This window comes from Saccostrea cucullata, unplaced genomic scaffold (genome assembly GCF_032062105.1).
Source record: "Saccostrea cucullata isolate Sc308-1 unplaced genomic scaffold, CSIRO_AGI_Scuc_v1 ctg769, whole genome shotgun sequence".
NCBI lineage: Eukaryota > Metazoa > Mollusca > Bivalvia > Ostreida > Ostreidae > Saccostrea > Saccostrea cuccullata.
In genome coordinates this window covers 423,299-567,477 of record NW_026935864.1, presented here as the reverse complement: position 1 = coordinate 567,477, position 144,179 = coordinate 423,299, and the positions used below count along the sequence as shown (strand labels likewise).

The 144,179-nt window shown below is 33.6% G+C and overlaps 10 protein-coding genes and 1 pseudogene across 10 annotated transcripts; 8 read left to right on the top strand and 3 right to left on the bottom strand.

The window, feature by feature from the left end:
- Nucleotides 1–4,231: 4,231 nt before the first annotated feature.
- Nucleotides 4,232–5,899, bottom strand: LOC134244076 (E3 ubiquitin-protein ligase TRIM56-like). Its single transcript, XM_062726351.1, has one exon. The coding sequence runs from the start codon at nt 5,883–5,885 to the stop codon at nt 5,097–5,099; it is 789 nt and encodes a 262-aa protein (XP_062582335.1). The 5' UTR covers nt 5,886–5,899; the 3' UTR covers nt 4,232–5,096.
- Nucleotides 5,900–9,369: 3,470 nt separating this feature from the next.
- Nucleotides 9,370–11,628, bottom strand: LOC134244099 (uncharacterized). Its single transcript, XM_062726376.1, has one exon. It carries the CDS (start codon nt 11,571–11,573, stop codon nt 9,405–9,407), a length of 2,169 nt encoding a protein of 722 aa, XP_062582360.1. The 5' UTR covers nt 11,574–11,628; the 3' UTR covers nt 9,370–9,404.
- An 11,835-nt stretch (nt 11,629–23,463) lies between these two features.
- LOC134244075 (uncharacterized) lies at nt 23,464–26,921 on the top strand. The gene is made up of 4 exons (XM_062726350.1): nt 23,464–23,631; nt 24,987–25,122; nt 25,954–26,027; nt 26,433–26,921. Exons 1-4 carry the CDS (start codon nt 23,580–23,582, stop codon nt 26,510–26,512), a joined length of 342 nt encoding a protein of 113 aa, XP_062582334.1. The 5' UTR covers nt 23,464–23,579; the 3' UTR covers nt 26,513–26,921.
- A 4,880-nt stretch (nt 26,922–31,801) lies between these two features.
- On the top strand, nt 31,802–45,471 carry LOC134244097 (protein O-mannosyl-transferase TMTC4-like). Its single transcript, XM_062726375.1, is given in 17 exon segments — nt 31,802–31,895; nt 35,222–35,582; nt 36,693–36,909; nt 37,434–37,521; nt 37,782–37,906; nt 38,385–38,510; nt 39,040–39,204; nt 39,481–39,683; nt 40,113–40,284; nt 40,746–40,874; nt 41,828–41,871; nt 41,873–41,905; nt 42,015–42,122; nt 42,579–42,720; nt 42,905–43,019; nt 43,882–44,070; nt 44,361–45,471. Coding segments are annotated over 16 exon segments (2,340 nt in total). The 5' UTR covers nt 31,802–31,895; nt 35,222–35,238; the 3' UTR covers nt 44,501–45,471.
- Nucleotides 45,472–50,329: 4,858 nt separating this feature from the next.
- Nucleotides 50,330–60,317, bottom strand: LOC134244096 (ionotropic receptor 25a-like). The gene is made up of 15 exons (XM_062726374.1): nt 60,164–60,317; nt 59,420–59,563; nt 57,703–57,966; nt 56,652–56,830; nt 56,283–56,336; nt 55,637–55,795; nt 54,925–55,092; nt 54,577–54,693; nt 54,160–54,258; nt 53,859–54,041; nt 53,099–53,441; nt 52,480–52,729; nt 51,985–52,169; nt 51,525–51,666; nt 50,330–51,192 (listed from the first exon to the last, which is right to left on the bottom strand). The coding sequence occupies exons 1-15, from the start codon at nt 60,231–60,233 to the stop codon at nt 50,772–50,774; spliced, it is 2,778 nt and encodes a 925-aa protein (XP_062582358.1). The 5' UTR covers nt 60,234–60,317; the 3' UTR covers nt 50,330–50,771.
- A 4,956-nt stretch (nt 60,318–65,273) lies between these two features.
- Nucleotides 65,274–71,173, top strand: LOC134244074 (sphingolipid delta(4)-desaturase DES1-like). Its single transcript, XM_062726349.1, has 2 exons — nt 65,274–65,335; nt 69,870–71,173. Exon 2 carries the CDS (start codon nt 69,877–69,879, stop codon nt 70,870–70,872), a length of 996 nt encoding a protein of 331 aa, XP_062582333.1. The 5' UTR covers nt 65,274–65,335; nt 69,870–69,876; the 3' UTR covers nt 70,873–71,173.
- A 9,872-nt stretch (nt 71,174–81,045) lies between these two features.
- LOC134244095 (uncharacterized) lies at nt 81,046–84,177 on the top strand. Its single transcript, XM_062726373.1, has 2 exons — nt 81,046–81,137; nt 81,264–84,177. Exon 2 carries the CDS (start codon nt 81,265–81,267, stop codon nt 83,302–83,304), a length of 2,040 nt encoding a protein of 679 aa, XP_062582357.1. The 5' UTR covers nt 81,046–81,137; nt 81,264; the 3' UTR covers nt 83,305–84,177.
- A 3,756-nt stretch (nt 84,178–87,933) lies between these two features.
- LOC134244083 (sphingolipid delta(4)-desaturase/C4-monooxygenase DES2-like) lies at nt 87,934–91,692 on the top strand (annotated as a pseudogene).
- An 8,051-nt stretch (nt 91,693–99,743) lies between these two features.
- Nucleotides 99,744–102,596, top strand: LOC134244073 (uncharacterized). The gene is made up of 2 exons (XM_062726348.1): nt 99,744–99,795; nt 99,899–102,596. The coding sequence occupies exon 2, from the start codon at nt 99,900–99,902 to the stop codon at nt 101,946–101,948; it is 2,049 nt and encodes a 682-aa protein (XP_062582332.1). The 5' UTR covers nt 99,744–99,795; nt 99,899; the 3' UTR covers nt 101,949–102,596.
- An 18,702-nt stretch (nt 102,597–121,298) lies between these two features.
- LOC134244082 (uncharacterized) lies at nt 121,299–122,224 on the top strand. Its single transcript, XM_062726356.1, has one exon. It carries the CDS (start codon nt 121,415–121,417, stop codon nt 122,222–122,224), a length of 810 nt encoding a protein of 269 aa, XP_062582340.1. The 5' UTR covers nt 121,299–121,414.
- LOC134244081 (uncharacterized) lies at nt 121,932–123,448 on the top strand. Its single transcript, XM_062726355.1, has one exon. The coding sequence runs from the start codon at nt 122,261–122,263 to the stop codon at nt 123,446–123,448; it is 1,188 nt and encodes a 395-aa protein (XP_062582339.1). The 5' UTR covers nt 121,932–122,260.
- The last annotated feature ends 20,731 nt before the right edge of the window (nt 123,449–144,179 follow it).

The following is a 144,179-nucleotide window of genomic DNA, read 5'->3' as shown; positions in this document are numbered from 1 at the left end:
ACAGTGCATACAAAGAGAAGCGATATCACGGCGTTCTATACCTTTTTAGCAATTTGAAGATCATTTGGGGTTGCATTATTGATTTTGAAAATAAACTTTAAGTTCATATATTCGATAAATTATTCGACTTTATTTCATCCTATATTGTATTACTGTTAACAGACGTTTTTGAGAATTAATTAATTTTGAGTGACCATTGGTAAAAAAAAAATGTTTTTTATTAAACAATTTGATAAAACTTAAAAATGAATTTTTAAAGAATCCATGTAATGGTATAAATCTATTAATATTAATGTAGTCGTAACCCCCCCCCCCCCCCATTTCGACACGTTTAAAAATCGACAATACTTTACAGGTAAGAACATCTAAGCTGAAGAATAACGGTAGCGGGCCCCGCCGCGGTGTTAACACGGTCTCAGGTAGCACCGCGATCAAAACCCGCGACGGTGTAACGCGGAAAGGATTAATACACCGCGGAGGGGACGCGGTCTAATACGGGATCCGCGTTGCCTGTACTGTATTTCTATATAAAACTTTGATTCCCCATTGTGGCCCCGCCCTTCCCCCGGGGGTCATGATTTGAACAATTTAGAATCTACACTACACCAGGATGCTTCCACATAAGTTTCAGCTTTTCTGGCCCAGTGGTTCTTGAGAAGAAGATTTTCAAAGATTTTTCCTATATATTTCTATATAAAACTTTGATTCCCCATTGTGGCCCCGCCCTTCCCCCGGGGGTCATGATTTGAACAATTTAGAATCTACATTATACCAGGATGCTACCACATAAGTTTCAGCTTTTCTGGCCCAGTGGTTCTTGAGAAGAAGATTTTCAAAGATTTTTCCTATATATTTCTATGTAAAACTTGGATTCCCCATTGTGGCCCCGCCCTTCTCCCGGGGGTCATGATGTGAACAATTTAGAATCTACACTATACCAGGATGCTTCCACATAAGTTTCAGCTTTACTGGCCCAGTGGTTCTTGAGAAGAAGATTTTCAAAGATTTTTCCTATATATTTCTATGTAAAACTTTGATTCCCCATTGTGGCCCCGCCCTTCCCCCGGGGGTCATGATTTGAACAATTTAGAATCTACACTACCCCAGAATGCTTCCACATAAGTTTCAGCTTTACTGGCCCATTGGTTCTTGAGAAGAAGATTTTTTAATGACCCAACCCTATTTTTCTCTTTTCTTGATTATCTCCCCTTGCGAGGGGATATGTCCCTTCATTTTAACAATTTAAATTTCCCTTCACCCAAGGATGCTTTATACCAAGTTTGGTTAAAATTGGCCCAGTGGTTCTTGAGAAGAAGTCGAAAATGTGAAAAGTTTACAGACGGACAGACAGACGGACGACGGACAAAATGTGATCAGAAAAGCTCACTTGAGCCTTCGGCTCAGGTGAGCTAAAAACTCACTTAGGCCTTAAAATGGCTCAGGTGAGCTTAAATGAAAAGGCTAGAGCTGAAGCTCAATGCCTGACTAACATTGAAAAAAATTAATTTCAATTCATGTGATTTTATTGATTAAGAAAATAATGAAGACATCTTACCATTTTTTTTTTATACAGTTCTTGTCCTAACTCTTGTGAGCATCCGGATTCCTGTAAAATGCATGTATACTTCATAGAAGATGATATCTTTGATTAAATTTGATCCAAAATAATTATACATACCCATGCTGTTAGCATGTTTAGATTACCTTTCAGAATTCATTGTTAAAAATAATAAGGATATGGAAATTAGGCATGTTAAGAATATAAATCTTTAAATGTTGTTTACTTGGCATAGTTGCAATATTTATTTTAATCTTATGCTTAAAGACATAGATTAATAAAATCAAAGTTAGTTTATTTGCTTTGAATGATAATTTGAGCTGGTTCTCACCATATTCACAAGCCTAGTGACTGATTGGTTAAGCATCTTCATGTATATGCACTTTTATCAAAGGCCAGGGCTGTGAAAATCATCTCAGGCAATGCAGCAACTATTAAAACAATCGAAACATGCAAGATAAGAGCTGAAAATGGTCATGAACATGCATTACAAAATATATAATTAATTACATGTACATCATACTCTGTAAATGTTATCTTGAACAAAGGAAGGTACAGGTAAAATTCTTTACATCAGTTCGATTCCAAGCAAGGAAATTCGGGTGAAAATCAATGACCTTAATGATATGTATAGATTTGTTAAATAATGATTACAGAAATAGTGCTTGTCCTAACGATTTCACCGTCGGGCATTTTATGTATGGTGCCCGGATTAATCAAAAGTAGCAGAAACATTCTTCGTTCGAGGACACATAAAATACTGTACAATATTGTACCTACCGGTCTTAAAAATGTCGTCATCTTCTTCCATCCCAAGCTGACCATGATCCCCCTGTTCGTGACACTCATTCCAACTTTCCTACTGTGGAACATCAACATGGTATTCGATATTTTTGAATTTCGGTGTCGTTAAAATTAATTGCTCATCGAGCCCGACTTCGATCCCGATGTTATTGTAATATTAGTCCAATTTCATTGATGATTGATGACGTAAAAAGTTTGAATTCTTCATTGATAAAACTTGTTTTGATATAAAAAAAAATTGTATTTTCAGTGAAAAATTATTCAGATAGTGTTTGTTATTTTTTTAAACAGAAATCTTGGAAATTCGAAACTAACGTATTTCTTAGCTCTGCAACTTTTTTTTTAAATAAATGCATTAACTTTTTATTTCCATTAACAAATAACAAAGCAACAACGAATTTAATCACTTACATTGCAGATTTACGAAGATCGAGTTTAAAAAAAAACTGGATTCTTATTTACTGTACTTTTGAGCGGTATTTCAAAGTACTATTTATCAAGACTATATATAGGATTGATCTACTTCATAACTGGTGAGTGACAAAAAATGGAGGCAATCACTGAGTCAGAAATCTTTCTGTAAATGTTACTGTCTATTTGTAAAATTAATAAATATGTCTTTTTTTTAAATGAAAGTTTTGTCTAACTTTGCTTTGAGTTTGGATCCAACCATATAACATACATCAATTATAGACTGAGACTCTAAACATTCATAGGCCTGATTGATCTACAAAATGGCGGTCCAATAAAATAGGCTTAAATTCCATTCAGAATGTTTTAATTTGGAAGTGCCTCTGATGCAAAATTAAAATGCAAGAAAATACACAAAAAAGTCTTATGTTTTACAATCATGGGTAATTTCAGAAAATCTTTCTTTTTGAAGGAAAAAGATCGAGAAGCAGTTCACAAATGTTGATGAGCAGAAGACAAGAAACTCTGGCTGCAAAAAAAAATCTGAGCTCTTGAAAAAGAAAGAAAAAAAGAATTGAAAATATGAATGATATTCAATCAAAGGATCCAAATGATGAAATTCTGGAAATTCCACATGGAGAGACAATAAGGATTTTTGAATTGACCATCTCTGCTATAAGAACTGCTTGAAAGCTGTTACCCTGGTGCTGAACAAACTTTTCTCCTAGACTGGAATTAAAAATTGTTCAATTTCTGGCATTAAAACACAATTTGAAATATGCTGAGGAAGGACCCCCCTCTCCTTTTGACCAAGTAAGGTTAAACATTCTGCAAGGAGTTGCATTTGAATTGAAATTTTTTATACTTTTACCAGGAATGAACTACATTACTCATTTACTATGGTTTAATGTGTCAGAATTGTCTATTTTAAGTTTTTTGACAAAGATTTTGTTGCCATGGTTGGAAAACAAACAACATTTCTGTGAAATATTTCAAGATGCTGTATTATAAATCATCTACTGTTACTTTTTTAGCATGACTTCATGCATTTTCATGAATAAACATGAATAATAATATTGGATTTTTTGTTTACAAATTTAAGCAAGAATATTCATGAATGCTAATGGTTCATGAATTTTATTCATTCATGAACATTCCTGAAAAAATTCATCAAATTATTCATGAATAGTTCATGAAGATGCAATGAACTTATTATTGGACATTCTTGAAATGATGAATCTTCATGAATATGACTGTTCATGAATTATTCATGAAAAAAAAATTCATGAATATTCATCAATTTTCTTTCATGAATAAAAATTCATGATTTGAAAATGTCCAATAATAAGTTCATAGGATCTTCATGAACATTTCATGAAGATTTCATGAATAAAATTCATGAAAAATTCAAGGAAATTCATGAATTATTCATGATCGTCTCGCAGGGGTGGGATAGTATGAATTACTGACAAAGCGGGAGAAAGGGCAAAGATCACTACATTGCTCTGAGATGCGATGATAATTCTATTTTGTGTTTCGTCAACACTAAACATATCAAACTCCTGCTTTAAGTCAACCTCTCCGTTACAAATAAAATTTATAGTATCGTACTTCTTCCTTATCTGTAATTTCTGTATTGTAGAATGACATCCAACGTACAAAACATTTTGTGTTGACCCTGACCATAGATAAGGTTGTCCTTTTAATTCCAAAGACGAAACACATAATTATAACGAACCATCAAGATTATGGAATGATAGAACGTTCGACGATGAAGCAAATGCCAAGGTGTCATTATCTATAAACACGCTCTGCTCTGCAAGAAACGGTAGTTCAAACTCTCCTTTTTTCTCAATATTCAGTGCCTCGGATTCGGACAAATTTTCAAAAACCATCGATGGCTGTATCTTTCCAACTTTTTCAAATATCTGAAATGATGACATAAGCAATGACAAATTCCAGAGAGTGGCTGTCGGTTTTACAATGACCCTAAAATCATCGATCTTATCATGTTCACGAAATTGTTTTAATATTGTCGTATGATCATGTTTATAATCATATTCTTTGTCTTCGGGATTTCTGATCTTGAGTTGATTAAACTGGTCTTCGATATCTCTTTTAATTTTCACGGAAGAGAGAAATATTTGTGTTGAGGTACCTTTATCTTTAACTGCAGAAAGAAGTGCTTCTCCATTATTGACTATCAGGAGGTATTGTTTTATATCTAAGACACACTGCTTCATCTCCTCTTCTATATCTTCAATCGACATGCTTTTTCATGAAAGTTTTTCGAAATTGTTGCTCCAGTTCGTCGAGTCTAGTTTTAATTTTTGCAATTTCGTTGGAAATTTTTTTTTAGGATATCTTCCTTTTGAGCACTAAGGAGCGTAATTGTTTTTTCTTTGTGCTTTAAAACTTCCTTTGTTATCTTTGATATTGCAGACAGAACTTCTAAGTTCGACTCCACGACTTCTTTTGGTATTATTTTAGCAACATCAGACACAGTTCCTACCTGTTCACATTGCCTGTGCTGTGTTGAAACACACAAACAGCAACAAAGTTTTTCATGATCCAAGCAACAAACTTCAACACATTTACCTTCATGCAAATGACAAGGTTCATCTAATTCCGGAAAAGTAAACTTGTCATCTTTGCCTTCAAAACTTAGTGCCGAGATTTTGTGATTTTGAAGAGATCCGATAATTTGATGAAGACGTTTACAAGAAACACAAATAGCCTCTGCACAGTCATAACACCATGACTCCGCCTTATTTTTTTTGTCGTCTCGCAAACAAATGGCACACAATTTTTCCTCAAATTTTTCCGCACTTAAACTTGTCAGTGAGTTGACCAATATGTTGGTTGGAAAATATTTAGCCCATTCGTCCACATCGATCCATGGTTCCGGTCGATTTGTAACTCGACGACACACAGGGCATTCAAAGTCAAACTTCTCTGGATCTTCTCCAATTGCAGCCCTAGATATAAAAGTCTGCAGGCATTTTTCACAAAAAGTATGAGAACAAGGCAAGCGTTTTGGTCTGATAATCTTTTCCAAACAAATCGGACAACTGTAAATAGTGGGATCAATTTTAGGTGTACCCTCCGCCATATTGACTTTAACGATTCAAGGTTACAGTTTCGGTTCAGAAATAATGGTGGCACATCGGAACAAAAAATGATTGCATCTTTTAAATTTGTCAGTCTTTCCGTCAACAATGTATAAAGGGGTTATAAATAATCTTTTCCACGTTCTTCATGTTCGAGTTATCAAAAAATTTTAATAAAATTATATTTGAATGTTGCCCAAAATTTATTACTTTTAAACGAAAGTTTTTTTTAAAAATATTTTATTGTTTGTAAATTAATTGATCTGAAAACATAGGCAAACATGTGATTTTTTTTTCAAACCATTTAAAAAATTTTCTATATTCAAATCTAATGTTCAAAACTTTATCGAATGATTATTTGTGATTTTGTTTAATTACTTATTAACATCTAGCAATAGACATTCAATGCCTTTTTCATCAAACCCGAGAAATCCAAAATCCCAAGACTAAAAAGTCTTGTAGCAAACTTTATCAAGAATAAAAGGAAACATTATAAAGCAATAAACTCATAATTCAAGTTTCTTTACCTAGTAAGATAAAATATTTATTATTAACTGATTCTTAATGAGTGCAAATAATTTTGAAATGTAGGAATTAAGTTGTTAATAACAAACATTTTGAATGAACAACTATGTAATGAAGAAAATGATATTTTAACGACTTCTCCCTTATCACCGAAGTCTAAAAGTTCAAATAGTTTTAAGTTGGGCAATGTCGCCCGAACATCAAGCGCTGCATGATGAGCAACATTTTGATTTTCAGTCAACTTGAGTTTTTGGAAACAGTTTTTTGACAACCACAGCCACAGGCCTTGGCTCGTGTGTTGCAAGAGGAGTGGAACAATATCCTCAACAGTGTATCAGAACTTTAGTTGGTTGCACAAATGGGAAGTCGCTGTCAGTTTGTGATTGATACTCCTAGAGGAGACACTGATGCCCCCCGGAGGAGACCTAGATAATAATTAAGAGAAAACTTAACCTGTACAAATGATTAAGAAGGCTACTGAAGAAAAGATTTCTTGAAATTATTATTGATCTACAAATGAATTAACGCATTAAAAAAGGTACTGTGAGCACCGAGCTCACTAACTGATACCTCCGAATCCCATAAGTCCATGTTTTGCTCTGGTAGACCAAAAATGTTAAATCTTTGTTGCCAATAAAATGAAAATTCCAAACTTTCTGTAGATTGTAGTTAAATTATTGTGTCGTTTATTGTACATACATGCCAGTATACAGAATATTTCCTCTCTTCTGTAAATAAAGAACAAGGTTCACTTTTGCCTTATTTGGCCTTGTGAATACCTGAAAAACTGAAACTGCATAGTTTTGCTTACAATGCATTGAATATCACTCATAAATCTTTTATAACTGCGTATTTATCAAAAATGACGTAATTTTCTGGCTAGTCAATGTATTATGAGGTCACAGAATGCATCAATTTCCTCATATTCTGAAAAAAGTCTGCAAAACGGCCAATTTTTAAAGCTATTTTTCTATATTTAATATAGAGTCCAACCTCTGATCTAAAATATGCAACTACTTAATAATAGACCTGTTTCTGGGGATTAAAAGACATGTTTCATTTAATAGACCAGAGAGTGCGCTGGTATTTTTTCTCTTATAGATAAAAAAAACAACATCGATTTATGTTGAAAAAACTATGGAAACCTGTAAGTCCGCAGCAATTGCGAGGTAAACAGAATGAATGGCGGACTCATTCTCACAAACTTACGTATGTATCATATATTATAATGTACAATTAATCGACTAGTTTAAGTAAAACCTATGCAAAATGAATGTAAGTTAGAACTATCTGTAAACACATTTCGACTATATGTAGCTAATATGTACCCTTACACAACAATCTTACATTTATATCAAATTTTACATAAAATTATCTAGAGCGACTAAGCAAATTGTTTCCCATCTTTGACAATTAATCTGTTGTGTAAAAAACTTTTAATTTTCTTGAAATGAAAACAATTACTTTCTTTATTAAACAAAATACTAGTAAAAGGTTGAAGTAAGTAAGTGGGTGGGTGGGTGGGTGTGAATGTGGCAAAGCAAAGCCTTCGAATGAGTTAAAATCGTGATTAAAGTGAATACCTGTTCATCCGTTTTACAGGTATCGACCTTTAAATACTGACCAATAGCTACTGTCGCTATTATTAGCACATAATAAACAAAAGCACGTGTTCCTAGTACATATGATAAATTAATAAGTATTAAGGACAGTATTAAGTTTATTTTATAATTTTTTCTAATTTAAAAATTAAAAAAAGAGGCCCATGGGCAACATAGCTCACCTGAGCACTGTGGCTAGGGAAAAAAAGCAGAAATCAGTTTATCATTAAAACCTTTGAACCCAAAAGTGGTCTCAACCAATCCTGAAAGGGGAGAGGGTATGATTTGAACAAACTTGAATCTACACAAACTGAGGATGCTTGCATATTTCTTTGACAACCTGTGGCTTTATTGATCTTTACATTTGAACTTATATTGTGGCCCCGCCCTTCCCACAAGAGTCATGACTTGAACAAACTTAAATCTACACTACCTGAGAATGCTTCCATATACTTATGACTAAACATGGCTTTGCCATTCTTGAGAAGATTTTTTAAATTATATATTCCTATGTAAAGCTAAGATTTCCTGTTGTGGTCCCACTCTACCCCTAGGGGTCATGATTTGAACAAATCTGAATCTACACTACCTGAGAATGCTTCATATGAATGTGACATCATGGCTTTGCCATTTTTGAAAAGATTTTTCAAGAATTATCCTACTTTCTATGGAAAACTTGGTTTCCTGTTGTGGCCCCGTCCTATCCCCAAAAGTCAAGATTTGTACAAACTTAATCTAGACTACCTGGGGATCCTTCAATATAAATATGATCAACCATGGCTTTGCTATTCTTGAGAAGATTTTTAAAGAATTTTTCTACATATTTTTATGGAAAACTTTAAACAGCCATTGTGGCCTACCCTACTCCCGGGGGTCATGATTTGAACAACCTTGAATCTACATTAACTGAGGATGCTTCCATATAAATATGATAAATCATGACTTAGCTATTCTTGAGAAGAGGATTTTTAAAGAATGTTTCTACATATTTCTATGTTAAATTTTGATCAGCCATGTGGCCCCGCCATACCCCCAGGGGTCATGATGTAACAAACATGAATCTACCATACCCGAAGACTTTCCGAAGAGGCTCCCATATAAGTTTCATTTTTCCTGATACGACTGGCACGAGAGTTCTTGAGAAGAAGATCGCCCAGTGGTTCTGGAGAATGAGTCAAAAATGTGAAGAGTTTACAAACAGACAGACGGACTTTAAAATTTAAAAAAAGACAAATTAATTTTTATCTACTACAATTCAAAATGTGATAATGTAGTTTGAAAGTGTTTTTTCCCAAATAGAATGTGCAAATACACGTAGTAAAATCAAATGATAAAGATCACTATATAATTAAATTCACAGTTCATATGAACAAATGTAGTTTAAAGAAAAAAATATCAGCTATGAAACGTGTAGACAATACACTTCTTTCCATCAGCAATGAAAAATTCTTCATAAGATTGACTGAAAAACATGAAACTGCTTTGGAGACAATCTGATTTAAAAGATTGACTACTACTACCGTCGTGCAAAATTTGAAGAACTGCGCCATATTGATGATGTGCTTTTGCTGGTCCTCCACATGATTGACAATTACCAAGAGTTTTATGTCCACAACCGTTACAAGTAGCGCAGTTTTCAGATAAATAATAATTCTTTGCTCCATATAAACAACCATGCTGCAACGTAAATTTTTTGCAGCTGGGATATTTCCAATATAATGTATATACATTATTCTGAGGATCGAATGACAAACAGTGAAGGTTTTCCATGTCTTTCTTTTGAAACCGAAATATTTCCTCCCCATTGATTGAGAAACAAACCACCTCATTATTCCCTGTCAGAATAGCAAGCCGGTCGCAGGTCCTCGACAGAGCCATTACAGGACCCTTTTGTGGATTCTGGAAGGTGATCGTGTTAGTAACTGATAAAACAGGGGAGAGGGAGAAGATAGTCATCTGGGTTTTGGATGCTGTAACGATTCTATTGTGTTCCTCATCTACACCAAAAACGCAAAAATCTTGCTTCAAATCTATTTCTCTGACACACGTAGCATTGATAGATTTTTTCACAATTTTTATCTTAAACTTCCGAATTTTGGACAGACAGCTGACGTACAGAGTTTCTCTGGTTGGTCCAGAACTTAACATGGGTTTTCCTGCCATTTCCAATGGAGGATTACATGGCATTGATGTTCCATGGGAGGGGTTGTAGAATTGCAGAGAATTTGACGAAGAGACCATTGCAATTGTTTCATTGTTTATAAATATTCCTTGTTGTGCTGGAGTAGGGAGTTTAAATTCGGATTTTTTCACCGCTTTTAGAGATAGTGGGTTTTGGAATTTCTCAGAACTTGCTGAAGTATTGTCTTTATCCATGTTCCCAAAGATCGGAAAAGCTGAAAAATACTTTGAAAAAGTCCAAATATTCCCTGATGGTCTTGCTGGAAACTTTACCTCGTCTATTTTATCATGCTGGTAAATCTGTTTTAGTATTGTTGTGTGATCATGTTCATAATCATACTCTACATCCTCTGCATTTCTGGTTTTGAAATGTTCACATTGTTCATCTACATCTCTTAATATCTTTAATAAGCATAGAAACGTTTGCTTACTTGAGTCCCTTTTTTGAACTGCAGATAGAAGGGCCCTTCCGTTTTTGACAGTTAAAAGGTACTGCTTCATGTCAAAAATGCATTGTTTGACTTTCTCTTCAATATCTTCATGCTTTTTCAGGAATGATTTTTCAAACTGTTGCTGTAAGTCATCAAGTTTAGTTTTGATGTTTGCAATTTCTGTGGATACATTTTTCAGAATTTCTTCCTTTTTGGCAGTGTTGCGCAATATCTCATTTTCTTTGTGAATTGCAGTTTCTTCTAAAATCTTTGAGAGCTTTGAAAGAGCATCAATATTCCATTCCACGGCTGAATTCGGCATATTTTTAGAAACTTCGTCCAAAGCTTCCACACGTTCACAGTGTCTATGCTGCGTTGCAAAGCAGACGCTGCAGCAAAGAGTTTCGTGATCCAAACAAAAAACTTCAACATATTTGCCTTGATGCAAATGACAGGGTTCGTCTAGTTCTGGGAAATTAAGCTTATCGTCTTTCCCATCAAGAGGTAGTGCTATAATTTTGTGTTTCCGAAGTGAAGCAATTATTTGATGGAGATGCTTACAGGAAGCACATATAGCCTCTGCACAGTCGTGGCACCAGGACTCCGCCTTACTTTTCTTGTTATCACGTAGACAAATGGCACATAATTTATCTTTTTCTTTATCATTCGATTCCATTATGGAGTTGATCAATATGTCGGTAGGAAAATGCTTTGCCCAATCATCCACGGAAATCCCTGGTTCCGGTCGACCTGTCACTCGACGGCATAACGGGCATTCAAAATCAAACTTCTCAAGATCTTTCCCAATGGCAGCCCTAGATATATAGGTCTGCAGGCATTGTTCACAAAAAGTATGTAAACAAGGGAGGCATGTTGGTCTGTTAATTCTTTCCAAACAAACTGGACAACTGTATACTGTATTTTTTTCTTTACATGTACCTTCGGCCATCATAATCCTTACCTTTGAAAGGGCGTTTGCCGACTAACCTATTTGTCGACGAAATGCATTGTGGTAAATGTAGTTTCGGTTTGGGTCGCAATAGATAAATATATGAAAGCACATTTTGATTAAAAATGTAAAAAGGATTAAACATGCATTGTCAGGAACATTTCAGCTTTTTTTTCATTTTTGCTAATACAAATTTAACATTGATAGGCCTATTTTAAATAATTTGTCGATCAGGAAATTTCATATTTTTTGGTTTATATTTGTAAAAAAATTTCCCAAGTGGTTACAATCGCAAAAAACCTCGAATGATTTTAATTTTGGTTGTAATGCATCATTTGATTTGATAAAAAATTAATCTAAATAGTACATGTACAACCTGCCTACGTCACAATAACTTGCGTCAAAAACGTTTCAATCCGCTTGACGTTACGTTTGCAGTAGGAACAATTTTAGAACTTGAGTTACACATGTATTGTCTTGTTTTTTATACTTAATGATTGAAAATTAAATATTAGTAAGGAATTATTTTTATTAGTTAAATGGTATACGTTTCTTTATAAAGCGCTTGAAAACTGTTCGCTATATCCCCATTTGTATCATAGTTAGGTGTGATTTCCTTTGTTAAAAGTGTGGGTTTTCTGTACATAACCCACGATTTTCTATAACTCTGCCCATCGAGTCGGGACAAAAGAACTAATATAAAACGATCAGGCTGGAATTAAAAATATCTTTGTTTCCCCTAACCCGACCCTAAATTCTCAATTTGGGTCGGTAGATAGGTAAACAATTTTATTTTCTGACAGCAGCTTTGAGAATAAATTCTAAAATTTAATGGACAATTACGTTTATAAATAAGAAAAGTACAAAACAAAGCGATTTGTGAACAAAACGCTAAGTATCGTACATATGCCATTTAAAATTAAAGCAAAATTCGTGATTAATAAATTCACAACTGTTATTTAGTTGAACTTACATTAAATTTATATAAATTGAATAAATTAGACAAGATTCTCAAATACGCAAAGACCAGACATACGCGAAGTATATTTTTATCAAGTCTCCAATCAGCCTTCAGAGCTTATAGACTATCATTGTACATTTTTTAGGGCCATGAGATTTGCAGTGGTTCTTGAGCATTTTGCCTTGGAGTTTAGAAGTAAGTTGCTTATTTTAAATTTCAGGTTCAAATCCCAATAAGTAACGTGGAAAACGGTCCTTCAAAGGGGACCATAAAACTTATGTCCAGTGTCACAGAAGATGCTGGCTCAAAAAGATCCCCCTCTGCTTAATGGCAAAAAAGTGCTTAGTACGTCTAAATTTGGAGCAATTGGGAAATGTTTAAATGACGTCCTAACAAATCTCGAAGGGATTAAAAGCAAAGAAAAAAAACAATCTTTAAGAGCCTAATAAAAGAAAAATACAGGAAGCTGAATCATGATTTCAAAACTATTTTGAAAGAGTATGTAAACAATATTTAATTAAACCAAACCGAATCTACAAATGATAAAAATGCTATAAACAACATGAACAATGTCATAGCGACGAAATGTAACCACTAAATAAAAGCATGAAGAAAGGACGTTCGACATCTGAATTATATTGATCAGGATGAATATCCAGACATATTTACAACATCTCCTATAGTTCCATAATGGCTTACAGTAACAGGAACATAGATGAACTGGTTATTAGATCAAAACTCAAATTAAATAAAATGCAGTGAAATTGAATGATGTGTTCACTAGGTGGGCCCCTCATCTACTATGAGGAGGGCCTTACCATGTATTACGTACCTTAAATTCAAAGACAGCTAGGTTTGTTTGTTTGTTGTTTAACGTCCCTTACAAAAATTTATCCACTCAGATGGAGACACCAAGACACCTCCAAAACACTTTTAATTAGCCTAGACATGGTAAATCTTATTATCGAATTATTTCAAGAGTGAAGAATTCCAATTAGCTAAAAGCACAAGATTGAGACATCGCCATCGTTTCATGAAGAGCTAATGCCCTGTAATCACATCTGGATGTCATTTTGTTTCCAACAAATGCTTGAAAATCACTATCTGATAAAAACTGATTTTGATGAAATTGTATCTTATAAAACTTAGTTAACAATAAAAAAATATTTAAATCATATTTTTAAAAAAGTCTTTTCAGTCGGCGCGATTTAATTGGGTCGGTCGCGTAAGAGGAAACAAAGGTATTTGTGTGTTTTTTGCTACTTCAATACAAGGTAAATAAGCATTTACTGAGCAAATCATTTCGGTTATGATGAAAGAGGAAGGCATAAAGGTATTTTTTATTTTGGCCTCATGCACGGCTTTTAAATGCAACAATCATACGGGCTCGTTATACTAAATTCAGGATAGTAAAAAGGAGTAACAATTATCAATTGTATACAGCATTTTGAAATAAATAACAATTAAAGACGGCCATTAATACTTTAACTTTAGTTAAAAGTGAAGAAAAAAACTGCAGAAATCGCTTGATTTTTTAGACATTTTTTTTTTAAATAGTGTAATGATCAGGGTGACCATAGCTTAGTAGATTCCAATATATCGTTCTGTTAATAACCAACAAAGGAAACACGGTGCATACTTAACGTAAAAACAAGTGTACACTACTGTACTTAAATAACCTTTTCGATTGCGGATCTAGCCGATCAAAGATCAAATTTTCATTAAATTGAAATATACATAACCCTTAACAAACATTTCAAGCAACGTACCACTGTGCACGGCAATTAAAGTTTGTAACAGGTTTACAAAAATTTAAGCTAAAACCAAGTTCATAATAAATTTTGACTACTAGTATGTAATTTTGACGATTGAAATTAACGAGAAAAAATATCATATCAAATTAACATATATCATTGAAACCAGACTCGTTATTTTTTCAATTACATAAATCAAACTTTTTAAACGGGCCTAGAATGTCTCTTGCGTGGCCCAGTGGTTAAAGCGTCTGCCCTAGAGTCACGAAGTAAGGAGTTGAATCCCACTGTGTGACGTGGAGACCTATTAAATATAAACAGAGGTCCCGTGTCGCAGAAGGTGTTGACATGAAGAAGATCCCTCACTGCTCAATGACCCTAGGTGCCAAGTATAGGGCAAAATTTGTAGCAAAATTTGAAAAGTATTGTATCCATATATCTCACCATATATTCGATGGACGTGGTCAGAAGGACACGAAGGAGCGTAGAATTATATAAAATCCAAATGCATCTTTGAAACCAAACACTATGTCATAATTTCAATCACGTGAACCAGTCCGACCGATTCCTAAGCTGACTTACATATGAATGATTTTTGAAAACTATGGTACAAGTCATTTGCCCCATATCACACTGTTGATTATGTGTAGATACCGGATGGGCGTGGTCATAATGACAACTTGGGAGCTACGCTCCCTCGTGTCATTATGACCACGCCCATCCGGTATCTACACATAACCAACAGTATGATATGGGGTAACTACTACATATTTCATTCTATTTCATTGTGAAATAAAACACGAGATCTCCAATGTAAATTTCAGTAGTCCCAACCCACTGACGTCAGTCACAAAGACAGACGCGCGAGGTTTACATGCACATAACTCCTGACCTATTGCTCGGCGAAAAATAAAGAATTATCACAGAGAAAACATAGAAATGGAAAATTCACCAGTCAGCGAGAAGCTATGTGGCAACGCATTTTGAAAAAAAATTTCAAAGTGCGTTAAAATTGGGACAAAATCAACGCACTTTGAAAAAAATTTCAAAGTGCATTAAATTTTGGACCTACTCAACGCACTTTGAAAAAAAATTTCAAAGTGCGTACTACATCAAGATATTTTACCATGGAGACACTTAACGCACTTTGAAACAAAAATCATATTTTAGTCATGGAAAGATTTCATTTGTTATTTATCTTTAAAAAAACTAAGCCTAACCCTAACCTCAAAAATGAATTGATTTACTCCCGTCGAAAAGAGGAGAAGACGGGTAAAAGATCCCTCAGTCCAAATCTTTATCTTTCCAATACATAGGTGTCGGTAACAAACGGGGGAGGGGAGCAATAAACCTAAAAAGGGTACGCTGCATTTCAATGCTTATACGATGTGTATATCTTTCCAAAATAAGTCGAGGGCTTAGCCCCCCATCCCTCCCCTGGCCCTTCGCCCAGTCTCGATGTCTATGCTATACTCAAAGCATTCATATAATTATGTATTTACCTAACTGGTATGACCTTGAAAACTTCCTATAATAAATGAGTTAATTAAAACAGATTAAAACTAGAAAATTTTCAGTACAGTAAAACGTATGAGAGAGAAAGAATTTTCATAGTTTTGAACAATCAAATGGGCCCCTTATTATTATGATAAATGCTAAGTTGCTTGAAGCTGTCCTCTGTTAATGCCCCGTATACACCTTTACATCTACTTATCAAAGACTTGAATTAAAAAATAAGAAGAAACGAATCAATGAACATAAACAATCGTCACTGTTTTTTTCATTTCCTTTAATTTTCCCTTTTATTTTATCAAAACCTTATATATTTAAAACGTCAATATCTCAGGCCCTACAGTGACTTTTTCATAAAAAAAAGTTATCAAACCACGATCTGTTATTTATCATACCGATTATTTGAAGGAATATTGATCAATCTTTACATTTTTTTCAAAGTGCGTTAGCTTGGTCCATAATTTTAATTTTTTTCAAAGTGCGTAATTTTTCAAAGTGCGTTGTAACAAAGCTACCAATGATAGAGCAGGGTCAAAATCTCATGTTACGCCATCAAAATTCTATGGAGATGTTGGTGATGATTTCGAGAGTTGAATCAAAACATTTGAAAGGATAAGTCGTGCTAACAAATGGAGACCTGAGAGGAAAATTGATATGCTCCCTGCATATTTGAGAGGCCGTGCAGTTGATTTTTACGAAGATTTAGATCAAGATGTCCAAGAGGATTTTGATAAGTTACTTGATCGCATGAAGGAGAGATTTTGTCCAAAAGAGTTCCAGAGAATTTATTACACAGAATTATTTCAAAGAAAACAGCTAGCTTGAGAAAATGTTGAAGATTATGGAAGTGCTATTTTGAAGTTGGCTAGACGTGCACGTGGAGGAGTTTCTTTAGATGAACATGACAGGCTTGTCATGGAGCATTTCTTGCAAGGTTTACGTCCTGAGCTACGTCGTTATGTCATGATGGCAGATCCTCAAAGTTTTGAACAGGCTTTTAGAATTGCAAAAAGAGAAGAATGTAACGAGCAACTGATAATGAGTAGCCAACCAGAACCTGCTAAAGTCAACGTAGTTGCAAACGAAATGAAAGTTATTATGGATTCTTTTGAGGAGGTGACAGGGAAGTTGGATACAATTGCAGGAAAGCTAGATGGTCTTAATCTTACATCAATGAAACGTGTGGGACCTACTCGCGATGTTCCACCTCAAGGCAGTCATGAGTCAAGAAATCGTCAGATAAGACGTTGTTATAATTGTGGACGAAATAATCACCTTGCCAGAGAATGCCGATTTGCAACAAGCACCCCAAGAAAATTTGCAAGGATTCCGCAGCGTACAGGTTTAAACTAAAGCAGACATCCTTAGGAGAGGGTAAGGCGGTCATCAGTGAAAAAGAAAATGCCTCTGATAAAAGGATTTTATGTAAAAACAGTGATGAAACAAAATGTGAAAAAAGAAAATGTGAAAATATTTTGAAAGTACCTTCTTTAGTTAAAGGTGATAACCAGGGAATACAAATTAAAGGGGGAATTTTTGGAATTGATGCTGTTCTAATTATGGATACAGGAGCCGTTGTTTCTTTGATAAGTGACAGATTTATTGGCCCAGAAATGAGAAATAAATTGACTTCGACAGACAGACGTATAGTATCAGCAACTGGTCAGGCTATTGATGTGATAGGCATTGTTGAGTGTGAAATTGAAGTTAACTGTGAATTATTCAAACATAAAGTGTACGTTGCAAGAAACCTTTGTTATGATGTGATTATTGGAACAGATATTTTGTAAAGTGTTGATGCAGTTCTTGACATGGAGGATGGCTCAGTATATTGGAATGGAAATATGTCAAGTTTTTTAGGGAAAACCGTAATGTTAGATGTTCTGTTCATTTGACTGAAACAATTGAAATACCTGAAAGATCCCAAGTTGTGTGTAATGCAAGAGTCAGTCCAGAATTTTATGGAAAAATTGGAATTGTGGTATCTAAGAGTGATTTTATGGAGAAGTATAGTGTTATGCCAGCAAGAGTATTAAGCAGAGCGTGTGAATTGATGACAGATACAGTTGTAAATTCATCAAATCAACCTGTGATTCTACATGGAAAAGTGAATATTGGAAGTTTCTGTGAAGTGTGTGAAATTCACGACAATGATGCAGTCAATGAAATACCGTATAAAAAATTTTTTAGCGAGGATTTAATTTTGGCATTATTTTCGAGCTCGAGGGTGCTGACATCGCTAAAATTGAATATCGCTAAAAATTCATTGCGTTTTATTCGTAAAAGCTTCTTTAATATGCATCTTGAAATCGCTAAAATAACATTCCGCTAAAATCAATTACCAGTTTTAAGGACAAATCGCTAAATTTGCGTCTCGCTAAAATTTCCACTTATACGGTACCAGAGAAAGAAAAGGAGAGAAATGACATTTTGAAGGATCTAAATATAGATGTAGGAAAAATGTCCGAAGAACAGAAAGAGGAAGTCAGAAAATTATTCAGCGAATATCTTGATGTTTTTGCAAAGGATGATAATGATTTAGGAGAAACAAGTTTAGTCAATCATCAAATTGACACGGGAGATGCTCACCCTATAAAACAGCGACCTTATCCAATACCATTTGCACAGAAAGAAGAAGTGAGGAAACAGATTAAGAGTATGCTAGAAAAAGAAGTTATAAGACCTTCAAGTAGTCCATGGGGATCACCTGTAGTTTTGGTGAAGAAGTCCGATGGAAGTTATAGGTTTTGCATAGATTATAGAAGAGTGAATGCAGTCACTAGGAAGGATGTATATCCCTTGCCTAGAATAGATGAGATGTTAGAAGTGTTTCAGAAAGCGAAGTATTTTTCTGTCATGGATGTATTAACAGATTATCGGAATGTACCTGTATGTGAAGAGGATAAAGAGAAAACTGCATTTGTAACGTCGGAAGGATTATATGAGTTTAATTGTCTCCCGTTTGGATTGTGCAATGGTCCTAGTACATTTCAGAAATAAATGGATTTGGTTTTATCAGGAATACAGTGGAAAATGGCGTTGGCATATATTGATGATATTATAGTTTTCTCAAATACATTTGAAGAGCATATTGAAAGATTGGAGGAAGTATTCAGAAGATTAAGGGGAGCAAATTTAAGATTGAAGAGGAGAAAGTGTTCGATTTTCAAAAGTGAAGTGGAATTTCTCGGACATATTATATCATCAGAAGGAGTGAAAGCAGATCCAAAGAAAGTAGAAACTGTGCGCAACTTAACTTTCCAAGACCAACTTCCATAAGATTTTTCAGAGCATTCCTTGGACTGGCCTCATATTACCGCAAATTTATTCCTAACTTTGCGAAAATTGCAGATCCCTTAAAAAAACTTTTATATAAGGAGACATTATTTTCCTGGGATCAGAAGTGTGAAGAAGCTTTTCAAAAATTGAAAGAGTTGAAGACTATTGCTCCATCGTTGTGTTTTCCTGATTTTGAAAAACCATTCAAACTCAGTACTGATGCCAGTGATCAAGGTTTGGGAGCAGTTCTTTCACAAGAAATTGATGTTGGAGAACGTCCTATTGCATATGCCAGTAGAAGTTTGAAGAAAAGTGAATTAAACTATCCTACCATTGAAAAGGAAGCTTTTGTTGTTGTGTGGGGAATTGGAATATTTAGACAGTATTTATTTGGACTTAAATTCACTGTCATTTCAGATCATAATCCATTGCGTTGGCTTATGGGGATAAAGAATCCAAGTGAAAGATTAGCAAGATGGGCTTTAGCTATCCAGGAGTATGATTTTGAAATTCAATATTAACCTGGTAAGAAACATGGAAATGCTGATGGATTGTCGAGATGTGGGAGTGAAGAATTAAGAATAATGACCACAAAAACTTCAATTAAAGAGTATAAGTGAAATGCCAATGAAGGATCCAAAGTTACGAGATATTATTGACTACCCGAAAGATAATAAACTTTCAACAGACGAGGAGAGAGCTAGACGAGTTATGGCTTCTGTTTCATTTTATGAGCTAGTGGATGATGTGCTTTATCATATTTGGGCACCAGATGTTAAAGGAAAGCGTAAAGAAGTTAGAAGGAGATTAGTTATTCCAAGGACACTGATTGATGAAGTTTTAACGTGGTGTCACAATGACCATACAGCAGGACACCTGGCATTCCATAAAACCTATTATAAAATTCGATCGAAATTCTTTTGGGAAGGAATGTATAAAGACATAGATTTCTGGTGCAAAACATGCCTAAACTGTGCAAGAAGAAAAACACCTAAAGGGAGAAAACGAGTTCCAATGTTACCCATACCTGTTGATGGACCATTTGACAGAGTTGCGGTTGATGTTTTAGGACCATTACTACCAAGTTTGAAAGGCAATCGTTATATAGTAGTGTTTTCAGATTACTTGACAAGATGGGTAGAAGCATTTCCAGTATCAAATGCCGATGAGAAAACCACAGCAAAACTGTTCGTTGAAGAAATTATTTGTCGACATTCAGCTCCTCGTATATTACTTTCTGAAAGAGGACGAAACTTCACTTCGAGTTTGATGAAGGAAGTATGTGATTTAGTAAATACAAAGAAAATATTTACAACTGCTTACCATCCTCAGTGCGATGGATTGGTAGAGAAATTCAATGACACTTTAACAACTATGTTGTCAATGTTTGTGAATGATCATCAGCGAGACTGGGATGTTTTTATTCCATATGTGTCATTTGCCTATAGGACAAGTATACAGGAAACTATTCAGGAAACACCATTTTATTTAGTTTATGGAAGGGATGCACGATTACCAGTTGATGTGGCATTATCTGAACCAATTCGTAGATATACTGATGTGGACAACTACAAAAATGTTATAATACATCGATTAAACGAGGCCTTCACCTTAGTGAAAAGTAACATAGAACTTGCCCAACAAAAGCAAAAACAACATCAGGACAAGAATGCGAAAGAGCCAGAATTTAGTATTGGAGAAAGAGTATGAATTTACTTGCCTGTGACAAAACAAGGTCTTACTCACAAATTAATTCATCCTTGGAATGGACCACATCGCATAATAGAAAAAAAACCGAACCTGTGAATTTTAAAGTTGAAAGTTGTGATAACAAAAGAAGACAGCAGATTGTGCATACAAACAGAATGAAGGCATTTGTTGATCCTGAAGATTTACCACCTAAACTGCGATTTAATGAAGACCATTCTGACAACGAAGTTGAGAATGAAGAGAATTATCCAAGTGATGAAAATAATTCAGAATTAGAAAATGCACAAAGAACGGTGTTAGAACCTGAAATAGTAGAAGTTTGTGATAAGTTATGGTCCAGGAATGATAAAGGGAGAGCAGAAGCTAAATATTTTGTGAAATATAAAAACGATGAAAAAGAAAGTACATGGGTGGATTCTTCACTAGTTCCAGGAAATTTAATCGAGGAATTTGAAAGAAATTATAAAGGTCGAGGTGCTGCATACAGACAAAGAAGAAAATAAATTGGTGACACAGTGAATAAGTGTGCGAATTATTAGGATTGTGATTTTCATGTGAAATTGTGAGTATTGTTAGTTCAGAAGATGGGGATAATGGTGATTCAGATAAATTTGACAGGAACCGTGACTTGCGTAATGTACATTAAGATGGTCAGTGCTCCAAAACCATATGGATGGCTCCAAGTTTCATTGTGTGGTGCTCCCAAAACACATAAATTTTGGAATTTGGCATTTGTCAGCCCAGGTCTATATATTAAACACTGGAAAGAAAACAACTTAAACTGAAATTTACTTCCTTTGAGAACATTCAACTTATTACATGTATTATTATGAATTATTCCAAGAACTATTGTTCACTTTGTAACAGAGAATTTAGACATAGACGGAATTTGTACAGACATAACAGAGATGGTTATTCAAATGGAAATTACGATCATCAGTGTCCTGTTACGACGTGTGGTAAAGTTTTCGGAAGAAAATATGCTCTAACCCAGCACATGAAAGGTACCATAGTTATTGTGATGAGCCTGAGCCAGTGTTTGTAACCATCAAGAACGACATGTACTCCGACATTTCAGATGAAGAAGAAGAGAGCTTTGGAGAATTCTTCACAAATTATTATTCTCCTGTGAGCAACATATCATTAACATCATTAGAGGAAACAATGTAAACTCTAATAAATCCAGAGGAAGACGAGCCCCAGAACCATGAAGTGAATCCTAACTATGAGGAAGAAGATGTGTCTGACCTTGAAGACCCTGAAAGTTCAGATGACCTTGAGCGGGATGAAGAAGCCGAAGGACCAGATGACGACTTCAACCCCACCAAGACAGTGGAATTGATGTGTATAAACTTAACGTTAAAACGATACCAACATACCTATGCAGATGGACATCAATCTATCGAAAGAGAGACTGGAATAAGTTATAGTAAAGGATTAATACCAGAAGAAATTGACTTTTCTGAAATTGCGACGAATATCATCAATGAAGCGCCAGAACATTTGAACAATTTGAGAAATCGTTTCGTGTCCGCTGATTTTTTGTAATTTCTCTCGTACTTCCTGTTGATGTGCCTTTGGACTCAATGACTTATTTTGGACTTGATAAATTATTCGCTTTGGATTAATATTTTCTATGAACAGTTTAACTTATAATTTGTGATACTATTGACAGCTAAATACAGTTTTATGAACAGTCAAATATTATTTTTTTAAATTGTATAATTGATGTTACACTGTGTTGATATATGTTTAGTGGTTCATCTATTGTGAAATGTTAGGGTTTGTTACTTAAATAGGTGATGAAGAGATGCTCATGGGAAGATAATGATTTAAAATAATCAATGAAGTTTAGATTTTACAATGGATTTTAAGGTGTATAGATATGTTTTAGTAGGTTAGTTCTTTTTGATAAAAGTTTCCATAATGTATTTAGAAGACATGTTGTAGTTTTAGTGTTAATGTAATAGTAGTTGTAAACTGAAGACAGTTACTTAAAAAGGGGAAGGAATGATGAGTAGTAATTTTAGGCTCAAAAGTAATGAAGTGGTTTATGATTAAATGTCCAGAGTTACAGGAATTTGGATGCATTGCCCAGACTAGTCAAGCAGTGTTGGGGTAATTAAGAGTAGAGCAGTGTCTAGTGTGGTCAGGAATAATGAGTCTTTAATGAGTGGAGCAATGGGAGCTATTGTTCGTAGAATCGGGAGCCGTGTATTGAGTTAAGGTCAAGCTAGGTTATGACAGTTTGATAAGTATTTGATAAAGATATACGTAGAGTTGGAGTTAGTTTATTAATAGGATGGAGCTAATGTTTTAGATAATCATCTATTGGAGCTAAGATTCGTATATAATAAGTGTGACATTTTTAAGAAGGGGGAGTGCTTTTCTTGGATTTAGACAGTACATATGCTAGCATAAATGTAACATCTTTCGTTTTGTATTGTGTCTCCTCATTGTATATATTTAAAGAAATTAGTGCACTGTTTACTGACTTTTTATTGGATTTAGCTTTAAAAGAATTACAAGGATTTATTAACCAAAGATATCTTAATTACAATCGGATATATACACAGTGGAATTAAAACGTTATAATTGCTCTGTCACCTCCGTGACATTTCAATGCAAATTTTTTCATCTCGTCGATAAAGAAGAGTCGGATTAAAAATAATATAAACGTAAATCAAAGTAAGGAAGGTTCTGTATCGGAAGTCATCATACAGTTTGTATGCTGACTTCAAAATAATTAAACTTCCCTGAAAACTTTAACTGAACAACAGCTGAAAAGTAAGAATGGGCGTGTTGAAGATTGTGTTGCTTGTTTTCATTTTTGGCTTTATTGTCGGTAAGTAGAAAAAAAATAGGTAAGTTAAAAATATTATAATAAAGGGGAATCCTTTGACTTAGATTTTTTTTCCATTCCGGGCAATTAATCTATCATAGAAGATAAATACATTAAATTCAGTTAAAACTTTTTTTTAACGTACGAAGTTCATATTTATAATAATGCATAACAAAGTTGTGTGCATAAATAGGATGCAAGTATTTGTACAAATGAATTAGGACTCATCTGCGAAAAACAAATTGAAGGGTTTATTCTCTTTCTAAAATAGCGATATTTAAGGTTTTTTTTAATCTTCTATATACATGTATTGCGTCTTTATTACAGAAATACACAATTATTTTTATGCTACATGTATGCTGGCATATTACTTCATAAGCTTAAGGTAAATAGAGAAAAATACCTTTTGCAGGTTGTCATTTCATGTTTTTTTAAATGAAAAAAACCCAATAATTTTAGCAAATCAACACCTAATTGAAATAAACAAATGAGAAAATAGACAAACGAAAATGGAAACAACTGAAAAATGTCAACAAGCAACCAATTATATCACATCGTCGCAAGCCACGGGTTTTGTATCCATATTCTATTTCCACAAAATAGAATGGACACAAAACCTGTGGCTTGCGACGATGGCTTCGAAATATAATGCATTGAAGAAATAACATGTAAATGATACGTTTTCAAGTGTAAATTAAATAAACTTCCGGTCGGTTTTCACCATGTAGGGACTGGGTTTCCTCCAATCCATCTGCAGCTGGAATACAATTAACCGACTGTTCAAGACGAACAAGTACAGGATAGGCCGGTGTAGATCGGTCAAATATTAAACGTTCAAACATAATAATGGAAACGCCTTGTATATATTCTACTAAATAAATAAGCAACTTCCTGTTTTTGAAATAACCAAAGCTTATAAAATTAATACACTCTTGCCATTGTGTGCTGTGGGACAGAATTATGATATATAATTTCTGAAAGACCATTCGATCAATCCTGCACAGTAAATTAAAATCAATTATTTTATAATGAAGTATACAGTAAAATAACAGGCCATTTTCAGATTTGTTTTGAACTTTGAAATTTATACGTAAAATGAAAAATGATATGAGTCATGATTTCTATGGAAACACTTTAACTCAAGTTAGAAGTAAATCATATTGAACTTCATTATCTCGAACTCTGATCAAATGCCATGATCATTAGATATGTCAAGGTGATTTGAAATTCGAACAAAACGTTTTCTTTACGCAATTTACCCTCAATATTACGAATCTTTGGATATGTCCCTTTTTTTTAATTTTTGGTCCCATCGAGTTCGAGATGACTATATTTAATGTTCGATTTTCTTTCTTCAGCATTAAACTCGGTCGAGGCATACGTATGTTACAGTGACAGTCAATGTTCTTCGAACTACAAATGCTGTACCGGAACTGCGTGGTGTTGTCAGAATGGGTACATCTGTACCGGCACCGCTACCTGTCTCAGTGTTGGGTATGCACGAGTCTGAATTTATGAAAACAAAGTTTTACTTAAAATACATGTTTATAGTGTAATGAAAGTTTTCCATCACGAAATTAGAAAACGTTTCGGGGGTTTGGTTGGATGGGGGCTAAACGTGGACCGAAAATATTTTCAAACTCATATGGGAAACAGTGTGAAGTAGATAGAAGGCATTATCATTTTATCCTCTGTTGTGTATAACTATTCATGCTTTTTAATAGAAAATTGACTCAACGCTTGTAACAGCAACTAGTAAATTGTGTAGATTTTGTTTTCTTTTTAAAATATACATTTATATTATCCAAGATATGAAAGGTGATGTTTTGTTGAGATTTATAATTTTTGTCAATGTCTTATTTTTTAAGAAACAAAGGACAACGTCATTTTTTTTTCTTGACTTACTAGTTCTCCATCTGCATTGTGTTTTGTTATTCTGTATATAACAAAATATAAATATATAGCTCAACAGAAGATTATCAAATGAATGCAACCGATTTAGTCGTCTGGTATCCTTCCCACAATTCTGTTCGAGAACTCTCTGCATACAATGCCGTCCGTGCATTCTCTACTTTAAAGAAGAATGAAATATGTGAAAATAGCGAACAGTATAAATTCAATTTCAAAGTCCATTTAAAACAATTCGAATTGGGAGCTGAGCAAACACAGACATCCAAAAACAAAAGGCGGGATCAGGTGCCATGGAGAAGTAAGCATCCCCTGTCGACCGGTTACATAAGTCGATTGCTCCTGGTTTTAAAAAAAAAGAGTACACGAACGGAATTGTGGGAAGGGTATCAGATTTTGTTTTATACGTTGTGACAGGGTGATCGTCGGTCCTGTTATTGTCGTCGTGATTGCCATCATCGGATGTGTCGTCGGCGCCATCTATTGTTTAAGTAAGTGTTTGTTGACTGCGCCTCGCAAGCGTAGAATAAAAGATTGTATTTCATGCCAAAAAGGCTAAATGAATTTGTTCAAATCTTTTTAAAATTCAAATCATTGAAACTTTTTAAATTTTTTTTATTGGATAATGTAAAGGGTCGCATTGCATATTGATTTGTAGGCAAGAACAATAAATAAAACTCTGATCATTTCAACTCAATTGTAACTTAATTCATATAACAAAGTGTAACCATATGAACACGTGTGATGTCTCTTTAGGGCGAATGATTAATCCGTCCCCGGACAAAAAATCAGATGATATCCTCTTCTTCTGAGAAATGACATGGGTTCTGAGAGCCCTAACATAAAAATCATCTACTCACTAAAATAAACCATGTTTTTAAATTTCATTTTTTAAGGAAGAAAACGGCAGACAGCCGGCGTTGTCTACATTCAACAAGGTGCTACACCTCAACCAGTAGTGGCACCTAAATTTTAATTAATCAGTCTAGCTACGGACAATTTCCAGGATACGGACAACACAATGTTACGGACAACCACAGAAAATAGAAGATTGTAGACAGCCACAGATTGAAGATCAGCCATTTATCCATGAGCATTCACATTAACTCATAAACAGAGAGAAGGGGGGGGGGTTAATATTGAGGCTTGAACATTTGCTTTAATTGAGTTATATGATTTCTTATTATCTTTATATGTTCTCCTTACTACAATGTACTTGTACTGCATTTAACTTTTTATATATTGTTAAAAAAAATCTGCAATATTTTTGATAATTGTGAAATGTACGTTTTTAAATATGTTTTATTTGTTTCTGCTTTCTCAAATTACAGCAATAAAGTAATTTAAAAAGTTTGTACCAGTCAAAACTGTACATTGTAGCTCAATCAACGCTTTGAATTTTTTTTTCTTTTGAGGGGTCAATCTATCAGATCAATGTGGAGAAAACAGTGCCTTTTCTTAAAATTACCAAACATATAGGCACGTATATACATGCTGCATGCTTCAAATTCACTGTGTCACATGTACAGTGGACCTTCTGATATCCGGACGCCAGATATCCAGATGCTTCAGTATCCGTACGATTTTTCATCAGAACAGAATTTTTAAATGATATATTGTCTTGCTTAACTGGTGATTCAGGTATCCGGACACTTCACATATCCGGACAAATTGACTAGGAACCAAAGCGTCCGGATAAATGAGGCTCCACTGTATTAGATTTTTTTAATGAATGGTAGACCTTACCTTATACATGTAGCTAACCATCGGCAATCAAAATACCAGCTCCAGCGTTTATTTTAAGTCAAATGACAGAGTTACAAATCTGCTAGTTACAAAAGCTAATGTGAAAATTGTAATATGGCGACCAAGGGACAAATTATGAGTATTTTGGAAACTATCGGTATAACGGGCATGATTGGCAGCTAGGAACCACCCCCCCCCCCCCCCCTTCAGTTGGTCAATTTATACATGGCCGCAGGAACCGCGGGACCAATAATTTTCCGATATATGGAATACTATAGAAAACTTATATAATTAGCTATTATATACAACTGTACTTGTGTATTTGTGCCCCCTCAATAAATACATCTGATGATGACAGATCGTCCCCCTTTTTTGCATTTCAAGAAATTTTGGTTGGTTGAAAATCGTGAGTACTAGAAGCATTGTACTATATTGCAAAATTGTGATTTTAGAATTTTTTAAAAATGAATTCGCGAGTATCGGAAATAAGCTTCGGTTGGGGCGGCGAATTTCCAGTTTTCGTAATGGCGCTGGTTCGGGCGTTTTCTTGGCACGTAAAATATCAAAATCGGTAAAATGCCTGGAAAACGTCAGATATTTCGGACTATAAGCATGTGTGTTCGAGGAAAATTTGGGCGTCTCAACTCTTTTCCCCAGACAAATACTTGGATAACATCAAGGGGAGAGAATGCAGGAAATATACTTTTTTAAGATTACTTTGAAAAGGTTTTGTGAAATAGGGTTGCATTTTTTAGAAGTCGGATTGGACAATGTGCTTAATACGAGGGCCGTTCAAAAATTACAAGGACTGTGCTATTATTTACTCTTACAGACGTCATATAGTTATGAAATTTCACAGAAATATGTATCTTAAAAATTCCAATAAATTTTGCCCCAAATTTCTGTATTTTAAAGAAATTCAACTAAAATTATCGGTATATTGATTATGATATCGCTGATAGAGAGGTACGGAGCACGACCAAAAAATTGAAGCAAAAGCATGCAGAATCCAAAATTTAACTCATTAATTTTCTATAATTCGCGATATTTTTCGACAATTTTCTCAAATGTATCTTTAAATTGTTCTGTTATTATGTATTTAGATTTCTGACGCGATATTTGAAGTATTAACAGAAATATAGTGATTTTTCTCTCATGCGATTTCCGTGAAAACGACTGTGAAAATGACGACTCCTGAATTGACGGCGCATTACACTTTTGTTAAATTATGTGTAATGCTCGAGATATGGCCAACATAGAACCAAAATATGCATAATATAACATGTATTAAACTAGGGTATTCGTGACATTCGTCCACAAATAGCAAATTGAAATTTTAGACCGTTAGACCTCTGTAAAAAGGCTATACGGGAGGACGGGAAGAAGATTATCGACGAAAACTTTATCCGGACTGTAAAGAACGTGATTGAGAGTCACCAATACCACACTATATCTCATAAATACCTGCAGTTTTTGGTTTTAAAAATTATTTATTTGTTTAATAGATTTTAAGCTTGATAAGAAATGGTGTTTGGATGTTGAGTAGGTAAGGCAACTCAAACTGTACAGGTACTCTTGGGAAAATGTTGAGAAAATGAAAGCTCAATCACATATTTTTTTTATAATGCCCGTGACGTCGAAGATTTTGCTGCTCCATGACTAAATGATATGTCCTGAAAAATCACTTAAAATTGATACTAATTTACAACATTTTGATATGAAATTTTGAAGACCATATAAGTAAAGATTCTTTTTTATTATGTGTGACATTTTGCTCGATTATGTCGTCAAATATTTTTTCTGTGCAACAAGTCCGCGTAATTTTTGAACGGCCCTCGTATGTAAAAGATATATTTTGACGAATTATCCATAAATGCAGTGCACTTTTGAAGGTATATATCTAGGATTCATATGAAGATTCTGAAATGCGGTTTTCTGTTTTTAATGATTTACACCAGAAATTCTGGATTTTTAGTTTCCTTTGAATAATACATGAAAGTTGATATCGCCCCAGTTCTCTATAAATCATATAAGTACATGCACACCAAGGGTAATTTTACAAAAGGATATGTGCAGAAGATAATACATAATTGTATTATCTTCTGCACATATCCTTTTGTATACCATATTTAGTATTTTATAAAGTGAAGTCAAACTAAGACATGAAATTAGAAAAATATATATATTAATTTAATTCAATCAAACAGAAGCACAAGATATATGTATAATTTCTATTGTATATTATGAAACATTGAGTGTAAAAGCTTTCTGAAAAGGTTGTAAATATAAACTTATAAAATAAAAAGATTTTTTAAACGAGTACTCGACTATCGCTCGACTAATGTCGCCGTGTGGTGCAGTTGATGTTAGAGCGCCCTTAGAGGGCCTCTTAATTGAGTGTGATAATTAAATAGTTGTTATAATGAGTCTAGACGTTCAGTATATGTCATAGTATATGTTCGCAATTTATTGAGGACTGTATACCCCCCCCCCCCCCCACACACACACACACACAACCACTGATCATCATCAAAGTGTTTACAGATCTGACATTCATATAGAATTCACAAATAGAGATACTTTTCATAGGTAAAAAGAGACACTAAAACAAAGCATTATTAAATTACCCCCCCCCCCCTTGATCCACTGAACATAGATCGCTACACCTTGTGTTGCATAGGGGCTTGTCATCCGAATTATTAAATGTAAAATAATTTTTTTAAAAATTTGAATCTTCTTTAAATACACTGAAAAGTTGTTAAAATAAAACTCCCTACACTTTCAGCCAAGAAAAACCACGTTTAAAAAAGACGTACCACACGTAATAGAGTTCATGTATATAGGTGTGGTACGACTTTTTTAAACGTGGTTTTTCTTGGCTGAATGTGTCAGGATCTTTATTTTAACAACTTTTAAGTGTATTTAAAGAAGATTCAAATTTTTAAAAAAATTATTGTAAAGATTTCTTATAATATTGTAAAAACCTAGCCAGGGGCGTAGCCAGGGTACTTTTGATGTGGACGCCTGAATGGGCGGGGGGTTTGGGGCCGCCTTTAAGTCCCCGGAAACTGGTGAATATTCAACGATTTCCATGTGCATATTTGACTCTTCTGATAGCATTTTTCTTACACTTTATATACCCCCCCCCCCCCCGCTTGAAAAGCGGGAGGTTATATAGTAATCGTTAATTCTGATTACATGTAATTAGACTGATAGTTAGCCAAACATCAATATTAAAAATACACCTCTAAAGATTGAAAATAACAAAGACAGAAGAATTCTTTTCAACTCATTTTCTTGCACATTACCTATGTACATTGTATACATTTTGAAATGAATGTTCATAAATAATCACGAATCTGGTATCTTTAACTTTTTGCAACAATTGTAAAAACATGTAAAGTATACTTCTGGTTTTAAGGTAGAGTTACGGATGCTAAAAATACTCGAAAAAGGCCTTATTATTATTTTTTAGGTTAAATTGAATTTTACTAGTTTTTCAATTTTTGATGTTCATATATAAAGCTGATTTTTTTTTCAAATATCGCATTAATCCAGTATTAGTTTGTTTGTTTGTTTGTTTTTTTTTTTTTGGGGGGGGGGGTATCGTTACAGAAATTAAGCATTATGGTTGGAAGTAAATTTCCAGTCATAGAGATTGAAACTTTTGGCATTAAATAAAATTAACCCTTGTTTTAACTTTTAAGGGAGCCGACTGGGGTTTTCTTGTGTGAAATCTACACTAAAGAAAATCTTTAAGAATGTAATTACACTTGGAAAAAAAATCAGCAATATTCGACAGAAAACTAAAATCCGGGAAAATCTTTTGATTACAATGAGGTGTATACTGTCGTATTTTCCCCTAAAACTGACTCTGTTCATTTTCATTTATTTTTTATCGATAATTCCAGTGGCGGATTTAAGGGGGGCGCACCCGGCGCGCGCCCCCCTAAAATTACCAAATTTAGAGTAAATCACAGTTTCATCTAGAAAATGTAAATATGTCTAATTGGTAGACCTCGTTTTTACCCTACAAAATCTCTAGAATCCAGGAGCTGCCGGGACCCCCACAAGGGCTTTGCCCTGGACCCACCGGGGGCCTCAGGGCGGCCCCCAGACCCCTTGCCTACTTTTGGCGCCCCCTCTAACTTGAATTCCTGGATCCGCGCCTGAATTCTACATTGTATCTAAGTATTTTATTAAAGATTATTTACTAATATTGTGCAAAAATGATGAGTACGCTTTACAATATTACACCTGTCTCTCTCTCTCCTCTCTCTCTTTTTTTTGGAAAATGATGTAGACGTTTGTGCGTACAAACGTACGCCTGGCTACGCGCCTGCTAGCTGTCGCTGTATCACATTCAATATCAAATTTTTTACTTAGCCTATTTAATCATTCAAAAGTACTGTTATTGAATAAACCATGTTACATGTTTAAATCCTTGAAACCTCTCGGGGTTAAAAATTATAAACGTGCACGATTGTCCACATCTTCCAAAGTCAAAAGTTTGTGATCCGCTCCCCGCTCCAAGATGGACTGTCCAAAGAACGATTACTCTGCAGTGCGCCGAAAGTTTGCTGTAGGAAAACTTGGTTACAGTGATAGCAAAGGTAATGTATTTTATTACTACTGTAAAATGATATGTAACAATGTTGTAACAATATAACAATTCTTTATTTATACATTATTACCTGTTTGTTAACTTTCGACCATTATTTCAACCACGTATTGACGGAACGCATAACGTTAACGTTTATTCTTGAACAGAGAAAACTCGGGATTCTGCATGTGTCCATGCAACTTTTAGTTTTGAACAAAATACCCGAATTACTAGTGTGTGACACCCGTAAGAATTAAGTCATTTAAAAATAATGATAAAGTAAAACCGACAAGTAATAAAATAAGTGCAGCTTCTTTTTTCCGCAGTAACCCCCCCCCCTTTTAAGGCCCTTTCTCTCAGGTGCCCTGTATCTATACATGAATATTGATTAATATCAAAAGAGCAGGGGTCATGTGTAATACAGGTCAACAAAATTCGCTATACTATTATGTATAATGAAGCAAAAGAAGCGTGAAAGAGATTAAAATGACATAATCATGATAATGTACAGCGTAGTTTAAAAATAACTCTCTAGCCTAACTGGTTCTGTTGGCATTATTATGGAAAATAAACAGACCGGACCAATAGACCATAACAAGAGAAGGCCATGATCCAGCCCTCTATTCAAATCCAATGAATAGCATTCCAGTGTCTTTGTATTTTATGTTGTCTTGTGAAGTCCGAATTTGCATTTTCAATTATTAGATTTTTACGGTGTTCCAAATTTGATTATATGACTAGAGTGTGGAATAATAAATAGAATATCCTTGAAGGAGATAGTGAATTATGTTCCCCAAACGAAGTTGGGGAACATATTGTTTTTACTCTGTTTCTTATTATTATTATTATTTTTCTTCTTCCTGGGTACTTATTTGTCCGGGAGTGATCTTGTAAACTACACATCCGACTTAGGTAAAACCTTTTTAGGGTTAGTAGGCATGTTATGTAGATTTGCGGAACGAAGGTCATTTTGCGCGCACGTGCTTGCAAGAGCGTGCACGTGCAACATGTGAAATGACCGATTTAATTGATATAGGCGTAACTTTTTACATTTTTGATGAAATGCTTTGAAACTCAAGATATAAGGATATATTAGTAGCAGAGACAATATGGCATGGTCAATATCGCAAGATCTCACGCGCATGCACGTGTACTTCGCTCTGATTGGCTGAAACTAAAGTCTCAATATCTTTTTTGTTTTTTGATAAAATCCCTTGAAATTTTGAACATAGCCATACATTAGAATATCCTACAACATGATATATAGCAATTCTCATGAAAACACGTGCATGCACGTGCGCTGCCATCTGATTGGCTTAAACTTTAAATAGCTATAACTCCCTTGATTTTCAACCAAACAGGATGGGATTTGGAACATAGATAGATATAACGGACCTCTACAAGAAGGTATGGTCACCATGCACATGTAAACACGTGCGTGTAAATGTGCTGCAATCTGATTGGCTGAAACTTTAAACAGCTATAACTCCCTTGGTTTTCAACCAAACGGGGTGGGATTTATATAGATAGATGTAATGGACTTCTACAAGAAGGTATGGTCACCATGCTCATGTATTCACGTGCGTGCACGTGAAATGAGTAAAATTAAAATTACACTTGAATGAGCATATTTTTAATACTTTTGTATTAAATACTTTAATATTTAGTATATTAAAATATATACATTCTGTAGACAATATGATATGGTCATTACGCACATGCATTCACTCGCGCACGCGTGCAATGCTAAAATTGAATGAACTTGGTACACTTCTGGGTAAACGTTCTTAAAGTCTCAAATGCATAGAGTTTGTCTTATTTAATGAAGCTTACAGGGGATATGGCACCAAAACGGAGTTGGGGAGCGTTTGGGGAACATCTGTAACGGTCCCCGTTACAATTAGCACTAGTTTTTCTTTGTTTTGGATATAACTTTGGCAGACAAATGAAAGAATAATAAATAAAGGAATTTTTCTGGATGAAAGGAATTAATGACAGTATTATAGTGTTTATTGTAGTGACTAAGTGTCAACACAAAGAAAGAGTGCATATAAAAGTAATGGAAACCTGGGCTGAATATAATAGGGTAGGTGTTTAAACTCGGAGATAGAGGAGCTGATATCTATGGCTTTTAAATTGAACTGATTGATTTTTTAGTGATGAACCATTAGCCAGGGTAATCTTACACCCTGTATGCTTAGTGATCATGGATTTAACCTTTAGACTAGAGGGTTTTGTTTTCTTTCTCTTTTCTTAAAATAGATCCAAAAATAAGTTTATAACCATTTGTTCTTGAGCTTGAATAGAAAGATGTTTTCCTGAATAGGTTTATGGATTAGCATAAAGACAATATTATTTAACTTATTGAAAGCTAATATTTACTATTATTACATGTATTTTTATGCCCCCGAATCGAAAGATCCCAGGGATATATTGTTTTTTTGTCCTGTCTGACTGTCTTTCTGTCAGTCTGTCTGTTTGTTTGTCTGGGTTTTTTTTTCTGTCTGTCTGTTGTCAACTTTAACCTAGCCCATAACCTATTGAGTGGTTGGGGCTATGGCTTTCATATTTCACAGGTGCATTCCTTGTAAGTTGTAACTAGACCTTTCTTCAGGTACCACCAAATTTGACTTCTTGACCTTGGAGTTTCATCTACTTTTACAAAAAATAAATACCACACTTTAACCTTGGCCATAACTTTTGAACAATTGGAGTTAGGGCTTTTATAATTCACATGTGTATTTATTATGACAAAACCTTTCAGCTGGTATAATAAATATTTTGACCTTTTGACCTTGATCCAATTGCAAGAGTTTGATCCACTTTTTTAAAACTTTAACCTTGGTTATAACTTTTGAACAGTTAGAACTAGGGCTTTTATATTTCACAGATGTATTCCTTGTAACAAGACCTTCTTTTAGGTACCAACACTTTTGACCTTGACCTTTTGAGTTTGACATGCATTGGAGAGAATTCAACTCTTGCCAAAAGCTGTCGTACGGGGGCATCAGTGTTTGACAAACACATCTTGTTACAATGGATATTCTGAGCCCATGTGACAGACTTGGAACACTCTATTTTTATAATAAAGCTGGTTAGACCAAGGTATGAAACATTCAGGAATGACTATTAAATACTGTTCAAAGGAGTTTCATTGATATCACATTGCATAATGATGCAGGGGTCCTGCAGGGTTCAATTTCTGGTCTAACCATATATATATAGTTAATACATTCCTCCTTCCCTAGCTATCACATGACTACACACACAATATTAAAATTAAAGCATTCTAAAGACTTTCAGGCACATTGATTTTAATTTATTATTGTATTTCAGGATGAATAGTCACAGCCATGAACAGACTGAAGCAAAATGGCCATAGCAGTAACAGCAGCAAACAAAATGGACATTCCCGGAGTTATCTCCCTTACAGGAAGGAGTTGGACAGTTGTCTGCCCCTGCCCGCACTCTCCTTCCCCGCAGCAGCAGGCATTGTGTTCTTCTGTGCGGTGTCATGTTTTGTAAATAGTTACCATGGAAATTTTGTCTTTGATGACAGTGAAGCCATATTGTCCAACAATGATCTCAAACCTGAAACCCCTCTGTCCGATTTGTTTATGCATGACTTTTGGGGAAACAAGCTGGACTCTAAAACCAGTCACAAGTCCTACCGTCCCCTAACTGTGCTGACCTTCAGGTGGGTCAAGTTACGGAATACAACAGAATTCCTAATTGCATATATACACTAGAATTTGTTTTCCTTATTGGAAAATAAACAGCATACATATTAGTGCTGGGTATCGCGACAGAAAAATCGTATCGCGATATATTGCAATATTATATTTTGTATTGCAATATATCACGATATAAATATTTAATAAATTTTTGCTTTTCGTCAAGGTTAAATGAAAACACAAACTCAAATTACATGTATTCTCGAGTTGATTTTCCAATTGCCTGATCGCATTGTGTCGGCGCAAGTGGCAATATAAGTTTTTTTGTGGCACAACTTGTTGAATTCAGTTAAGTTGTAATACTCAAATTCAGCTTTAACACGAAGGGGTTTCAATTAACAGTTGTCGTCGTTTTGTTTTTGAAAGAGACATGTCTCTGGTTTCTGATCACACTTCACATCGCTTGCCGCCATATTTTACATGTACCTTGAAAAGGGCAAATAACTCTTTTTGTAACTTACAATTAATAGCATATCAAACCCGAACTGGTATTCACAAAAAAATACCACGATACGTATTGTGAAGAATGAAATCGGGATACACCGGTTAGCTGGTAATATCGCACAACACTAATACATATACAAAAACATATATCCAGTCAAATTTCATTATCTCAACTCAACAGGACTGAGATATCTTCAAGATATTCAAGTATTTTTGAAGATATCGGCATGCTTAGTGGTAAAATAGTTAAAAAATAAGTGTCTCGAACTTTCAATCAAATCACTTAATTGACATATCTATGATATTGATAGTTTGAGATATTAGTGTTCGAAATACTGGAGTATGTACCAGTTCAGCTGTATCTGGTACATCTGTGTACTCATTCATAACTTGAAACACCCATTTACATGTACAGTTTTGAAAATAAAATTACAGAATAAAATTTACTCATGTGAAAGAACATGCAGGCTTCAAAACATTTCACTCGGAACAGAATATTCAGATCTACGAGTGGTTTGGTAGTTTGCAAATTGTTTACTATACCTGAAAATGTGAAATAAGAACTTATTATGATAAAATTAATAAATGGTACAAAGTCCTAAATTTAATCATGTTTGATTTTTCTCCAGATGGAATTATTGGCTGTCAGGCGGTGCCTTCCCTATGTCATTCCACATCGTAAACATTGTTCTTCATGGCCTTGTGTGTGTACTCATGCTTATCGTATTCTCATTGGTCCTGTCTGGTTGCCATAGCGACACAGAGGGACGGATTGTGTTTGGTACTCCTAAATCATCTCTGCTGTGCGCGGTGCTGTTCGCTGTTCATCCAGTTCATACAGAATCGGTGAGCGTCTTCAAATAATGTGTGTGTAGGTAGAAAACAACACCGCTAGTCTTATACAGTGTATCCATCCCTGTGAAAAAAAAAATGAAAATTTTAAAATAGAGCTACATTTTTAGAATTTTAAACAAGCAGGATGAAGTGAGTGATACCAATTATATCATCAGAAATTAGATCATATACATTCAAAGTATATATCCCAATTATTAAGTCAAAATCCATCCATAGCTGCCATACATGTATCTTTTGTAATACTCCCATTGATTAGTTACATGTGCATGTAGTGATATCGACTGAGTCCAAGCAATCAAATCTGAATAAAAATACCCTTCATTTTGATTTAAAGACATGTACATGCATCCAATCATGGCAATGTTCTATGGAATTTATTACTGTAAAATTGGTGCAAGTGATCTCTACTGCCTATTGAAATATCATTTTGTTTTCAATAGAAAGTGACATTATTGCTGCCTCTATTATATAAAATTTCATCATAATTGATGTACATTTTTTCCTGTATTTGACAGGTGGCAGGAATTGTGGGAAGGGCAGATCTCTTGTGTGCCTTGCTCTTCATTCTTTCATTTCTTTGTTATGTTCGTTCCTGTTGCCAAGGTAAACTGAACAAAGTTTTTATTTACTGTCAGCAAAAAACAATTTTCATTTTTTAACAATATGGGTTTATATGTAGAGATAACAAAGAATTTGAGAAATATTCAAAAGAATACAGAAGTTATAATCAGACAACCTTTTTCCTTGTTAAATAATTAAAGGTTGGGACAATCATCTAAACTGTGAAAAGGGGTATATGTTGCTGCTTGTAGCTTGACTTCATTAACATGACTTATTTAATTATTTTATCATATTAATTGCAGAAATCTCATCCCGACCCAACAGAAGCCTTCATCGTCCAGAGACCTTCTCTATGGCCTGGCTGTGTCTGTGTTTGGTGCTGTGTGGTCTGTCTGTACTGTGTAAAGAGCAGGGCATCACAGTCATTGTAAGTGGAAGAAACTGGGAAAAAGTGGGGGGGGGGGTTGAATTACTGTAAACCATCTTTTATGCTATCTTTTTTGCTAAGAATATTCATACCACTCTGCATCTGCCAAGGGTTTATGGGGGCAGACTGGACCTAATACCCTAAGCTAGCAAATATGTGTTAGGAAAATGATAGTGTAGTAATGATTTTTGAGATATTCTCAAGTTCATATTAGATATTCATTCTCAAACAAGTCCTTCAATATGTAATGTTAATGCCTGTTATGATTTACTAAATGATTGTTGTAGTGGATCACTGGGTGACATTCAGTGGGCATCACTGTTTGATGCCAAGCTGATTTCATTGTCAGTTGAAAATCCAGACTTAAGATAAAATGTTTTTATCTTTATATATATATAAAAATTTTACTGTGTGTATTTTTTGTAAATAACAGGAAAGTTTGGTCATAAATACATGACTGAAATAATCTTTATTTTAGGGTGTATGTAGTGCATATGACATCATCATCATTTGTAAAATTGATATTTTGAAATTCCTCGGATTGAAAAAGTCTGGAATGAATGCAAAAAATGATGCCTCTAGATCTCCAAGCAATATTGATCAGGTTTGTTTGATTTATTTTCATTTTCTTTAACACATGAAGTACATGATTATACAGTCAAACTTCATTAACCTACCAAGTTATTTACACAAAATGAGGATAAGATTTCCAGCTCAATATGATTTTACCAATGATATTCAAGATAACAAGGTATGAAATAGCGAAGTTCATCTCTATTTCCTATTATCAAAGTCTGTGACCAAAAAAATTATTTACTAACTTTTATCAATATCAAAGCTAAAAATCAACTATTAGCTTGCCTAATAAAGATATTCCATAGTTGTTCATTTTTTTGTTACTTACATATACAGTTCAACTCCCATATCTTGGATATGTAATTTGTAATTTGAAGTACCCAGCCACCTATAATTTAACTTTTTTACCCTTGATATCTTGAAGTGTGGGATATTTTAACAAGGTTTGACTGTAAACACATGAGATAAAAACTACAGTGTAGATGATGGTAAATTTTTAGTAGTGCACATATATACTTATTCCTCTTTAAACCCTGAATATTATATAATTCCTTTAGAGGCCTTCAGGAGAATGGTTTAAAAGTCTGTTTGTGCGTCATGTGTTCCTGGTGATCATTGGTCTGACCATTCTTGTCACTAGATGGCGTGTCATGGGATCAGCGCCACCTATATTCCAAGTGTTTGATAATCCACATTCCTTTGTAAATAATACATTAATTCGGGTAAGTATTGAGTAACTTAAAAATTTATCTAACAATATACAGTGAATCTTGAGATATCTGAACGCCAGATATCCAGATGTTCAGTATCCATCCAATTTTTCATCGGATAGGAATTTTTTAACGTTATATTATCTTGTTTAACTGGTGATTCAGGTATCTTATCCAGACAAATTGTTAAATAGGCTCCACTGTGTATGTATATTTTTCACATGAATATTGTGTTAATTACATGAATATTTTTAATACAGATTTATGTCTTACCTTGGGTACTTTCAGGCCTTGAATTACAACTATCTGTATGCCTTGAACTGCTGGATACTTGTCAATCCCTGGTGGCTGTGTTTTGATTGGTCCATGGGGAGTGTGCCAACCATCGACTCTGTCTCAGATCCGCGTTTATTGGCTGTGATAGTCATGTGGGTGGTGCTTATATTTCTTATATACTCAGCTGTTATTCAAGAAGTTGGTCAGGAGCAGAGGTAGGCAGCATAATGGCAGTATAGTATGGTCACATTCAGCATAGCAGTAGCATATTACTTCTAACACAAATACAATCGGTATAGCACAATATGGAATATAAGTCAATTAATAAATCAGTTCATCCACTTAATTCATTAATGATGCCTTGATTATCGTTAGGTACATACAGATACAATTTGTATCAGGATATGCAATACATGTATCATGATACAGTTGTCTACAACTGAATAAACCTATATGATGATATCTTAACTAATTTTTGTATTGTTTATCTTCACAAAAATCACTCTTCTTTGAATGAAGTAGTTACATGTATGTACTACTATTATGTATGAAAAGAGTATCATAATTATCAAAGTAAACTTTAATATGCTTATGATGAATAAATGGGCCATTAATATTGACATGATTATGTTTCTGTATTGTAGAATGCTGACTATGGCCCTAGCTCTGTTAATCGTCCCATTCCTGCCAGCCTCCAATCTGTTTTTCCGTGTGGGCTTTGTCATTGCCGAGCGAGTTCTATATTTGTCCACAGCGGGATTTTGTATATTGGTTGTCATGGGAATCAGCAAGCTTCATCAAAAATGTCCCAGCATTGTAAGGTTTTATTTTGCATAAGTTTACTATATTCTTTATTAACAAATTTTTATTATAACAAATTCATTATATATAAAGTTATCTTGGATAATATAAATTAAATGATTTTTAATATGATAAAGTTCCAGATATAGCCATGTAATTGTACATGTATCCATTTACAATTTTTGTTATTCACTGATTTATTTGGATATCAAAAGTGATTAACAGTTACTGATAAAATTGCATGTTCCCTGATATTTTTGTATCTGTTTACAATTTTTGTTAAGATGCATTTAATTTCAAGCAAAATGGCCACTTTTTAGCCCATCTAGACCATTAAGGGTTCAAGGGAACTATTCTGATCTGCATTGTTCGTGCATCTAATTTTCAGGGCTAAGTCTGTTATAATGTATTTGTTTACAAAGCTGTTCTCTATTTATTTATGTTAAAGCTACATTTAGTTATGCTTTATTTCACAGGATATTCGTTACTTTGTGTTCTTCCTGGTTTCCATATTTATGCTGAGATCAATTCAGAGAAGCAATGAGTGGAACACAGAAATGTCTCTGTTTACTTCTGGTGCCAAAACCTGTCCTCTAAATGCTAAGGTAGGTTTATACATCAAGGGCCAAAACTTGTCCCCTAAATGCTAAGGTAAGATAAATGCAGCAAGGGCCAAAACCTGTCCTCTAAATACTAAGGTAGGTCTTTATAGCAAGGGCCAAAACCTGTTGTCTATATAGCTACATGTACATGTTTTGCTAGGTTTATGAGTACTTTTAAAAACCTGTTGTTTAATACAGTACTGTACATCTTGCTGTTTTCATGGTACAATTTATATTACAGGTAGGCATATACATATAGGAAAAATAAACTCTAAATGCAATGTAGGCTTATACATAAGTAAATACAGATTGGCTATCAGGTATGTTTTTAATGTAATGATCCATGACCATCTAATACTTGTGTGATTATTCATGGGCCATATATTATCTCTTTAATGTACTGATATATGTAAGGGCCATATTTTGCCCTTTTATGCTGAACCCTACTATGATGCAGCAATGAATAACCTGGGTAACTTACTATGGACTAAGGAATAATTTTATAACAGGAACCAAAAGCTGTTATCTAGTATGTAGTCATATATTTTGCTACGCCAAGCTTAAAAAATTCTTTGTTTGCAGTTGCAGACTATATTTTTAGACACAGCAGTATTTTTTTTTTTTGGAAAAAAAAAATTGTCATTTTTTGTTAGATAACATAAAATAGAGTTTTTCATAGACCTACTATAAATCAATAAGCTGCACTACTCTTGGTATAAACTAATGATTGATGAAGACAAAAATTGAATATGAAATAGTTTTAATATCCTGAAAATTTGGAGAAAAAAAATATTATTACAAAATGGCTTAAAAAAAAGTTTGGGTCGGGTGCATTTTCAGTGGGTCGGTTGGCAACTGCAAACAAACAATATTTTATTTTAGACCCTATGTTTGAAAGTAGAAAATTTATGCATACCTGACATTTTACTGTTTTCATGGTTCAATTTACTTTACAGATACATTACAATATAGGAAAAATAAACTCCGATGTAGGCAATGTTTGAAGCAATAAGTAAATACAGATTAGCTATCAGGTATGTGTTTGATGTAATCATCCAAGGACATCTTATACTTATGAGGTTATTCACCATGTATTATAATAATCTAATGTACTGATATATTAGGTATATTTTGATGTTTCAGCCTGAACCCCGACTACGACCAAGCAATGAATAACCTGGGTAACTTACTTAAGGATCAGGGACAGAACACTGAGGCTGAACAGTTGTTACGGAAGGCTGTAGAGATAAGGTGGGTAGAGAGATGGTCATTGCAAACTGATTAGACCACAGCAGTATTTGCTTGTTCCCTTCTTTTTGAGCTGTCAATGCCGGCCTGTACAGTTATTTACAAAGTGGAGAGAGGGAGTGGGGAGGGGGGGGGGGGGTAGTCCACATAGATCCCCTGATGAATGCCCTTTGCCAAAATAATCTAAGAAGGAAAATCCCATTTCCCAGAGAAGAAGGAGTGGGTTTGGACCTTCTTCGAACTTTTTGTAGCATTTTTCTTTATAATTCTGGAACTCCACTGTTTTACAATGCTGCAACTAAATATTTGGGGAGCAGATGTGTCATTAAAATAAATGGTTTGCAAATTTTGAGTTTTTTTTTAAATTCAAATTTAGGGCATGCAAATAAAATTTCAAGATATGAGGGGACTGACCAGAGATGAACAGTCTTTCACAAACAAGTCTTGTTCGTTTTCTAGACCTGATTTTGCTGCTGCTTGGATGAATCTTGGTATTGTACAGGCAGCCCTGAAGAAACAGAAAGAGGCAGAACAGAGTTATCATACAGCACTCAGACATCGCAGGAAGTATCCAGACTGCTACTATAATCTAGGAAACCTTGTAAGTGATTTATGTACTGGCAGACAGCCTTAAATTATTATTCCTGATAACAGTAAGGAATGCATATCTATGTTCTGTTGACTTGGTCTCATGTTCTGTTTTTTAAAGATATTTGTTAAAGTAGTGAACTTTGAACTTAAGGTAGATGGAGCCCACAGTAAAGTTTGTTTTTCTTTCCCTTTAGTATCTGGACATGGGACAGCACCAGTCAGCCCTGAGTGCCTGGAGAAATGCTACCCTCCAAAGGCCAAGCCACCTTAATGCCTGGAGTAATATGGTGATCTTGCTGGACAATCTGGGTACTAGACAATATTAAATTGAAACCTTAAAGGAAATATGTGTCAGATATTAACAATGGCAATATGTAATAAAGATTTGTTTCATCAAATTTCATTCAGTGGTATGAGAAGAGTTGCGGATAAGAGATGGGTACCACAAAGAGTAACAGACAGACATACAGACAAACAGCTAGATGGATGGACATAACGATTACTATATACCGTCCTGCTTTTCAAGCGGGGGTATAAATATTTATTAACCTCCATTTGTGTATGATAAAACTTTGTGAAGATTAAGATGTTGCAAAGAAGGCATATTTTACAGACAATGTTAATCATGTGTTTCATAATTTTAAATGCTCAGAATACCAGATGTTCTTTGAGATTAAAAAGAGAATTTTGAAAGAAGTAAAGTAAATGTGATGGGGTTTAGTAATTGCAATAATTTTATTACCTGGAAGAAAACTTCTTTAATTATATATCCATGTAGATATTAAAAATGCCCAAACAATGATGTGTCTTTGGGCCAAAAGGTTAAAGGTTACAATGTCCAAATCATTTAGCAAATGGCCATATATTTATAGGGGGAAATGACGAGACAGAATTTGAGTAATTAATCATAAAGTCCAAAAAATTGGATAAATGCTCTATTTATTACTTTAGTAACATGTGTGTATTTGACATTTTAAAATTGAAGTATGTCTTCAGTTAAAATTAATTTTGCTGTCATATAATTGTAAATTATTTTAGGAAATATGCAATATATTTTACAATTGTCAATATTATACTTTTTTTCTTGTTCACAGTTTTCAAAGAAATTATATTATTTTATTTTTTGATATTCATTAACCGAGTTACTGTAATTGAAAATCCTCTCATGCAGAGAAACTAGAACAGGCTGAGTTGGTGGGCAAGGAGGCAATCAAGCACGTCCCAAATGACCCCACCCCCTACTTCAACCTCGCTAACGTCATTGGTAAAGCCAATCGCTACCAGGAGAGCGAACAGTACTTTCTAAAGGCTATTCATCTCAGTGGAAAATCTCCAGCAGCCAAGATGTATGCCAACTTAGGTAAGGCCATGTACATGTTACTAGTAAAACTATGGCTGCTAAGTTTGTAAATTATGACTTTCAATAATACGTGTAATCTTTGCTTATTTTGAAATACAGTTTAGCTTTTAGTAACTCAGATACAAATATTTCAAATACCGTACTAAGATATGTCAAAGTGATTCTGAAGTTTCAGTTGGTCCTATAAAGTTTAAGATTAATACAAGGTTTGACTCTGTGAGGGTACTCAGTACATATGAATTGAAATTCTTGTATTTGAAAATGTATCAAAATTATTTTTACATTCACAGGTGTACTTTATCATCGCTGGGAGAAACCAGTCGAGGCAGAGAGGGCATACCTAAAGGCCCTGGAAATAGAACCAGCCAATCAGAGCGTTCTACAGAATCTACAGATGTTACGTCGAAAATACAAGAAAGGACAGTCCTAGCATAATGTTTAGCTTGTTATATACTACAAAAGTGTGACTCAAATGAAGTATCCCTGTGTGCTTACATAATTTACCCAACAAACTACTGTAGATGTACTTTTTTCCACGGGGTCATAATTTCGCAGAATCTCAATTTCTGTTGAATCCGCATGTAGATAATTATGCAGATTTCCTAGAATGTATTCCTATATGGCTTACATTTATGTCAAGTACCCTTGGATTTCGCAGAAAATTTGTGACCACGTACATAGCGTAAATTAATACCACTCAGAAAAAAGTACTTATACAGTATTATAGGAAACACTAGAATTGAAAATTAATGAAGATGATGCAAATATGCATCGTCAGAAACCCACGATGATGGCAAGTATCTGGCCTTGTCTACTAAAGCTGATGGCAATTAGATGTCAGCTTCTGTCAATGATTGGAAGGGCTGCCATATTGACACAAACTTAATCTACATGTACTATATAGTAGCCAAAGCATATCTGGTATTACATTTTTATATGCAAAATTAGGTAGTAGTGAAGACATAAGAGGAGATAAGATCTATAGTCACTTTTTATATAAAAATTTTCGTTCATTTCTTTTTTTCCATATCATTGATGTGAAGTTCAATTTGGTCAGGCTTATTGAATTTTGTGTTTGTAAAAAAACAAATTTATATGTGTCTTTTTTTAGACAGGTGCAATTGTTGGGGTAAAAATGTATTTGATCTCTTGTACACTGAAAAAAAAGTGATTAAACCATATTTGGGACACTGTACACCAACTATCCCAATTCAGGTATATTTATGCATCAGCATTAATGATATTGACTTTATAGTGTAGATAACTTAATTTTGGTGACACATTATTTTTGTGAGATTGCTTTCCGATATTTATAAGCAAAACAATATTTTCATTAATTTTGGTTATTGCTCTCTTAAATCTTTAACAGAAGATTTATATACGAGAATGAAATTTTCGCAAGGAGACAGTATTGCATAATTACCTGAAAATGAAAAGTTCACATAAATAAAAAAATGATTTACATTAATTTGAAGTGATATATCAGAGCATTAGTACATTACATTCCAAAAATACTTTCATAAAAGAAATGTCTTTATATGAAATAAACCTACATGTATAATTTAGAAATGTTGTTGAGAAAAAATGCTTTTTAGAGAGTTGTTTAAGTTTTTCCTGTTATTTTAAATATGATCTCTTTGATGTTTGAAGAAGATACCAGTTGCATTCCATTTTTTATATACATTTACATGAGTGGTTGTGGACATACATATAATACATTTATTTTTCCTGTTTTATTCTGCTCAGAGTGCTTTTTTATTTTGGGTAACCATGGTAACAGGGCCTATTTGTTTGATCTTGTTTTGCCTATTTTTTTTCTTTGTTGTTGCAGCAGTTGACTATTTTTTTTTTCCATTTTGCATAATGTCAAATACTTAGCAATTACAGGACATAAAGCATTTAGAAGTCTTGTATAGCACTACTGTTTTATAAAATTATTACATGTATTAAATAGCCATAATATTTTTGTAAAAATATATTGACAACCATTCCTAAATAAATTGATCCTTGCTACACATTTTGGAGTGCTCATTCTGCTAATGCCGGTTGTTCAAAAGTATTGGTAATTTAAGGCACGGAAAGTTAGTTGACAAATGGCGTTTTTCTTCATAATGACTACACTGTTAAACCAGCATGAACATTGTGGTATTTTATTTAATGTCACGAAAAAACATTTTGTATTTCAACCAGTATTCAAGAACACTTGATATTTTCCTTATTATGATTACTATGTACTCTCCAAGTTGTGTATAATTATATTTTTATAATGATTATATAAATCATTGAGTAAGTATAAAAAACAAAATATTATAATTTACAAACGACATCATACTGCCAACTAACTTTTATTCTCGCGCTAGTAATATTCGCGAGTTTTGCGGTCTACTTTATATCGCGAATATTAATAGTTGTGAACCGATCACTTTGCTTAGTATTTGTAGAGAATGTTTCCGAAGTCAAGAAAATTGATCGTCGGAGATTGATTTTAAACCGATGACTCGCGAATAAAATATGCTCCGAATAATAGATAGTTTACAGTATTCTACGTATTAATGGGCTGCATTGCTCAATTCGACAATTCTAGCTAGATTTTTGATTTATAAAATAATATTAATAGTAACCCAAACTTTTAAGGTGTTTATGCGTTAAATTATCACGCGAGCAAACTGAATGATCATCATAAAACGAGACAGTTTTACATTATATTTACATTAAAACTTGATCCATGATTTAATAAAAAAAAAATTATTCAGTTATAAGATTAACCATCCTGTCCAGGTGTATATTTATTAAGGAACAAACAGCAAGAAAGCATTCAGTGCTATCATATGCTGAGCAAATCACTTTATGAGGTTATATTTACATCCACTGAATATTTTCTTCTTTATTTCTTAAGAAAACCCATTGCGTTCATCACTGCATGAACTACATTAGGCATATCACCTGTACATATTTCTTGATCAGTGGCCGTTCCATCAATGAAACGTACAAAGACGTTCGCATCATTAACACAATAATTAATATTTTTAATCCTACTTAAAATGATAATTTAAACAGATATAAATATAAACAATAAAATGTCTTTCTTTGTTTGTTATTAACGGTCGCAGCTATTTCAGAAAAAATTTACATAACCCGCTTACGCGGGTTATGTATTTTTTCTGCAACAGCTGCTTCCGTTCATTCCAGTAATAACAAACAAAGAAAGCATTTTATTATGGAACGCCATCACTGCCTTATAGCATACAACTATGCATTTATTATGTCAATTTATCATTACGTGATGTGAACATATCTTTACGTTATGTCCATTTTTTATGATGATGAAAATATATCTTAACATCATGTCAATGCTGCATTACATGAAGTAAATACATCCTTTCATTATGTCAGCACTTCATAACTTGAAGTAAAAAAATTCATTATGTGAAGTGATAATGTGTTTACATTGTGTTAAAACTTTATTACGTGAAATGAATATTTCTTTACATCATTTCATTTCTTTAATATGTGAGGTCAAAATTGCATTACGTCAAGTAAATTGTGTTTTATAATCAAACTTATCATCACATGAAGTCAAAAGCCCATTCCTTTTTGAGAGTGTATATTTCTATTATATCAAAGTATTATTACGTGATATGGATTTATCTTTATTTTACGGCGATGGCATCATGATATGAGGTGAACACATCTTACCTTTATGTCAGTGCTTTATCACGTGGTGTAAAAAGTGTTTAACATAATGTGAACATATCTTTATATTATATCAACACTTTATTACATTATGTCAAAACTCCATACCGTGATGTGGATATATTATAACGTTATGCCAACTCTTTCTTATGTGATTTAAAAATATCTTTATTTAAGAAATAAATAACAAGTTTATAAACTTCAGGAATTGATAAGCAAATCCTGTGAAGGCCGAAGGCCTTCTCAGTGATTTTATCAAGCACTAATTCCCAGTTTATAAACTTGTTATTATATAACTTATATATACATTTGAGACAGACAATTGAATATTTTCGATTTTAAATTATTGCACTAACCGTCCGTCGTAGATTTTGAAAAGTGACGCAAGGCGTAAATCGGCTTGTATGGCGGTTACGCTTCGAATTTACATCTATTTCGAAGGGAATATTCTGTGAAAGGCTACTTGTGATCAGTAATAGTGAACAGATTGTTGTCTGGGAATATTTTTATTCGTGAAAATTGATAATCGATGCTGAAAAGACACAAGAAACACGTCCGAAGTTTGTTGATAAAAAGTTGGAGGAACTTCGGTCGCCGGAAAGGGATGGGTGGATCCGATGGATTGAGACACTTGTCCGACCAAGTTAATTTGCAGTTTGATGAAAAACATTCTACGATTTCAGTAACTAAAGGCATACTTACCGTAAAACACTGATAAACACGGAGACACTGGCGACAGCTTTACATTGAACTACGAAAACGCCGAGGTGTTTGGCAGCTGTTCATGGCATGGTTGCAATGATATTTTCCAAAGATTTACACATTTATCTATATATATATATATATATATATATATATATATATATATATATATATATATATATATATATATATATATATATATATATATATATATATAGCCAAAAACTGTGTGAAATACTTGTTTACATTGTAAATAAAATGATTATCATTTTACTTGCTTATTTTGTTCATTTTTATACATGAAAAGCAAGTAGAGCAGGTCATTTTATAATTTATGTACCGGTAGATATTATTGCGCCGTGTGATTAGGTCACGTATTGACCTCTGACCTCTGACAAACTTCATACAGAATTGAAGATATTTTCTCTCTGTATGTTTATATATATATATATATATATATATATATATATATATAAAAATACATTTACATTATCTCAAAGCTGTATATCTAGTATATAATAAATGTTGACGACCGTGTTTTAATGACTGCGCGCTCGTGATTGATTAGGACAAATTACAGGCACATAATATCAACCCCCCTCTTTTCCCAGACATAACTTTACTATAGAAAATGTAATGTTTATTGAAACTGTACAGCCCCCCCCCCCACTTCTTGTTGAAATATAGTCCACTAAGGGTAATATAATATATCTGGAAAAAGATAGGATTGGACATTTTTTTTTCTTGGCTTGTCTAGTTTTTTCGGATAAATGATTTTTTTTACTGGCTGACCTCCTCTTTCAAAAAAATGATGCTACGTCACTGGAGTTAGTAATTTTTTTTTTAATGATTCCAGGGCCAGAATTCTATTACAAAAATCTACCAGTCGCTCATCTAAATAAAATGAATATGCCTTAGTAAGCATGCATGGGCACATATCAGTGGCAGATATGGGAATCTTAAACAAGGAAGGGGGGCGGTATATGGTTGGAGACCAAGGACGGAAAGCGGAGAAGCTCTCAGGCTTTATAGTTTTATAGAAAAAAGTTTTCAACTTAATTCAGCTAAACTTAATGTGAAACTAATGCAATGTCCTACAAAGTTTAAGACTTTTATTAAATAAAACAAAAAAGAAAATTCAAAATAAAAAGAAAAAAATGATTGCTGCACGACTCATAATATTTGATTTATTTAATTATCAGATTAAAGTAAACACCATTGAATTTCGACGTGACTTTAATTCACAGTCGCAGTGTTAAGGCTTTGCATGTTTCAAGATTGTCAATCATTTGTCGCTTAAAGTTTTCATTTAAAGATGTCATTCCGAAATCGCTGAGAATCTCTTCTACGACAGTTTTCTCTCCCGCCATTTAAGTGCTTGCGGAACGCGGAAAATACGTTATGCTCATATAAAGGCCGAGGATACCCACGTTCGCATAACGTAATAGTGAATCGACATAATGTAGAAGAGTGCGCACAGTATGGCATGAGCTTTTCACATCAGTTAATAAAAACTAAGATTGTCATGAAAAGTAAACATAACGAAATGCAAGTTGACGAAATAAAATTGTAGTATGTGTAAATGTCATAAAGAGTTGATATAATGTAAAGGAAAGTTAACACGATGCAATAGTAGTGTGGGTTAATGTCATAAAGAGTTGACATAATGTAATGGAAGGTTGGCACAATGCAATAGTAGGGTGGGTTAATGTCATAAAGAGTTGACATAATGTAATGGAAGGTTGACACAATGCAATAGTAGTGTGGGTTAATATCATAAAGAGTTGACATAATGTAATGGAAGGTTGGCACCGGCAAATGGTGGCGTCTCCATACGAGTGAAAAATTCTCGAGAGGGACGTTCAACAACAATACAAACAAACAAAACAAACCTTAATTGAAGTTTTTCTCCGACAAAGACATTGGAAATATAAATATCGAAAAAACGTTTTATGGAAACTGTAAATTAGTAGTGTTAAAACATGGACTGAAATTATTTGGATTACGTTAATACGTGTCACTATTCCTTAATCAATGAATTATTTCCTAGTTTCTGACGCTGTTTAAACCATATTTTGATGTCACTTTGAAGTGTCCTTCCAGAAATCATTTTGCAAGACTTGCAATTTAACTAAAATCAAATGAACATTCATTCATGTTCAAACATCAATAACAAATTTTATCCAGGCCATTGAACAGACCCGTGGTTTCCAACGGCAACGTGTAGACTCAGGGTCCAAAGCATTGCGAGGATGCTGAAGAGGAAAGCAATAAAACATTTCTCATATTCAAGGTCAATATTCATATTAAAGACTCTCTCCGAGAGAAAAAGTGACTCCACGCACAGACCGATTGAATAAACCAGAGTTTTCCATACTTCCGTTGCTTCTCTCGAACGAAGATTCCTGATTTTCTTCAGACAGTGTGTTGACGCCATTTTCCTTCTTTGTCCCTTTGTCAGTTGGTAGGTTTGCTTTAGAATGGCTTTTTGCCACACCGTAGTTCTTCGAGGCTTGCTTCGGTTTGTATTTAAAGAAATAAAGTTCGAACCCCAGACACACGAGGGCTAGTGCAGCCCCTCCCGCGATGAGGATAAAAACCCCGCCAATATTGTTCAGGCTGATGCCCTCGCTCTCATTTTCCAGTTTTGGACATTTCACTTTATTTTTATCCCACCATTTTTTCTTCAGTTTTTCAAGCATTCGTTGATTAAGGAGCTGTAGTATTCTGAAAGAAAAGAACAAAGATAAATTTTAATCCTCAAGGCTATAATTTATCTTTTGAAATGTCAATGTTCAAATTAACAGTAAATAGGCATCGAAAAAAAAAAATCGGAATTGATCAAAGAAGTGACTCTATAAATGCCATGTTACATGCACCTTTACGATAGGTTCGATCAGCGTTCTTGATATTCGTAATCCCAATTCATTCGGAAAACTGTGAAATGTTTACACTTGTAACTGTCTTTCTGCGAATTTTTTTTTCCAGTAAAACTTTTCATATTGACAGAAGACTTCAAGAACTCTTGTTAGATGTACATATACTGTAATGCTACTCACGCAGTGGAGAGATCGTTCCGTAATGGCGACCCGTTCTGGACGGCCAGGGCGAACGGTTTCCTGCTGAACTCCTCCCCCACCTGCCACAGGTCACAGTTCTCCATGGACCTCATCGTCTGGTACTGGTTCTCCGCCGCGTCCCCTGGGGCCAGAGAAAACAGTGAAAGTTAATCAAGGATTAAGACATTTGTAGATGGGAAGGGGGGATTCTCATGGTGCACATTGATTTTTTTTTTTATTAAAGTTAGATATTTAAAAAAGTTATGATCAACAAGTATTTTAAAATTGAACTATTCTGTAAGGCTTTCGAAGGTGTATATTTAACTAATAGCACTTTGAATTCAATACAATAATGTCATGATGTTTCAATTGACTATTTTCTTTATTTACGGACCGAACCAAGTATTACAATTTTTAAGGAACTTGCTGAATTACGAATTCGTGTACTAGAACATTATACCTATGTAGGCGAATGTCCCATTCTTTACACTGGAAAGTGCTTCGTGCAGAGAGTGTGGAAACCCCGAAAGTTTCATGGTCTCCCAGAGCTTGGTATACTTGTTACTGACTGGATAGTCCCACACCGCCAGCTTAGCCCTCTCTACAGGGTCCAAGGTATCGTCCAAACTCATGTTCTTCCAAATACTGAGAAATCGTAACGCTACCATTTGTAAATGAAATATACACATGTATATGTAGTTTTCTAAGTCGAACAATGTAGGATTATTCTATACTTTGCATTAGATTAAAAAAAACACAACAAAAAATTTAAGACAAATTGACAAGATATCAATTTGGTAAGACCAGCTTCAAAGATTTTCACCAACAAAATATTCTTAAAATATTCTCGGACATAATTTATGCATGTACAGCTGTAGCATCCGTCAAGGTTGGAGAGTGACTTTTCTTGCACTGCAAATTAGGCCTCTCTTGTGAAGCATGTACATTTTGATACCTGTAAAACCTTTGCTCAATTTCTGCCATTCTCTGGAAGTACACCATTGCTGCACTGCCATTATGTGGTGCATATTTGACAGTGTGCTGACTGGATAGATCGTCTAAGGATTTGATTGGTTCTTCTAAACGAGACACAGTCAAAAACGCAGCTAGATTGGCTGTATATGTTGCTATAACAATGAACCCAAACAACCACCACGTGGCAGCAATAAGGCGGCCCGACAGAGCACGTGGTGCCTCACCTCCACCTGAAACACAATAAAGTGCAAATGACTTGACTACTTGATCTTAGAAGCAAAACTGCTTGTTAGTTTAAAATAAAAAAATATCACTCTGATAAATGATCACATTTTTGAATGCGAACTTTTAAAATGCGGATATCCAAATACAATTCATATACATGTACACCCTACTCCGGTGTTTAACGCCATTCTTTAAAATATTTACTGTCGTAGCATCTTTTGAAATATTTTCCAGTATGCTCTTTTGTAATGTGCTCCAAGGCACAAGAAAAATAGCTATTATAGTATCAATTAATGAAAAATGCAAATAGTGTGTTTTTCTTGATATAATGCATATGGATGATTATGTCATTTAACGTTTGAGAGCAGACGAACCTTGAGGCGTGAGTGACATCATACAGAACCATATCCCCTCTTTGATGGTAAACACCCGAGGTTCCGGGGTCACGTTTTCGTAACTCTTCTTGTTGTTTTGGTAACTATACGGACTCAGTTTATCAAAGACGTATAAAAGTCCGCTAAACAGGAAGTAGGCGGCAATGATGCAGAGCCAGACATTTTCGTCAAGGACGATCAGAAATTTAAACAATTCATAATCAAACTCTGGCTTCTTCAGGAGAATGGTCAGTCCCACCAAGTCGTAATAAGGAACCGTGAAATCTATCACATTCTCTCTCTCCGCCATTACAGAAATTGGGCCTATTGCAATATCAGCTCTCTGTTTGAAAAATCCAAAATAATGTTTTACCCTTTAGCTTTACAACATGTGATTTAACAGTTCAAAAGATATGCCACAAAATTTTCAAAGAAAAAATTAGCTTCAAGTGGAATTTCCTCGAGTTTATCTCATCTTGGTGCGTCAGATTGACAGCATCAAAAACATTGAAGTTAATTTTTAAATTTTGTAAATCTCGCATTAATATTGCCATTGAAACCCATAAGAAAAGATATTAATGAAATGGACGGTACTAGTGTGGCCAAATAATGCAATCTAAGAACTTGACGTTTCCCTTAACATAATGTATCCCCTTCGTTTTTGCATCGAGATATTAATTTTAAAATTGTCTTACTTTGGAATTATTTCAATATAAAAACAATCATGTAGTAGAAATTAGATTGTAATATTTTAATATACCTTTTCCATCAGTTCCTTGACGATTCCATTCCATTGTCCTTTCTCATCCATTGATCCTACAAGTCCATCTGGACTGGAATATAACTCGTAATCAAACTTCAGGATTTTCTGAATCTCGTTAAGGAGGTCCATACAGTATCCATCAAAAGAGTTATTTCCCTTAGGTATTACAAATGGCGGATACTGCAAAACATGTTTTCGAAAATTGAATTTATGCAAAGTTATACTGATGTCACATGACAAATTACTTTTAAATTATTTAGTAGAATCACGTTGACGTAGGCAAATCGGTGAATCTTACACTAGGGACCACCACTATTTTGTACTTCTTCTTGCCGGGTGGTTTCAGTAAACTGGAATCGAACAGTTTCAGTCCCATCTCTTCCGTCCAATTACCAAGCTATAATAATTATAAATCTTACATACAAAGTGTAGTTTTATGTCATTATAACTGCATGTCTCTTAATTGGATATTTACACATTTTACTTCATTATCACAAATTTAAACCGCATTACTTGGTTTTTTTTTCAGTTATCCAGAAAAGAAACGCATACTAGTATTTTACAAATAAATCCATTGATCTAATACTAGTATTGAAAAAAATATTATGATATGTGATACATTTAAATAATAATATAATAAATATCAAGCACAATATTTTTACAACATTATTGACTCTAAAATCAATTTATTGTCGATATCAATAATTTGACTTACTAGCTCTGTGGATAGCGCCTGTTTAGAAAATGTTAACCGCTTAATGGACAAAATTAGTCTTTGTTTAAGAATGTTGTTTTTAAAATACAATGGTCCAAATACTCCATTTTTGGTACTCTGTAAAGCAAAAGTTCAATGGAAAAATAAAAATAAATGCTTAATGATCTATATAAAAGCCCACTCAAGTATTGTATCATTGACTGCGAAAATAATAGAGAACCTCAAAATTTTTAAATTGAACATTTTCAATTTTATGTTAAATAAAAAAGCGTACCAACGCTTATATTCAGCGTAATACGTACATTAGTGCATTTTTAAAATTTTTTTTGCAATAGTACATGTACTTACATTTTGAAAACTTTGAATGAACTTCCGACTTTGGTTAAATACTTCCGCTTCCGGTCCTGTGACGCTGTAACACTCACTTTGATTGAGGCTCATTGATTTCTCTATATTCTGCTCTACAAGCTTTGTTCCTATCAGATTCATCAAATCAAACAGGAACGCTTCATCTACCTGTTATAAAAAATCAATTCTAAATCATTTACAGCAATTGCTTTCTTATCAATATTAATTTCAGCGAGGATTGTGTCATAAGCTCAACTTGTCAAAGTTATTTTCATACAGAATCTCTTAAGGTAGCCTACAAACGGAAGCAATTGATTTCTATAAACCCCACATCAAAAAATCAGTTTGATACATTTTAACATGCTATATAGTACATATATTTTAATTTATTTTAATCATAATTATTTCAATAGTGTTAGACCATAGTAAGCCCTTGTGCTTACTTAAGATAGAAATAATTTATCAGTCTTGCGTGTCGTACATGTATTTTAGAATCCCTTTTAACTTCCAAATTTGCATCCTCTTTTATTAAATTAATTAAGAAATGAAGTTCGAGATAATTATAAAAATTGTCTCATCTACACTCTTTTTAATCATTGTTATAAATTTCGATAAGGCAATTCATCATCGGTCAATGGTGTGTTTCTTTTTTATGAAACCTAGACTAGTAATTTAAAAAGAACAAAGTTTATCCGCGACTTAGCATTCTTACATTTGACCCTTCCGCTGTGAAGGTGGATATATACTTCGATAGACCCCGAATGAAGGGGATATAACTGTTGTCCATGATGTCGTTGTTGGGACGGCCCGTTATTAGGATAACCGTCCCTCGTCCATAATTCTTACATCCCTGGCAAGTGATACTCATATCCTGCCAATCAAAGGTCAGAGGTTAATTAACACGTAATATATTCTCTAAATTCAAATGATTTTATTTATGATACTGATTTTTGATATACTTACATGTATATTTTAGGTACATGGATGAAGTCAAAACACAATATTATAATATTCGTAAAATCGTTTTAATTATTCCTTACAAATTTGCACTAAATGAAGACTGCAAAAATCTTAATTTTTGTATGCAAGGTTTGAAAGTATTTAACAAGAAAGATTGTGTTATAAACCACTGTAATCTTGGAAGAAAGATTAAATGTAATTGAATTTCAAAGCTTCAAATACAATCACTTTATTTACATACAAATATAATCAGGGGATTTTTTATCATCTAAGAAACAATCTGATGATATTTGTCTTACTAGTATTTATTTTCCTTGTTACAATATAGATATAATTTCTGATGATATTTTTTTGTCATATATACATTTACATAAATCTTTTCATTTATTGCAACCAACCTTGGTTAAAACAAACCAACGGTATTTTTCGTCCATTAGACTTGTACTGCTGGCCTACAAGAAAAATGCAGATATAAAGGAAAGCCATCACACAATTTGAATTCCGACCATACGCAACGTTTTTAAATTTTTTAATTGAATAAAAAATATCGAATTCACAAATTTAATACTTTCTTTTTTCTCTTTTTCATCTTTTTTAATCAAGATACATACAATCACTTGAATTAACTCTCATTACCATTGATATTAAAATACCATAGACTGTCAACATTTGTCTGTAATTATTGGTCTTTCTTTGAAAAAAAACATTGAAAGACAAATTCTCCAAGGACGTGTTTAACCCATTTTAGCTATTTTTTCAACTAGTACCGTTTCCAAAATGTTCTTGACATTCTCCTTGCCCGCAACAATGAAAAAATTTCGAATATGATTTTCCTCCAATCGAAACAGTTGCTCTAGTGTTGCATTGTGGGTAGTGGAAATGATTTCCTGAAACAGATGCTGTGCTGGAAGTCCTGAGAGATATCTCTTTGGAATTTTGTCCAAATCTATTTAAAAAATACGACTACTTTTATTTTTAAACGAGCATTCATTAGGTTAAGATTTATTAGTTTAAATAGTCTACGTCTTAATGTTATGTTAGTGGTCCATTAGCTTTTAGGGTAGACATATTGAAGTCTAGCCAATGGGGTTTCTCATTTCTTGATATACAAATACTGTATGGTTTAAACCTTGATGGTCCCAGATATTACTTCAGCAATTCTTTTGAAAAGATATTGAACTAAACTAACTGCAGCGTAAAACTTTAAAAAATATATACCATAAAACAAAAATCCAAGAAAACGACCCAACCCCATGCACCTAAATAAATAAAAAGTGGATATTTTGCTTTAAGTAAATAAATAAATAGATAAATAAATAAATAAATAAAATATCTCATATCTTAACAAGTAAGACGTATTAGTCCTTTGTTTTCTAGTATCTTCTTTGTACTTTTAGAAAGTTAAATATTGATCTCTTTTATGTCATTTTTTCAGCTTAAAACTGAATACACTTTTAATAACACATTTCATGTCAATCTATTAAAATGGATTTTTCCCAATAGTATTCAAGACAATGATGAGAAGATAACAACCAATGCGATTTTTTTTTCAAGCAGATGACATTAAAGATCCACGACCTTTCTATTTTTGAATCTGGGACAAACACAATAAATCATATATAAGAAAATTCAAAATGTAAGATATGTACATAATTTGAAAGTTCAATATAGGAATATTTTTCGTAAAAATATGCATTTTTATGCAATAATGGGTAATTTACAGTATTAAATGTAGTTCGCATTCTGTTGGTACATGTAGAGATATACCAATACAGCATTCCACATCTACTTCTAACAGGAGTTAGAAAATTCAATTACCAAACGAGTTGTCGTAGAGAACAGCAATCCGGGTTAAATTTTCGTGAGTGATGACGTCTCGGACCACGCCCATCATGACTGAACCCGGAGGTTCGACTTCCAGATGTAGGTCGGGATTGAAGTCCTTTTCTATAAGTGTAGATCTGTCTAAAAGTGTAACATACGGTAATCCTGCGGAACGTGCAAACGACTTTAAAAGTTGACCTGTCAAAGGATCAGCCATGTCAATCAAGAGAACTGCCCCATCCGCCATCACAGAACAAACTAGTATAAAAGAAACACGTACAACATGCATCATTGTTAAACAAGTACACAAGTTCCACGTCCTTGGAATATTAAGTCAATAAGTACTTTCTATAATGATTATAATTAGAAAATTCAATTTCCTTTAGTTTTTTTAAGAACCCATATCCCCACCCCACCCCATACAAATTAAGAAAAAATGAATGATTACATGTAACATGCTGTTGTCCTTCGATTGCACAGTATTATAGTTATAACGATTATTCTGTTAATTGTATGCCCCGTAAAAAAGATTTCGGGGTTTAAAGCTTTTGTCCTGTCTCTCTTTCTCGGTTTACAGTACCTGTCCGCAAAAAATTAAACATTGCCCATAACTCTAGATTGGTTGAAGTTCTGGCTCTCATGTTTCACGTGTAGTACAATTCTTTGTCATCCTTGGACTTTCAGTAAGGCGTGACATTCTCGACTCTACTTAATTAACGTCTATCAAATGGCGAATACATTGTCATTGGTTAAGAAATTAAAACAATAACAACTTTAAATTGTTGTTGACAACGATGAGACGACTTAAGGTTCCAAGGATAGACAAGGTCTTTCATTGGGTACCAACTTATTTGAGCTTTTGTCCTTGACCTTGAAAATGCAAGGACTTTCATACTTCACATAGTATTTATTGTCATTTGATCTTTCCGTGAATATAAATATTTTTTTGCATTTTGAATTTTAATTACTTTGAAAAAAATTAATTTTGGTCATAACTTTTGAATAGGTGGCACTAGTACCTATAGGGCCTTCACAGATGTATTTCATGTGGCAAGGCCTTCACTTGGGTACCATTTATTTTTATCTATTGACATTGACCTTGCAGTTTGACCTACTTTTGAAAAACTTTAAACTTGGCCATAAATTTTTAATGGTAAATGCATGGTGTTTCATATTTCACAAATCCACAGGTATATTCATTGAGAACAAGTCTAATACTGTTTGTTATAACATTTTTCATACATTGACCTTGGAGTTTGATTTTCATATGAAAAACTTCATCCATCGCCAAAAGCTGTCATACGGGGCATTAGTGTTTCCCAAACACATTTTGATTAAGGATCTATTATTATTCAGTCTGTACGTACTTATCTACACTTGACACTATTTCTCGTTTGAAGAGACAGTTCTTAGGCTCTAGTGCACAACCACGTACTTAAGGAGGCTGGGGGGGGGGGGGGGTCAACAAATTAAGCACAAATTAACCCCCAGATTTAACTTATTTTTTTAGATACGGTATCTTAAGCTGTCAACTATCATTTGGCAAATAAAAAATTCATACATTTTAGTTTTAAAATTTGATCATTTTTGTATATCTTTATATGTAACTCTTCTTTTAAAGGAGATCGAAATAGTCTGAAAATGGCTGCCACCCCAGCCTCTGTGCGGGGTTTCTTTCTCTATACATACAAATTTTTGAAGCGCCACCTACCCGTCTCCAGTGCTGTGATGGGGTTGCTAGAGTTTAACTTGATGACTTTTACGCCGCCATTCCAACCGTGAAGTTGGCTCTCTTCTTTAAGCGTATCTTCAAGCAGTTTCAGATTTTTGTGTTTTTCTTTTGCCAAAACAGCAACTGTACAACAAGATATAAAATTTTCGTGTAAAGCGCTCACGACACCTGAAGAAATGTTAGTACCATATACACATTTAACAGACACACGAGTACATGTATACCTAGAAATTAATTGAACGTCTATTAATAATATTTACAGTCAAATTTATATTCCTATAATTTTGTGTTCTAGCTGCAACTTAACAGTTTAATTTTCTGTTCTGTTTTCTATATATATGTCAAAGAATTAACTCGTATGTAATTTTTATGTAGGTTATTTTTCAAATTCGGACAAACGACCACACAGTTTTATAAAAAATTAAATTAAGCTTTTTTTGTTTTAAAGGGTTTTTTGTATATAGTTTAAAAACGTAATAATTTTATCCAATACATATAATTGATCCTCATTTCTGAACATTTTCATCTCTTGTTTCTTGGATAATTGTTTTCAATAGGGATATTTTTCAACGATTGTCCAATGCTTATACATGCACTCAAATAATAAAGGTTCTCTTTTCATCAATATTTAAACAATCTAGTAAACAATCAGGTGCCAATGTGAAGTATTAATTATTATTTATATTATTTAGAGTTCATCATTTCACCTGTACAAATACATACCTATATCACGTGACTGCACCAGTTCATTTTGATGAAGAATAAAAAGGTATAGAAATAAAAAATTCAACATATCCAATTTAAAAAAGATACGTAATTCCAAATTAATTCACCGCGTTTTTCTTCCATTAAAGTGTCGTCTGCTCCGCATTCAAACTCGATGTTATGAATTGCTGCTGATTCTGTAACTATTCGGGCATACAAAGCAGACGATCGATTTGAAACTGTAATTATCTAAGTATTAATTGATGAGAAATGAATTATCAGTAGCAACGGAGATTGTGTTCCAACATCAACAGAGCAAACAAAAGCTGTGTTAACTTACTGTTGAAATCAAAAGAAAGCTCGAGGCAGTTTCAGGTTTTTGTGTTTGCATGTCGTTAAAATCGACATTTTGCATTTGGGGTACATGTAACTGCACCATTTCGCAAACTATACATGTATCTATTAAATAGCTGTTAAAAGACTTGTTTTTAAAATTGAAAAATTCACCCTTTGGCAATTTTTTTTCTTTCATAGTATGTTGTTATTATTGCAGTAAAGCATGGCTGTATGTCTGCTTTTACCGCATTTGAATTAATTTTATATTCTGCTTAATTACCAACACATATATTAGATAAATATTAAAACAAACGAATAAATAAATTTATTTATTAAATTGTTTTTTATCTATTAATGAAACCGGTCAAAGGAGAACGACTTTCCTCCCTGAAAGACTCCCGAGCTGACGTCTGGTGTTTCCAGGGATCCGTGTCTTCAGTGGCGGATCCAGGAATCTCAAAAAGAGGTGGGGCCCATAGCCACACCAGTAAAAATCAATTTATCAAATCTTATGTGTATTTAGGACACAGATGGGGACTGGGTCCCACCTTAATCCGCCAGTGGTGTTTGCCCTGTTTACGATTCGTATTGTCCATTGCTTTATGAGAACGATTGCTGTGAGATATCTTTATTTTATTCATCATCGATAAAAATCAAATAAATGAAAGGATTTATAAACATGGAGCATATTTTATGAAGATCATATGAAAATAAAGGACATATATATATCAAATTTATTACGAATCTTGTCTGATTGATAACTAGTACAAACAAAATAACATTATACTACTGCACGTACGGGATTTTGTACATTTTTTTTTCCTTCATAAATTATATTTAACTTGATCATTCTTTTCATTATGAAAAATGTAGCTTAACATAAAGTTTGCGTGTTAATTTCATACATTTTTTTAACCCTAGCTTCAACTAGTAAAATCCGTTCTACATTTCCTGAATTCGGTACATGTATTTTTTTTTTTTTTACAACGTTTTTAATTTGCCCCTTGTGTGAACCAATGACAAGGAAAAAGTCTTTTCTAAGAGTTTATTTAACAGTAGTGAAATGAGTACAGAATACAAATGATGATCGTATAGTGGTTCAGAACAAAAGAGATGACACTAATCCTAAAGTGGCTCGTGATCGTATAGTGTCTCACGATCCCTCCTAGAACGTTGCTCCGAAGAGCCCCGCTCTGAGAAGTGCGGCCCAGATGAAAGCGAGAGAATGAGCGCTTAGTAAAGTTAGACTGTTATTTTATAATGTACAATATATGATACTCATTTACATATGAAACAAAACAAATCAGATTCAAGTAAACAAGTTATACAAAATTTGGTCAAAATCCTAGAACTTTATAAAGTAAATTATAATATAAAAACATAAGCTTCAGTTCAGTGTCCTGGTATTGTGCAAAAGTTAATAGAATGTTAAAGTAAGTTTTTGCAATGTTCCGTTACTCTTCCTGTATTGATGTCCGAGGATAGATAAACATCCTGGTTGATTACAGTGTCCTTAATCCGATTAACGGGTTTGTTTACTTTTACGGAAAGGTATTACACTTTCACATCCCAATTGGATTATAGGTCAGTTCACTCTATCATGAGTACATTTTAATAAGCTTATTTTTATTTTCTTGATTAAAATAATAGTCTCAAACCCTGTAGGTTTACACTTGCTGCAGTATCTGCGCATGTTTCAGAAGAAAAGGTCATTTTTATTACCGCGTTAATGAAAAGGAATAATTGCGCCTTGGAGTCGGCTAAACTGTTGATGTCTTAAATAATCAGCCCAAAACGTGAATTAAAAATTATTGACAGGGTAGACGAAGAAGGCAAACTTATCAAGAGTAATTACTAAGTAAACTTATAAGGTAAGCAAATTATTTTTTTGTGTGAGGGAGGGGTGTTAATATATTTTGATTTAAGGACAGATGATAAAAACAAGAAAACGGATGCTTGGATTGGTAAAATGGTATATTTCTGGGTCTATTGTTATTGTAAATGATGTAAATGACAAATTTTTATAATATTATATGAAATTGTAAACTTTATATGCATGGTGCTCAAAATTCTAACTTTCTGCAACCATCGTTATTAGCCTATACACAATTTTTGTCACCTCAGATCCCATTATTGCGAAACTTTGAAGGAAAAATTAAAAAGAAAAATTCGGTTAATCTAGTTCATTTTTCTTAAATAAACAGGACTCAAGTTTTCATTTTCATTTTTAGCTCACCTGAGCCGAAGGCTCAAGTGAGCTTTTCTGATCACATTTTGTCCGGCGTCCGTATAAACTTTTCACATTTTCGACTTCTTCTCAAGAACCACTGGGCCAATTTCAACCAAACTTGCCACAAAGCATCCTTGGGTGAAGGGGATTCAAGTTTGTTCAAATGAAGGGCCATGCCCTCATTCAAGGGGAGATAATTGGGAATTAATGAAAATTTGGTGGCATGTTTTAAAAATCTTCTTCTCAAGAACCACCTTGCCAGGAAAGATGAAACTTATGGGGTAACATCTTCGGGTAGTGTAGATTCAAGTTTGTTCAAATCATGACCCCCGGGGGTAGGGCGGGGCCAAAATGGCCGACCAAAGTTTTACATAGAAATATATTGGAAAATTCTTTAAAAATCTTCTCAAGAACCACTGTGCCAGGAAAGATGAAACTTATGGGGTAACAAAGTGTAGATAAGTTTTTATAATATTTTACAAAGAAATATATAGGAAAATTCTTTAAAAATCTTCTTCTCAAGAATGACAGAGCCATAATTCATCAAATTTATATGGAAGCATCCTCAGGTAGTGAAGATTCAAGTTTGTTCAAATCATGACCCCCGGGGGTAGGGCGGGGCCAAAATGGCATTTTATATAGAAATATATAGAAAAATTCTTTAAAAATTTTCTTCTCAAGAATGACAGAGCCATAATTCATCAAATTTATATGGAAGCATCCTTAGGTAGTGAAGATTCATTTGTTAATCATGACCCCCGGGGGTAGGGCGGGGCCAAAATGGCCGAGCAAAGTTTTAAATAAAAATATATATGAAAATTCTTTAAAAATCTTCTTCTCAAGAATGACAGAGCCATAATTCATCAAATTTACATGGAAGCATCCTTAGGTAGTGAAGATTCAAATTTGTTCAAACCCCCGGGGGTAAAAATGGCCGATATATATATAGGAAAATTCTTTAAAAATCTTCTTCTCAAGAATGACAGAGTCATAATTCATCAAATTTATATGGAAGCATCCTCAGGTAGTGAAGATTCAAATTTGTTCAAATCATGACCCCTGGGGGTGGGGCGTGGCCAAAATGGCCGACCAAAGTTTTACATAGAAATTAATGGGAAAATTCTTTAAAAATCTTCTTCTCAAGAATGACAAAGCCATTATTCATCATATTTATATGGAAGCATCTTCAGGTAGTGTAGATTCAAATTTGTTCAAATCATGACCCCAGGGGGTAGGGCGGGGCAAAATGGCCGACCAAAGTTTTACATAGAAATATATGGGAAAATTCTTTGAAGAATAGCAAATCCATGATTGATCATGGGATTACTTTTGGATTTTAACTTTTCAATGATGAACCAATTTCTACTTTTTCTAAGCTACAGTACTCAGGTGAGCTGTGGCCCAATAAAATATTGTTTTTTTTATCATGGGGCTTTTTATCAGTTTCAAATATTAGAATCGCCCTACATGTACATGTAATGTGTTCAATACTGACCCTCTCAACATTTTTTCCAGAATTTTCTCATTGAAATTGTACATGAAGATAACTGAGCAATTAGTTTGATTGTCATGGCTACATGTAAAAGTCAGGAATACTAAAAAAAGATGGCCACAGAGAGAAAAAGGTTCAGGAATATCAGGAAGCATGATAAAGTGCTTTCAAAAAATATACACTCGCACTTGTAGCCGTGTATTCATAATATATTAAATCATATTTTCATTGTTATAATTTTATACCATGATTGAAAGCAATCAAATTACATTTACTGTTAGCAATATTGGAGCAATTAAAATCTATTGAAATAAAATCCATCGATTTGTTGCACGTAGATCAAAGAATATTTAATAACACGGCTGCATGGTTCATATACTTTGATAAAAGATCAAATTTATTTTGTAGCCATATTTGGTCAATTTGTATAAATATATTTGTGCAACACGTATTTAAACAGTCGAATGCTTTCTCTAAAATGTTTAATTAACCTCCCCGGCCTTACTTCCAATGTTTCAGTCAAGGGTTGCCGCGTGAGCTCCAATGGCAGTGGAGATTTTACGATCGTACTAGTAATCAAAATAATAACCAGAATCTAAGCATCCTCTCAGATCTGAATCTTAATTATTTGTTTTTCCTTTTCATCCATAGAAAAACAAACATATTCACATGTATAACATGTTGACCTATAATACTCAGAGTGAGTAGATAGCAAATATGTACAAGTAAAAAAAAAATCTTTTTTTTTCTGCGAATCTCATGTACACGTAAATAAGAGTTATCTCTCTTCAGTCTAACTCTTGTGTAAAGAAGGTTATAAACGCTTCAAGAGTAGTTTGACCAGTTCAGGAAAACAACTGCATCAAATGCATGTGATCACCGTGATGTTGAAAATAGCTACTTATATCCTCCATTAAGTTAATAGGTAATTTTGAATTAGGTTCTGTAACTTATAACCTTATCTATCTAAACAATACAATCGATAATTTAATCATCACATTCACTTGCTGCGTTGCATGTTACATACCGACTTGCCTGCACTGTACATTCATCGTTCAATACAACAAAAGTTGGTTGGACTTGAAGTTGTGGGTACTAACTACTGCTCGCTCTGGAGGAGGACAACCCATTGGTGATTTTTTTTTTACTAACACCTTTCTCCAGACATGAGATCAAAGGTTTTCTAGCGTACTGTGTTAAGTGTTTGAAGTTAAAGCTCTGTTGGTGAAGAAGTTTGTTGTTTAAAAATTAAAAGTTATGACATTGTGCATTTCTTTGGTATAAAAAAAAAATACCTGTCAAGATCTTGGAAAAAAATGTTGCAATGAAACCGTAAAGCCGGCAGAGTTTTTTTGAAATCAGGTTTACTAGTCTACACCGGGATTAAAAAAGACAACCAATCCATTAAAAGAAACTTTAATGTAATTTGAATTTTACATCCTCTAAATGACAAGTTAGTATCATAGATGACCCTTTCCTTTTCTATCCCCCACTCCCATTTACATGTAGTAGCATCAGACTGGTGCATATTGCATTCGTGAACACGAATAATACATTTGATATATATGTTCACTGTATCTTATCATATTTTAAAAAGTTTTTTTTCCCTGAATATTAAAGTAATGAATAATTTGATCTTGTCCTTGAATGAGCTCAACATTGTTATTGATGGATCGCCCATATTTGTCTTAGGATATGACACATAAATGCAATAATCCGTTGTCTTTTATCATTTTTATGTCCATTGTGTAATGTAGGTAGAAACCAAACAATTTTTAATGACAGCTACTAAATTTATCCATCTGCTTTGTCAAAATTTTATCTGTAAGTCAATATATCACGATTGATATCATTTCATAAAAGAGTAAAATGAAAATTTGTGCAACACAAAAACTTTAAAAAAATAAAAAATATATATTGGGTCATCATGTGTTGTCAACTCAACTGTGCTATTTCTCTCTGATTAGTAGAAATGTTTCCTATAGTATTCTACATGTATATCGGCAAAATTATTGGGGGAGCCACCCCCCCCCCTACCCCACCCCGTGTCCCCTGGTTCATACGAACATAAAGTGGTCTACAGAACTGTCATATGAAGCAAGTTAGTGTAAACTTATTTGTGCTATCGTTTCCATGCCCTGCACATGCATAAGAAATAAACAGTATATCTTAAACTTGTATTTTGATCATCCATATTTTTCTTCAATCGGTTTGGGGTGTTTCCTCTAGGATATAATAATGGCTATTAAAAGGCCTATTTTATGCCCCTTACTCAACATCTTTATATCTTTTTCTCTCAAAATTAATATAAGGTTGATACCGGTATTTACAAAGCAATAACCAAGTGACATGTCATAAATCGACCCCGAAAATCGCATACATGTGTATCTGATTTAAAAAAAAAATACATAATTATTTCAAATTTCAAAACGGGTTAATGTGATTCCTTATTAAATGTATATCAAATTAAACTCATGAAGGGGACAGTGTTTTATTTTCAATTGATTATCTGGGTATCCAAAGAGAGATGATACTCATAGAAATTAAATTCCCTGAATCAAAACGTTTGTGATTTATAGTTGCTATGGAATCGTCCGAAATGAGGTCGTTCGCCCCGACCCCATTACGCTACCGAAGATCCAAACCAATTTCACCTGCGTTCCGGTTCAACTCCGTCCCAATATCAAAAGTATTTGACTGAAAACGACTTAGATTGTTTGTTTGTGTGGTTAAACTCTAAACAGCGGGTGTTTCTTTGACAGAATTTTAAAAGTCGATTAACATATGAGGTTATTGTGAAATTGCTCTCGTACATGTCCATTAAGAAATGGCAGTGTAAGAATTTCCTAGAGAGACAATTAATTCCATTCGATTTATTTCACGCTTGTGATATATTGATTCGCGCTGTCGACATCAGGGATTTCAACATATAATAATAGGGAAAAAATCCTGTGTTTAAAAAGTTGACCACGTGACAGCGATTGCAAAACTGCTTTTTCGTGAGTTACTTAATCAAAAAAAAATTAAAAGCTGGGAGGAGTTGCATTTGAAAGGTAGGAAGAAATTGTATCCTACGGTTAAAAATGGACTTTTTGTACTTTTGATTCACCAAATATATCATGCTTTTATCATTTTTTGTATGCTAAAAAACGATTTTTATTTTCACGAATAAATCTTGAAAAAAATTGGATAAACAATTTTCGCACCCCCCCATCACAAAATTAGATAAAACAAATGTTTTGCATGTCGGTCGCACCTTTTCTCTACTGATGAGAACGATTATTGACCTAAAAGTTTGAAAATTGATGCTGAAATTTTAAATCGATGAAATGTATTAAACAGCTTTAATTCGCCAGCCAGCACATCTGTGTGTGTGATCGTTACATTGTATACACGTAGGGTATCTTTCATATATGTAGGAGTGTTCCACATGTTGAGTATAGTTTATTCATTTTCATAAAATTATCAACTTTTCCGTAAAAAATGCATTTTTTTTTTCACTGTTATAAAAAGATATTTTTTCAACTGGTTTACTTAATATAATTTGACCTACGTTTATATCTTCTAAATTCCAGTGAAAATTTTATTTTTAAAGTTGAGGATTTCACGCCGTTTGAACGCATATTATTTTTTTTCCCGTATCTACATTTTATGCTTAATGTTATGCATACTGTAATTTGAGTTAGATTTTAGTTAAATCTTCGATATGTCGTCATATTCAAGAGTTTTATCTGATATATAGTGTAAATTCTACCAGAGGTCATTAACTAGAAACAAATATGACACTCAAATAGGATTTTCTCCGCACATGTATATTTAAAATTTTTGATATTTGATTTTTTTATTTGCATATTTGTCTGAAAACAATCAAACCTGCTTTTTGGACAAAATTTAACATTGTTAAACCCTAATGCTATCTTCACACCCCCCCCCCCCACCCCCGTATATAGTATGTGCAAGTGCATGTTAAATATCGTGATGAAATAATAAACAATTGAAGTAAACATGTCATTCAGTTGGACTGCTCTCCTTTTAAACTAATCCAAGTGTTACATAGATAAAATAGTTGATGAACAATTTGATTCCAAGGCCGAGGGAAGTTTGAGAATCATGGGGTGAAAATAAATAGGAGATATTACGGTTTTAATGTCTTTTAAGATATTCACATTCTTTTCTTGTCTGAAGTCGAAATTTACAATGCATTACAATTATCTGTATTAGGATCGAGTTTTTACAATTACTTCTCGACATATTTCTTTTACTTTGTTTTAAACACCGAATTTATTTAATTAGCTCTTTCATGAAAAATGAATTGATGACAAAGTATGAGATAGAGAGAGGGATTTTCAGTGGCGGATCCAGAAAATTTAAAAAGGGGGAGAGCGACTAGTTTAAGGTCAGGGTAGGGACCCAAAAAACATTGATTTATCAAATTTTGTGTATTTTTTTGGATATGCCCTCTCTAAATCCGTCAGTGATTTTCAACAGCTAGATTTATATGTACAGCATATTTAAAAGTTAAAATGGATTGACATGACAAATTCAAAGATCGACATTTTAATGTACCGTTTTAAATCCACCCTATAATCTCTCCGATGGAATTTAAATGAAAGCTTCGCTATTATTTAACGTGATATAGTTACTGTAAACATTATACAAGTCGGTCATCGTCAAGAATGTTATGAAAGTAAGGGGGTATTATGGTCCATTGCAAAGGTTTACGGTATAAAGTCAAGTGATAAAAAATTTAATCCGTTGCTCCAGTTTTGGACTTAAGCCATTGTATGCACAAATGAAAATCTTTATTTCGCAATTTTAACGCAAATGTGTTTCTTTTGTTTACTTTAAACTTCACCATGGACGATTTAAAATCACAGACAACCAGGTGAAAATAGAGGACGATGCGCGTTTTGTGGAAAATTCAATTTTGCGATCTACTCTGAAAAAGATGAAAACAAACTTATACTTAATGATCAAAGATTTATGGAGTGAAACGTATCATTTTATATTTATCTGAGCGTGAAAAAGTAAAGACATTTTTGAATTTCTCTTAAGAGAAGATGAGAAAGGTGAAAGGAAACGTCTCAATGATCAAAGATTAATGGAATGACAAATATCATTTTATATTGAGCTGACTTTGAAAATTAAAGAAATTTTTGAATTTCTTTTAAAAGAAGATGGATTTTTTTCACCAAATCTAAAATCCTTCTCAAGGAAATGTTCGCCTTTCAATCAAGATTCCGTTTTACAGAGCTTCCCATTTTACACTACCTAGAATCTATTGTTCAAACTCTCTCTCTCTCAGAATTTACACAATTCATATAAGGATTCGTTGTTGAATTTTAGACTGTAAGAGCAATTCTAAAATCAAAAATAAATACTAGTATTCTTTTTTTAAAGTATTTGGCTTATTATCAATATTTGATATAGTTTTATATCTATATAAATAAAAAACGTACAAAGCAAAGGTCTCGAATTTATAAAGCAGTATTTTAATTGCCAACCACAGTTGAGAAGTACAACTATAAAGTAGAAATGCAAGCAGTCTTAGAAGATTGTTTTCCAAACCTTAACCTCAGACACTGGATATTTATTCGAAACAAACTGAAGTTTTAGAAGCAATTTCAATCCTCATATAAACATGTATTTTATTTTCTATTTGATAGGGGCAGCATGAAGTGTTTCCTTGGGTTCAACAAGCTAGACCTCCGAATTAACACCCCCGAGGATGAGTGGGTGTTTAAGGAGGAGCCCCACTCCTCCCGCCGACAGGAAATCCTCCGAAAGTATCCGGAAATCAAAAAACTGATGGGATATGATCCAACCATAGCTTACATAGTGACAGTCGAGGTTCTCATTCAAATCTTCATGTGTTGGTTACTGAAAGATTCCAACTGGGCCACAATCTTCATTCTAGCGTACTGTTTCGGGGGTGTCTTAAATCATTCATTAGGTAGTGCTATTCACGAAATTGGCCATAACCTGGCCTTTGGACATAGTCGACCGTGGGCCAACCGACTTCTTAGCATTTGGTGCAATTTACCTATTGTAGCTCCAATGGCTATAAGCTATAAGAAGTACCATGCTGACCATCACCGATACTTAGGGGAAGAAAACCAGGATGTTGATATTCCTACGCGGCTGGAGAGTTTCTTATTCCGCCACCCAATCACCAAAATATTGTGGCTTATTACCCACCCGATCATCCACGCCATCCGACCCTTCTACAAGAGTCCGAAACCTCTGACCGGGTGGGAAATTATCAACACTATTTGTCAAATGGCCTTCAACGGACTTATTCTGTATTTCTTCGGCATAAAGTCTTTGACCTACTTGCTATCAGGAACGTTAATGGCGCTGGGATTCCATCCTCTAGCCGGGCATTTTATTTCCGAACATTATTTGTTCCACGGAAAACAGGCGACAACCTCGTACTATGGCCCGCTCAATTTCATACTGTTTAACGTTGGTTATCATATTGAACATCACGATTTTCCATACATTCCGCATACTCGTCTTCCAGAAGTGAGAAAAATCGCGGCGGAATATTATGACCATCCCTACCATACATCGTGGGTCAAGGTGCTGTGGGACTTTGTGTTTGACCGTGAGATGGGACCCCACGCCCGAGGGGTGGGGTACAGGAAGGTCGATGTTAAAGAGGAATAATTATATGCATGTGTAAAGACGTATACGATTGCATATGTAAAGATGTGTATTATTAAATATGATTGTGGCCAATATTTATTGAATATGAGAGCGGAAATAATGAAGGATGGGTGTCCACTGCGTATTTTCTGTCGTTTCTTGAATAACTGTACAGAGTGTATCTTGTATAAGTCTACGTTTCCTTTGTCTGTTACTTGAGCCTTGTTGGTTATGACTGTTGTGTGGTTTCTTGGACAATTCTTTCATATTCTAGTTCATAATTTACTGAATATTTATTTTCATTTAATAAATTTGTTGCTCTATAAAACATATTGTTATATAATTGCATGGTGCATGTATATATACATGTTTATTTTTTGACAAACTTGAAAGCTGGGAAACATAACCTACGAGGGCTGTTCAATAAATAATGCCCTGGGCTTTATAACACACAGCATAGAATTATATGACATAAAGCTTGACTTTCTCTCATGAGTGAATCTTAAACAATCTTTAATGAAGTAATTAAACTTTATGTGACCATTTTTCAATTTAATGTTTCATTGTGAGAAGCTGGAAAACAAGGGCTATTCGAGACACTGTATTATAAATGAATCTTAAGGAATCAGTAAACTAGAGTGAAATTTAACGCTTTCATGAAAGCTGCTGTAAAACTCGTTAATAATCCTCCAAAAAATATTCACCGAACTATGTGCCATTTACAGCAACCAATGTATGTTTTATTGATACATGAGAAGGTTGAATTCAATGACCAAAAATAATATAAAGGGCATCAAAAATAGGTACCATCCTTTTGCAATAATTTTTACCAATTTACCGTTTGCCAAAATTCAACAAGTGGTAACAGATGATGTTTGATTGACTTTAAGACACAAAACAAAATTGATAGGCACCAATTTGGGGGTAGAATACATTGTTTTCGAGAAACATTTGACAGTTAAAAAGCTTAGTACTCAATGGTAACATATATTTATAAAAGTTATGGTAAAACACGTGTGTTTGTTTTGTATGCAGATTAAGTCCATCGATAAAGGAGATCGATTGGTTGTTTATTTGTTTACGGGTGAATAGGTTGAATCCGTGCTACGCATGATTCAGACACGTATAAGGTAGATTTTCGGGTGTTTTAAGTTATTCGAAGTTCGCTGCTACATTGCAACAGACTTATGTTCGCTTAGATCGGAGATAGAAATCAGTCTATACTAGATGAGCGCCTAGCTTCATGTAGAAACAGTTGCTGATTATGCACAAACAAACAGAGCCGAGGTTCCGGGCATCTCTGACACGTTTGGACTCCATGTGGGTGGAAATTGGCACATTTGAAGGTGCAGCTACAAACTGGTAATTTCTTATTTGCGACTTCCTCAAAGAAAGAACGAAAGTATAAAAATAACATTTGAATTTTAAACACTGTTTATATTATTTACGATAGGGTAAAGGACCATATAAGCACCCTGCGTCTTTCACATTAAGGCAACAAAATTTCATTCTGTTAATCGTAATTCATGAAAGCTTGAGTGATTAAAACGTTTGTCAACGTCTAATCTTCTGCCAGTTTTGTTTCTTTAATTGTTACTAAGCCTCATAGACCATAGGACTATGTAAGCTACGGCTACGACTCTTACAGCAGATAGAGGCACGCGCAGAACAGAGAATCTGGTAAGCATTTGGACACAGATTAATGTCCGTTTTTCAGCTTGAACTTAGCTTTTTAAAAAATTAAAAAAAATTAAAAAAAAAAAAACAAAAAAAAAAAAAAACGTGTTACTTGAGAATGAGTATAATTCTAGTAAAGTCACGGTAGTAATTAATACACCTACGTACCTGGTACATGTATATATAATTTTATATCTATATGATGGGTTGGAATTTGGTAGCAATTATGAACAAAGTTCCACTGTTTCTAATTTATAGTAACGAGACACACTATTTTGGAAGCTAATTGTATTTGAATTTCATGATATGGTTTGAACAGTCCTAAAATTTTACAATTCTACATTGTACTGTGACACATTGATGCATAGAACTGCATATAGCTGGTTCATTTTTCTGAAGTTGTTTTCAAATCTTGGAAATAATGTAAAGTGTACATGTAATTGAATATATAGTTCCTGATGTTCCTGATATAAACTCGAAAAATGATGAAACATTGTTTTATTTTAGTAAAAATTTTTATTCAATAAAACCTTTGTTTAGCCACAGTGGTTTTTATGCTCCTAATTCTGGACGTTGTACAATGTATTTTAAAATACGTAGAAATGAAGAACATAAGATAAATGCATATTATTGATGCTCCATAATTTGTACATAATGTATTCCGATGCTGATAAATATTATAGAGTATCAATTTAAGACAGTGTTTATAATAGCCTTCATTATGCATTTTGCATGTCCTAATTTAGTGTTTTCTATCTGTTATGAAGAAAATACGACTCAAGAGTTGATATCATGATGATATTCGCAAGACCTATTGCCATATGTATTGATGTATTGCAGACAAGGCCCTTTTTAAGTTCTATAAGTAGCTTGAAGAAGCTGGCATGGTCTGGCATGTAGTATGATGCAGACAAGGCCCCTTTTGAAGTTCTGAAAGTAGCTTGAAGAAGCTGGCATGGTATGAGAAGTAGTATGATGCAGACAAGGCCCTTTTGAAGTTCTGTAAGTAGCTTGATAAAGCTGGCATGGTCTGGCATGTAGTATGATGCAGACAAGGCCCTTTGGAAGTTCTAAGTAGCTTGATGAAGCTGGCATGGTCTGGCATGTAGTATGATGCAGACAAGACCCTTTTCAAGTCCTGTAAGTAGCTTGAAGAAGCTGGCAGGGTCTGGCATGTAGTATAATGCAGACAAGGCCATTTTCAAGTTCTGTAAGAAGCTTGAAGAAGCTGGCATGGTCTGAGATGTAGTATGATGCAGACGAGGCCCCTTTTCATGTTCCGTAAGTAGCTTGATGAAGATGGCATGGTCTGAGATGTAGTATGATGCAGACGAGGCCCTTTTCAAGTTCCGTAAATAACTTGATGAAGCTGGCATGGTCTGAGATGTAGTATGATGCAGACGAGGCCCTTTTCAAGTTCTGTAAGTAGCTTGAAGAAGCTGGCATGGTCTGAGATGTGGTATGATGCAGACAAGGCCCTTTTCAAGTTCTGTAATTAGCTTGAAGCTTGCATGGTTTGAGATGTAGATTGATACAGACAAGACCATAGAGAATTCAGTAAGTAGTTCGAAGAAGCTGGCATGGTTTGAGATGTAGTTTTACAAAGAAACGACCATATAAAATTCAGTTAGTAGCTTGAAGAAACTGGCATGTTTGAGAGGGTTTGATACAGACAAAACCACTTAAAATTCAGTTATAGTAGCTTGAAGAATCTGGCATGGTTTCAGATGTAGTATGATGCAGGCAAGACCCTTTCAAATTCTGTAAGTAGCTTAGATGAAGCTGGAATGCTTGAATGGTTCATCATGTACAATGATCATAAAATTATTTTTGAAATTTTTTAAATTTTCGAAGAAGTTAACATTTTTGGAATGTAGTATTGACTAGTATATTTAGCAAAAGACCTTCAAAAGACCTGTAAGTATCTTGATGAAGCTGGAAAATTCCGAGATGTATGGTTACGCAGACAATTCTCTTTGTTGGATTTGTAAGTATTTTCGAAGTTGACATGACCTTAAATATAGTTGCCTTCTTGTCTTTTGAAGATGTGTAAAATTATAGTATCTCATTGAAGCAGGAAACTCGTTTTATCGATAAATGCAAGTACGTAAACTTCTAAAGATATACAAAAGTGCAATTTGTTTGAGATGTATTTGCAGACATATTTGAAATTTCAATTGACAAAGCGAAACTACTGTACTTGCGTATTTATATTTTAATAGCTTAAATACTAATATAGCATTGTCTTGTTTATTCTGTAAAGGAGGCCAAATTGTAACTGTGCTTCCTATAATCACAGACTCTGTTGGACTGGATTCTAAGCGTTTAGAAAATGATTTGGGAATAATAAAGCAGTTTGATATCACAATCTGATTTTGAAATTTTTGGAGCAAAGTTTTTCAGGTATCTTTAGTCAGGACACACGGACCAGATGTTTTGCAAAACTTTCATTGAAGGATTTGTCTGAAGACTTCCAAAGCTGTGTTTAAAATCAAGGTTCGGACAAATCACCTCTAGTCAAAATCAAAGAGGAATAATGTTTACATTCTGGTAGGTGTAGTTCAGTTCTTTTGTCCTATTGCTAATAACCAAGAGATGTTTAGAAAAGGTTAATAATTGAGTTTGATCAGATGAGTATAATTTATGATTGATTTAAATTTATTTTGTATTGTAAAAGTTATTCTTGTGTATCTGGAAGTCACAATCTTGTACAAGAAACAGAGAAATTCTGTAAGCACTCAAACTTTTAAGTTTATATAAGTAATTTTATTCTTCATAGTGTTTTAACGGGGTTGCTATCTGAACTGCAAATGCTGATATGTATGATTCACTAAAAAAAAAAAAAAAAAAAAAAAAATCAACGTAGAAGGCTTTTTGAGTTCATCTGAAGACGTCATGGTTAAAAGGAAAAGAAAACTCTTCAGCCGGGAAGGATAACTCTTTTATTTAATGATTTATTCATAAAGTCATGAAAGTCTCCAAAGGAAGCTTGAAATTGAAATCTTTATATATAACAAATTGAATTTCATGCAACTTAAGGTTCATTAATACTCTGATAAGAGAGATAACTCTGAATGACATAAATGTCTAATATTCCTTTATAGATTTGCAAGTGTCTTTTTTGTCTAATTGCATGTATTTTACTTATAAATACATTTCTTTTTTGGAAAATCATTTAGGTTCAAGCAACATTTCATACCAGTGAGCAGACTGAGTGTTTATGAATCTTAATTAATGTAATTGAAAGTTCTTTGAACATTTTTATACAAATGTCCTCGATTTAGCCTTAAATACCAATTTTTAAGTTTGATATAAATTTATAATTGATTTATGAAGTTTAGCATTCATAGCAAACGCTTTATAAACTACAGTATTTATGCATAATAATAATTGTGCAGTATACATAGAAGAAATTAAAGTAACACAGAACTCAGTATAAAAATCTGTGGAGTTTTCTTCAAATGCTTGGAAACCTATAATTTTTAACATAGATATAATTGTCGAAAACCTTTCGTTTGGAAAATGCATGTTATAGGTGAATTCATTTGCATTCCCGAAAAGTTATATTTTTATTCTCCTAAATAATATTAACTTTTCTTTATGAAGTTTGAAGAATGATCAATGTGGGTAAATACGCATCACTTTGAGAATTCTGCGACATTTTTATGATAATTTTTAATTATTCAAGGCCTGGTTTGAAAAACGTAATAATTGGATTACCTTGAAGTCTTGATATCTAGGGGTGGGGTCATACACGTTTCGATAATTTTATGTCAATGCTTTCTTTATCGTCGAAGTCTGTTGCACTCGCGCATGCGAGCTCATCCTATATAAAGTGTTTTTGAGTTTTATTTATAAATAATTTATGTTCGTTTGAACTGGTGAATTTAGAACATAAATATATTTATAAAAGTTATGGTAAAACACGTGTGTTTGTTTTGTATGCAGATTAAGTCCATCGATAAAGGAGATCGATTGGTTGTTTATTTGTTTACGGGTGAATAGGTTGAATCCGTGCTACGCATGATTCAGACACGTATAAGGTAGATTTTCGGGTGTTTTAAGTTATTCGAAGTTCGCTGCTACATTGCAACAGACTTATCCCCCACCCCACCCACCCCTTCCAGTATGATCGATACACTGTACACGTTTAAATGTTCGTTTTAATGTTGACTGTCGCTTTATTTGTTTCTTTTTCTTTTGTAGAATGATTTGGATTTCAGAAGTTAAGCTAAAGACTGTGCTTTGTATACTGTATACACTTCATTAAAGTCTGTTGCACTCGCGCATGCGAGCTCATCCTATATAAAGTGTTTTTGAGTTTTATTTATAAATAATTTATGTTCGTTTGAACTGGTGAATTTAGAACATAACTTACGTTTTGAAAACAGGGTGTAAGAATATCTAGACAATTATTTTTATAAAATCATAAATTGTTATTCATGTTTGTTTGAAATTCAAATATATAGTGAAACTTGAATCCATTGCTTTAAACCCTCAAAACAATTATACAATTAGATGTACTTAACAAAAACAGCCACTGTCTAAGAAGAACAAAGAATTGCAAAAGCATAAAAACTCTGCCACTTTAAAAACATATTAGTGATCTTATTTTACAAATTCTTATTTGGGGAGGCAGTTCAATTTCTGAAGAAGATTAAAAAGCAAAATTTTTTTTTGCTAAAAAAAGTCGAAATATTTATGAGCAACAAGAATCAGAAATCCACTACATTACTTCTTTATGACAGCGTCCGAACACACACGCAATGGTGAGTTAAATATTAAATAAGTTTTGGAAATAAACGGAATGTTAAGATTTTGTCACATCAACAAGATTCGAAAGGTCTTTGACCCTATGACTTGTTTCATTTTCCAAACTTGAAAAAAAAACAACACATTTCAGAAAGAAGAAACAAATCCAGGAGATCAAAGGATCTGCCATATTCCAGTAAACTAAGGACCATACTCAAACATGTGTTCTAAAACAATCACGTGCACGAATTGGAAAGAAAATGTTGCATGGGTTTTAAATAAAAGAGAGTATTTAAATGAAATCATTAGGACTAAATCATTAAAAAGAGTTTTTGTTTCTTTCCGAACAGCGATGACATTATATTTCCATTTCTATTTTTTCTATTCGATAACTCTTTGAAATTTAGCGATGTTAATTTCTTGATAATTCTACCGGAATGTAAATTAGGCAGGCCGTCAGGTCAGTAGCAAAGGAGGGCCCATATGCATGCAATTCTCGTGCGCATCTGTCTCTGTGTTAGACGCTAAGGAGGCAAAATATGCATATAAATAAATCACGTGTAGCTGCTTTGTGTTTGACGTCTGTGGGCGAGGACTATTGAAATTGGCATGGGAATCCTCATGTAATTTAAATATCTCCATTTCTAATTTTTCTCTCTATGATAACCCTTTGAAAAATAGCGGAGTTGATTTCTTGATAATCAGGTCGATAGGTTAGGAGTTAAGGAGGCCTAATATGCATGCAAATCTCGTGCGCATCTGTCTCTATCTGACGCAAAGGAGGCCAAATATGCATGAAAATCTCGTGCGGCTGCCTTTATGTTTGGCGTCAGTGGGCGAGGACTATTGAAATTGGCATGGGAGTCCTCGTGTAATTGAATCTATGCCTACAATTTAAAAATCTAAATCTACAGTTTTATTTCACGATGAAATGGAAATATAAGGAATCACTGTTTAGTTAGTATAGTATGCCAGGGACATCAACGATAGTGGGAACCAAGGGATAATTTATGCCCGTTATGCATATTATCCCATGTTTCCTACTATTGTTGATGCCCTGGCATACTATACTAACTAGACAGTGATTCCTTAAATATATTGAACAGCCATCATATAAACTGTAAATAACTTTTTTGCGACACCTTATTTTTATGATAAAGACGTTAATCCTTTATAAGCAAGACAATTTCTTTTACAGATTATGGATATTGCTCAATATAATCTAAATAAAATAATACAAATTTACACGAGAATATCAATAATATTTTTGCGAGCACACAGTCTCGCCTTATTGTGCAAAAATAAAGTTATCACGAACAAAACGTATGTTTCAATGTAAAGTTGTCTTCGTTTGTTATAATCTTTTTTCGGTGTTCACCAATTACATGTGTAATACCCGAGGTGTTCGAAGGCCTTGTGGCTCTGACGAGATTAAGTTAGACTACAACGAGACGTATGGTAGATCAGGTAAATTATTCATGAAAATGTGGTTTGAAATTAATTAGCACGTGCAGGCAAAGTAAACAAAAAAGTTTAGCATGGAAGAATATTTTTTCCATGGTCTTTTCAAGAAAAAGACAATAATACTTTTTTTTTTTATTTCTAGATTTTCCTAACATTCTTCCAATGAGTCAAGCAAGACCACGAGTTTAAAATAAAATAAGTTATGGTGTTCTTGGGCTTGAGTAACATGAAGATTTAGTTTGCAATCTTTTTTAAAGTTCAATCTCAATATGTTTCATCCTAAAGGTTTTTGCTTACGGTATTAAATTTTGTCATGCATAATTTTCCTAATTTCAAGGCTTTTTTGTTGTTGCAATTCTGCCTAATAAATCTCTGAGTTTATTGAGGTCATGTGCTGATGGATGGCAGATGCGAAGTAATTTCTATTATTTATTTGTTGACAAACTATCAATATGAATACCTCTTATATTTCTAAAAGCTATGCTGAAGTAAATAAATATGCACGTTTGCATTGTGGCTAGGATAAAGTAGTTCATGGTGTAGACCGGCTCCATAATAAAGTTTTGATGAATTCATATATATTCCAGTTTTTGTGAAGCAATTTAAGTGTAAAGCTCGGTCCGGATATCATGAATAAATTATACAGATATGAGAATATGGGAAGATAACGTCAATTTTATATCCTACCGAGCATGTCAGAAATCTAGTTTATAGTGAAAACATATGAATGAAGCATGGCAATTTGAAACCCTGAAAAAATCATGTATGACTGAGCATGAACGTCACTTTCCAGTCTTCATAAAGACCAGAGACGTAGCATCGTTTTAGAAAAGGGGGCGGGGAAGAATCATCTGAAATAACTTGACAAGAAAAATTAAGGAAAGAGAAAGTTCTACAAAATCGCAATATCTTATTTCGTGGGGGTTTGGGGCGATAAGTTCCAACTTTTATTACCAAATTTATTTACTGTACATTGCCCTATTTATTCAAAAACACTATCAAATACCTTTTTGTAGAATTTGATTGAAACATGTTTGTTGAAAGAGGGGGGTTTAAACTTACAGCCAAATGTTCAATATGTATATTGTGTCCATCTCTGCAAAAAAAAGTGGAGAGGCGGGGGCTAAGCCCCCCTCCCCCAGGGTTCTGACGCATATGCTTGTATCCTATTAAGTTGTTTAACAACATGTAACGTACGTTCAAACAACTCTTTTCCTCTTCACTCCCCTCCCCATTTTCAAACTCCCCACTGAAAAAAATTTCTAGATCCATCCGCGCCTGGATTTCATTCAGACAGACACATCTTCTAAATAATATAAGTTCGTTAAAGAAATCTGTTTCTCAGCAAGATAGCAACAATAACTCTTAAATCTTTAATGTATATTTTGTCTTTATTCAAGTTTCTTAAAAAATTATATTATGCTAAAACTATAGTTGAGATTTAGTTACCTTTTACTTGTTTATATAATTTAATATATAAAAATTATATTATGATTAAGAAGCCAGAGGAAGCAGAAAAACCAAGTCAAAATGAGTTGTTCAAATGTGTAAATGACACACAAAGTTTTTGACTGAAGAATATCTCTATAAGACAATCTCGTTGACAGTTACAAAAATGATTATGGTAAAAAAAATGTCCAAAGAAGTAAAATATAAGGTCATTATAAGAGAGCCTTACTATTGCGGATCACAGGGACCAGTATCACAACTTAGCTTGGTTTTACGTGATCACTATATATTCCTCTTTTCTATTAGCTTTTTAGGTCATCTGGAGAAACTCAAGTGGCTTATTGTAATCCATATGGAATACATTGGAAATGTGAACTAGAAGAATAATTTATGAAAAACATTAAAAATAATATTTGACCTAGGGTTATATATTCGGGGAGTTGGGGTCCCGTCCACAAGTACCTGTGTATAAAAGTATATTATTATACTGTAAAATTACATATTTTCGTGCTGTCAAATTTCGTGGTTATAAAAAAAACTCTTGGATCGTGGGGATTTGAACTCGTGGATGAAGAATTGCTTAGTAGTAATGAATGTAACATTTTACATTTCGTGGTGGATATGAATTCGTGGGTCTATTCATATTTCGAAAACAAGGAAAATTAACCTCCCACGGAAATTTGTGATTTCACAGTACATTAAAGCCACAGGGACAACGTCTGATTTTATTTCTGCGACTCTGAAGATTTCCATTCTCTCTTTCATCGACCCAACTACATGCGTATACGTGTACTAAAAATCATCTATATCTCTTAGTCTACGAACGTAATAATTATTATAATGCTAAAAAGAAAACGAAACGAGGTTTTACGGGTATTTCCCTTTAAATAACGTACAGTCCGCCATTTGCAGAGAGAATATCAGATACCCTAACAGTGTTACATGTATGTATCTATTAGTCATGTTTTTTTAAGAATCTAAAACAGATATATTGAATTTCCAAAAAGAAAAAGATACAAAATTATGACTTTACTTTCTATAATGTAGACAATACTTATTTACACTGACAGAATGGATCACATTCCCCGTCTATCAGAGGTCCTGTATGTTGGTCTGTGTCGTAAGATAGGGACACCAACAGAAGTGGCCATCAGAAGGGATGTGAAGGACATGGATGAGATGATAAAGAAACCTATTTATAGACATAGAGGAAGTATTGTGATGGATAGTGGTAGTTATAGAGAGGGATTTAGGTTGAGATCATCTGACCGGCATAAAATGTTCTGGCTTTGCAAATATAAACTAATAACTGACATTTCCCAGTCTCGGTTTTATAATAACACAAAACATATCATTTTACTTATGGAAGATTCTGATACACCGCCAGGATTTGTCAAACTACGCCTCCTGACACCAGTGCAGATATCATGCCTTGTTCTCTTTAATGGCGGGGCTTATTTATCTAGTCGTCTCTGGAGAGAAAAAGATTTTCAGGACAGGATTGAGAAAGGTTCCTACTCTGAAAATGTTAGAATCCATGGTCCTTGTAGTAGTGGTTTCCTTTATGGCCTTCTTGAATTCGATGAAGCTTATTGTTTAGCTACTTTTCCTTGGTCTAAACTATTAGGACGTTGGGTTGAAAGATGTCAAAGGCATACCTGGCCGCCGGTACCTGTGTTAGAAAAAATCCTTAAAAATGATTGTCACTGTGTGCCTATTGGTAGTAAAGTTGGTGTGATATCTAACGATCTGGAATGGAGATTATCATTTTCTCAAGCCGAGCAACAACTGGTGTGTACCATGAATCATACACAATTTCTATGTTATGGACTCCTGAAAATATTTCTGAAGGAAGTTATCAATTGTGGGGATGATAAATTACTGTGTTCATATTACATGAAGACCACAATGTTCTGGATGATGCAATCAGGACAAATTGAATGGCGCCCGAACAACTTACTGGATTGTTTTTGGAGGTGTTTTAAATATCTTCTTCATTGTGTTTATTGTGGAGACTTTCCTAACTTTTTTATTCCACAGAACAACATGTTCATAAACAAAATTGTTGATGATGCACGTGGATCTCTTGTAGAACAACTTTATCAGTATTACAGAATGGGCATGCCCTGTTTACTGCTGAGTCCGACTCTCAGATCGTTCCTAGAACCAGCCCTCTGTACCCTGTCCTTTGTGTTATCCGCTGCTGAGGGAGAATTTATGAGTGCTGCAGAATTAGATAAATGTGGCATAACTGAATTGTGTAATTTAAGTTTTACTGCTAAACAAAAATGGGCATCTTATCTTTATTTAAAATCAGTCACAACTCTCTCGCGGTTATCAATTTCACCACACCAGTTGTTAACATTACAATTCTGTACTGCTGAGACTCTTGTTTCTTCAGCGTTCATGATGGTAAACAGTGCGTCATGTTGTACACATAGAAATATCTATAACTTAGATATAATTATTTGTGGCATGTTGAAAATGGCATCAAAATTAGGTCCTGTGTTCTTTTTACTTTATCTAGCATTGTATTATTATAGAACATGGAGATTTGTTAAAACACTTCATATCACATATATCACTCAACAAAGACTATCGCAGGCATTTGTTATATATAATATTGATACTATTGATAGGCAAAGATACAATGAAGCTGTAGGTAATCTACCTTTGTCTCGAAGAATGAAGATAGCTTGGGTGGAGAATGTGTGTTTATTTGAAAATATCCCCTGTATTGAAGAATTATATTTAGAACAGTTTTTGAGTCAACAAAATGGAAATTCACTCTTATTTGTATCACCGTTTGTAATGGTAGAGATGTTGTTGGTGTTATCTCACCATAGACTGGGTAATAGATCTCAGTGTTTACAGTCACTGACAGACCTACAGACACTGCTGATCTATGATGACGGGACATATGTGCCTTTATACACCAGAGACATATCTTGGCAGCTACTAGGAATCTGTCAACATGGTTTGGGAGACTTACACGGGGCTTTAGAGTCTTTTGAAGAGTCGCTCAGACAGGAATCATTCAATGAAATAAAAGAAGCTACATATATTAGAATAAAATGTGTTAAACAACAATTACATAGAAATGATAGCTGACAGCTGAAGATACCGTATCTAAAAAAAAAAATAAGTTAAATGTGGTGGTTAATTTGGGATTAATTTGTTGACCCACCAGCCTCCTTAATTTAAAAAGTAATGAAAATTATCTCCACTCTATATAACATTTACTTTTAATCTTGTACTTCCTTTTACAAGTTTGACTATTCTGAAGGATTATAAATATACCTAATTTTGAGATTGGTTAAAGGAACTCAAAACAAATAATGTTTTAAAAAAACCTTCATGCTTTTCGTATAATTTGAGGATAAAATAACCCAACTCACATAATGTTGTTAGCACGTGAAAAGTATATGTACTAGTAGGATATTATTATTTGCAAAAATATTACAACAGTACTGTCTTATTGAATTTATCTACAAAATCTTAACTGTGTTACACCTTTTTCATTTTAAAATCTTTCATAAAGACTTAATCGTAAGTTATATAATCTGGTGTCATAGTCTGCTTTTAAATAAAAGTAGACTGAAGAAGGATATGGAAATAACGAACAGTATTCAATCTCAACGTCCATTAAACAATATACAAAATAAGAGCAGAGCAAACACGGACCTCCGAAACATCAGAGGTGGGATCAGGTGCCATGGAGGAGTGAGCATCCCCTGAATATCTTTATATTAATAATATATTCATATTCGACATTAGATTGAAGCATGTCTTCGAAGAAATTAGAAAATTTCAAAACTTCAATAGCTTTGATAAATATCTACATCAAGTGAAGATTTTCATTTATTTTTTTTTCTTCTGAAAAACCACTCTCTGTTATCATTCTGTTTACTTGTAAGAACCCGTTTTTCAAAGCCACCTGTATGAAAGACTTTTTAAGTAACTGACTTAATTATACAAACTATTATGTACATATCAATTATAATACAGTTCTTAACGAACATTTAATGATATTAATTATGTCTAGTTATATGTATATCTATTTCTATTTATGATAAAATGACATTGTTTTAATTTAGAATGTCTTTGTATATTTATTTGGACTAAATGGCTTAATAACGACTGTAATACCCCGGTAATCAAATATTCAGGGGTATAAAACTATTTACCTATCCATCTGGATGTCTCTTTGTCCACAAAAATTTTAACCATAACTTTTAATTGGATAAAGCGATGGCTTTTCTATTTCAGATGTGTGTTTCTTGTAATTGTTATTTGGTACCAACACAATTTTGACCTTGACCTTGGAAGTTTGGACCAAGTTTTGCAACTTATTACCAAACCTTGACAATAACTTTTGATCAAATTGTCTTAAGGAATATTTACTTAAAAGTCTATTCATTATGACAAGACCTTTCCTTGGGTATAAATATATTTCGATATATTTAAGGTTAAATTAAAAAATGAAAAGTTTGAAGGTGAAAAATTACTGAATAGATTTAGATAAATCGTTTCAAGCAATTTCCAGTTCAAAGATATGTACACTTTTTCTTTATAGATGGAGAAAATATTCAACAGGGTCAATTTTCAAAGTGTTAAGGTCGTTAAACTGAAGCTGTAGAAAAAAAAAGCTCCATATATATATTTTAAGACGTTTCGTATCATTTTGCAATGTTCTTAAACACCTCAGGTTCAATATTCAACGTTGTTAAATTGCATTTTTCAAAACAATGAAGCTGTAGGTAATTTCATTTGTCTCGGAGAATGAAAAAAGTGTGGGTAGACAATGCTTTCTTATTTAAAAATGTCCCCTGAATTAAATAATTATATCTAGAACAAAATATGAGTCAACAGCATGAAATGGCAATCCTAAATTTATCCCCGTTTACAATAGTGAAGACGTTGTCAGTGTTATTTCACTATAGACCTGATAAAATATCTCAGTGTTTACAGTAACTGACATACGAGGGGCATTTAGAAATTAATGAATATTAAATAATAAAAACTATTTAACATAGTTTTTCAGGAAAATAGATTGAAAAAAATAAAAATTTAATTAATTTTCTACAAAATGTGAATAAATTAAATTTTTTTAAATAACGCGAACGCTAGATCTTGACATATGACGTAAACGACGTCTGCGACACTATAGCACGACATAATGGCAAGTAAAGTTCCTGATCATTTAGAGCAAAGGGCATACTGTAAAGCAAGGGCGCTTCTCGGTTATAACCCAACAGAAATTAAAGCCGATTTGAACAAAGTTTATGGACCTTCTGCTCTATCCTATCCAACTGTTTTGAGATGGGTACGTCGATTTCAAGACGGTCGGCAGACGCTTGCAGATGACCCTCGTAGTGGAAGACCTGCAACTGCCATCACCAAAAATGAAATTGACACTGTGAAACAGATCATTGCAACTGATGCAAGATACACCGTTAATGACATTTCATCTTTCAATGGGATCAATTCGTCAGCAGTGTTTGAAATATTAAAACACAGACTAATGTTGAAAAAAGTGTGTGCTCGATGGGTCCCCCATATTCTGACAAATGAGCAGAAGAGGGTACGGGTAGAAATTTGTCGACAGTTATTAGAAAAATATGAACATTGCGATTTCAGGCGTTTAAACGAAATTGTAACTGGTGACGAAACGTGGATTTTCTTTTTCGAACCAGAAATAAAGCGAAATAATAAAGTTTGGGTGACTGACGTCAAGGACAGGCCACAAATTGCACGTCGTAGCCGCACAGTGCGGAAGGTTATGTACGCTATTTTCTTTGATTCGAAGGGACCCGTCGTACAAATTCCTGTCCCAGAGTCTACCAGTGTCACTGCTAAATTCTACAAAGAAAAAGTGTTAACCAAAGTTGTGTTACATTATGAAGAGACCCGCCCTCGCACTGGAACCCGTGGCATACATTTACTCCATGACAACGCACCAGCCCATAAAGCCTCGATTGTTACCGAATATTTGACAGAGATGAACATTAAAACTTTACCGCATCCTCCATACAGCCCTGATCTATCCCCATGTGACTTTTGGCTGAATCCACTCATCAAGGATGCCTTAAGAGGACGACGATTTGAAAGCCGCCAGGCTGTAGGCAGTGCCCTATACCAGTGTCTGAAGGGTATCCCTAAATCGGCCTATAAATCGGCTTTTCAGAAATGGATTCAAAGACTGAAAAAATGTGTAGAAGTTAAAGGAGAATATTTTGAAGGACTGTGATAAGCTGAATCTGTGATATTTTTGTTGAATAAAATACAGCGAATAAATATTCATTACTTTTCAAATACCCCTCGTACCTACAGACACTGGTGCTCTATGATTATGGGACATGTGTGACTTACATTTAAGAGATCTATCCTGGCAGATACTAGGAATCTGTCAGCATGTTGTGGCAGACTTACACGGGGCATTACGATCTTATGAAGAGTCGCTTAGACAGTGTCCGTTCCACAAAATAAAAATAGCTACAGATCTTAGAATAAAATGTGTTACCGGTAAACAACAATTACAGAGAAATGTACACATGTAACAATATGTATCGTAATTTAAAGAGTTATAGATCAGGAAGCGATATTTGAGTAAAAAAATACTGTAAGAAATACAGTTAGAATTCTAAGGAAAATAGAAAAAAATAATTCTCCCATCTATACCAGCTGTAGCTTACAGAGTGACATGCGATGTTCTCATTCAAATCTTCATGTGCTGGTTATTGAAAGATTCAAACTGGGCCACAATATTCATTCTAGCGTACTGTTTCGGGGATGTCTTAAATCATTCATTAGGCAGTGCTATTCACGAGATTGTAGGCCTTTCAACTGCCGCTAGGGTTCGCTGTTATGAACGATAACTCATTGCTGAAACTTGTTTAGAGCAAGTCCGAGGTATCTAACTGTTTATACGGAAGTCAGTTTTTAGCATTTTCCCAAGTGTTTCTTTGCTGTCAATAGAATCCAGTGGTTTTAAAATTTAACACTAATGTTAAACTTATTTACTATCTAGTTGCGGACACCGTTTAAATAGATATAAGTAAACTTTTTAATTAAAATAAAAAGTGAAATCTATCCTCCTTCTTAGTTCTAACCTGATTAAATGTTTATATTCGGTCGTTCTTCTTCTTGCTAGGTAACACAAATAAGATAATAAATCGTTGCATTTACTTGTAAAAATATATACATTTATATAGGAAGCGCAAAAGTGCGCACAAATAAAACATGTCATTATATTTTCTTTCTCATAACAATCGTCAAAGAGAGTTAAAAATATTGAATAAAGTCTGTTCCCCATTCATTTGACCCTGTTATTACAGGAAGAGTGAAGACATTCTCCTTCTTTTCGTCAACGCTTTTGTGTACAAAACAATGTAAGGAACCCTTTTGTGTATATAACAATACCAATGCTGAAGTAGCCTAGCTATATGTAAATCCTATAAACGATAACTCATAAATCGGCAGTTAGTTGGTCATTTTTCACACATGATTTACCTGTCCTTAAAACAACACAACATCGTACAATTCAATTATAAATGATTAAACTTTTTAGTGATTTAATTAAATATATGCATAAGTTATTCTCTTTTTTGATAATTTCATGCATAATTAAATTTTTTTTTACTATATGTGCAACTTGAAAAATTAGTTGAAAGGCCTAGAAATTGGTCATAATCTGGCCTTTGGACACAGTCGACTGTCGACCTACCGACTTCTTGCAATTTACCAAATGTAGCTCCAATGGCTATAAGCTATAAGAAGTATCATGCTGACCATCACCGATACTTAGGGGAAGAAAACCAGGATGTAGATATTCCTACGCGGCTGGAGAGTTTCTTATTCCGCCACCCAATCACCAAAATATTGTGGCTTATTACCCATCCGATCATACATGCCATCCGACCCTTCTACAAGAGTCCGAAACCTCTGACGGGGTGTGAAATTATCAAGTGAACACTATTTGTCAATGGCCTTCAACGGATTCATCCTGTATTTTTTCGGCATTAAATCTTTGACCTACTTGTTTTCAGGAACGTTAATGGCGCTTGGATTCTATCCTCGATTTAATATAATAGGTTTTAATTTATATTTTATAACAAGTTTTACACATTCCTTCAACAAACTTTGCCAAAAAAGTGAAGATATGTCAAATAAGTCAAGATAAAAATTACACATTTTTCAACTGAAAATTGAAAATTTTGGTCAATATTTAAAAATCAACATCAATGACCTCAACTTTTTCTTTCATTATTTTAAAGTACTCGATACTTGTGACTGATCATGCTGATCTGCACTTAAGTCTTAAAAAGATTGATTTCAGAAAATGTTTATTGCCTATTTTCTTTTTAAATACCCCAAAATATGTAACTTTTTTGTGCAAAAAGGTCACACAATAATTTTCGCGCATTATTTTGCAAGATTGGTTCAATGATAAATATTACTCAAACTATTTTACATAAAATATAATCAAAATTATTGCCAGTATTACATCTAATTTAATATGATAAAGGTTAAAGTAATTAACCAGAGTTAAAATTTAAGTGCAAAAAGGTCAACTTAATTGTACCGTAGATCAGTAAGATGCACACTGACCCCCTATTTTCTCTGCGATTTTGAGTCACACTATATGAGTACTTATTCAAAATATAACTCTCAAAAAATCCTTGATTTAATTAAGGATAAATAACACAAACAAACTTTTTTTCAGAAATCAGCATTATTTCTCATATATTTACATTTAAATTGACAACCTGAATAATGCTTACCAAGTAGAGTGGGAGAATTTTATAAGCTTTTGTCATAAAGTTAAAAAATTGTGCAAAATTTTGTATGGAATTATATAGAAGGCAAAATAAAATCTCAAATCTAAGCACCAAGGAAAACCTACGATTTCTTTATATTTCAGGGATTTATTATTTATGTCATTACAAATTAAAATCAGTCAAAAAATATATATCAACCCGCGCATCCATTTTTTTGTTTGTGGTAAGTACCCCTAACAAATTTCCCGATTGACATACCTTAATGAGGCTGGGGGGTGGCAGCCATTTTCAAACTATTTCTATCTCCTTTAAAAGAAGAGCTCCATATAAAGATATAGAAAATGGTCAAATTTTGAAAATAATTTTTTAAAAATATTTCTTTGCCATATGATAGCTGACAGCTTAAGATATCATATCTAAAAATTAAGTTAAATCTGTTGGTTAATTTTGTGATTGATTTATTGACCCCCCAGCCTCCTTAAGCAGCCAATGGTCATTTTAGGCAACATTTTCATGTAATAGTATAAGCACCATGTGAGAGGTTTTGAAGTCAAGGGGAGTTACCAGAATTATATGCTTTTGCAAAAGTTGTTTTTTTTTTCTCATTAGATTTCCAGGGAACAAGTTTTTTAATGATTCTTTTAGAGAAATTTTCTAAAAGTTTTTTGAAATTAAAAATTCTTAAAATTCTTTGTTATAATTAATAAATACATTTCACTGTGCATTAGGATTGAAATTTAATACAATTATAAATAGACACTTTTTATGCATGAGTATATGCTATATCACTTCCTCTTTTACAAAAAACAAAAAACCATTTGACATATTTTTGTGCCAGAAGCCGAACATAGGAAATATAACTAAGTAATAAAAATTCAAGTTATTGATATACAATGGACTTAAGTGGACTCAATTTGTGTCTAGAACAGTTGCCATACTACGAGCAATTGTGCAATTTAGTGTAAAGCCCATTAGGTGATTCAACTAAAAACCCTTAACATTTGTTGGTAATCAATATTGAAAAAAAGCAGTTATAAATTCATGAAATTATGAAAAGGTATATTTAATTCACTTATTTTGTTTCAATATAAATAATGTGGAATATTTACAGCAAAGTGTCTGTCAGTACTGACAAATTTTTTGTCAATTGTTATGAAAACAACTGCTTGTGTGTATTATAGGTATCCTTGATACCTGAATAGTGAATACCATAGCATTAAAAAAAAGAAGCCACTGGATATTGTTATCAAAACACTAAGAGTTTAACATTTGACGCTGTGAACTATAGGAATCTCTCACCTGTATACCATAGCATACTAATTAGAAACCAGAGGAAATGGGTATCAAAACACTGGAAGATACACCATTACAACAGTGTATTTTATGTATCCCAGACACCTGCACTCTTAAGCTAACTAAATACTCTTTTTAATTCAAAATTTAGGTAAATCTCATCATTTCCTTTTCCTGGTCAGTAAATTTACCTTAGAAAAATCGTGTTTTTAAATGAAAATTCAATGATTAAAAAATAAAGAGAAAAAAAAATTTAAATATTGAAAAAAGGCATATATGAATAGTTTTCTAGAATAAGATACACTTTACATTTCCTTTAGTTTCAAGAAAGTTTTGTTTTTTTTTACTTAAAAACAATTCTTATGATCTAAAATCAAGTTGACATTATAGCTTACAGAGGCATTGAAATAAAATTTTGTTATCTGAAAAGCATTTTTCATTAAAATTTATTAAAATTACTATGCTTAGTATGTTATTTAAAAAGTATAAAGCTTAATCATATTATATATACCTTTGTATATATAAAATAAGATGACACAGACCCTAAATATTTATGAGGTTGACTCTTGTCTAAGAGGGCACCTGTTAGCTAAAAATTTGATCTGCCAAACATTTTTTTAGAACTTTCAAGGGGGGGGCTTTACAAACTGTAAGCAAGTCAACTTTGATGAGGGAAAAAGGTGTTTATTATCGCATTCGCATCTTCAGACTCTCAAATTTTAATGGTTCATCATATAAAGGCACTAAACCAAATTTCGATTTTTAATTTCAAGAATTACAATACGTAAGACTAAGTAATTTTATTACAGAGAAAATAGTTACTATACATACCCCGTTTTCGAAGTGTTCAGTCTGAAGAGTTGGTTGTTCTAACAGGAAAAAAACTTGGCCTGCCTCCTAATTCGTCTCTTCTCGTTCTCGGGATAGTTACTAGGGTACTTGTCCGTAGACAAGTAGGTGCTGACACCTTCCATGGTTGGAGGTAGAATGGCAACTGGCAGACATCTTACAGATATCGCGATTCAAGCATTGAAGCCATAGCCGGAACCTATCTTACAGTAAAATCCGGAACCAATATTATGATTTTAAGGTTCCGGCCGGAACGCGAAATATCCGGAACGTTTATTATGCGACACCGGGCATTTCATTTCCGAACATTATTTGTCCCACGGCAAACAGGCGACAACGTCTTCCTATGGCCCGCTCAATTTCATTCTGTTTAACGTTGGTTACCATATTGAACACCACGATTTCCCCTATATTCCGCATACTCGTCTTCCAGAAGTGAGAAAAATCGCGGCGGAATATTATGACCACCCCTACCATACATCCTGGGTCAAGGTCTTGGGACTTTGTGTTTGACCTTTAGATGGGACACCATGCCCGAGAGGTGGGGTACAGAAAGGTCGATGTCAAAGAGGAATAATTATATGTACGAGGGGTGATCAGAAAGTTCGCAAAGTAATTCTCTATCCACCTAACTACAGTTCTGACAAGAATGAAATTTGTCACAAACATAGCCCTAAACATTTGCTTTATGCAGTATGAGTCATGTTGAAATATGCGTCATAATTATGACGTCATGATGTTAAAATGACGTCAATATAGAGGCGACTGTGACGAAAATGGATGAGTCAATCGTAATTGAACAAAGAAGTATTATAAAAATTTTATGTAAAACATTTTATTGAGGGAAGGGAGACGGTGAAAGATGATGATAGATCTGGGTGCCCGCTGAACGTAAGTACCGAGATAAACATGTCTGAGGTTGAACAATATGTAATCAAAGATCGAAGAGTTACGTTTAGGGAAATAGCTAATGATCTTAGCATGACTTATGGAACAGTTCAAAAGATTTTAACGAATAAGCTTAACGTGCGGCGAGTTTGTGCGAGATGGGTCCCTCGCCTCCTTTTGCCAGAGCAAATGAGGGTGAGAGTGAATGCGTGCCGGTCCTACATTGGTAGATATGAAAGAGAACAAAATTATTTCATGAATAGAATCATCACATGTGATGAAACTTGGGTACATTTCTATGAGCCAGAAAATAAACAACAAAGTTGAATTTGGAAGCATCCTTCCTCGCCATCACCAATAAAAGCACGCGTAACCAAGTCAGCAGGGAAGGTTATGCTCATAGTTTTCTGTGACATCAACGGTATAATTTTAAATCACATGGTACCACCCAAAACTTCAGTTACTGGGGACTTCTATGCACGGGTTATCAAATCAGATTTGATGAGAGCAGTAAAGAGAAAGCGCCCAGATCTGATAAGATCTGGATTCATTCTGCACCATGATAACGCACCTAGCCATAAAAGTCAGGTTTTGATGGACACCATGAAAACACTGGGTATATTTGTGACTTCTGGCTATTTCCAGTTTTGAATGATAACCTACGGGGAGAAAAATATGAGTCCCGGGAAAATCTCGGTACTGCTGTGAACAAGGTGCTAAGCGTCCTGTCACGTGATAGCTTGGATCATGTGTTTCGCGCATGGGCAGACCGATGGGAAAAGTGCATAAAAGCTAGAGGGGCCTACTTTGAAAAAGAATAAACTCAAAATCTCACTTTGAAAAATATTTTAAAAGTTATTCAATTAGTTTGCGAACTTTTTGATCACCCCTCGTACATGTAATTATGCGAGTGTGACGTGTACGATTGCATATTATGTAAAGACATACATTATTGTATATGTGAAAACGAATATTATTGCATATAAGAGCAAAAATAATGAACGATGAATGTCAAATTCGTATTTTCCGTTCCTTAGATAACTGTATAGCGTGTATCTTTTGTAAGTCTTTGGTTTTTTGTCTGTTATTTGAAGTTTGTTGGTTATGACTGTTGTGTGGTTTTGTGGACAATTCTTTCATATTCTATTTCAAAAATTTGTTTATAAATATATAAATAACACATATTGTTATGCAATTGCATGTTATATACCTTATTTTTTGACAAACTTGAGAGCTGTTCAATAAATAATGCCCTGGGCTCTATGACACACAACATAGAAATGTATGACATAAAGCTTGACTAATTCTCATGAGTGAATCTTTAATCATGAATCAATAACAGTTCATGTGACCATTTTCAACATATGATTTCACTGTGAGAAGCTGGAAAACAAGGGCTATTCGAGACACTGCATTATCAAAAATGAATGGTAAGGAATCTGTAAAGTAGAGTGAAATTAAACGCTTTTATGAAAGCTGTTGTAAAATTCGTTAATATTCCAAAAGAAATATTCACCGAACTATGTGGCAATTACAGCAACCAAATTATGTCTGTTTTATAGACACATGAGCAGGTTGATTTCAATGAACAAAAATGATATAATGTGCATCAAAAATGGGTATCATCCTTAGCGACAAATTAAAGACTTACAACAACCAATTTACTGTTTGCCAAAATTCAACAAATGGTACATGTAACTGATGATGTTTGATTGACTTTAAGACACATGTAACAAAATGGATAGGCATCATTTTCGGGGTAGTTTACATATGTTTTACAGAAATATTTGACAGTTAAAAGGCTTAGTACTCAATTGTCACCTTATGTTTTGAAAACAGATTGTAAGAATATCTAAACAATTATTTTTAAAGAAAATAAATTTAATTATCCACGTTTATCTGAAATTCAAATATATAGTGAAACTTGAATCCATTGCTTTAAACCCTCAAAACAAATTTACAATTAGATGCTCTAATCAAAAACAGCCAGAGAAAAACAAAGAATTGCAAAATCACAAAAACTTTTGACATTTTTTTTTTAAATATTAGTGATCTTATTTTAGAAATTCTTATTTGGGGAGGCAGTTCAATTTCTGAAGTCTAAAAAGCAGTTTTTTTTGCTTAGAAAAGTCGATTTTAAGTCGATTTATATTTATAAGCAACCAGAATCAGGAATCCGCTACATTACTTCTTTCCGACAGCGTCCGAACCCACACGCAATGGTGAGTTAATTAAATAAAGGAGTTTTGGAAATAAACGGAATGTTAATGGTTTGTCACACCATCAAGATTCGGGAAATCATTCAACCCTTGCAATTGTTTTATTTTCAAAACTCGAAAAAAAAACACCGTTCAGAAAGAAGAAACAGGTCCAAGAAATCATAGGATCTGCCATATTCCAGTATTCGAAGGGCCATACACAAAAATGTGTTCTTAAAACAATCACGAATAGGTCAGAAAATGTTGCATGTGTTTTAAATAAAAGATAATATTTTATAAAATGAAATCATTAGGGCTAAATCATTGAAAAGTGTTTTTGTTTCTTTCAGAGCACTGATGTCATTATTTATTGAACAGCCCTCGTATATATACATGTACTGTAGATCACTTTTTTGAGACACCTTATTTTTGTGATAAAGATGTTAATCCTTTATCAGGTCGAGACCACTAGATTTTCTGACGTCAGAATAAATTTGCATGTAAATTAACTAATATGTTTACTTTACCTACTGCTGAATGAGCCGCAATGCATTGTTGGCTACTACAAGTACCTAGCTGTGTTGAAAATTAAAGGTAAACTTATTTTCAATTCTTTTTTGAAATTTTTGAAAGAAATATTTAAAATGATGTATAACCTTTCATTTTTATGCTCACATTTACAAAATTTGCTTTATCAGGTCTGGGCGGCCTCCGTTTTTGGAGGATAGCTAGATTCAATATGGCAGCCAAATTTTTTACCATATATGGAAATCGCAATGCAATGTCGGATAGTTTATCTTCTGATTTCAGAGGATAGCACAGGTAATTTTCAAACGCCGCATGCCTACCTTTAAGCAAAAAGTGCAAGCACCAGAGTACAATTAAATAAAAGATCAGACATTAAACTATCAATTGTATGTGGCGATTTGAGATTCTATGTCTAGAATTTTTACAATACGCTTTCAAAGTTGGCACTTCTTGCGCTTCATTTCTACTTAATATTTCTTGTTATTTTGTTTAATTTTTATGTTTTTTCCTTATCAGGACAAATAAAAAGGCACTTAAATGCTCAAACAATACATAAATAACATTACTTTCATATTTCTTTTAATTAAAGATTAGAGAAAAAGGAAACACAAAAGAAAACGTACTGTAAAGACAAAATACACTCTGCCTGATAATTTAAGCAAAGATAAAATAAATATTATTTAGAGAAAATAAGAAAAAAATCCCACTTTTTAGCTGTGCAGCATCTAAACTTCCGCTAGAGTTCTTAGATGAGGCCTCGACGGGGACCATGCATTCGCAGTATATATATTTCCACGGACAACGTAAGTTTCAGTCAGATTAGTTTTGACAACGGGTAGACGCAATTGAATTTAAGTCAGTCTTAACTGATAAGGGGGACGGTCTAACCTTGCTGTAGATGGAGATTGATCCTAATTTATTTCAGGGGTCTTAATATTTCAGTTTTATTAGATGTATACACATACAACAGTATAGAAGACTAATACAGAACGGAAAGTAGCTCCGCCCACTGTAGTCCCGTGCAGAAGAGCAAACTTCAAAGAAAAATTCCTCTACCGTCTTATTAAATGAAATAATAATGAAACTGAATTTTTCAAAAATATGTTTTTTAAAACTTTTATGCTGTTAACACATAATTATGGTACCGGAAAATGAGGTTGGCTATAATTAATTTTCAGACAGGAAAGGGTCTTTAACAAAGCTTTCAAATGAATAATTTATTGACAGCAAATTACCAAAATTTGTTAAAATGATTTAAATACCTATATTTAACCATCATCGTATGAAATTTAACCTTTTATTTGTTTTGGTTGAAAAATCAGAGTACGGTACATAAACTGGGACTTGAGATGCAAGAGTTGCTGTTATTTGTTTGGTTTAGACTGCCCTTTGTTTTGAAAAGTCCGGAAGGTGGCGACACCTCCATCCTCTGTTTCTAGAGGATAAAATCTATCCTCCAAAAACAGAGGCCGCCTAGACCTGTTTATGAAGCCTTATATCAACTTATAATACATCAGCCTAGTATACCATTGTTCAAAGAGACGTATAAGTGCTATCGTGTCCATAAAACATTGAGTTTGTTTTTTCACGTGATATACGTGTACATAGCTTTCGCAGGTAGTATATAGGTCCTTGTTTTTAGACAGCAGGAGAAAGTGTGCATTTATTATTTAACCCCTCAATATTATCAGAAAGTGTTTTATGTATATGCAAAAGTCAAAGCGTTTGTACGATATTCGAAGCAACTGTTAATCATCTAAAACAACTCCAATATTAAATGTGAGCATGGAGCATTGTCTTTACAATATAATCTTTCAATTTCGGTCTAACTAAGTTATAAAGAAGCTCTACAGTTTTTCCGGTGACGAGTTAAATTTTGTGCAGTAAACCGACGAAAACCACGTGTACCCATTGAATTGTTAACACGTGGTAGACTGTTATGCTTTGGGAATCTTTCACTTGATTGGAGAACGAGCGTGACAAAGACATCGTCACGTGTTGAAAATTGCCTTCCATATAAGGTAGTGGTCTCGACCTGTTTATAAGCAAGACAGTTTTTTTTTTTTTTTTTTACAAATTGTGGACATCGCTCCATATAATCTTAATGAATAAAATACAAATTTACACGAGAATGATTGGGCTATATATATATTTATAAATAAATTTATAATAGTTATTGCGAATAAAACGTATATGTTAAGTTTATGATAGTCGTCTTCATTTCTTCTAATCTTTTTTTGTGTTACCAATAACATGTATAATACCAGAGGTGTTCGAAGGCCTTGTAGCTTTGACGAGATTAAGTGAGACTACAACGAGACGAACATGTACATGTATGGTGGATCAGGTAAATTATTCATGAAAGTTTGGTTTGAAATTGATAAGCACGTGCAGGCATAGTAAAAAATAAAGTTTAGCATGAAAGAAATTTTTTCATGGTATTTTCAAGAAAAAAGACAATGATATTTTGTTTTTATAAAACTAGATTTCCCTAACATTCTTCGATTGAGTCAACCAAGACCTCGAGTCTTGTGAGTTTAGTTTGAAATAAAATTAGTTATGATGTTCTTGAGCAAGAAACACGAATATTTAGTTTGCAATCTATGTTAAAGTTCAATCTCCATATGTTTCATCCAAATGTTTTTTGCTTACTGTATTAAATTTTGTCAAGCATAATTTTTTTAATTTCAAGGAATTCAATTGTTTATTGCAATGCTACCTAGTATTAAATCTCTGAATTTATTGAAGTCATGTGCTGATGGATGGCAAATGCGAAGAAATTTCGCATGTTAAGTTTATTTGTTGACAAACTATCAATTTAAATACCTCTAATATTTCTAAAAGCCATGCTGAAATAAATAAATATGCACATTTGCATTGTGGCTAGGATAAAGTAGTTCATAGTGTAGACTGGCACTACATGTATAATAAAATTATGATGAATTCTTCTATATTCCAGTTCTTGTGTAGCAATTGAAGTGTAAATATCATGAATAAATTATACAGATATGAGAATATGGGAAGATAACAGCAATTTTATGTCCTATCCAGCATGTCAGAAATCTAGCTTATAATAAAGGCATATAAATGAAGCATAACAATTTGAAACCTGAAAAAAAATCATATGACTGGGCATGAATGTTACTTTGCAGTCTTCATAAAGACCAGAGACGTAGCATCGTTTTAGCAGGGGGGGGGGGAGGACAGAAAAAACTGATTTGAAATAACTTGACAAGAAAAATAAAAGAAAAGGAAAGTTCTACAAAATCGCAATATCTTATTTCATGGGGGGTTGGGGCGATGTTCCAACTTTTATTAGCAAATTTTTACTCACTCATACTACATTGCCTTATTTTGTATATTGCGACAAAAAAGTTTGGTGATCGACCGGACTTACATTGAACAATTTTTACATTAAAAACATACATGTATGTCTGAACAAAGGGGGGGGGGGGCTACCCCTTCCCCAAAACTATGTGCCAAAGGACGATTCATTTGCATTTATGTATAAACAACAGTCAAACCAAAATAAGATGACCCTTATCTCGTACTCCCTATTAACTAGCTCAAAATATTCATGTCTGGTTTCTTAACACTCTTTTTGCCCTATTTTGACCATGATCCTTGTGTCTTTAAATTTGGTCATCTAAAAGCTTGGTCATTTTATTCTGGAGAGGGAAGAATCACATTTGAATCCTCAATTTAATAGCCCTTAACGTGTGGTGTACTATTTATTTGACTTCGTGTTTTCATACTTAAGAGTCATTCTCTGTAAGAATAAAAAATTGGACTTCAGACGCGGATCCAAGAAGGGGGGGTTAACGGTGGTTGCAACCCCCTTCCTCTTTGGATTTGCTAGACAAAGAAGAATTCCAAATTTTTGTTGTGTTTCAACTACAGAAAGTGTTCAACGAAAGTCTAATGCAGTTATATATAAAGGCATTGGGTTGTGAAAACAAAGTACCCCCCTTTAATAAATAGGATTTTTGGGTTCGAATATTTTTTTTTCATTGTCAAAAATTACCAGGTATAAATCCATATTTGATTATTCTTCTACCAGGCTGACATTTAAAAACGATACTTCATCCTTGTATCCTCTTAAGTTGGTTAACTATATGTAAACGTACATTAAAACAACTCTTTTCCTTACCCCATCCCCTTTTTCAAACTTCCCAATGAAATTTTCTAGATCCGCGCCTGGATTTCATACAGACATATAAGGTCATTCATTAAATCCGTTTTCAGCAAGATAGGAGCAATAACTCTTAAAATCTTTAATGTATATTTTGTCTTTATTCAGGTTTCTTTAAAATATTATGCTATGCTAAAAGTATTTTTGAGATTTGGTATATTTTAGTTATTTGTATAATTTAATCTATAAAAATTATATAATAATTTAGAAGCTAGAGGAAGCAGAAAAACCAAGTCACAATGAGTTGTTCAAATGTGTAAATGACACACACAGTTTTTGACTGAAGAATATCTCTATAAGACAATATTGATGACAGTTACAAAAATGATTATAGTAAAAAATATGGTCAAAGAAGAAAAATATAAGGTCATTCAAAGAGAGCCTTACTGTTGCGGATCACAGGGACCAGTAGCACAACTTAGCTTGATTTTACGTGATCACTATATATTCTTCTTTTCTTTGGCTTTTTAGGTCACCTGGGTAAACTCAAGTGACTTATTGCTATCCATATGGAATACACTGGAAATATGAACTAGAAGAATGATTCATAAAAAAAAATTAAAAAAATATTTTGACCTGGGGTTGTATATCTGGGGAGTTGGGGTACCTGTGCATAAGAATTATATATTATTAAAGACACTGGGACAACGTCTGATTTTATTTCTACGACTGAAGATTTCCGTTCTCTCTTTCATCGACCTAACTACATGCGTATACGTGTACTTAAAATCACCTATTTCTCTTAGTTTACAATTGTAATAACTATTATAATGCTAAAAAGAAAACGAAACAAGGTTTTACGGGTATTTCCCTTTAAATAACGCACAGACCGCCATTTGCAGAGAGAATATTAGAAACCTAAATAGTGTTACATGTATGTATCTATCAGTCATGATATATTGAATTTCTAAAAGAAAATGATACAAAATTATTACTTTACTTTCTATGATATAAACAATACTTATTTACACTGACAGAATGGATCACATTCCCCGTCTATCAGAGGTCCTGTATGTTGGTCTGTGTCGTAAGATAGGTACACCGACAGAAGTGGCCATCAGAAGGGACGTGATGGATATAAGAGAGATGATAGAGAAACCTGTTCATAATCATAGAGGCTGTGCTATAATGTACAGTGGGAGTCATAGAGAGGGATTAAGGTTGAAATCATCTGACAGGGATGCAATGTTCTGGGAATGCAATTATAAACTAATTACTGACATCTCGCAGTCTCGGTTTTATAATGCAACAAAACATATTATAGTGCTCATGGAAGATTTTGATACACCACCTGGATTTGTCAAACTGCGCCTACTGACACCAACACGACGCAAAGACACGATATCTTGCCTTGTTCTCTTTAATGGTGGATCTTATCTATCCAGTCGTCTCTGGAGAGAAAACTATTTTCAGCACAGGATTAATAAAGGTTCCCGCTCTGAAAATATCATAATTCATGGTCCTTGTAGTAGTGGTTTTGTAGGATCTGTTGAATTCGATGAAGCTGATTGTTTAGCCACTTTTCCTTGGCCTAAACTAGTAGGAAGTTGGGTTGACAGATGTCAGAGACATACCTGGCCGCCGTCATCTGTGTTAGAAAAAATCCTAAAAAATGAATGTCACTGTATGCCTATTGGTAGTAAAGTAAATATGACTTCTGACGAATTGGAATGGAGATTATCATTTTCTCAAGCCGAACAACAACTGGTGTGTACCATAAATCATACACAATTTTCATGTTACGGACTTCTGAAAATATTCCTGAAGGAAGTTGTTAACTATAGAAAGGAACCATTACTGTGTTCATATTTCCTTAAAACTGCAATGTTCTGGATGATGCAATCAGGACAAGTTAAATGGTGTCCAAACAACTTGTTGGATTGTTTTTGGAGGTGTTTAAAATATCTTCTTCATTGTGTTTACCGGGGAGCGCTTCCTAATTTTTTCATTCCACAGAACAACATGTTCAGAAATAAAATTGTTGGTGGTGCACGTGAATCTCTATTACAACAGCTCTTTCAGTATTACAGAATGGGTGTGTCCTGTCTACTACTGAGTCCAAGTCTCAGATCAATCCTAGAACCAGCCCTTAGTAGCCTGTCCTTTGTGTTATCTTCTGCTGAGGGAGAATTCATTAGTATTGCAGATTCAGATATATGTGGCATGAATGAATTATCTGAATTAACTTTATTTGCAGAAGACATACTGGACTCTTATCTTTATCTAAAATCAATAAATACACTATCTCGGTTATTACTCTCGCCATACCAGTTATTAACATTGCAGTATTGTACTGCTCAGAATCTTGTTTTTCTAGCTTTTATAGAGATAAACGGTTCTTTATGTTACACACATAAAGATATCTATAACTTAGATACAATAATTTGTGGCATATTGAAAATGGCAGCAAAATTAGGTCCTGTGTCTTATGTACTGTATCTGGCATTGTATTACTACAGAACAGGGAGGTATGATAAGACTGTACGTATTACATATCTCACTAGACAAAGACTATTACAGACCTTTAATATGCATATTGCAACTGTTAATAGGCAGAGATACAATGAGGCTGTAGGTAATCTGTCTTTGTCTAGAAGAATGAATATAGCATGGGTAGATTCTTTGTGTTTAGTTAGAAATATTCCCTGTATTGAAGAATTATGTGTCGAGCAGTATGTAAGTCAGCAAAATAGAGAGTATTTCTTACATGTATCACCGATTGTTATGCTACAGATGTTGTCCGTGTTGTCTCACTATAGACTAGGAAATAGATCTCAGAGTTTACAGTCACTGACAGACCTACAGACACTGCTGCTGTATGATGACGGGACATATGTGCCTTTACCCTTCAGAGACCTATCCTGGCAGATACTAGGAATCTGTCAACAAATTGTAGGAGACTTACATGGGGCATTACGGTCTTATGAAGAGTTGCTAAGACAGAAATGGTATAACAAAATAAAAGAAGCTACAGATTTTAGAATAGAATGTGTTAAACAACAATTACAGAGCAATGGACACATATAATGATAGGTTTTTTAATGTATCTATCGTCAATTTAAAACGTAGTAGATCACGAAGCGATACTTGTGTAAAAAAAAAAATTGTAAGAAACACAGATGAAAACTTAATGAATACTTAATACATGCATTTTCTTGCTTCCATATAAACCTTACTGTTAAATCTTGCACTTACTTAAACAGGGTAGATCATTTAAATGATAATAAATAATTAAATTTTTCTTTATTCTTAGGACTGTTGAACACGTTGAAGGGCATCAAAATGAATCTTGATTTTAGGGAAAAAAGTTTTTTGTCTACATGGTGATCTGTATAATCCAACTTACATAATGTTGTTAGCAAATGAAAAAATATTTGAACTATAATAAAGCATAATATCACAATTGTTTTGTTAATTTTAATTGCAAAATGGTAACTGCGCTATAAAAGCTTTTTTTTTCATTTTAAAACAAAGAACGTGGGCGCTTTTGATTGGCATTCGGCAGGAACCTGGGCGTAATTGAAAAGTGAAAATTTTATTGACATGTCACATGAAATTTTAACATTTTTTTAATTTATCGGGTTCCTGTGCAACAGGAACGAAAAATATTTTCCCGAAATTGAGCTTTGATTTGCTAAAAAATAACTTGAAAATTGGCCATATCAGACATTTGGTACAAAATTGTACATTTTGAAACACATCTTTCTAAAAAATTTCTATGTCTGGGACTTCTCTCCATGATTTTGAAACGTTATTTGTGTGTATTTTAATTCAAAGAAACGAATACACTTTTTTAAAAAATGGAGAGAAGACCCAGAGACCACGAAAAATAAACTTTTTCCCCAGAAATCCAAATGTGTCAATGTGGTGCGTCTTTGTCCTTTTAAAGACACTTGAACATGTGTAGCGGTGATAGCTCAGAAAGTTAGGCTACCTGTTCAGTGCACTCGAAGCGAAAAGTTTTTGGTTCGAGCCTGGCATAGGGCGTTATTTTTTTTTTATTCAGGCAAGCAACCATTTATTTTGTCAGTTTCGTTTTATGTACTGATTTATTAAAATTTTGAATTAGATAAATTTTGGTTCAGTTTGGTTCTCAAGCGAAATCAATTCTAATCTTCTATTTTATAATGTACATGTACACGTATCATGCATCTATGCATTAAATATATTTTAGGTTTTATTGTTTGTGAAATATTACTATGTTATAGTTCCCCCTAGAAAAAAATGGACATAAATGTTACAATTTCACAATGTCTTTCAAACCAAATGAAAAAAAAAAGTCCATGGACGTGTTTGTAAAATCTGACCAGGTATGTTCAGCCAACCAAATCATGGACATTTAAACCATAAATGTTTCGTACAAATGATTCCTGCAGATCACCCGCCAAATGCGCCCATCTTCTTTCACAAAAATTGGGATGACATCGAAAAGCTTGAAAACTTTAACTGACATATATCTACATATTCAAAGAATATTTTTACTTTTCTTTCTTGTGTTGACTATAATTCCTGAAACCATTTTGCCAACACTTAACTAGTCAAAACCCATTTTTCAAAGCCACCTGCATGAAAGACTTCACAAGCAACTGATTCAATGAAACATAAAAAGATGTTAGATCAATTATACAGTATTTTGTGTGCTTAATCCAACATAAAATGATTTCTTTCATTTGAAATATCTATATTTAAGATTAAATGATTTTAATCGTATTTAACACTAAACAATGTCTTTATTTGTTTATGGGGACCTGATGGCTGTATATAGTCACTGCAGTCAAACTTACGTCCGCTTATGAGGATTATGTATTTATATTTACATTACATATATTTTTTGCATATAAAATGAAATATTTACATTTGCAAATGTTTTTTTCTTTATATAACACCACTGAAAGCAAGCGTTTTTTTTAACTGTATAAATTCAGGTACGGGGTCAAGAGGTCATAGATGTGCGCATGGATAAACGTTCGACGTAATTTCTCACTGACGTCATAAAGGGTCGACGCGCGTTCAGTGGATTACATACATGCCGTTGGTTTTGAAAAATTATGCATTTCACACGTTAAAAGCCACAGTCAAGCAAATTTAAAATATGAATAAGTCATAAATGTAAATATAAGTAATAAGGTATCATTTTCTGAGTTTTATTGGGGTGTAAAACAGGTTGGCACATGATCAAATCTTCCATAAAGCCCTTCAGGCTTTATGGGATTTGATCACGTGACCAACCTGTTTTACATCCCAATAAAACTAAAAAAATGATACCTTATTTCTTAAATATTTACATTTGCAAATGTTTTCCTTTATATAACACTACTGAAAGGAATGCGTATCTATAACTGTATAAATACAGGTATGGGGTCAAAAGGTCATAGATGTGCGTTTGGATAATCGTTTGACGTAATTTCTCAGTGACGTCATAAAGGGTCGACGCGCGTTCAGTAAATTACATACATGCCGTTGGGTTTGAAAAATAATGCATTTCACACGTTAAAAGTCACAATTATGCAAATATAAAGTATGAATTAGTCACAAATGTAAATATAAGTAATAAGGTATCATTTTAAAACATCTATCGGGCTATAAATACGGGTCGGTACGAGATTAAATTCATCATAAATCCCTTCGGGCTTTATGGAATTTAATCTCGTGACCGACCCGTATTTATATCCCGGTAGATGTTTAAAAATGATACCTTATTTCTTAATGGAAATCTATTGCATTCAAAACACCATAACACAGACAGGGTGCCAAGAGGTTAAAACATGCGTTTAAGTTTGACGTCATAATCGTTGAACGCCGAGGAAGTGCAACGTCACAAGCGAAAATCATAAAATCACGTTCAAATTGACCAGAAGCTGTTACGTTGGCTGATCCATTAAATGTAGCTACCACGAAGGATAATACATAGGTTTTTAAATAGAAATCACATTTGCAGTTAAGGTAGAAAGTTTAAAAAAAAATGTAAATATAAGCAATGAATTATTAATTTTTGAAAGATATAGTCTCGTAACTGCAATGGTGTGTGCAAACAAATTTCCATAACGCGCTAACGCGCGTTATTCAATTTGTTTGCACACACCGTTGCAGTTATGAAACTATATCACTCAAAAAATAATGATTCATTGCTTAATTATGCCCCTGTAAAGTTTGTTTATTTCAAGTTCCCATATTTTATTTGTATTATTTAAATTACAAATCTTGGCATATTTATTTAATCCTATAAATGATTCACAATTTGAGTATTTTGACCATAATTATGTATATTTATAACGTGATGTTCTAAAATTGGATTTACAACTTTTCAAGTCATCGTATGCAAAAAGAGAGTAAAACGAGTTTAAGTTAACATGCATATCCCTTCGTATTTAACGATGTCCTTGTTGAAATAATTGCATAACTGTTGTAAAAAGAGTATGATCTACTAGATGTTTTGATTAAATTACGTATTTTACCAGTATATTATGCAGACACGCGTTGTAAGCAGTTGACAGTCTATTTATCTATTTACATGGCGGCATAATGCATTATGAGTGAATTTTCGTTTACTTTTTGATCAGCGCATCTGATATTTATGCGCTGACAGATTTTTTCATTAATTAGACAAATGAGCCTTAAGGTAATTAATTATGTTTTATGATACATTAATGAATTGGAGTTATAATTTATTTATATTTTAAACTTGTTAAAGTAACTCTTTATAGCCGGGAACTATTTTCCGTTGTATTTTCCTATTGGATTTCGTTGCTTTCCAACGGATTCCGTTGTGTTTTGGAACGGGACCGTTTCCTGAGGGTATATAAGTGAACTGCCGTTGTATAACGAAGACTCTGGATTTTGGGGGTTTAAGATAGAATGTAGGTGAAAATTTGATAACGTTCGGGACATTTTCTTAATTTTAACTCAGTAATATGCTGAAGTAATATTTTAGTATTTATTTATAAGAGTCATTTAAGAAATTAATTACGTTTTACGGAAGTTTAATATTTTGGGGGATTTTAGTGTTAGGACGTCTGCAGCCACTATATTTTGTTTTATTGTATTTTCTTGATTGCATTTTGTAAGTGTTTGAATATTACATGTATAAAATTTGTTTCCTAGGAGATTAAGCCAAAATAAGCCATCATCTCAATGTATTTGAATCTTATTTTAATTATTAACGGAGTTCATCATTTAATTTAAAAATCAATTGGTTTAAAAGATTAGAAAATTGTCGGGTGTCAAAAGTACCATTTCTGTAGAGCCATCCAGTTATACTTATCTTTACGGTGTCAGATGTTAGAGCGCTATCCCGTTACACCCCTGTGTTAGAAGATTACGGGTTAAATAGTTTTTGCCCTATCGATTTGTACGTCTGTTGTCCGCGAAAACTTAAACCTACCCAAAAACTGTTGATTGATTGGAAAAATGGCTTTTATTTTATTAAACATACGTATTATGTATTTTATCACAGCAAAAGTTAAACTGTAAAGCACTTTATTTCCAAATAAACATTTCTTTTATTTTCTCCGGAAAAAGCGAAATAAACAAATGAATAATTAAGAGGGACATATGTGCCTTTAGATATCAGAGACATATCTTGGCAGATAATAGGAATCTGTCATCATATTGTGGGACACTTACACGGGGCATTATGATCTTATGAAGAGTCGCTCAGACAGTATCTGTTCCACAAAATAAAAAAAAGCTTTAGATTTTAGAATAAAATTACAATTACAGAGAAACGTAAAAATGTCATGTTTAATGAACTTTCTACAAATATCATCCTTTGTTAAAGTGGAGATTTTGTCTGTGTCATCTCACTATAGACTAGGTAATAGATCTCAGTGTTTACAGTCACTGACAGACCTACAGACACTGCTGTATTACTTTATTATGACGGGACATATCTTCCTCTATGTAACAGAGACCTATCATATTGCAGATACTAGGAATCTGTCAGCATGTTGTGGGAGACTACCAGAGGGCCTTTTCAGGAGTCACTTAAACAGGAACCATTCCATAAAATAAAAGAAGCTGCAGATTTTAGAAAAGAATGTGTTAAACAACAAATGTGTTAAACAACAAATACAGGGAAATGCACACATCTAAAAAAAAAGAAGGGGGTATTTATATCGTACTGTTGTTATGTGAAAAAAAAACATATAAGAAGCATAGATGAAACTTTAAGAATAATTAATACTTAAATACTTAATGAATGCTTAAATAAAGTTGACCATTCTAAAGGATTATAAATGTACTTCATCTTGAGAACGTTTGTTATCGGCACATGACTATGAGTTGTGCATTGTATAATTTATGTACTATTATTGTCTGTGTTACTGAATGCGTTACACATATACATTTAAAAATCTTTCAGATATGTACTCGTATGTTGCACTTTAACCTGATGTTAAAATAACCCTCGAATGAAAGTAGATAGATATTATTTATTATTATTTTACAAAACATTATGTACCTACATCAACTGAATATAAAAAAAAACACTTCCTTTAATCATTTCGTTAAATCTGAATTAGAATCCATTTTTCAAGACCACCCGTATGAAAGAATTTTCAGGCAATGAGTTCTTCCAACGATGTACAATGACGTACAGGTCAATAATACAACTTCAGTGTACATGCCAATGTTTCATTCAATATTTCATATACTTCAATATACTTGTATGATTAATTGTAAAATTAAATAGATATGTCCAAATTTCTTTGTTTTATGTGGGATAAATGGGTTGAACTACTGTAGACAAATTCAAACAACCCGGTAATCGGGTTACATGTACGTTTTTTCCTGCAACTGAGATACAATTGTTCATTCTCTTAAGCTGCTGACAATGATATCATGCGGATTATTCTCTTAGCCCCACTGGTCAGAAACTAAAAGAACTTATGCGAAAGTTAGTGTCTGTACGTCCACTATTATTTGCAAACTTTTTTGAATATCCTCCTATAGTTTTGATTTCAATAACATTTGAGACACAGGATATGAGTCGAATGTACTAATAATTCTGTATACAAGTATCTATAGTACTGTATGTTTAGTTTAAGCGCTGCCTTAAACTGAGAACTAAAAATTAGTGGATTGAAAAGGGGCACAACGTCCCCGTTCTTAGAAAAAAATGAAATCGATAAAATTGTTCTAGAATTTTTCACTCATATACATGTACAGACGTCTCCAAACTATTTCTCTCAGGGCCATTGAACAGTAAGGGATCTTTAACGTCAACTCCTGCCGTCATACTAGGCTTCTGATTGAAAGTCTCATTCGGAAGACTCGGACTTCCACTTCAAAGTGCCGAGCGCTTGTCATAGGAAGAGTTGCTTCTTATGTTTATCGTTTTTATCAGTCGCAGTCTTGGTTTGAACGCACGACTTTCCGATCACCGTGAGAGAGAGAGAGAGAGAGAGAGAGAGAGAGATGTCTACAAATTAAACTTCCGTGACGGTTCTAAGAAGAGTAAGGACGACCCTGAATCCACCGTGAACATTATGAGTAACTATATTTGTATTCTAAAGGTTTTACAACAGTGAAAAATTTCATGACTCCTGTTATCAGCTAATTTTGGCTTTTAAAACAAGAATTGTATAAGGAAGGAAACTGAAATTTTACCTCACTTTAAAAAAGATTTAGAAATAAATTACTATTTAAAACATCAGTGAAAACTTTAGTTTCCTTTTTTCTCATTACTGTAATTTCCCTGTTTTCTCGTTTTAGCTGAGTGAATCTAAAACCCTCAGAACACACATATTCAGAGAGAGAGAGAGAGAAAGAGGGGGGGGGGGGTTGGAGGGAAATAGAGAGAGCAGATGAATCTTCAAGATGGGTTTTTGTTGTTATTACAATATTTCTTTATTTCCATGATACCCAGACGTGATTCACTATCTTGAGGTGGGGGTTGAAATGACTTAATTATTCCGTGTCAAATATTAATTGAGATGTGTTAAGATATTTGTGGCTTAGTCCTATGTTGTTGCAAACTCAATTCTTCGATGCATGTAAATTGTCTCGAAAAATATCAATTATAATAAGGATGTCAAAAATAACCGATTACTCGACTATCGTTCGATCAACCGTTAACGAACTATCGACTAAAAAGTTTTCAGTTGGTTATTCTATAAAAATTTGCTACTTGATAATAATCTCAAATTCAAGGTTAAAATTTGTATCCACACAGCTCATTTATTAACAGATAAGTGTCTATGGGCAGCGGAAAGGGCAAAAATTACTATAATGAGAAAATAAACGATTTTTTTTTCAATTTCAATGACCATACAAACTTAATAAATGACATTTAATGCATAATCAACAGATCTTTTCGCAAAACAACTGTACATTAAAGTAAAAAACATATAAATGCGAAAAGAACGGTTATCTTTGCAAAATAAAGATACATAAAACATGACGAACCATTTTCAACAAACATACATATTTTGAAATCAACAGACATAAACGCGTGACAAACAGACATACATGTAAAAACTTAACGATCGGACGCCCGATAAGAGTCGCGGGGTGGCTGCATGATTTCAGACATTTCAGACATAGCAATTGCATCACCTCGGGCTTTCCCGACAGAGTTCGGATCACCTTGTCGAAAAGGCCCGTGAAGATTTGATTGCATGAATAGGTTTCGTCAGTTCGTATCCTGACCAACTCTTAATGAAGTCAATCTGGTACCGATTTACACTCTTTAAAAATACTATTAGTAAGTGACTGGAGTAATTCAATATAATGATGTATCTTTAACGTAAGAAAGCAATTATTTATTACGGTAGCAGATTCAGAAAGGGAATGGGGAATACCGTCCCTTAAACTTTGCTATAATTATAATTTCAGAGCTGTTAAACTTATGAAATTACAAACTTACTGGAAAACATGGCTTTTCTCATTCAGATGTAAGATTAAAATGGTAAGATTTTATTATTAGAAAACAGCTTGTTTGCAGTAAGTAAACCCTCCCCCCAATATTTTGTGATACAAATATACACAAATGTACTCGGGGCTGTCGTATTTTAATTCAAATTATTCAATATATATTTTACATATACAGTTCATTTATGTGTTGTAATATTCATCAATTAAAAAAAGAAAAGAAAAAAAGAAGTATTTTTTATTCAAAGAAATCTTGTGTTATCTGTTTTTTATTATTCGTATACTATTATATATTTTTCAAATTAACATTTTAAAATGATATGTAACTTTTCGTATCCAAAAACAACTCATTTAACATTTACTTCTCTGTTAATTCCATATCGGAAACAATTGAATTGGAAATGTACGTGTATACATATTTACGTACGTACATGTATGTCGTACGTCTTTAAATAGATAAAAAAGAAAATTCAATTTAGAAAATAAAACGAATGCATCATTTAGTTGATCAGAAAAAAAAACATTTACGAACAAAAGAAGCATGTTGCTTTGATTTTTTTATTGGTTAGGACGTTTACAAAAAAAAGATGAAGGAAATATCAGCTTTTCCAGCATTGAGAATAGGATCGACCCCTCCCCCCCCCCCCCCGCCACATGCACACATCATGACATGTATATTGCTGTAGACCAAATTCATTGTTTAAGTTAATAATTAAAGTATAATTCGATCAGAAAGTGTATTTTTATCTAGAAAAGCGTTTTACAAGGGAAATCAATATTTCATGAAGTGCCTTGTATGCCTTATACATGTATATAAGGCAACGAGTTTGTTTTCTGGGGTTTAATTAACTGCATCAGTAACGACATCATCCCTATCAACAACAAGTTACTACATTATCAATAATTTATAATTTCAAGAGATAGTCCTTTCGGATCCAGAATTGAATTCGAAGGTTTCAAATGACTTCATTGCGCGTCGGCTAGGGTACACAGTGACATGTAACCTATTTCTGAAATCATGCAGCGCCACCCTGTGACTGTTTTGGGTGCCCGTTCGTGAAGTTTTATGTCTGTTTGTCACATGTTTATGTATGTTAATTTCAAAATATGTATGATTGTTGGAAATGGTTTGTCGTGTTTTTATGTACGTTTCTTACGTACGGGGTAGTAGGTTTTGCTTTAATGTACACTTGTTTTGAAAAAAGGTCAGTTGATTGTGTATTGAATGTCATTTGTTTTTATGGTCGTTGATATTATAACAATCGTTTGTTTTCTCATTATAGTAATTTTCCCTTTCTGCTGCCCATAATTAAGTGTCCTCATGAGTAAAATGCAGGGTAAGTGTAATGCTTAACCCGTCTTGGTTAATTGTTCAAACTGAATGAAATTATTTGCTTGTCATTTTTTTTGTTTTGCATATTTAAGAGATGTCAAATCCAAAATGTTAAGTTCAACGTGCAATTCCCTTGGGTCTCCCACAAATATTTCTGTTGTGTATTCATTCGAATAAATTAGATTTATAACTCAGCCATGCGGTTACAAACTATTTATTCAATAGCATCATCTCGGGTCTTCCCGTCAGAGCTCGGAAAAACAACCTCGAATGTATTAACATCACCGGATATTAAAAATTTAAACATATCCTATTTATTCAAATTTAAGGACAGACGGATTTAGAGGTCCCTTCTATGGTATATTTTAGGTAATATTATTACATTGAATAAAGTTAAACTCCATAATCCTCAGATAAAAGGTCTCCATGCATTTTTTTTTCAAAGATCGTGAAAAGAGAGGGTTGTCTTGGTGTCTACCATATACATTCTAGGTCGTTTTTCCGCTAGTCGGAAAGGCCCGAGAAGTTGCGATTGACTATTTATTACCAGAGACGTATAAGATACGTCTCTGTTATTACGGACGTTACACGAATAAAATATAAAACCCAAACGTATAAATCTACAGAACTCAGGAATACTACAATTTCAACAATATATCGTTAAGTTTAGACATATATAAGATTCTCAGATCTTATATCTTCAGTGCATTGGTAAAATTAAAACTAAAGCATGTAAAAAAAAAAATGAATTATAAATCTTACTATGTTTGTTTAAGAAGAAAAGTGGTTTTTTACAGTGGTTAAAATTGTCTCCCTTGGTGCATATGGTAGCACATTTCTGCAATACATATATTATCAGACCAGTAAATATTTATTTCTGAATAACACATCTTTCGTCTTCATACATTTTTTGTGTTGATTATAATACAATTTGCTTATTATTAATAAAGAAAAATATCTGTTGCAATTTGTTAAATGTTGATGACAATTTTACTGGACAATTACTCATTGATTAAATATTATTTTGGTTACACAGCTGTTGCATATTTTTTTAATACATGTACATTGGGGACAGTTAGGAGGGAAATTAAAAGGTGCTTTCCCGATATCAATATCTGTCATTTAAAGATTGTGTTTTTCATTATCTTCATATGTTGAATTGTTTGCAAAAATATTATTGAAATATTAAAATATTAAAATCTCTTTTTTGTAAGAGGTACCAGTCATTTGCAAGACTCTTTCAAATGGTTTCAGGTAAGCTCATTTTATGTCAAAATCCTGGAATTTGCAAAGTGATCTTCATCTTACGGAAACAAAAAGGGGTACCAAAATTTAAATAAAAAAATACTATAGCAAAATACTTCACTCAGAAAAGGGGGCGGGCTGATCTCGCCCTTCACGTTCTGTGGGTCTGTTTTCCCGATTTTAATTATAAGCATTATGACCTTTGCCGATCAAGACAAATATTTTTAAAGATGTAGATACCTAAAACGTAAACCAAAGTATTTATTACATAATTGTGTTGATTGTGACACAGTCTCGTATCTTTGTACCAAAGAAAACTTACGATTAAATATGATTTTTTATCTTGTTTTCCTACAACGTTTGCCTCGAATCACCTTATTCGGGCAAACTAAAGTTATAGAGGACCATTTAGAAAATTTATTTCTTGTATTTGATAAATCTGTAGGCACCTTTTATTTTCTAATCTTAACTTTAAGTCTGAATGAAGGATGAAAGGATTCTTAAGTCATGGACACATCATGACGAACAGATCAATAATGTAGTATTTGACGTTCTTAAACACTCAATTTTACTTTAACGCCTCCAAATTCTACCTGCGTCAAAAGCAAAAAATCTACCACCTGACCATTATTTAAAAATGAATAGCTTCTGATTGGATTAACAGGCCAGCTACCTATGCTACCTGAATATCTGAGTTTGCATGATACACGTAATGTTGGTCCTGATTCCCAAACACATACTTCCTGTAAAATGCAACGTAGATTTTTGATATCTTGAGTATTTGTGATCGCCTGGTAAATAACAACACCATCACTCAGCACATATCCTCCTCAGGTAACCGCACTGTAAAAAATGAATCTTTAAACCAATATTATATGATTTATATAATTTATAGTTACTTAATAATTGTATAATTACTACAGACCAACTTACCCCCGCTTATGTGGGATATTTTTATGCGCTCGGAATCGAAACTTTTACCTCAGTCACCCATCACTTTTAATTAAGTGGAGTTACGTTCGATGTTCGAAGCATGAAGCATGAACATTTTTCATGCTTTTTCAGTAATGATCAAAGTTCGTAACTATAAATCAATTTTGGATACAGGAAAATGTTGTACTTTGTATGTGTACAGTGTAACAGCTTTAAAATGTTATTTTTCTAGGATTTTCTCTACAAGATGAATCAAACATGGGTTGGGTATCATCAGAGTTAAAAATCTGTAGTAAATTTGAAGTTTCCAATACTATAACATAGATCGCTGATCAATTTAAAAGTCTGTATAAATAAAACAAGTTCTTTATTCTTTAATTACCCCTACCCCATAATTCCCTTCTTGTTTTCGTTTCCTTTTTGTTGGCTTGCTTTGTGTGTGTAGCTGTGTTTTCTTCTTTTTATATTTTGTTCATTTTTTTAATTTTTCATGCTAAACACTAACTAATATGTCCTTTGAAATAAATATTCTATTAAAGCAAAGATAGGGAAATTGTCTTATACTATGTATTCTATTCCATAGCAGTGAAAGTTGACAATGGAGTACCAACATTTTTCATATTGCGGAAATGCATGTAAAACTCTGTATGTTAAGACATAATTTCACATTTTAGCAAAAAACTAGTTTTAAATTCTTAAGAGTTGTTTGCATAACACATCCTTATCTAACTTTATACCTAAATATTATTAATTTTTTGCATGATCGTGAGGGAAAACATGTATGAATATGTATTCAGCGAGAAAAAATCATATTCACCGAACGGAATATATTTCTTGTCTGAATTAATCTCAGCGTTTCGTTACATTCATGCAATCAATCGTTTATTTCATGGAAACAAGCAAAAACACTAACATTAAAATTCATCACCAATCTCAAATTGATTTTAATTTGAATGTGAAGTTACCAAAACTCTTGGACACATTACACTTTGATAATACAATCAGAAACGTTTTAATGCCAAGATGGCTATTATGATTTCTTATATTTTTGGGAGTTTTTGTTCAAAAAACGGTAACTATTGCGGGAAAATGCACTAGTTTTCCTAAAAGATTGAATATATTGAAAAGAATCACGACAAAAGGGAAATGTTTTACAATTATATGTCAACATTTTTATAATGATTATAATATCCGTCCCTGTATTGTAATGGTTTTGGGAAACATAATAAACACATTCAAACATATTCAAACTCCTTTGGAGTATATATGATAAGGTCCAATTTTGGCCCCCTAAAAATCAACATCGTATAATGACATTCAGATATGTTTAATTGATATTTTTTGTAGAAGAGATTATATTAGAAATATTTCCAATATATTTTTCATATTTATATGCACTCACTAGCTGTAAATGACATGAGAAATAATGCCATTTTGCAAACTTAACAAAAAAGCCAAAACTATGCCTTTTTCTTGATGTTTTTTCTTCTGGGAAACATAGAGCGCAGTGTAGAACATACATTATTTTTCTGTCACTAATTAGTATTGGATAGATACATCTTTGGTAAAAATATAAATCTTGTTCTAGGCTGCGCTCTATATTTTCTGGAAGAAAAACTGCTTGAAAATAAGCAGTTTTATACAAAATATGCTAAAATGGCGGGAAAACGTTATTTTTATGACGTCATATTTCTAAAATAACGGCATTTTGATCAAAATGAAAATGACCAATGAAGGTCACATGTATAGCTGTACAAAGTAAAGCTATATATAAAGAAAAATTAAGATATTTATTTTAAGGGGCCAATTGATACACTTACTATATATCACTCTTTGTAAGAAATTGCCAACTAGATTTGATGAAAATAGATGATTGCGCCCATGAGAAAAGGGTCCTTATGGCAATTTTTACATATTTTGAGTTCGTGAATTTTGATAGAATAAGGTTAGAAGTTGTCAAATATGAATTTTTATAATCCTATGTCTACTCTAAGTAGGTTTTTTCTTCATTTTTATCTAAGATACTTTAACAGGTTTATAATTACGTCATGTTTTTCAACATCGTCAAACGTTTTTAGAGTGAACATAAAATAATTTTGTTTTTTAATTTTACTACGGTAGTTAATAGTTGTATAATGTATTAAATATTTACCAGTACATATAATTATTTTTATCTCATTGTCTCATTTAATGATTACTAATTATTTAATAATTATATATATTATGGATTCAGCAGTAGTGTATAGTATTATGAGTGTTTGTTTGTTTTACATTTCACTTTTCCATGACACCAGGGGGAGACCTGAACAGCGGGCGACATTTATTCAGTTTTTCAGAAACTATTATTTTTTCAAACCAAATTTTTACTAGTTATTCATGCAAAAGTCATTTGAGAAGCCCGTAGAATTGATTAGAAAATGATTTTAATTTAAACATTGCTCTCGATAGGTCAAGATGTAATTTTTCTTGGCCTGCATTCACCATAAAACAATATACCTTCAGTTACCATATATGTGAAGTGTTTTGTGGAGGGGGGAGGTAAAAATCTAAATGGCAGAAACTTACAACTCTTGTGAACACGAGTTTAAATAAATAAATAAATATTTTTTTTTACTTCCCAAGTTCTAGATGCAAAGGCGGTGAATCTCTCCTACACCCAGTATTATTAACTTTACAACTTATAAATTCACTTTTTTTATTCAGGTTTGAAATAATACTGCATATTATTCCTCATTTTATATTTGAATCTTTAATTTCGAGCATTGCCATTTTCAAAATCTCACAGCGATCATGAGCACTCTGATCATGGAACTGAATTGCTATGAATTCAGTCTTGTTAATATAATAATAATAAATGACACCCTATAATAACAAAATCTGATTGTATTTTATGAAATGGATGGTTTAGAGGCATACCGATAGAATTAAATTAAATTAAAGATGCCATTTACAAAAATTTCATAAGAAGTTCGACAAAATTGGTTCGTCGTTTTTTCCCCTCATTAATTAAAAAAACGTGTACAATCGCAGTATAAATAACAATAAGAAACAGAGTAAAAAAATATCCAGTAGACAGATCCATAATAACTATATCATGTCATGTGATTTTTATAAAATCATGCAGTTTAACGTATAGATTTTGTTGTGGTTGAGTGGGTTAAAAATTAAAAGCATGTAATTGTTCATGCCTAAATTACAGTCAGTTCAATACGACTGTTTTGAATAATTGATTTCCTGACAATTGTCCGAGTTTTGAAATATCAGAGTTTTGTAGGGATGTAAACATCTTAGAAAATTCATTATATTATTTAAGACTTGATAAAAAAAAAATCCCTTCATTCTAATGACTTGTTTTCTAATTTTATTTTATGAAGTGTGTTTTACAGAGTGTGAATTCCATTCTGGTCCCATGCCAGAAGCTAGGATATGCATAGCCTTATAAAGCCTTACATGTTACGAAAATAAAAAAAGGACACCCCCACCCCACCCCCTGTACTGCCGCATAAATAAAACAAAATGCAAGCATATTGTTACGTTTCATGACGTGTATTTTCAGCATTGAATTTTATTTTCTGCCTGCATTTACATGTAGAAATAAAACCCAACCCCTGAACTTATAAGGAATTTTTTTAATCAATCAAAACAAATAAAATCATACATGTGTCACGTGCATATATAATAATATTCATGCATAATTTGATGGCAGGTTAAACAATAATATCATAAGTTCAGTGATGAATTGAGATTTTAGCATGATAATTGATCTGTTAAGCGGTTTTCATTGCTGATAGAGCTTTGTTGAAAGACAAAGTTCTTCATGGCTTTAGAGATTAATTTGCAGATAAGGCTTAAAACATTTGAACTCTGTATAAAAAAGCAACACGTAAGTACCAAAAGATTAACATGTATATTTTGGAGATCTTGAAATAATAAATAGTCATACATGAACAAAAAGAATTTTTCTTGCATTTTACAGTATGTTATTTGTTTTGAAAATTCATCTTTTCAATAAAGTTTCACATTTCTCAATACTAATAAATAGATTCAATATAAATATTTTTATCTACCCCTCCCCCCCCCCCCCATCAGATTTACTTGACCCGCTCTATTTAATTTAGAACATTTAGAACATTTTTTTTTCATTTGGATGTTTTTGCTTGTTTTAATTTCTCTAAATTGAAGTGTCTTTGTGCAACAATAAAATAAGACAAAACAACATTTTTTAAAGTTTGATTTATTTAATCATAATTATAGGGTAGACAGTATACATGTATATAATTTTTAATAAAAAATGAAATTATGAAATCATGAAAAAAAATAGCTCTACCTTAGAGATTTGAAAAAAAAAAATTGAAAGTCTGGTTAAATTTTGCAGTTTTCCTTTTTTTCCTTTGTTTTTTTTTTCCTTTCCTTTTCTACATTACTTTAACAGGACATTGTTCCCAGAGTACAAAAAATATTTTTTTAGACAATCATAGTTATGCTGACAATTAAAATTGTTTTTATTTGGTCATAAAAGATCCCTTTTATAAACTGGGAGCAAATTCCTGCGAACATGCAGCTGAAATGTTAAAAAGTACGCAATTAAAATGAAAGTCCCTCTCTGGAGCCCCTGTTACATCGATTGTTGACATAAGAGTTATCTCTCCTATTTTTTTATTTACAGAAAAATAAAAATATATTGACTGTCTTTCTTACACATTTTTGCTAGATTTGTAAAAACGTGGAAGATTTATGTTTAGTTTCACCATTATCACAAAGAATTTAGCAAAAAATTAAGCAGTATGCACCGATGAATCAATGTTTACATGTGATCGACGCGATCACGATGTATATTGAGAGTGGTGGAGCGGATCTCACAAAAGGACGACAATTTTCCTTTGCAATATTTTAACAATTAATATACCCCTATCTAGCATGTACCCTAAACTAGTCTAAATATTAGAATAAAATTTATTTTTGTAGAGTATACACGTTTATTATTCCATCAGAAAAAACAGCTTATAACGTTTCATGTTGGAAAACTTATTATTGCCGTATTGGTACAAGCCTTAGATATTAGAGACGTATAATCGATATGTTTCTTAAGAAACCAGTTCTAAATGATTTTATTTATATCTATTAAAATCAGTGAATAAGGAGATTCAGATATTGATTAAACTAATTTATAAATGAAAACAAATTCCACACGTTGGAAACAGCGATATAAAACTCAAAATATCAAACGTCAAAACACGTCGATAGAAAAAAAAAATCTACGTCGAAGTTCACCGTCAGTCTGCAACGTCACATCTTTATGACGTTATTTCTTTGTTTTTAGTAAAAATGTCATAAGGATCCTTTTCTCATAGGCGCAATCAGATATATATCGGTGTCTTGCACAGATGAAACCCAGAAAGGGAAATAACTTCGTAATTATGAAAGTTGTCTATTTGAATTCATAAAATACAATGAAATATATAATGTAATGATAAAAAACGAACAAATAAATTCGTGATGATATGAGATCGATTCTTATTATTTTGGAAAAATGAAAGGTTTTTAGCTGAAATATTGACAAATTGATAAATGTATACATATCTATATCATCATTACAGTGTTATTTTTCAGAGTGTTGAGGACTTTAGCTATTAAAAAATTAAGCTGTGGAAAAATGACACATTATATATTTCATTACATGTTCTTTTGGTCACCCCAAGGTTCAATATTCAAAATTGAAAAAACGACTACTTTTTAACCCGAGTCAATTTTCTAGGTTACCACCCCAGGGTCAGGGTCAGGGTTTTTTTTTCTAAAATGCTGGAAATAACCATTCCGTCCTTCATTGGCCCACCTACATGCATATGCATGTATTAAAGAATTACCTAAATAATAACAATTCTCTGTAATGACTCGAAATTTTATACAGGAGCTGTGGCATGCATAGTCTCAGAATTTTTACAAACTCTCTATGCCACGTCTATCAGAGGTCCTGTATCTTTGTCTATGTCGTACGATAGAGACAGACATCGAAGAACTGGCCATCAGAAAGGATGGACATGAAAGAGATGAGAAACCTGTTTAGAGTTTAGAGGAGATGCTGGAGTGAAGAGTGGGAGTTATAGAGAGGGGTTAAGGTTTGAATCAACTGACGTAGATGACATGTGTTGGAATTGGAATTATAAATTAATAACTGACATCTCCAAGTCTTGACTTTATATTACAACAAAACATGTTGATGCAGCACGTGAATCTCTTTTACAACAGCTTTATCAGTATATTAGATTGGGCGTGTCCTGTCTACTGCTGAGCCAGACTCTCAGATCAGTCCTAGAACCAGCCCTCAGTAGCCCGTCCCTTGTGTTATCCCCTGCTGAGGGAGAGTTTATGAGTACTGCAGATTTAGATATATGTGACATGATTGAAATAAATAAAGTTTTTCTTTTGAAAATATATAGGAACGATATATCTATTTTAAATCAATCACCACACTAACTGTATTATCAGTCCCACCATACCATTTGTTAAAATTACACTACTGTATTGCTCAGATTCTTGCTCGTTTAGCTTTTACAATGGCAAACAGTGCTTAATGGTGCAGGCATAGAAATATCTATAACTTAGAAACAATAATTTGTGGAATGTTAAAAATGACAGCAAGATTGGGTACTGTACTGTGTCTTGTTCATTATATGTTGAATTGTATTACTATAAAACAGGGAAATATGGTAAAACTCTAAAATATATTATGTCACTAAACAAAGACTATGAAAGGACTTTATTGTGTATCAATTCTATATTGATAGGGAAAGGTACAACGAAGCTCTAGGTAAACTCCCTTTGTCTAAAAGAATGAAAATAGCCTGGATGGATGAAGTTAATTTAATTGATAATATCCCCTGTCTTGAAGAATTATATTTAGAACAGTTTGTGAGTCAACAACATGGAATGAAATTCCAGGTAATAGATCTCAGTGTTTACAGTCACTGACAGACCTACAGACACTGCTGCTCTATGATGACGGGAGATACGTTCCATTACACATCAGAGGCCTATCCTGGCAGATACTAGGGATCTGTCAGCAAGTTGTGGGAGACTAACATGGGGCTTTACGGTTTTATGAAGAGTCTCTTAAATAGAAACCATTTAATAAAATTTAAAAGAAGCTTCAGAGTTCAGTATAGATTGTGTTTAACAACAAATACAGAGAATGTTTACATGTAAAAAAAAAAGTTTTACAATGTTTCTATCATAATTTAAAAAGTAGACCAGGAAGTGACACATTGATAAAATCATAAAGGACATAGATAAAACATAACTGTATAATTATAATATACCCTCAAATTTAAGTAGACTGGAAATATTTATATGTTTATATGTTGAGAATACGTATTTAAAAAAGCAAAAAAAATATATATAAAAGAATTGTATATCAACATCAACGCAATATTCTTCTCCATTATTTCTCATGATAACAACTTTCCTTAATCATTCCGTTAACGTTGAGCGGTTAGACCGGTTCGTATGAAAGAGTTCTTAAGCAATGGGCAATTCCATTAACGTATCATGACGTACAGTTAATTAACCCTATACAAGATTTACAAGATTTTTTTTTATTAATCCAATTTGGGCCCCCGGAGGAGCATATTATATATACATGTACATGATTTTACTTTGTATGACTAATTCATACAGACACTACTGCCCAATTAAAATGGTAATGTTATAGAGGAAAATCCATATCTTTCACAAGTTGAGCCAGGTTGATCGCACAAAGGAAAAAAAACTTTTTCAAATGTAAAAATAGTAAATTTAAAAATAAATATATAGACTTCCGCTCCGTCCCGGGGTTGATCTCACATTTATGGAATTAGTCTCCTAACAGTACAGGAACAGTGCTCTAGACCAATCGGTTATCTAGGCAAGTCTATGATGTATTAATAATTCTGGGCATTTCCTTAAAATTTTCACGTATGACTTAAAAACCACAATTTGCAGAGAGAATATAAGAGCCTTATTAATGTTACATGTATGTATATGTATATCTTAAATAATCATCATACATTATTGCTACATTGGTCAAAATGATACTTAAGTATTTCTTTCCTTTATATATTATCAACATATTTACAGGATGGATCACATTCCCCGTCTATCAGAGGTCCTGTACGTTGGTCTGTGTCGTAAGATAGGAACACCGACAGAAGTAGCCATCAGAAGGGATGTGCTGGACATGGAGGAGATGATAATGAAACCTGTTTATAATCAGATAGGATATGTAATGGTGGAGAGTGGCAGTTATAGAGAGGGATTTAGGATGAGTTCTTCTGACAGGGATAGAATGCTCTGGTTTTGCAATTATAAACTAATAACTGACGTTTCCCAGTCTCGGCTTTATAATTCATCAAAGCATACGATTGTGCTCATAGAAAATTCTGATACGCCGCCAGGATTTGTCAAACTGCGCCTCCTAATACCAGTACCGCTATCATACATTGTTTTCTTTAATAGTGGAGCTTATTTATCTAGTCGTCTGTGGAGAGAAAAACATTTTCAATTCCTGCTAAAGAGTAGCTCCAAATCTTACCCTTTAAATTTAACAATTCAAATGCATGGTCCTTGTAGTAATTCTATTTTGGGCCCTTTTGAACTTGATATAGGTTGGTGTTTAGCCTCTTTTCCTTGGCCTAAACTATCAAGAAGTTGTATTGAGAGATGCCAGAGACATACCTGGCCGTCTACATCTGTGTTGGAAAAAATTCTAAAAAACGAATGTCACTGTATGCCTATTAGAAGTAAAGTTGAATCGCCTTATAACGAACTGGAATGGAGATTATCGTTTTCTAAAGCCGAGCAACAACTAGTGTGTAGCATGAATCATACACAATTTCTATGTTACGGACTTCTAAAATTATTTCTGAAGGAAGTTATTAACTACAATTAGGAACCAATACTGTGTTCTTATTACATAAAGACCACAATGTTCTGGATGATGCAATCAGGACAAGTTAGATGGTGCCCTAACAACTTACTGGATTGCTTTTGGAGGTGTTTTAAATATCTGATTTATTGTGTTTATCGTGGAGTTTTTCCAAATTTTTTCATTCCACAGAATAACATGTTCATAAAAAAAGTTAATGGTGATGCACGTGAACTTCTTTTACAACAGCTTTATCAGTATTATAGAATGGGCGTGTCCTGTCTATTGCTGAGTCCGACTCTCAGATCAATCCTAGAACCAGCCCTCAGTAGCCCGTCCTTTGTGTTATCCCCTGCTGAGGGAGAATTCATAAGAATTGCTGATTCAGACATGTGTGCCATGTATGAATTATCGATGTTTCATTTTTTTCTTAACCACATATTGGAACTTTATCTTTATCTAAAATCAATTGCCACACTTTATCGGACATCACTCTCATCTTACCAGTTATTAACATTACAGTACTGTAATGTTGAACCTCTTGTTCGTTTATCCTTCATAATGGCGAACAGTACTTCATGTTACACACATATAAATATTTATAACTTAGATACAAAAATTTGTGGGATGTTAAAAATAGCAGCAACATTAGGTCCTGTGTCTTATTTACTTTATTTGGCATTGTATTACTATAGAACAGGAAGATATGATAAAACACTTTATATCACTAATATAACTCAACAAAGATTGTCACAGAACTTTAACATTTATAGCGATACTGTCGACAGGCTGAAGTACAATCAAGCTTTAAGTAACGTACCTTTGTCTATGAGAATGAAAAAAGCCTGGGTGAAGAATATTGATTTAATTGAAAATATCCTCTATATTGAAGAATTATATATAGAACAGTTAGTGAATAAACAGTCATTCCTAAGAGTATCACCGTTTGTTGTAGTAGAGATGTTGTCTGTGTTATCTCACTATAGACTAGGTAATAGATCTCAGTGTTTACAGTCACTGACAGACCTACAGACACTACTGCTCTATGATGACGGGACATACGTTCCTTTATATCTCAGAGACCTATCCTGGCAGATACTAGGAATCTGTCAACATGTGGTAGGAGACTTGCATGGGGCTTTACGGTCTTATGAAGAGTCGCTCAAACAGAAACCATATAATAAATTAAATGAAGCTACAGAGTTTAGAATAGAATGTGTTAAACAACAATTGCAGAGAAATGTTTGAAGGAAGGTACATGTATAATGACAAACTGATCAATAAAATACATGTTTTACATGTACATTTATGTAATTTGTATGAATAATTAAAGATAAAATAGTAACAAATGAATGTCTTTTTTTTCGTAACATGTAAATAACACCATAGAACAGTAGCTGACGAGATTGGGGAAATGCAGTTTACACAATTTCCATCTAACTGTTACAATAAGAACCTTTGATTATAGACAAGGAAATGGACGGGCACAAATTTACACAGACTTTTGAGGCAATGTTAGATTGAGATTCTAGTTTGTTTTTGTATTTGCAAGTATTTTTCGTGCAACAGTAAATTTTCCTTATGTTGTAAATTGTATATTTCCTGCCCCCGGGAAGATCAAAATTCACAACTTGACAGATACCATAGACTCTATTTTTTTTTTATCTAATGAAATACACTTTACAAAAGAGGACTTTACTGTGATACATATTTATTTTTCCTATTTTGTATGCCCACGTAATAGAAGGTTCGGGAGTATAGAGTTTTTGCCGTGCCCGTCCGTCTGTCTAGCTGTCTTTCTGTCTGCCTAACTGTCTGTTTGTCCTCAAAAGCTGTAAACTTATCCATAACTTTTGATACTTTCATATTTCAAATATGTATTTCTTGTGACAAGGCCATTCTTAGGGTACTATATTTGACCTTAGCCTTGGAGTTTGACACACTTATAAACAAAAATTCCAACCTTTACTTTTGCATTAACTTTTTAATGGAAGACACTTGGATTTCCATACTTAGCATATATATTTTTTGTTATATCATTTAATTGGATACCAACAACATTGACCCTTTGACCTTTACCTTGGATATTTACAAACTTTAAAAAATTTAACTTTGGTCCTAAGTTTTGACCGGCAAGGACCACGCCTCGGGGCCACAAACGTTTAATTTTACTCAACTCAAATCTGAGTAGAGTAAGCTTTCCTTTCCTCTCCTGAGTTGCTACTCAAAAAAGTGTGCCACGAACGCTAAGGAAATTCAACTCAGCAGAGTAAAAAATTCTGCTTAAAACTCAAATTGTTTTTAATGATACAAGTGGTCTTACCAATAAAAATAAAAATAAATTCAAAAACCTTTAAAGGCCTTTTCTGTGTTCATTACTAAAATTATATCAACAAGATATATATATATATATATATATATATATATATATATATATATATATATATATATATATATATATATATATATATATATATATATATATATATATATATATATATACTGTATAACATACCTATCTGGAGACAAGGAAACCTTTTTTTTTTTCAAGACCCCGAGAGCCTGTTATATTGTTACTCGAGTGCGACACAGAGCAGGTTAAATTTCTCCTCGGCACTGCTCGATGGAACCAGATACGGAACCATCAAATACTTCCTTAACGCATAACCCGAATCTCCCAGTATTAATCCTGTGCAGGCACCTGATAAAAAATCATTTTTTAATTCTTTATTCAACATAAGTATCTGTGAAAAAATGCCAGTGTCAAACCCATTATTAACAGTTAAATTATTCTTATCACATTACTTCTTACCAGTCTCAAATAATCTGGCTAGAGACGACTCTTTAAAAACACGCGAGTCGTGAACGCTCCCAGGCCATTTTGCAACACAATTTACAAAACGGATGATGCATCACAAGCCATCTAAGGATAAAAAATAATTCTGCAATAATACCTTACTGATATTTTTTAAATCGTAGATCGGAGAGAGTGAGAGAGAGAGAGAGCTATAACTAAAAAAAAAAACAGAAATTTTTTTACAATAACTGTCTATTGCATTTTACTTGAATGTTTTCCCTGAATTTGTTTTGTGAATGACATTCAAAGCCAATGAAAAACATTGTTTGTAATTACAAAACTGCTATTTATACTCTACTGAAAATATTTTATCATATTTAATTATATCATTCATCAGCTTCTGAAAAAAAAAATCGCGGATCAGCTTGTATACTCTAAAAGCAATTATCAATTACATTTTACACATGTACAATAATTATATATGAATTAAGCGAAGCAAACACTATTTCACTGAGAAAAATTAAGGCCTACATATCGAACAACTGAATTTAAGGATTTTTTTATTTTTAGGAAACATTTACATTCCTCACCACCCCTTAATAGCAGATTTATCTCAATATTGTAATTAATTCATCAACCGAAAACGGGTTGTTAAAAATTACAATTACCCTACCCCCCCTTTTTTTTTCCCATTCATCTTATTAGTTTAAACTTTCAACAATCAACGTCCACTAAATAAAAAATGATTTAGGAAATTTTTAAAGTAAACTGAAACAATTGTTGTTAACTAGTCACCTGAACATTTTAAAGCGTAGTATCCTTTCCTGCAAACAAACTCAGTCTCATTTTGATACGTATCTCGGCAATTTCAGGAACTGACGGAAAACCAATGTATTGCCTTGTCAAATTACAGAGGAGGGAGGTAACTCCTCGAACTGCCCGTCCTGCTGCCGACTTCGAGATTGCAAGGGAGTCCCCTATCACACCGTGTATATCTCAACATGCGGAATGTATACTATGTTGTGTGCGGGGTGTATACTTCCAAAGCGAGAGAATGGGAGTTAATGTACGTTCTTTGTCCATTTTCTCAATTTACGAATATTTTTCGCCAGAAAGCATATGCCTACGGAAGGAAGCATTGTCTAAGGAGTATATGGATACCTGTGAATCCACTGGACACCTTCTAGTTTCATCAAACAACCTCAAACACAATTCCAAGATCGGAGCAAGATTGACACTACAATGTGTTTATAATCTTTCTTTATCGTCACTTTTATATTATTGTTAAATATATGTTTACAATATAAACGTTTGTCTGTAAATAAAACAGTTCGTATATAGAGAAATTGACAAAAAATCAATGTTGTGTCCGGGGTGTATGCAAGATGTTGTACGCGGGGTGTATACCCGTCTTTTTACTCTATAGTATCATTGTCTGAAATGTCATTTAAAAATTGTAAACAATTGACTTTTGTAAAAGTTCTGTTTATTTTTTAAATTATTCACCAGTTTTTAATTGCACAACTTCAGGTTCATTAATTTGATATACTAGAAATAAAATTGATACACGTTCATCGAACTTTTGGTCATGCACATGGAAGTAAATGTACAGGGCACTTTGTTTAACTGTTTAATGTGATGACCAACAATTCATCCATTCTTTCGATTTAAAGGCACCTTATTCAGATCCTTTCTTAATTAATGCTTCAGACACGCATCATTTTGAACATTTAACATTTCCTTATTATTTCTGTTTAACTTTTTTCAATACTTTTTAAATGAGTTTGAAAATATTTAGCTTTTTGTAGTGTCATAAACACCAGAAAAATGTTCTCATTCATGTAGTATTTATATATTGTGTACTTTGCCTCCAGGAGCCCATTTTGGCAGTAAACTATTATTTATATTTATAACACAATGCTGTTTATTTGGTTATATATATATTTATTATGTCATCGTTGCACAATATAGACGTCATGCACAATGTTGTCAGCACAGGTACAGTTCATATATTATAGAGTTAGTGTTAGAACTAGTATATCCACTGGAAGCCAAACGAGAACAGGGGGGCACAAATTTCGTATAGAGGTAAGTCTGAAACGTTTGGCTTTATTTCTTGTTTTGTCCTCCGCCTGTCCAGTTTTAGAATATATCTTAATATTTCCAATTGTCAGATCCTGGTATTATAATTGGAAAGTTTTCCAAACATCTGTGAAATTGCTTCAATCGAATTACTTGTAGATTTAATCAGAGTGTTTAATTACAATTCTGAATCTGGTCAATTAATGTTATCAAATGATTTTCCAATACATTCAATTATTTAGATACCATTAAGATACCGGTAAGAGATACTAACCACTTCGTTCAATTATTATATTTCATCAGTTTCGATAAAGCTGACCAATAATTCACAACAATGTTTGCATCAATTTTGACTATATCAAACACATAATTAGTAAATAGAAACTAGAGCAAAGCTCGTTGCAAAGCAACGAGTGGGTCTTCCTTCCTAGCGATAAGCAAAAGATTAAATGTTTCTGTCTAGATTGTCAACTTTGTTAACATTCTATTTTTCGATTTGTCTCAAAAACCCTTACTTGAATTCTTTAATTTGGTGTGAGCATTAGGTCTAAAGGGTACTCTCTCTAACAGCATTCTTGAAATCGTATCCACAACAGTTAAACTTCCAATATTATGACTCTTGATAACGGATATATCATCTTTGTTGCAATTATGTTTGTGAAACGTGTCATACTACAGAAACATAAGTGTTTTGCTACATTACCATCTTAAAAATGGCTTTAAAATCATTTAATATACAATATAACTAGGTAAATAAAATAAACAAATTATATAATAAATCAAAAAATCCAAATGTATTTACAATAATGATGAACAATCTTCATTAGTTGCAATCAGTAAGTAGAACAATACTTTTATAATAAACGCACAGAAATGTGTTGTGTATGTTTCGAATTTGCAGCTTTCCACTAGCAACTGGTGGTACCTCTATAGGAGTGTAAAATTCTCTGAAAAGTATATTGTAAACATATTACATATGGCTGTGTATTCTTTTTTAGCGGCTTTGGCAGAATGCAGCAATCACTAAATCAAGTACAAAGCTAAAAGTCTTGTACATAAACATAAATAAGAATATCTACGCTAACTTATTCAAAAGTCAATTTCCACCAAATATTGTACAAGCTAAATATAATACATTTACAGCATTAAAGAAACAAATCTCTTTGAAGGTATTGCCCTGCATAAGAACAATTTGAATCCCCTACACTAAGGATGCTCTGTGCCAAGTTTCACTTTGGTTCTGGAAAATGATATTGTGAAATTTTAGACAATGATGATAATGGATAAAATTATGTTTTTAAAAAATTTACTGGTTCCTTTAGCTCAGATGGGCTAATAAGTATGCAACAGGCACAGTTTTGCAGTTGACATTGAAATGCGACTGGACATCTCTTCAATCTTGTTTTAGAAAACTACATGTACATGCCCTATGTACTGAATTCCTTGGAATCATACACATGTTTATGCCTTTATTTAGTTGTATGTGCCAAAATAACAATTTTTTTTACATTATACTGTAAAAATACACATACATGTATTACAAGATCTTATATTCCTGCTGAAGACAGAGGATCTATCTTAATCATTAGAATAAGTAAGTCTAAACTTTGAAAGGGAAGACCTTAATAAAGAGGTCAACATGCAACACAAACAAAATATTATTATATTTAAAAATAACATTTATTCCAATGTAATTACTGGTACATGTATTTCTGTTACAAAAACTATTTCACTTGAAAAACTGAGAGCAATTGATATGTTCATATTTGTGGATTTATGTTGTCAAATCAAAATTTAAAAATGATACACAGTGTGTTTAAAACACTTTCGCACTAACACAAGTTCGCACCACACGCTGTCACACTAACACACAACACACTGTCACGCTAATACAATTTCACACAACAAAATATCAGGCTAACACAAGTTCACACAACACACTATCATGCTAACACGAATTCACAAACACGCTGTCTCGCTAACACAAGTTCACACAACACGCTGTCTCGCTAACACAAGTTTACACAACACGCAGTCTCGCTAATACGAGTTCATACAACACACTGTCTAGCTAACACAAGTTCACGCAACACACTGTCACGCTTAGATGAATTCACACAACACACTGTCACGTTAACATGAGTTTACACAACACGCAGTCTCACTAACACGAGTTTACACAATACACTGTCACGCTAACACGAGTTTACACAATACACTGTCACGCTAACACAAAGTCACAAAACAGGCTGTCTCACTATTCACTAACACAAGTTCGCACCAAACGCTGTTGCGATAACACACTGTCATCCTAATACCATTACACACAACACAATGTCATCCTAATACCATTTCACACAACACACTGTCAGGCTAACACGAGTTCACACAACACACTGTCACGCTAACAAGAATTCACAAAACAGGCTGTCTCACTATTCACTAACACAAGTTCGCACCAAACGCTGTTGCGATAACACACTGTCATCCTAATACCATTTCACACAACACACTGTCATCCTAATACCATTTCACACAACACACTGTCACGCTAACACAAATTCAAAAAACATGCAATATCGCTAACACGAGTTCACACAACACGCTGTCTCGCTAACACAAGTTTACATAACACGCAGTCTCGCTAACACGAGTTCACACAATATGCAATCTCACTAACACGAGTTCACACAACACACTGTCTCTCTAACACCAGTTCACACGACAAATTTTCAGGATAACACAAGTTCACACAACACACTGTCACGCTAACACGAATTCACACAACATGCTGTCTCGTTAATAAGAGTTCACACAACACGCTGTCTCGCTAACATGAGTTTACACAACACGCAGACTCGCTAACACGAGTTTACACAACACGCAGTCTCACTAACACGAGTTTACACAACACGAAGTCTCGCTAATACGAGTTCAATCAACACTCTGTCTAGCTAACACGAGTTTACACAACACACTGTCACACTTACACTTTATACACGATTTCACACAACACACTGTCTCGCTAACATGAGTTTACGCAACACATCGTCAAGCTAACAAGAATTCACACAACCCACTGTCAGGCTAACACAATTAAGTTCACAAAACACACTGCCTTGCTAACACAAATTCATACAACACACTGTCTCGCTAACACAAGTTCACACAACACACTCACATTACTGAGTTTAAAGTAAAGGTCTACCCTAATTTGAAGACGTTTAACACTATATGGTAACATATCTCTATATTAGTAAAGAGCTTCAAATTTAAGACAAAAACATTTATGCAGTAATGTTCCTTAACATGCATCTGGCATATAAAATGAATGAGACCCTAAAAACCTCACAGTACATGTTTACTTAGCTAAGTAAAGGTCTAAATTGATGCTATTCAACAGTATATATCAACATCTCTAAGTATGTGAATGAGTGAAATTCTCAAATAAATATTATCAATCAAAGTATCAATAAGAAGCTGAACCTTACGTCGCAGGTTCCAATCCCATTGCTAAATGCTTTAGACAGGTTACTCCTATGAGACTGCATAAACCAAGATTCTGTGTCACGGTAGGTGTTAGCACAAAATGGATCTCATACTTCTTAAAGGCAATAAGTGCTGAGTACAAGTCTATATTTGCAGCTAATACCATCCCAAGTGGTGGCACCATGAAATGACTGAAAAATGTATGATTAAGGCAAATAAACAAACATTAAACCATTACAGCAGTCTTATCGAACAAAAAAGGAAACTTTCTATTATTACAATTTTTTTAAACAAATTTCTTTTGCAATTTAACTGAGCAATATTTGTCCTTTTTTGTCAAAACATCTATTTATAGCGAGTCCAGACAGCAGCACAAATCCCTGCCCATAATGCGAGCTCTTATGATAACACCCCATACGGAAAAAAAAGGGCAAACAAACTACTATAACAAATTACTAACAAACCACTATGGTTTGAAAGTAGTTTAATAGTATAGCAAATCACATGCAAATGAGCTAACAAACTATACTCTAACAAACTACTATCAAACCACTCTTAACAAACTACTATCAAACCACTCTAACAAACTACTATCAAACCACTCTAACAAACTACTATCAAACCATTCTAACAAACTACTATCAAACCACGCTAACAAACTACTATCAAACCACTCTAACAAACTACAAATAAATCACTGGTAAGAAATCCATCAGCAAAACACTAGATTTGAATTTTCCTTTACAAATCCACAAGTCTTTGAAAACACCTAAAGCAATCACATTTTGAAATATTCAAGATTAAGTCAAGTGTTTCAGTCACTGTATTTAAATTCCAGGATTCACAAGTTTAGCCAATGCAAGTGCAACATTCCAACATGGGTTCTCTTTTGTTTAGGAGATGCAAGTCCAAGTCAATGTCCATGTACTTAGCACATATTCTCCTTCATGTTGTGTACATCTTCATAGTATTTTTCACCAAAAAAATGTTCTTCAAGCTGACATTTAAATATTCCCTGCTTCATCTGGCATGGAAAATGCTGCAATATTTCCTTTTTTCTGGCCTCATTGCAACTTTGAAAAACATCTTTTTTGTCTTAATTATTTTCAAGTATACTTCCCATAATCAAATGCAAACTGATCTAAACTAGTATAGGAAATAATTAGGTCAATCTGAAAATATATAAAAACCCAAAGCTAGTAAAAAGCATACGCATCCAAATTCACAGAAGGTTACTGTAGTCCAGCCTTATTTTAGGTAAAAAGGAACTTGATGACATGCATTAAATACCTCTTCTGTATCCAGATCCATCTTTTAATAATGTTAATTGCTGCTTTTTCCAGTCAGGGATCTTATAGAATGATACTAACAATTTGAATGTCCCTTCACCAGTTCCTTTGTTTCTGACCTGCTTGGTGGTTTGAAAATTGGCACAAATAGCTAACACCGGATGTAAAGATTAAGCTGTTCTTGGAAACTTCAACAAATCTAGATAATTCAACCCTAAACACATCTGTAAAGTAATTTCCCATGTGGTTAGATGCAAATGCTATACTAATAAAACACTGTTGCAAGATACCAAGTCTAATAAACTATAAAGAAATCACAATCACCAGAAATGAAAGACTAACAAACCACTGCAGCTATTTTTAGAAAAAGTGGTTTGTTAGTGGTTCATTAAATGCTATACTATCAAACTACTTAAACAAACCACAAAAATATAGTTTGTTGGTAGTTTGTTGATAGTTTGATAGTAGTTTGTTAAAAATCTTTTCCGTTTGGGGTACCTTGGCAAAAGAAGATTGTGACCTGCACATTGCTCCACACAATTTTTCCGCAGTATACTTTGGACCCACAGTGCTTAGCTTCTTTAACATGTTTAAGCTACATTCAAAATTCATTTCTATTCAATTTGAATTAGCTATCCTTAGTCATGTTCACATGGAGCTAATGGGAAGTAATTTAACGAGCAGTGAATTCATTCGAATTAAACATTTGAATAAACTCTCAGTGTGAACACTGAGCATGGATGCACCAAATGTCAAATGCGGCTTGACAAGCACAATCTAAATTAAAACTAAATAAGTATCTGCCCTCACCCTAACAGTCACACTGTCAATATATAATTAGTTGAATATATTCTGTAACATTAAGTGCAGTTTGAATTATAGGGTATGATCACTATGATAGATAGTAGGACTGTTGTGTTGGAATTTTTGCATTTTTGGTTTTGAAAGTAAGACTTGTTGAAATTACATCCTCAAATTTAAAAAAAATAAAATATAAAGCTGTGGGGATTTACAAGGCAAACAGAGAGCGTCTGAACTGTAAAACAGATAATATATCGGTGTGTCTGTGTATTTCTAATAATATCAATGTATGTCACTGTCATGTAATCAGTAGTGTAAATTTTAAGTAATAAAAATATTCTAACCTTCATTCCAATGGTCCAAGCCAATCATACATTAAAATGTCGCCGTCAGCTCTTTCATCACTCGATACAATTATCACTGGGGAATCCGAAGCAGAGTCAAGAGTGTTCATCCTTGTTAATGTGACAGTCAGAATTTCCTCGTAAACAATTCACACAAGATTCTTAGAATATATGAATCGGGATAATTCTGCTTAGAATAATGTTCCAGAGGAGTGACAAAGTACTTCGTAGCTGCAGATTAAATGAGTGTGCATGTCTAAATACGGATTCTTTGGTGAGAAAATGTTCAACTTCACAAATCATAATGATTATCATTATTAATTGTCATCTCTCACGAGAGATGACACATTAAGTTTGATTTCCGGATGTGAAGTCACAGTGTAAGCTGCCATTTATCCATCGGCAATCCTCAGCTGACTCCACTACGCTCCATACAAAAAGTGCGAGACCACCCGAGGATTACCGACTGCATGGTCAGTTTGATGATGATGCGATTTTCTAAATATAGATCGAGATGTAAACAATGAGTGATCTGCATTGCTATTGAAAAAAAAAACCAATCTGATAAAGAGAGTACTAGTCAGACACACAAAATCGCCTGGGTGGTGGGGGTTCTTCAAATATACATGTTGCATGCATTGTTTGTTCTCATGTAAAGTCTTCTTGGCTATAAACGTAAATGATGGTGAGACCTCGATGGAATGTTCTAACTAGGTCAGCGCGTGTGTAAAGATCCTCTGCGACCGACGCGTGGATCCAAGAATTCACAGAAAAACAAAATCAAATTTAAAACATTCATATAAGTAATCGCATTTACTGATATTGAATGATGGCGAAAACTTCAATTTTTTGGTTCATTAGTCATTCTATAAACTTGCTGTAATTTCTTAAAAAATAATACATTTAATGATTAAGCGATCGAATATATTATAAGAATAATCCGGAATCTTCAGAAATTGAAAGCACATGTTGTGATCACTGTATATATTATATAAGCGGATACATTACTTCCATAAGAAACTACTGACATTAGAAGATCAAAAAACACAGAGAAGCATTGATATTTTTTGCATGTCTTATCTATTCTTATTAAGGAGTTTAATTTCATGTTTATAATTAAAGAACTTGCAATCTGGTTCTGGATAAATTCTTTCAAATTCTTACCTCAATTGCAAAAAAGGTGAATTTAAAGAAATTTCTTACCGTTCTATCAAGTGCTCTCAATTTGATCGAAGCGCGTCAGACCGGAATATATTGCAAGCCAAAAAAAATTGTTTTATCTTGCAAACAATTTTTTTTTCGATCATCTCACTTTCCTGTTCAGAAGGAGAATGGAGAAATAAATGGACGAACAGAGCACTTATTTTGCGCAATAAATATACAACTTCCAAAAATAAATTTGTTAAAATATTTTCTTCCTATCCACAACATAGGATTTTTACTCTTTTTTTCTTTATCTAATATTGTTCAGATAAAATGCAACTCCCCTTCTTTATAGGAATAATATAGAAAAATATGGAATAGATGAGAAAAAGTTACATTCCACTGTTTATTCTGAGACATGAACGAAGCCAAAGAGATGACATTTCAGGCTTTCTGGAAAGCCAAACTTGTTACCGTCTTCCTTGGAAGACGGTATTATATAGTTGAAGTTTTTTACAGTCTTCGGACTATGCACTTCCTCTCTTTTGTGATTGGTAGAAATTGCATGATGAGAAAATTTTCAATTATTTCATTGGTTGAAATGCTGTTCAAGGCAAGGGAGATAACTTTCTGATGTTCTATTTTTCGTACGACTTAACAATTTTGCAAGATTTCCAATCTTAAAAAAATGACAAAACGAACAACAAAATCAGCAGTAATTATTTCTTGATAACATGATATTTTTTATAGCAATAAATAAGAAGGTCTCTTTAATTTCATTATAAATAAAATTTGATAGTTATTGCTTGCAGGCTTTACAATTTGCTATTATTCTTTTCCCCTTTCTTGTTTGAAGAGTGAATGGGAATCAGCCGAGGTTTGCCGAAAGCTCTCGGCAGTCAAAGTTTACGGAGATGACCGAGCGACAACCGTGGTAGGGCTAATGCCCGTAAAAAGCTAATTTAGAAATACAAAATCAAGAAATACCAAAGAATTATACGGCCTGTTAAGTTTAGATCTGTTTACTGTATAAAATTGTTGCTAAAGACGGTAAGCTTTTTTGAAAAGCTCTACTTGTAATCATTCTATTTTCAGTTTGTAAACATGTGTCCGACGTCGACTCGAAGGGGCACACTAAAAACGGGATATACTAGAGACCTGATATTTACCTGACGTTTTAATTTTTAATTAAATGGTAATATTGAGTATTTCAAATTACTTATGTACATACTTTATGACTTTGAGGCATATGCTATACAAAAATTCAATTGTTTGAACATTTACAGACAAATTTGAATCAGGTCAAATCAGTGTTTAGTACATCGCGTCTTTAGTACCTTCCTATTTCCCACAATGCCGCGCGTTGTTTACAAACAAGAGATCCCGAAAAAATCCTCTAAACTAGGTACTAATTATTGTTGTGTACATCATCACATTTTAAAATTATTTGAATAAAAAGAAAACAAAGAAACACCGAATCAAAACTATATCTTTTAGATGCATCAACTAAAAATGTGCACATGCAGTAAAGGCTTGGCTGGCTATAGTAGACAACTTGTTCCTGAAAGGTTTCTCACATACTTGTTTAAAAAAAAACAATTAAATATAGCTGGAAGTTTATTTCTTTTTATATCAAATGACAAGATTTTATAAGTTCGAAATTATTTCAGTCAAACTTTTTCATAATATACCAATATTTTTAGCTATCAGAAAAAAGCGTGTATGAGCTATTAACCCCTAATTATAGGGGCCAGCCCCTTTTCGTTAATCAAATATGAAAGCTCTCGTAATTACCCACAACTTTTGTTATATATTTTTTACCAAATTATTCTCGGTTTAAAAGTTATTACACAAAAAGTAGCAAAAATTCATAGAAAAAAAATTACTAAAATTTGCCGTTTTATAGCTTCCAAACTTTAAGAAATCAGCTTATAATTTTATCGTTGTGCACATCTACAATGTATTGGCTACAAGTTCTCCAACTTTCGTGTAAATATCTTATGTCGTTTTTGAGATTTTTAGTGGAAACAAGACATCAAAAATTTTCAATTAAAGGGCAATAACTCACAAATAAAGGCATGCATCAAAAAACTGAAAACAGGTTTAAATAGGTTTAACTACAAGCTATCTATCCTGAAAGTTTCATAACGATCAGTCCAAAGGTCTTTGAGAAATCGCCTGTCAAAAATCGAGCAGGAAAAAAAAAGAATAATAAGAAACAATAGAATAACAGTAGGGTCTTCCGAAGGAAGCGAAAGACCCTAATAAAGTGCATAAGAACCTAAATGGTTCCCAAGGACATATAAGGATTATTATGCCTTGTACACATATGTCCTTATTAATCAAATATATGAAACACAACAATTATTAAAAAGTTTATATATATATTAAAAAGTTAATATATAGTTTATTAATATGTAAGGCATGTCCCTATTGTGTTACATATTGAGGCATTGTATTTCACGGAGTGCATACTTTCTAGGAATGGTCCCGAGGAGGATGTGTTTGTGTCTATGTTATTTTTTGGGGGGCGGGGGTTCAATTGTGCATGCCCTCTGAAAATTGTCGTCCCTTATTACAAATGTGCATTTTTATTGCCGGCTTTACATGCTTATTGAGATTTGTAGAATATGAAATCTTTTCAGAAAGGGAAAAATTAGTCCACATATTGCGAAAATTGAAAGGAAAATTAATATACATGTATCATACAGACACGTAGGAGAACCCCCCCTTTTTGTTCCAGTCACAACTTTAATTTTCCCTACAGAAAATGGTCATCAAAAGTCAGGTTCCCCCCCTTTTATTGCAGCATAGTCAAAAAATGGTTATGTAGTATGTTTTTAAACATAAACACACTTAAAAGTAAAAAAAAGAATTGGTATTGAACAAAGATGGGACCTACAACCCCATCTGAAATAGGAATTTGAGTTTCGATAACCCCCCCTCCCCTTTTTATAGCTAGTCAACTTATGTCAAGGATTTTTTTTCAAGTACCCCCCCCCCTTCAAAAAAGATTCTACATCACTGTCATAAATGCTTAAGATTACATGTATTGATAACATAAATGTTGCAGAGAAAGAACGATTTATTTATATTATAACATTTTTTCCCGTGAAATACTGTAATTTATTCATTGAATAAAAATGATATCCTGTCACAGTGTGAAAGAATATCAAAATGATATCCTGTCACAGTGTGACGAATATCAAAAGTGCGGGAAAACTCTCGATTTCCTTTCTCAAAACGAATATTGCTGTAAAAATATCTTCCTTGGCCTAATATAAGATAGATGGAAATAAATAAACCATTCTGACAGCAAATTAAACTGTCAAACTTACCAAAAATATGTTGTCAAATTCATGTTTACAGTGTTTTCACCTCACTTAGATATGACGTCTCAACCGCTCAACTATGACGTCACGAGTCCATGAATGTATTACAAAAAGACGGGCAAAGGAAAAATCAAAAAATTTTTTTAAAAATGTGATAAACAGAAAATTCAATGTTTTGTAGTTGAATATGGAATTTATTTCACTCGTGAGACAGGATTTTTTTTATATTTTCACTCGTGCTTCGCACTCGTGAAAATATCAAAAATCCTGTCCCACTCGTTAAATAAATTCCATATTCAACTACAAAACATTGAATATCCTCTATATACACCATTCATGTAGAGTTTCTATTATTTTAAGCAGGCGAAATATTTAGATTAAAACGAGCCAAAGAAAGGGCAAAGTGTCCTCAATGCAGGGATTGGGGAGGGTGGAGGCGAGGAACCCTTTGGAGAGATTTTATGAATACATAGATTTAGATCATTGCACCATCTACAATGTAGCATTTAGTCAGATAACAATCGCTCTTTGGACATTTAGCACCTTTTATGTTTGAATACTAGTATGCTAGTTTTTTTTTATTCTTTTTTAAATCTAGTTGATTTGTTTTTTATTTCAGTAAGTTTATGGAAATTACTCTTTGGTTCGGCATTGGTATAAAGGTCTTATCAACACTATCTGCCGCATTTAAACCTGTGTGAATATAATATTTCCATTGATACTTTGCACCACCCAATCCTAGGAAAATTTGGGGTATACACCCTGCGTGCAACATGTTGCATACATCCCGGACACAACATTGATTTTTCGTCAATATCTTTATATACGAACTGTTTTATTTAAGGCCCATTTGAACAAACATTTATTTTGTAAACATATATTACTAATAATACAAAAGTTACGATAAAGCAAAGCTTTGTTGTTATATTTCATCATGAACACAGTGCAGCGTCATTTTTGCTCCGATCCTCGGAATTGTGTTGAGATGTTTGATAAAACTAGAAGGTGTCCAGTGGATTCATAGGTATCCATATACTCCTTAGACAATGCTTCCTCCCGTAGGCATATGCTTACTGGCGAAAAATATTCGTAAGTTGAGGAAATGGACAAAGAACGTACATTAACTCCCTTTCTCTCGCTTCGGAAGTATACACCCCGCGCACAACATAGTATACACCCCGCATGTTGGGATATACACGGTGCATCAGCTGATAGAAGGCACCAGTGGTATAGAACGGCAGGACCAGAAGCACTTGCAATAGGGTAGGAAGAGGCGAACCTTTCTTTGTTTTGTGTTTTAGCCCATTTTCTAAAACCCCGCAAATAAACATAATGGTGGCGGATCCCGTCCTTAAGAACCTTAGCGGTATCCTTCAAAAGAACCTACCAATTCTCCATTCAAACAAACGAATGGCAGAGGTCTTTAAGGAACCCCCATTGGCTGCATACAGACGCCCAAGAAACCTAAAGGACATGGTAGTAAGAACCAGACTGGACAACCCATTACCTAACGGGGGCTTTAAAACTTGCTCTGACAGAAGATGTCTTCTTTGTAAGCACAGTACTGACACAGACAGTTTTAACAGTCCTGTTACAGGCCGCAGCTACAAAATACTAGGGAATTTGTCCTGTCATACTGACAACTGCATTTATCTCATCAGTTGCAAAGTTTGCTCCAAACAGTATATTGGTGAAACAGGAGATCTCCGCAGGAGAGTCAATAACCACCGTTCGACCATTAGGACCAAAAAACTCAATGAACCCGTTGGGGAACATTTCAACCTTGAGGGTCACAAATGGGAGGATATGACAGTAGTGGTGATTGACCATAACCCAAGATGGACAGATGCTCAGAGAAAAAGCAAAGAAAAGTTCTGGATGCACAGATTGAAGTCATTCCGCCCTAATGGTATTAACAAACTGAATGACTTCACCAGAATGAACGTAAACTAGACCCAATTCCTGATGATACTAAACAAGATTATTCTCTCAATTTAGTGTACACTCTACAGTCAATTTGCGTCACCAACTCTCGAACAACCCACATAACTATGTATTGCTTTCACCTTTGTTAATTATTTTTTCCCGGTAAAAAGTCTTTAAAAATTTTTTAAAATTTATAATGGATCATAATTCATATGTTTAAATATCCCTGCCATCTAATCTTTCTTTGATTATTCTTTAAGTAAAGTTACGCCATTTTGAGAGAATAAAACAATGTACGATTTACTGATTGTCGTAATTAATTAGCATAATTAATTCGTTCAATTATGTAAATCGCACTTCACCCGAGTATACCCGATAGACCGGACGCATTTCATAGCGGTCCAGATTTCTTTCTTTATTATTGTTCTTAAAAATTTCGAATTCAACATGTAATTAAGAATGTAAATATCTAGTGTTTAGTAGTTTAGTAGTTTAGTAGTAGTGCTAGTTGTTTTTGTTTCTATCTTTCCTTTGTTCTTATGACTTTTTAACTTTTTTCTTTGTCCTGAGGAAGGGACAGGGCGTCCCGAAAATTTGACAATTTTTATTGTTCGTGTCGTTGGTCATTTTTAGTGCTTTATATATATATATATATATATATATATATATATATACTTAAAATAAAAAATAAAAAACACGAAAAACTTCAGTAAAGCTTTAGGCCTTTCATTCTATCTTCAGAAGCTTTACAAAATAATTTTATTTTGTAAAGCTTCTGAAGATAGAATGAAATGCCTAAAGCTTTACTGAAGTTTTTCGTGTTTTTCTTTTTTATTTTAAGTATTTAATGCCGACCACTGAGACTTTTTATTGGATTATATATATATATATATATATATATATATATATATATATATATATATATATATATATATATATATATATATATATATATATATATATATAGTAATGATTTATGGTAATAATAAACGCTAAGAAGACCAAGAATGCGGGTTAAATGGAATAACCTGTCTCCCATATCTAAGTTGAAATAGACTCGTCCAAAAGGGGTATATAAAAGAACGCGCAGGGAGTTTCAAGTCAGTCAGTCGTTTGCGGAGCTGCAAAGCAGAAGCAGTAGAAGAATTTGGGTAAGAATAAGAAAAGGTGAAATAATAGAAATTAGAATACATTGCACCAGTGGCAAGAAACCCGGGGAATTGAGGCGAGATACTGGGGGCTGTAGTTCTGCATAAGAACGAAACTCCTAGTATCCGCCATCAATAGGAACCTGGGGCAAGGTACACGGTGCTCTGTTACCAAGTCATAATTTAACCACGCTTGTATATATTTTGTGATTAAAGGAATGAAAGTATAACCCAGATAGGTTAAAGAAAAATTGTTGTATTGTAAATATTTATATCATTAGATCAAATACTCAGATAGAGTAACTCAGTTAGAGTAAGAGGAAAATTTCATCCCCTATAAGAACCCAAACGCAGGGGTACACGTTACATTTTGGTGGCAGCCGGTAAGGGGATAGAAGTAAAGAAAAAAAATATTAGGTACCAGATCCAGTTTGCCAAGCGTTATTTACTAAGTTCACTAATATCAGATACACTGAGCCAGGTACTGTGTTACCAAGGAAATTTTACCAAGTACAGTTTACCAGGTCCAGTATAACCAGGTACAGAGAGCCAAGTGCGTTGTAACCAAGTACTGTTTACCAGGTCCAGTGTTGCCAGGGCAAGTATAGTGTGACAAGGTTTTTAAATCTCAGTGTACTTGTCATTATTAATAAAAAAGGAATTATTACGAATACAGTAGAAAAGTAAAATGTCTGATAAAGAAGCTGACCTTTTGGCCGACCTAAGCGCTATAGACGCTATGCGGGAGAAGCTAAGGGAATCTTAGAAGAATAGGTAGAATGAAATCTACACCAAAAACGTCTACAAATCCGGCAAAGATACCAGATTCAGGAATAGATACTGGATACAGGCCATTTGAATCTAGTTTAGATGAACTTTCATCTAAATACACACACACCTTGGACAGAGAATAGGGTGCTACGGGTGGCACAGAAGACTATAGGTACTTTATGTCCCGAAAGCCCAGTTATGCCTTGTATGATGAAGAAGAATTGAAAGATAGAAGTACTACTACGTCTGTGAAACCAAGCAAGTATGATTTATCAGGACAGGTTAAGCAAACAACCCTCCCTAGATTTGTTCCAACAACAGGATTGCCTTGGAATTGTAGTGGATGTGCAACTTCGTCAACAAGTACGAATGTGACCTGGTCAGACAGCCGAAGTTCAGGGACTGGTTCATTATCTGTTCAACAGCCAAAACTTGGTTTAAACAGTGCAACAAATAAAGCAGCAGAATATACTATGGGCAAAACAGTGATGAAACCAGCCACATATGATGGCGTAGGACCTTGGATTGATTACAAGGCACACTTTGAGGCCTGTTGTGACATAAATATGTGGAGCGCTCGACAGAAAAGTTTGTACTTGGCAGCTTCGTTAAGAGGACAGGGTCAGACTGTCTTAGGAAACATGAGCCCAGGTACCGCCTGTACATATGAGGATTTGTGCGATGCTTTAGAGGCCAGGTTCGCACCGGCAAACCAAACTGAGTTATATAGAGCAATGCTGAGGGGGAAAAGACAGAAACCCACAGAAACTTTGCCAGAGTTAGGTGAAAGTATTCGCCGATTAACTTACTTAGCCTACCCAACTGCTCCCCGTGAAGTAACAGAAATGATCGCCAAAGACCAGTTTGTCGATGCACTGACATACTTTGACATGAGACTGCGAATACAGCAGAGTCGACCAAAGTCCCTAAATGATGCAGTGCGACTAGCAGTTGAAATTGAAGCATTTTGCAGAGCAGAAAGGCAACGAAGACATGATGTTGGGTTTGCTAGAAATGCCACAAGGGATCAAGAGGCTAAAAATGTAAATCGTGGTGATGACAGTGTAAGAGAAGAATTTCAGAAGCTTAGGGATGAGATACATGTATCTTTGAGAAAATTAGAAAGCAAAATTGAAAACCTTTCAAAAGAAGGAATTAATAAACCATCCGAAAATGCTGAACCATCACAACCTGCTTTTCCGTATAAATGCCATCATTGTGGGAGGCGTGGACACAAAATCAAAGACTGCTTTTTGAAGAATAAATCTAACCCAGGCCAGGTACCAAGAACCAGACCAAATGTGAAGAACAATGAAACTGTGGAACGGTCAACACCAGAGACAAGAGATACTACCAAGTCTAGTACAGCTACGGTTAAGCATGCAAATACAGGTCTAGAATCAGGTCTTTTCATAAAAGCTCAAGTGAACCGTGTTCCTTGTAATCTACTAGTTGATACTGGGGCAACACTTACTATTTTTGCTGAAAGACTGTATGATGAAATGGTAAAGTCGGGTAATATTCCCCTAGAAATGGTATCACAGAACATAGTAGCTGCTGATGGAACTCCATTAAAAGTGGAAGGACGAGGTGACTTTGTAATTAAGTTAGGAGACCACGAGATTGACTGCCAAGCTATCGTGGCAAACATTAAAGCAGATGGAATTCTAGGCTTGAATTTCCTTCGATCAAGTCAATGCTTAGTGGATATAGCACATACTAAAATGTTGGCGTCTGGAGTAGAACATGAACTGCATTTGCAGGGACAAATAGGTTGCTTTAGTGTTAGTCTTGGGGAAAATAAAACAATTCCCCCAAGAAGTGAGATGAGTTGTTCTGGGCAGTCGTTGTCACCTACAGGAGTTCAGGTACAAGGACCTCTACTGATAGAGCATACCAAAAAGTTTGATAACAGCAGTCAAGCAATAACGGCTAGAACCTTGGTTAATCCAACCAAGAATGTCACAGTGCATTTGATGAATATGACGGAGCAGGTGCAAACCAATTATAGAAATACAGTTGTTGGATTGACTTCGGTAGTAGACATAGTTAAAACTGAGGATGAAGATATGATTAATTCAGTGACGCTAAATGGAAAGGTAGTGGGCATCCCAGATCGATTAAATGAATTGTACAAAGAAACATCTAAGGGCCTCACGGCAGAAGAAGGATCCAAAGTTAAGTCAACTTTTAATTAAGTTTCAGCACCTACTCTCAAAGGATAATAGTGAAGGAAAGTATAAATGCCAGTTATGTGATCAAGCTTTTAGTAAGAAAATTATCTTAACCAGACACCTGAAACGTATGCATAAAGGACAAGAGAACTCAGAATTACCCGAAAAGAGGCAGATTCAGGATTTGACAGTGGAATCGCCTTTTGAGGAAGATTGGCAAGAAGACCCTGGGGAACTTATTTTTGAAGAAAACAACATCGAGTTAGGTAGAACTAAGAGAAAATGAACTGCCCCACGTTTGCCAGGTGTGAAAAGAAAAACAGCAGACAAAGTGAACCAAGTAGTTAAGGAAAGAATAATACATGTACATGACAAGGATGTGGAGAATGGAGATGAAGCCACTAGTAGCAGATCAGAACAGGAGGCACACGTGGAAGATCAACATTGCTCCTGTTGCAAGAAACAAGTTGAGACAGTGGACAAAGCTACACAGGCCAACATTCAAGTTGAAGACGTTAATAAGAGAAGACATAAGAAAACCATAAAAGTGATCAAGAAGTATCAAGAGAATGGAGAAACCATTGAAAGATTTGAAGAGGACATTTGGTCAGATTAAAATGCCTCAAGTATAGATTGTACATTCAAGCTAAACTGACTATTTGTTAGCATTTCTTCCCTTTGAA

Excerpts from the sequence above, each read along its gene's own strand:
- LOC134244095 (XM_062726373.1), top strand. The coding sequence starts at position 81,265 with ATGGATCACATTCCCCGTCTATCAGAGGTCCTGTATGTTGGTCTGTGT.
- LOC134244075 (XM_062726350.1), top strand. The coding sequence starts at position 23,580 with ATGGGCGTGTTGAAGATTGTGTTGCTTGTTTTCATTTTTGGCTTTATT. Across the intron at positions 25,123-25,953 it reads GCTACCTGTCTCAGTGTTGG|GGTGATCGTCGGTCCTGTTA; the intron begins GTATGCACGAGT and ends ACGTTGTGACAG. Across the intron at positions 26,028-26,432 it reads CGGCGCCATCTATTGTTTAA|GAAGAAAACGGCAGACAGCC; the intron begins GTAAGTGTTTGT and ends TCATTTTTTAAG.
- LOC134244081 (XM_062726355.1), top strand. The coding sequence starts at position 122,261 with ATGTTCTGGATGATGCAATCAGGACAAGTTAGATGGTGCCCTAACAAC.
- LOC134244099 (XM_062726376.1), bottom strand. The coding sequence starts at position 11,573 with ATGATGGCCGAAGGTACATGTAAAGAAAAAAATACAGTATACAGTTGT.
- LOC134244073 (XM_062726348.1), top strand. The coding sequence starts at position 99,900 with ATGGATCACATTCCCCGTCTATCAGAGGTCCTGTATGTTGGTCTGTGT.
- LOC134244082 (XM_062726356.1), top strand. The coding sequence starts at position 121,415 with ATGGATCACATTCCCCGTCTATCAGAGGTCCTGTACGTTGGTCTGTGT.
- LOC134244096 (XM_062726374.1), bottom strand. The coding sequence starts at position 60,233 with ATGTTGAATTTTTTATTTCTATACCTTTTTATTCTTCATCAAAATGAA. Across the intron at positions 55,796-56,282 it reads GTTGGTTTGTTTTAACCAAG|GATATGAGTATCACTTGCCA; the intron begins GTTGGTTGCAAT and ends TTTGATTGGCAG. Across the intron at positions 53,442-53,858 it reads TCAAGGAACTGATGGAAAAG|AGAGCTGATATTGCAATAGG; the intron begins GTATATTAAAAT and ends TTTTTCAAACAG.
- LOC134244076 (XM_062726351.1), bottom strand. The coding sequence starts at position 5,885 with ATGGCGGAGGGTACACCTAAAATTGATCCCACTATTTACAGTTGTCCG.
- LOC134244074 (XM_062726349.1), top strand. The coding sequence starts at position 69,877 with ATGAAGTGTTTCCTTGGGTTCAACAAGCTAGACCTCCGAATTAACACC.